General features: G+C 43.4%; 1 protein-coding gene across 1 annotated transcript; it reads left to right on the forward strand.

The window, feature by feature from the left end:
• The first annotated feature begins 32,394 nt into the window (after positions 1-32,394).
• On the forward strand, positions 32,395-118,419 carry RASGRP1 (RAS guanyl releasing protein 1). The gene is made up of 18 exons (XM_050954827.1): positions 32,395-32,638; positions 35,530-35,711; positions 65,859-65,964; positions 69,616-69,678; positions 71,277-71,408; positions 72,640-72,793; positions 78,852-79,025; positions 79,704-79,820; positions 80,361-80,636; positions 85,312-85,392; positions 93,712-93,816; positions 96,301-96,410; positions 97,355-97,499; positions 98,204-98,240; positions 98,918-99,064; positions 103,809-104,182; positions 110,496-111,015; positions 115,029-118,419. The coding sequence occupies exons 1-17, from the start codon at positions 32,607-32,609 to the stop codon at positions 110,628-110,630; spliced, it is 2,370 nt and encodes a 789-aa protein (XP_050810784.1). The 5' UTR covers positions 32,395-32,606; the 3' UTR covers positions 110,631-111,015; positions 115,029-118,419.
• Positions 118,420-121,413: the final 2,994 nt, after the last annotated feature.

Consider the following 121,413-nt stretch of genomic DNA (forward strand, 5'->3'; position numbering starts at 1 on the left):
ACTGATTACAGAACACTTTATGATGCGTCCAATGGCTGGAGAGGAAGAGAGATGAGTAATGGGACTGAAAGGGCAGATATGTGCTTCCGATGGCAGAGAAGACAGAATTTAGAAAGCATATTCTGTGATTTACACATCTAATACAGGGCGAGACTGTGAGACAAACAGCAAAAGAGTGAAATATTGTTTGAGTCTGGAGTGACCACTTGAATTCTGCCCCCCACCCACTGTTTCAAAAAACCACAGGTGTTAAGTACATGCAGGGGGGAAGAAAGTGTAAGGAGGGCTGATGGGAGTGTGAAATGTTGGCTTGCACTATTTATCTCTTTGAAGTGTGGGTAGGAGTAAAATACAGTCACTGAGGACATTTGAGAACCATGCATAACTGCCTAACTCTTACAGTGAAACCTTCTCCTCTCAGCCCTGTGTGGTTTCATAAATGACCATTTCATTACGTACATAGCTACAAGAAGACAGCTTCCCACTGCAACATCTCAAACAGAATAAATTGGTACCTGTCTATCTAAGCATTTATACCACACTTATCACCATAGCACAGCCTTACAAAATTTCCATAAAAATGCACAATGTATTCCTGCCTTCCTTTTACCAGACTGATTGATGATGATGAAAGGATTTTGCATAGCTGCCATAGTATCTGAGTGTCTCATACATTGGGTCAAATTGTGCCCTCAGTGACTTCTAACTGAACTCAATAAGGTTGCTCCAGAGTCACATCAGTGTAAATAAGGACCCAAGGTTTTGAATCGTAACCAGTGATATCATGACAATATTTTAACAAGGGACTCCTACAAAGTTTTTCCCATTTATCCTGTGATAAATCCTATGTACCCAAGGACTGGTTAATCTAGTGATTTGTTTTACAGTTTAAACAAATATTTTCTCCTAACCTCCAGGAAGGAGGGAGGCCGAACCACTTGGCAAACAACCTTATAAGTTCACTGAAAGCGTTTATTGTTTGCACTCGAAAAATATATCAACTATATTCAGAGAATAGCAGTGTTCAGCTTGTGGAATTTGAAAATGGGGGTGTCTGTGTATAGACCTTAGACAGTGAGAGAAGTAGTATTTTATCCTGTGAAACTATTTGGAAAACTCATCACATATAGTACACCTGGGTGCTTTCCAAAAACAAATGTGCCGTGATAAATCATTTTCTTGAAATGCAGATGCAGACAGATATTAAGGCATTACATAACTGCAGACCTGAGTTTAACTGAGGGGCTGCTGGGGTTATCAGTCTAGCATATGTCCATTGGAAGGTTCATGAATGTTCTTCTTCAGGAATACGAAAGCTCTTCTAATCTGGCAACATGGCCCACTGGATAGAGCACTAGACTGGGATCTAAGGCTACATCTACACAGCATTTTGGAGCCCCCAAGAATGGGCTTCCCAGCCTGGTTCAAGACACGTGTGCTAGCAGGGCTCACACTAGTGCTCTAAAATAGCTGTGTATATGGTGCTTTGAAGTTGCGAGTAGGGCTGGACCACAGGCTCTGAAGCCTGCCCCATTCCTAGGCTTCAGACCCCAAGCTTCAGCCAGAGACACAACTTAAAAGCACTGCCTCTAGAGCTATTTTAAGAGCAGTAGCATGAGCACTACTAACCTGAGTCTGTCCACCTGAACTGAGACGCTTGCTTCCATGGGCTCCAAAACTCTGTGTAGACATACCCTGAGAGACTTGGATTCTTTTCTCACTTCTGCCACTGACCTCCTGGGTGATGCTAGACCAGGCACCTTACCTCCCTTTGCTTGTTTCCTTTCCCAGCCTTTATCTATATAGATGACAAGCTTTTTATGGCAGGGATTGTCTCTTAGTAAAAGTTTATACAGAGCCTAGCACAATAGGACCCTGATCTCAGTTGAAGCCTCTGTCTAATAAAACCAACAACCTGCTGGTTAGATATAGAATGGGAAATGTTAAGAAGCTGCAATAAAGTGATCATCTGGGATCCTGTGAAAAGTCTGGTTACAGAATAAACAGCAATTGCAAACCATAAAGAGGTAAGTTCAGGAGTGGGGGGATTCAGCTAGTGGTAACTTCGTTCCATGCTGCCAGGAGTTGAGGACCCACCCAAACTTGGATCTAGAGCTTCCTTGAACTGGGGATTCGGAGGGTCGAGTCTGTGAGACACAGCACAGAAGACACAGGCCAGGAGGAGGCTAGAATGGTGGCTTTAAGCTTGCCCCTCTGGGATTCTGAGCTGCTCCAGGAGTTAGCACAGCAGCTTCCCTCCAGCTGCCTGTTTTGCAGAGCATTCAGCCATTCTCCCTCACACTCCTGCCATGTCCCCACTACCCTTGTGTCCTCCCCCATTCCCTGACATATCCCTGTGCTAGGGGGTGCACACGCTGGGGGACGTGTATGTGCACATGTGCGCCAGCAATACATTACCCCTATGCTGGAGAGATTTCCCCAGGGCATCATTCTGCCCCATTATGCTTCCCTGGAGGCAAACAGAGGTTGTAATAGAGGACAGCACCTGACCCCCAGAATGTACAGGGTTGAGAGGCTGTATCCTTTGCTTCCTCTGTGCCCTCCTGCACAAGAAGGGTGATTACTTGTTAACGCCTTGTGTTTAACTGGGGAGTTCATGGCGTCTTTGCCATAGTCCAGTGGGTTTCTCTTTGGGACAGGATGATCTAACTAAAGTCTATATTTTGACACCAAAAAGTCTGAGATTACATTCCAGTGAACTTAAGCACTTAATGTGGCTACAGTGCAGTCTAATGTATGTGGTGAAGCACATTAGATGATCCAGTGAGATGCCAGCCTATCCTGAATATTTTTGACAAAGCACAAGAAAATGTAAGTAGCTTTGGGGATAATTTCTGGCTTCATCTACACCAGGCAATGACAGACAATTTAACTTTTGAGTTACACTTAATTTACAATGGAATTTACTTAGGAGAAGTATGTAAGTATGCACAAATATTCCCCCCCAAAATGCATCCAGCAATATTAAGGGGGAAAAAGAGAAAGAAAGGTTAAGTAAATTGATAATATGCTACTTCGTACTTTTAGAGCACGTTCTACCCAAAGATCTCAACCTGCTTTATAAACATTAATGAAATTCGCAACACCCCTCTGAGGTACCAGTAGGAATAGATCATAACCATTTATAGACGAGGAAACTGAAACACAAGAATGAAGTTTTTTGCCCAAAGTCAAAGAGTTGATCAGTGGCAGAGCCAGGAATACAACCCAAAATTCATGGCTCCCAGTTCTCTTCTTTGACATGTAAGCTCGTGATCTGAACATTTGTAGAATCTGATTTGCCTGTTTAAATACAAATATTTCTCCTGTATTTTATAATTTCCCTAGAAAATGAAAACTTTTAGGAGAAACACACACACACACACACACACACACTAGAATTTTCTGTGTGCTTATCCATTAAAGAAAAAAATTCTGGAGCTATGGTGAAACTAGTCCTCAGGGTAATAACATTTGGCACAGTTCTCAAGAACAATGTAAAAAAACCTATTTTAAAAATATTAGTTCAATTAATCTAATGTGACTAATTAATTTGTCACACAATTTACTGGTAATGTTTTTTTTCCCCTTCTGCTATCTTTTTTTCTTGAAAACAGATACCATTGGGTTTAATCTTAAATTAAAATTTGAAATGTGCTTGTGTCAGACAAGAAAAAAATAGTACATGCAGCAACTTTTTCACTTGTTAGTCACCCTGCATAAAGATACACTCACACTTCCACTTGTGTGAACTTCTCAAGGACTGGTAGAATAACAAAAGATGTACAGAAAGAGAGAAAACACAGACATAAACACACTTATACAGAAAGTCAGAATCTCATTTTTACTAATGCATTTCTTACGTTAGGTATCAGTTCTAGGTTATCACAGCACTGTGTCCTTAACATTTATAGCACTATGGTTTTAAGGTCTTTAGAAACATAAATGAATCATACTCCTGTGAAATGTTAGCCGTATTTTACAGATGATGGAAAAGGAGGCACAAGAAAGAGCAGGTTGGCATTTTGGAAAGTAGCCTCTAATTTTGGCACCCTCAAGTGTTGCATTCCCAACTTGAGACAACTATGACATGATTTTCAGAGGTGCTGAACACACTGAGTTTAGTTGTAGCTGCAAGTGCTCATCATCTTTGACAATTGGGCCTTGGTATCAAAACCAGAAGAACTCAAAATTAGAGGCTAAGGCCCTCACTCAGCAGTACTTAGGCAGTAATTTTCAAAGGAGCCTGAAGGGTTATTATTCCCAGGGGGGTTGGATATCTAACACCCCTAAGGTTCTTTGAAAATCCCAGCCTTAATTTTACACATGTGGTTAAATCCATCCCTGCTGTGCAAAAATTTAAGCATGTGACTAAATGCTTTGTTGAACTGGAGCCTAAGTGATTTGCAGAAGATGATTACCAAAATGGTGCTGAACATGGTTTTTGGTCTACACTTGCAGTTAGATCATGTTCAGCCCTGGTTCATTAATAACATGCATTGCCAGCAACGAGGAATTGTTCTCATGTGGAGCAGTAAGAGTAGTACCTAACAGCATTGCAGTTTGATATTTTCACTATTTTTGAGTCTTCCCCTAAGAAAGTAACTAATGCATTAACTTCTTAGCAATGGGCAGATAGACAGATCAAGAAAATTCACATAATTTCATGTCTGAGGACTTGAGGTTTCCACAAATATTCAGTTTATACAAGTAGCAACTGCAAATGAAAGAGGTCCTTTGTAGCCTAGCAGGATTCTTCACTGTACTCTGAAATTTCTCACTGCATTCATAGGCCCCTTATTGGCTCAACCCTGTTCCCAGTGAAATCAACTGCAAAGTTTCCATTAAGTTGAATGGGAGTAGGATCCAGTAGTATGTCCCTTTCAGGGAAAGATTTTGCCAGACTATGAGTATGCAAGCAGTCTGGGATGCCAGCTTCATGAAAGCTGTTATCAAGTACCTGAACAAGGTTTCCGGATGTCTCAGCTGAATCAGCTGTTTAAGTCATTTTCTCCAAATGTTGAAATATTGGATAAGGCTGTATTATTTTGCTTTTTCTGCACAGTAAATTCCCACATGTGAAAAACTGCAACAATTAAATCAAAGCAAGAATTATTTCTTGTTTGTAACTAGTATTGGATATATTCCTTTAGCCAGAGCTTGAGCAATTAAAAATAGCCCACAGAACTTCACACTGTGGCCTCAACACATTCCTTAACCCTTTAGTCCAAGGGTGGCCAACCTGTGGCTCCGGAGCCACACACAGCTTTTCAGAAGTTAATATGCGGCTCCTTGTATAGGTACCGACTCAGGGGCTGGAGCTACAGGCACCAACTTTCCAATGTGCTGTGGGGTGCTCACTGCTCAACCCCTGGCTCTGCCACCGGCCCTGCCCCCACTCCACCCCTTCCCGCCCCCTCCCCTGAGCCTGCCATGCCCTCACTCCTCCCCTCAGAGCCTCCTGCACCCCACAGCTGATCAGGAGGTGTGGGGAGGGAGAGGGAGGGGCTGATTGGCAGGACTGCTGGTGGGCAGGAGGCACTGGGAGTGGGGGGCGGGGGGAAGAGCTAATGGGGGAGGCTGCTGACATATTACTGTGGCTTTTTGGCAATGTACATTGGTAAATTCTGGCTCCTTCTCAGGCTCAGGTTGGCCACCCCTGCTTTAGTCCCACTAGAGTGGCATAGGCAGAAATCACCTAGGTGTATCACCCCCAACTGCTACAACACTTTCTTTTCAAACCACCTGCAGTTTCTTTGCCCAAGACACACCTTTTCTTCTCCCCACTACCATTGCCAGCTGGCTGACCTCTCTGCTTTCTCTACAGCTGGCAGGCAACTGCAACTCCACCCCCAGGCCAACTGGCACAGCAGCAGCTGGTAAACATCTGTTGACTACCCAAATAATCCTCAAATTCCCCACGCTCACCAGACTACTGCTGTTTCCGCAGGCAGCTGCTTTGCCTAAATAGCACTGCCCTGGCCATTCAGTCCTAGGCCTCAGGAGCCTGTTAGTTAATATTGTTCTGCCCTTTTCCTTCTGCCTCAGCCTAATGAATGATACATCATAGCTCTCTGCATTGCCACCATGCTTCAGCAGAAGGTGCTGCTTTTTTGACAACTTGAGAGCAAATGCTTTGACCAAACTCATAAGAATAAGTAACTGACCTAGAAAGGCTCAGAGTGTTATTGCAGTGATGTACTAGGGAGCACTCCCAGAATTTAGGAGCCCCATAGTAAAATACTGCCTTCAAACAGAAAGGAAGGTTGGGCTCTTGTGTGGAGATCATCGCCCTGCTAAATAACCCCTGCTAGAGGTAGCTTATCCCTAGGATTCAAGCAAATGCTTCTGAAGAGTAAATTGGTTTCCTCTAGAATGGACCAGATCACACCAAATGACAAAGATGAATAAAAAGGCGCCAAAGGGAGGATGTCCCCACGAGGCCTACAAAGTATTCATTCCCACCCTGTCTCTAAATTACACAAATTGAGCAATGCATGGAGCCCTCAGCATCCTCAGTATATTCTTCAGGAAAAAAAGTGTAAATATTTCTAGCAAATTAGCATAAGCATGACAGCTGATGTTGCTTTCAGTCTTTGATTATGGGAAGAACTAGTTGCTAGTATCTCTGTCAAAATCAAATTTTGACCCAAAAGAAACTGAATAATTTTGACCAATTCACTATTTTATAACCAGCTCCAGTTATGAGTGAAAAATCAGTTTTGTTCAGACGGGAAGACAACAAATTCTCCAGTCAATTGCCTCTCCTCTCTGTGCAAAACATCTGGAGTATACCACAGCAGCTGTTTAATGGCCTGACCCAAAGACCACTGAAGTCATTGGAGTCTTTCCATTGACTTTAGTGGGCGTTGGATCAGGCCCTAACTGTACACACCAGTTTGAGATGAAAAAGATATACCAGATTCCAATGAAACTCTTGGTATATGCTGGTAAACTGAACTGATGAGCTGCTTACCACTATTAGCACACATCTAGATATTTATGCAACACTCCACTTTTTCATTTTAAGTGACATCTTACATGTTACTAAACCTTATATAGGAACGCTAAGAGTAGTTACAGAAAGCCTTTAGAATTGTATCCGAAATAAACCATAGCTGGAAAAATACACACTTCTCTCCAAGCTGAAATGTCATTGATGGTAGGTTTAGTTGTTACTTGCACATAATAAATAAATTATCTTGTAAACATTGAGTAAAAATTACATTAAAGTCAGGACAGAAAACTTCTAAGGGCTTGTCTTTCCATCCTGTTGTATTCTTAACTATTTCCTGCTCAGCCTCACAGCCATTTATCTAGGAAACCTCTTTAAAAAGGTTAAAACAATACACTGTTTATATTTCTAGTGACCTTTGTCTTGCCTCTTTTTTCTGGCCAAGAAATATCCTGTTAGGAAAATAGCTAATTACCGTCTCTTGAATTTGGAAAATAGCTACAATGGGACATTTGGGATTGTGTTATCTACTTCCTGTTTAGGCACTTGTCTCTTGAAACAGATGGAGATCTAAGTAAAGGCTCTGTAGAAGCATTTTTACCTCTTACCTTCCTTATTTTGAGTCTCATTCCTCTCAGGTCTAATGTGATTTCAAGTATAGGACTGATTCCAAATCTGAGATCTTTCCCACCTCCTCTCTCTCCATTTTACGGATTGATGACTTGAAAACATGACATTGCAGCTGTATCTTCTTGCAAATCTTATTTCAAAAGCAGTTGCTAAATTGTCTCTATAGACACAAGCTTCCTCACATGAACTGAGTAAAAAATGAATAGTAAAAATTTAACAGTATTAGTTTTGGAGGGTCGCAAAAAACTTGACATTAACCCACAGTGAGGGGTTAGAGATGAGGATAGAGCTGAGCGGGACCCAGATTTTCCATTTTGCAGGAAATTCCACAATTTCAAAACAATTTTAAAAAACAACTTTCTGTTCCCAATTGCAACAGAAACAAAAATTCTTTAAATTTCCTGTGAAGTGAAATTCCAAGAAAATTAATTTTGGGTCTATCAAAACAAAAACATAACATTCTGATTTTGACCTTTAAAACTTAAAAAAAAATCTAAAACCAGTTAATTTAGTTTCAAAAGGTCAATTTGAAATGAAAAAGCAAAACATTCTGTTCCTAAAATGTCAAGACACTTTGCTTCATTTGTTTTCTAAACAAAATGTTGTTGAAATGGACACTCTTAAAAATATATTGATCTTGTAAAAAGCATTTTTAATCAAGAAACCATTTAATGAAAAATTTCCAAACAGCTCTAAATGATGAACTCGAGTACTCATCCGACACCAAATATAAGCTGCTATTTTTAATTAGAGGCAGAATTAAAAGTACCTTTCAGTTTTCATGATATAGAGTATTGATCCAGACAGGCAATATCATGACAATCTCACAATGCATAGCAAACGGCACTGTGAAATCTCACAAACAGCACAAGGTATGCTGCTTCCAGTGCAGAAGAACTCGAGTGTGGGAGGCAATTACATTGCTCTTTCTAAATGGGTGACTCAGTGTTTGTTGCCTTCCAGCATTACTCCAGGCAGCAAAATGATTTCCTCTTGGCATACTTTTTCACTGGTACCAAGATACTAACTGTAGGCCCTGGGCCCTAAAAATGTGCAGCTGAGAGTGTGTTTCTAATCCCAAGAATTACTATGTAAGAATGGCACTTTCTAACAAACAAGATCTGCTCCCTTTGTATATTCTGAAAGTATCTGTTTAGTGCTTATTTTAATGGCAAAAATTAGTTTCAGTAAATTATTTTTTTAAAGTCTCTCAGCTTAAATGATCTTAAGGCCTTGATCTTGAAAATCTCTGCAGTGCATGGTAGAGAATGCAAGGTTGCTGAGCTCCCTCAAAAGTGTGAATGAAGCTTAAATATGTGCTTAAATAAGATTAGCAAAAAGAACGAGGAGTCCTTGTAGCACCTTACTCACTCACTCATGCCCGTCACCCCAATTGGGGTATGGGCCGCCAACCACAGATCTCCAGAGTCCTCTATCCTGGGCCATTCACTCTAGCTGGTTCCAGGTATAGCCCATTTTTTTGCTATCAGCCTGAAGGTCACGTCGCCAGGTGTTTCTTGGACGGCCTCTTTTCCGCTTGCCTTGGGGGTTCCACCACAGTGCCTGTCTAGTGATGTTAATTGACTGCTTACGTAGTGTATGTCCTATCCAACCCTACCTTCTCCTTCTGATTTCTTCCTCTGCTGGGAGTTGACAGGTCCTCTCCAAGAGGTGGATGTTACTGATGTTGTCTGGCCAGTGGATCTGGAGAATCCTTCTGAGGCAGCTATTTATGAAGGTCTGGATCTTCCTGGTGGTTGTTTTGGTTGTCCTCCAGGTTTCAGCTCCATACAGTAGGACTGATTTCACATTGGAGTTGAACAGTCGAATTTTTGTTGCCAAAGACAGCTCTCTGGAGCTCCAGATGTTCTTGAGCTGTAAGAAGGCTGCTCTTGCCTTACCAATCCTTACTTTGATGTCTGCGTCTGTGCCACCCTGCTGGTCGATGATGCTACCTAGGTAGGTGAAGGACTGCTCTTCTTCCAGAGGGCTTCCATTCAGTGTGACTGGGTCATTGCTGATGGAGTTAATCCTAAGGATCTTGGTCTTGTCCTTGTGAATGTTGAGGCCAACCTGTGATGACGTGGCTGCCACTACGTTGGTCTTCTCTTGCATCTGCTGTTTACTGTGCAAAAGGAGCGCAAGGTCGTCAGCAAAGTCCAGGTCATCAACCTGGGTCCACAACGTCCACTGGATTCCGTTCCTACGCTCGTAAGTGGATGTCTTCATAATCCAATCGATGACGAGGAGAAAGAGAAATGGTGACAACAAGCATCCTTGCCTGACTCCAGTTTGCACCTGGAAGCTGTTAGTCAGCTGCCCTCCATGGATCACTCTACAGTGTATACCGTCATATGAGATCTTGATTGGGTTGACCACCTTTGCTGGGATGCCGTAGTGCCGAAGGAGCTTTCAGAGGGTCTCTCGATCCACGCTATCGAATGCTTTCTCATAATCAACAAAGTTGATGTACAACGAGGAGTTCCACTCCATAGACTGCTCGACTATGATGCGAAGCGTTGCTATCTGGTCCGTGCATGATCTATTCTGCCGGAAACCTGCCTGTTCATCTCGTAGCTGTGGATCGACGGCATCCTTCATTCTTTCTAAGAGGACTCGGTTGAAGACCTTCCCTGGCACCGACAGGAGTGTGATTCCTCTATAATTGGCACAGTTGCTAAAATCTCCTTTCTTGGGGATTTTGATGAGATATCCCTCTTTCCAGTCTACTGGAATCACTTCTTCTTCCCATATCTTCTCAAAGAGTGGGTACAGCATTTCCACTGAAGCATCCAGGTCTGCTTTCAGGGCCTCTGCTGGGATGTCATCAGGTCCAGCTGCCTTCCTTTTTTCATCATGGTGATGGCTTTTCTGATCTCATCTCTGGTTGGTTTATCACAATTAACTGGGAGGTCCTCGTTGGCTGGGTTGATATCTGGTGGATTTGGTGGTGCTGGTCTGTTCAGGAGTTCCTCAAAGTGCTCCGCCCATCTGTTCATCTGTTGTTCTATTCCTGTTATACACTTTCCCTGCTTGTCTTTAACTGGACGTTCTGGCTTGCTGAACTTTCCAGACAGTCGCTTGGCAGTATCATACAGCTGTTTCATATTACCGCTGTATGCTGCCTGCTCCGCTTCTGCTGCCAGTTCATCCACATACTCTCTCTTGTCCTTCCTGATATTCCTCTTCACTGCTCTATGGGCTTCAGCATTCTCTTTTTGAGCTTTGGCCTTTGCTGCTCTAGTCCTGCTGTTATTGACTGCTGCCTTCTTCTTCTTTCTGTCTTCTATCTTGATCAAGGTCTCTGCTGTGATCCACTCTTTCTGCTTGTGTTTCTTATTCCAAGCACTTCCTGGCATACTGACCTAAGTGTCTCTCTCACTTTCTGCCATCTGTTTAGTACACTGTCTTCCTCTTCCTCAGACTGATCCTGTAATACTGAAAACTTATTCTTCAGCATCAGTCCAAAATCTTCCTTGGTCTTATGGGCCTTCAGAAGGCTGATGTTGTACTTCACTCTTCTGTCTGATGCGTCTATCCAGTTCTTTTTCAGCTTCAGCTTCAATCTGGCCACCACTAAGTGATGGTTGGACGCCGCGTCTGCTCCTCTTCTAACTCTAACATCCTGCAAGGATCTTCTGAACTTCTTGCTAATGCAGACACGATCGATCTGATTTTCTGTCATGCCTGCTGGTGATACCCAGGTACTCTTGTGGATCCGCTTGTGAGGAAAGATGCTACCTCCTATGACCAGGTTGTTAAGTGCACACAGATCCACAAATCTCTCTCCAGTCTCACTCATCTCTCCCAGAGCGTGGGTCCCCATGACTTGCTCATATCCTGTGTTGTCAGGTCCAATTTTGGCATTAAAGTCTCCCATAAGGATGATGATGTCTTTGTCTGGGAGAATCTCTAATATTTTCTGGAGTCTGTTGTAAAAATAACCTTTGTCCTCCTCTTCGCTGTCATTAGTTGGAGCGTAGCACTGAACAACATTCATCTTAATCCTCTTCATTTTAGTTCTGAAGGATGCTGTGATGATCCTGGGACCATGTGCCTCCCAACCAATCAGTGCGCTCTGTGCCTGCTTGGACAACATGAAGCCTACTCCCTGTGTGTGGGGTGCATCGCTCTCTTCATGTCCTGAATACAGCAACAGCTCTCCTGTCAACAGTCGTCTCTGTCCCGCTTGCGTCCATCTTGTCTCGCTAATGCCTAATAGGGTCAGGTTGTTGCTCCTCATCTCTGCTGCAACCTGCGCCGTCTTTCCTGACTCGTACATGGTCCTCACATTCCATGTGCCTATGGTAATCCTCCTGGTTGCAAGAAGGGTAATCGGCTTAGTGGCTTCCTCACAGCTTTTACCACCCAGCGTCATGCATCTTCGAGTTGAAGACCGTTCTTTTTCCAGGGTAAAAGTCTCTGTTGTCTCTATTGTTGGCGTTTCTGTAGCAGGTTGATTTTTTACGAGGTGGAGTTGCTAGCCCCACGCCCAACCCTCCTCCTTTATCCTGACTTGGGACAGGCAGATGGCCCCAAAGGACCTCTCTGGTGGAGTTTGTAGCACCTTAGAGACTAACAAATTTATTTCGGCATAAGCTTTTGCAGGCTAAAGCCCACTTCATCAGATGCATGCAGTGGAAAATACAGTAGGAAGATAGCTATATACAGAGAACATGAAAAAAATAGGTATTGCCATACCAACTCTAACCAGACTAATCAATTAAGGTGGGCTATTATCAGCAGGAGAAAAAAAAATTTGTAGTGATAATCAGGATGGCCTATTTCCAACAGTTGACAAGAAGGTGTGAGTAACAGTAGGGGGAAAATTAGCATGGGGAAATAGTTTTTACTTTGTGTAATGATACATCCACTCCCAGTCCTTATCAAGCCTAATTTAAAGTGTTCTTAAAACTACAATACCCACCTGCTGAAGTGAAGAAACAGATTGACAGAGCCAGAATACCCAGAATACCCAGGCCCAACAAAGAAAGTAACAGAATGCCAGTAGCCGTCACCTTCAGCCCCCAACTAAAACCTCTCCAGCACACCATCAAGGATCTACATCCTATCCGGAAGTTCCCAAGATCAGCAAATACTCACTTGAATATAGGTGATACATGGGTGCCTAGACTGAGTGAGGATACAGAGTGTGGGCTGGGCAGTCCTTCAGCAGGAACTTTAGGAGCACTCAAACTGAGAAAAAGGCTTGAGATGAATCTCGTTATCCTAGTGTTAATTTATTTGCTAACAAAGCCAAACCCCAGCAAGAGGGTGAGTTTTAAACATTGAACAGTGTGTAGATTGTTTTTTCTCTTTTTTGTGGGGAGTGTTCAGTGGGAGAAGTGTAAAAATACCTGTCACCAGGATTTACTGGTACTGGAAACGTTGCAAAAAACAAAAAATTTAAAAACTATTAGCAGTTTTACAATGAATGTCGCCATCACACAGGATTTTATGAAATATAATCAAGTCATTTAGCTATCATTTTAACTCAATGTTGTGCTTATGTTATTACAGTACTTGTGTTCTGGTGAAATGACACAAGCTACTCATAGAAACATTCTGAAATAATTTTGATTCTGATTTTCATTCTCTGAAATACACATGCATCTCTGTCAGACGCACACACACACATCCTCTCCCTGAGCTTCTACTTCACAGGGAGTCTTTTATATCACGTAGAGGCTTTTATATTGCACTATTATCACATTCTGCCAAATTAAGACTCCCAGCTCATAGGTACATAAATTCAACCATGTATAGAGGACATATATTTTTTTAAAATACATGTTTGGGAGCCTACAGAATAAAGCCTATTCTAAATAAGGAACAGTCTTTATTTACCAATATAATTAGTTGCTTGTGCTGAAAACTAGGAATATTTTCATTGGAAATGAGAATCACTTTAGATAATTACTCCTATTGCTTTTTTAAAAAAGCCTCAGAGGCATCCTTGAATATGTATAAGATCTGAAAGACATTAGAACGACTGAAGCATATCATATTACTTCATTTATTTGTTGGGGGAGACACCACAAACTTTATATGTAGTATGTATTGTCCATTTACACTGTGGACACAGTAGTTCTTAGCATTTTTCTATATATAATTTTTGTCTGTACATGCATGTGAATGTTTAATTTTTTTGTCTGTATGGGCAAACTACTTCCAGAGTTCCAGTCTGATTCAGATGAGCAAGGTGTCATTCCAGTCACAATTTACTGTAGGTGTGAATGCTGTCAGAAAAATTCAGAACAAAAAAATGTCAGTTGGGGAAAAAGGTCTTTTAACCAATAGAATGATAGTATGCTACTTTATCATTAGAGTTGACATTGATAATGACTTAATTTTGTATAGCACCTTTGATATAGAATGTCCCACAGTGCCTTGTGTATAATGTATAAGAACTGATTCACTACCATTGAAATGTATATTGCTAGATTAAATTAGTAGGGTAATAATGAGAATATGTGGCAGCCCTTTGCAGAATTTTATGTAGATTAATTTAATGCACATGAATCTACACGGGATGCATCATGAGCCTTTCGGAAGATCTTTGCTCTGTTCTCCATCTCAGATGATTTTTAACTTCAAACAACACTATTGAATTGGGACCTCTCGCCGCATCCCTCTATGAATCTTCATGCATAAGAAACAAGGATTTTTTCCTCTGCAGTTTTCAGTGATACTTTCTATCCCTAATTGTGTTTCTTGTATCTACTGGTAAACAAATAAACCCTGTTTATCTGAATTTTGTTTTCTGTCCTCTAACTCCAATATTTTTTATCTAAAACTTTGATTATACGAAGAATTTGGATGTCTCCTGAGACAGTTGGACAGCCAGGGTATGAGTACACAGCAAACACGCACGGTGGCCCAGGTCAGTTGACTTGGGCTTGGGGTACAGAATTGTCGTGTAGACACTCGGGCTGAAGCCCGACCTCTGAGACCCCCACAAGGGAGAGTGTACCAGAGCTCAGACTCCAGTCAGAGCCCAAACATCTACACCGCAATTTTACAGATCCACAAATCAAGTCACCTGATGCAGGCCAGCCGCAGGTGTTTAATTGTAGTGTAGATGTACCCTCAGAGTTAATATGTATTGAGTTTTGTACATCTGATAAGAGTTCAACAGGGGAATGCATATGAGCTAGTGGGTGTGAGGGTCCAGCTTACCTTTCCACCAGTAGCTGTGTTGCTGCCTCAGTTTCCATCCTCTGTGCTTCTGTTTCTTTCTGCTGATCCATGATCCCCCTCTGATGATGGCATGGTTTAGCTCTCCAGCTATACTAAAATTACTCCTCTCTCAGGGCAGAACAAGAATCCAAACATACAAAGCAGTTCCTTTCACCTCTTGGCTGCAGGTGCTTCAAATGGTCTCTTTGGCTCAGTTCCACAAAGGTACTTAGGTGCCTAACCCCCACATTAATGCCTATGTCCATATGTAGGCTCCACTGTGATCCACAAAACTCCAGCTCAGCTGCTGCCTAACCTTGTAGGCCTAAGTTTCTGCAATAAAAGATTTGTAGGCACCTAAGTTCTGCTTCTGGACATGTGCACTGCGGCCTCACTCTAGGGGTCGGGACACCTATCTTCCACCTAAGCCCCAGAGAGAGCCACAAACCAGGGGTCGACAAGTGCTCCTCCACCTAACACTCATGCATGGCCCGATCCAATAGACATGCTCAGAGGTCACCTAACACCACACAAAACAGCTGGGATGGAGGGGGAGGAGCAAGCCCTTCTTTATAACCTTTATCCCAGTTGTGAGAGTACTCCCCTAGGATCACAGGCGTGTGCAGCACATTTCATTAGGGTGTGCACCCAGGGAATTTTATTTATTTTAAAGGTTGGGGTGCGCGATGGAGTGCAGGGTGTGTGAGGGGGTGCAGTGTGCAGGAAGGGGCTCAGGGCAAGGGACTGGGCAGAGGAGGGATGCAGGGTGTATGAGGGGGCTCAGGGAAGGGGGTGGGGTGCAGGAGGGGTGCAGAGTGCAGGAGGGGGCTCAGGGCAGGGGGTTGGGGTGCAGGAAAGATGAGGGGTGCAGGCAGAGGGCTCAGGGCAGAGAGTTGGAGTGCATGGGGTGCAGAGTGCAGCAGGGGGCTCAGGGCAGGGGGCTGGGGTGCAAGGTGCAGGAAGGAGGCTTATGGCAGGAAGTTGGAGTGCAGGACGGGTGCAGGGTGCAGGCAGGGGGTTGGGGTGCAGGAGGAGTGTGGGGTACAGCAGGGGACTCAGGGCAGGGAGTTGTGGGCAAGGTGCAGGATGGGGCTCAGGGCAGGGGGTTGGGGTGCAGGAGGGGTGCAGAGTGCAGGCAGGGGGCTGGAGTGCAGGAGGGGTGCGGCAGGGGGCTCAGGGCAGGAAGTTGGGGGATGGAGTGCAGGATGGGGCTCAGGACAAGGGGTTGGGGTGCAAGGTGCAGGCAGGGGGCTAAGGGCAGGGAGTTGGGGTGCAGGACGGGTGCAGCAGGGGGATCAGGACAGGGAGTTGGGGTGCAGGAGGGGTGTAGGGTACAGGCAGGGGGCTCAGGACAGGGAGCTCAGGACAGAGAGCTGGGGTGCAAGAGGTGTGTGGCAGGGGGCTCAGGACAGGAGAGGTACGGGATGCAGACGGGGCTCAGGGCAGGGAGTTGGGGTGTGGGGTGCAGGAGGGGTTTGGGTTCCAGCCTGGCTCCGCTTACTTGCAGTGGCGCACTCCCTGCGTGCCTGCCCTGGCCTAGGGTGACCAGACAGCAAGTGTGAAAAATCGGGACAGGGGGTGGGGGGGTAATAGGAGCCTATATAAGAAAAAGACCCAAACATTGGGACTGTCCCTATAAAATCGGGTCGTCTGGCCACCCTACCCTAGCCCCACGCCACACCATTCACCATGTCCCTGCTAGCTTAGGTAGCTCCCTGCCTAGCACGCAGGGTTTTACGGTTCACATTCTAAAGCGCCCTTCTCTCCTTATTGATTGTATAGAGAAGACTAGGTGCTTAACTCTGTGTTGTTCCTGTGATTTTTCAGGTGTCTAAATAAATCCCTTTGTGGATGCAGACCTTTGTCCTTCGACTGCAAGGATTTCTGCTTGCCACCTACAGGAGCTGGGTCTTGAAATACAACAGTAAGGCTATATCTACACTTAAAACATTGCAGCTGCAGAAGAATTCTGTTGACCTTCCACTGTCTACATAGGGATTTAGGTCAGCCTAACTATGTTGCTTAGAGTGTGGATTTTTCATACTCCTGAGTGATGTCATAGACTTTAAGGTCAGAAGGGACCATGTAGATCATCTAGTCTGACCTCCTGCACAACGCAAGCCGCAGAATCTCATCCACCCACTCCCGCAACAAACCCCTAACCTATCTCTGAGCGATTGATGGTCTCAAATCATGGTTTAAAGACTTCAAGGCGCAGAGAATCCTCCAGCAAGTGACCCATGCCTCACGCTGTAGAGGAAGGCGAAAACCCCTCAGGGCCTCTGCCAATCTGCCCTGAAGGAAAATTCCTTCCCGACTCCAAATATGGCAATCAGCCTAACCCTGAGCATGTGGGCAAGACTCACCAGCCAGACATCCAGGAAAGAATTCTCTGTAGTAACTCAGATCCCATCCCATCTAACATCTCATCACAGGCCATGGGCATATTTCCCGCAGCAAAGATAAATTAATTGCCAAAATTAGGCTATCCCATAATACCATCCCCTCCATAAACTTATCAAGCTTAGTCTTGAAGCCAGATATGTCTTTTGCCCCTACTACTGCCCTTGGAAGGCTGTTCCAGAACTTCACGCCTCTGATGGTTAGAAACCTTCATCTAATTTCAAGTCTAAACTTCCTGATGGCCGGTTTATATCCATTTGTTCTTGTGTCCACATTGGTACTGAGCTTAAATAATTTCTCTCCCTCTCTGGTATTTATCCCTCTGATATATTTATAGAGAGCAATCATATCTGCCCTCAGCCTTCTTTTGGTTAAGCTAAACAAGCCAAGCTCTTTGAGTGTCCTTTCATAAGCCTGGTTTTCCATTCCTTGGATCATCCTAGTAGCCCTTCTCTGTACCTGTTCCAGTTTGAATTTATCCTTCTTAAACATGGGAGACCAGAACTGCACACAGTATTCCAGATGAGGTCTCATCAGTGTCTTGTATAACAGTACTAACACCTCCTTATCTCTACTGGAAATACCTCGCCTAATGCATTCCAAGACTGCATTTGCTTTTTTCACCGCCATATCACATTGGCAGCTCGTAGTCATCCTGTGATCAACCAGTACTCCGAGGTCCTTCTCTTCCTCTGTTACTTCTAACTGATCAGTCCCCAGTTTATAACAAAAATTCTTATTAATCCATAAATGCATGACCTTGCACTTTTCACTATTAAATTTCATCCTATTACTATTACTCCAGTTTACAAGGTCATCAAGATCTTCCTGTATGATATTCTGGTCCTTCTCTGTATTGGCAATACCTCCCAGCTTTGTGTCATCTGCAGACTTTATTAGCACACTCCCACTTTTTGTGCCGAGGCCAGTAATAAAAAGATTAAATAAGATTGGTCCCAAAACTGATCCCTGAGGAACTCCACTAGTAACCTCCTTCCAGCCTGACAGTTCACCTTTCAGTACGACCCACTTCCCTTTCACTAGTTCCTTATCCACCTTTCAATTTTCATATTGATCCCCATCTTTTCCAATTTAATTAATAATTCCCCATATGGAACTGTATCAAATGCCTTACTGAAACTGAGGTAAATTAGATCCACTGCGTTTCCTTTATCTAAAAAATCTTTTACTTTCTCAAAGAAGGAGATCGGGTTGGTTTGGCACAATCTACCTTTTGTAAAGCCATGTTGTATTTTGTCCCAGTTACCATTGACCTCAATGTCCTTAACCGTAGCTGGGTCAGTCTAATTTTCTAGTGTAGACCACCTCTAAATATTACAAAACGTGTGATAAATTCACAAGAGCTGGCAACACTTCCTGAAGTCATAGCAGTTCAGGAGCCAGGATATTCCATTTCTGACTCCCATGTGGCACCAGCAGTGGCATTTTCCCAGAGGGACAGAATGGGGAAGGCAGGACAGGGGAGAATTCATTTACCAGGATGTCAAGCCAATGCTTTCACCACTACTAAATCCATGCATACTTTTTTTTAAAGCTGACATTTATGGTTACATGTACATCAGCTAATTTGCATAAAATATTCATACAACAATAAGAATCCCCACTTCCCCCAAATAGTGGCAACTCTAACTTCCCACCTCCTGAAGCTAATTCCTACCCTGGATTGTCCAGCTTTCCTGCAGGCCTACCTTTGAGACCTTGGGTGGAATCCATGAAGGCACTTAGATGTTGTAACGTTGAGCATCACAGCACCTAACTTTTAGGCACTTAGAAAAATCACAGGAACAACACTACAATCCACCAAGCCTGAGTTACATGCCTAATCTCCCTATACAATGAACGAGAAGAGACAGACACTTTAGACTGCAATCCATAAAAGCCAGTGAGCTAGATAGCTCCCCCCCCCCCCACCTAAAGCAGTCAATTGGAGATGCCAATGTGCTAAACCCTGCCCCTTTCTCAGATAGGTACCTAAATCCAGACTGAAAGGAGGCACTGAGGATAAAGAGTGATTGGAGCAGAGGGACATGACCCAGGGTCTCTGGTCCTCCACATGGGTGCCTGTGATGGGGTGTTCACACCATACAGGACTCGGAAGGAGTTAAGGTGGCCAGGTAGGCCTATTAACTCCACAGGCTGCACCTGGCAGAAGAATAATAGGACTGGAAGGAACCTTGAGAGGTCATCTAGTCCAGTCCCCTGCACTCATGACAGGACTAAGTATTATCTAGACCATTCCTGACAGGTGTTTGTCTAACATGCTCTTAAAAATCTCCAGTGATGGAGATTCCACAACCTCCCCAGCCAATTTATTCCAGTGCTTAACCTCCCTGAAAGTTAGGAATTTTTTCCTAATGTCCAGCCTAAACCTCCCTTGCTGCAATTTAAGCCCATTGCTTCTTGTCCTGTCCTCAGAGGTTAAAAAAAAACAGTTTTTTCCCTCCTCCTTGTAACAACCTTTTATGTGCTTGAAAACTGTTATCACATCCCCTCTCTGTCTTCTCTTTTCCAGCCTAAACAAACCCAATTCTTTCAATCTTCCCTCATAGATCATGTTTTCTAGACCGTTAATCACTTTTGTTTCTCTTCCCTGGACTTTCTCCAGTTTGTCCACATCTTTCCTGAAATGTGGCACCCAGAACTGGACACAATACTCCAGTTGAGGCCTAATCAGTGCAGAGTAGTGTAGAAGAATTACTTCTCGTGTCTTGCTTACAACACTCCTGTTAATACATCTCAGAATCATATTAGCTTTTTTTGCAACAGCATTACACTGTTGACTCATATTTAGCTTGTGGTCCACTATGCCCCCAGATTTTTTTTTGCAGTACTCCTTCCTAGGCAGTCATTTCCCATTTTGTATGTGTGCAACTGATCGTTCCTTCCTAAGTGGAGTACTTTGCATTTGTCCTTATTGAATTTCACCCTATTTACTTCAGACCATTTCTCCAGTTTGTCCAGATCATTTTTCATTTTAATCTTATCCTCCAAAGCACTTGCAACCCCTCCCAGCTTGGTATTGCCTACAAACTTTATAAGTGTATGCTCTATGCCATTATCTAAATCATTGATGAAGATATTGAACAGAACCGGATCCAGACCTGATCCCTGTGGGACCCCATTTGTTAAGTCATGGAGCCAGGCTCAGCTGGGCAGGGATAGGCAGGGCCTGTAAAGCAAGGAAGCAGGCACCAGACAAGGGTAGCTGCTGGGAGAGGGCAGACACTCCCTGGGAAGAGTGTTTGGAGGCTGCTGCTGGAAAAGAGCAGTCACTCTCTGGGAAGGGGGTTTGGAGCTGGTACTCCCAGACAAAGCGGGAGAGCGAGGAGTGCTAGGAAGCAGTCCAGGGAAGGAGCAGTGAGTTCCTTCAGCAGCCCAGAACTGCTAGGTTGAGGGTCCCTGGATTGGAACTGGAGTAGTAGGTGGGCCCTGGTTCCCTACCAGCCACTGAAGGTGTGGTAAACCTCTACCTCAATATAACGCTGTTCTCAGGAGCCAAAAAATCTTACCGCATTATAGGTGAAACTGTGTTATATCGAACTTGCTTTGATCCACTGGAGAGCACAGCCCCGCCCCCCTGGAGCACTGCTTTACCGTGTTAGATCTGAATTCGTGTTATATCGGGACAGAGGTGTACCTGAAGCAGCAAATGCGAAAACTGCCTTGAACAGTTGAAATAAAGACTTTGCTATACCCCAGGGTTGGGAAACACAGATAGCGATCTGGCCAGATGGCAAAGTCACAAAGATGATATTGCGGTTCCTAAAGCAAAAGAGGGGTTGCAGACCAAGAGAGAGACATGGAGTGCTAGCGTGCAACTGCAGGAGTGAGAATCAGCCTGATGAGCTAACCCCCAGAGTGGACAGGAAGAGGTGCCAGATTAGCAGTCAGTGCCATCACAGTGCCCTAACCACTGGACTACAGAGTCATTCTTTTTTAATCTACAGTGGAGCAGCTTCAATAGGAGAGACTGAGGAAACTCCCCACATCAGACTATCCCATAGCTCAGTGGTTAGAGCTCTCCTGAGAGGTGGGAGACCCCTGATCAAACTGTTTTGCCCCCTCTGCTAGGAAGGGGGAAGTGAACCTGGGTCTTCCACAGCCCAGGTGTGTGCTCTAACCTCTAGGCTAAAAGTTATAAGGTGGATGCTGCTGCTTCGTCCTCTAGCTGGATTTTGAATCAGAGGATGCCTACCAGATCCTTCCCCTGGTTTGTGAATCACTCTGAGCCATAGGCATCCAGACAACTACAATGAGGATCAGTGTGCATGCCCAGAGGCAAAAATGTAGGCACATAAGAGATTTTTACTTTGAAAAACTTAGGCACTTAGTTTAGGCACTTAAAAATTTGGCAGGAGTTTCGTAGATCATAGTGCGATCCTTAGGCACATAAAAATGAGATTTAGGCACCAAAATCTGTGGTTAGGAGCATAAGTAGCTTCATGGATTTCACTCCTTCTTCCTGGATCCTGCCACCTAGCATAGGACCTATGCAGATCCTGGTCAACTTCTCACTGAAAAGCCCACCACCAGTAACTACTCTCCAGCTCTGCCTTGATAGTGAGAAGGTGGCTTGACTTCCCCTCTCAGCAGGACCTGCGGGAGTCCCATGATTAAGGAGGAAGCCAGTCACAGATTGGAGCAGACATGTACCTTACTGAAAGATCCTTCTCACCCTAGACGGTGGGCCTGATTCACTCACTGGGTTCTGATGGCAAAATCCAAAAATCAGGCTGGTGATGGAAGATTCTCCAGGGATGTGGGCATGGCAGTGCAAAAGTCTCATGGCAGCATGGGTCCCAGAGTCAACTGACTTAACCCATCAGCTCTCCTTGGTAGCATCCACCACCAAGACTCCTCTAGAGCAGCGTTTCTCAAACACAGTCACTAGGGGCTGTTCTTGCAGCCACAGCCTCCTGGCTGATGATGGGGATGGAGGGAAGCAGTGGGCCTCTCCCAAGGCTGCCAGCAGGGGCTGGTCCCTACCCCCTTCTGGAGCCCCAAACACTTTAGGAGCAGGCAACCAGTGTAAGTTCCCCACCATCCCAGGAACGGTGGGGCTCGGGCTTCAGCCTTGGGATGGTGGGCAGCAGGCTCTAGCTGTGCAGAGGTGGGCTCCATCCCCGAGCTGCCAGGCTTCAAGCTCTGGACCTGGACTCACCCCCCGCCCCACGTTGCCCCTGCTCCTACTGCCTCCTCCAGTCCTCAGCTGTGTAGCGGGATCCCAGGGTCCAACCCCAAGTTCACCCCGCCCACCATTGCCGTGACCCCTGCTGCTTCCTCCAGCCCTCCACTCACCCCCCTCATCCTCCCTACCACCCCCCACCCCCATCCACCTCCCCATCCAGGGCTTAATTTGTCCCCCAGCTTGCTGGCACAGAGTAGGTCTGCGGTGAAAAGTTATTTTAACAAATATACAACTATCAATTTTCACAGTAGCAGGCTTACTAGCTAGCAAGTCTGGAAAAAAAAACCAACCAAAAAAGCAAAACATGCAAAGCACATTATTTGTGTTTCTATTCTGTTTAGGTCAAGTGAAGAATTGAGACAACTGCACATTATTTTTTATTACTGAGTCCGTAAAAAAACAACAACCCTACAATAATAAATTATAATGATTTGGACATGTATATGTGCATATTTATTTGTTTTTCCTAAAGCCAATTAAGTATTTGAGGAAAAATTGTCAGACTGGTCACCAGCAAGATTTGGTGGCTGCACTCTGAGGCCACCAAAAAATTTGTTTTGAGAACTCCTGCTCTAGAGCACCAGCTGAATTTTAAAGTGGCCACCCACTGACAACCTCTGAGAAAGGGAGGCAGCAGTACCACCACGTGACCTCTCGTAGGGCAAATCTCTCTCTGGCACAGCCAGATGCTGAGGGATGCAATCTGCAGCGCATTGGAGTCATGGAGTGGGTGGGGAGGGTGTGAATCTGGCTCAGTATGTATCCATCATGTCTATCTAGTACCACATTCTATAGCAGGGGTAGTCAATAATTTTTTGTCAAGGTCCAAATTTCCTGGTCTAGGTATAGTCAAGGTCCAGACTCCAGACAAAATAATAATAAATAGAAAACTGCAATGATAATAAGTAAATAAAAAGATTTGGGGGGTCTGTTCAAAAGCATCTGGTGGTCTAGATTTGGCCCCTGGGCTACCTATTGAATACCCTTGTTCTGTATGGTTCTTTATCTCTAGTGGGTTAGACTGCAGTTTGGAATAGAAATCATAGTATATTTGTAAGAAAGAATTTGTACCATAAAATCTACATACCATTGTTATCTCTGACCACAAAGCGGAACTGTACTATATCTGTGTTTAGCAGAATGATGTATTGTGCATGCTTGCTTATACAGTGGTCAGGAAAAAATTGATTAAACTGAAAAGCAAACAAAACAAAAGATAGACCGCATATAAATGCTCAAACTGGAATTTGGCCAGGATGCTAGACTAACACACTCACTTTTGCATGAAGTGTCACAGGATCCCTTAACGGTATTATGTGGCCAGCACTGGTTAACGCAGGGGTAGGCAACCTATGGCACGTGTGCTGAAGGCGGCATGCAAACTGATTTTCAGTGGCACTCACACTGCCGGGTCCTGGCCACTGGTCTAGGGGGCTCTGCATTTTAATTTAATTTTAAATGAAGCTTCTTAAACATTTTAAAAACCTTATTTACTTTACATACAACAATAATTTAGTTATATATTATAGACTTATAGAAAGAGACCTTCTAAAAACATTCAAATGTATTACTGGCACGCGAAACCTTAAATTAGAGTGAATAAATGAAGACTCGGCACACCACTTCCGAAAGGTTGCTGACCCCTGGGTTAATGTCTGGAATTACCATTCCATGGGAAATACTGAAATTTAAAAAAAAAAACATAGTTCTGCATCAGAACAAAACCTCAATATTTCTTGCAGAACAGAATTCCAAAATTTTGTTTAGAAAAATTAAAATGCCATTTCACTTTGACTTTTTGAAACAAAATTGCTAAGGTTTTCTGAGCTGCACAAAAAAATTGCAGCTCCATGCTTCCAAGATCCCTGACACAGAGCAGGGAGCCTAGAAGCCCTGAGAACCCAGAGCTGCCTAGCTCTGCAGCAGACCACCAGGCAGGATGCCAGAGAACTGGCAAGAAACCTGCCTGGCTTCCACTGGAAGAGTCTGACACTGACACATTCCCATGGAACATTTTGATATAGTTGAATCGGAATTTTCCGACAGAAAGTTTCCAACAAGCTCTACTCAGGATCTTTACATTGTGTCATCAGACAGATGGCATCTCATGGACCACAGTGATCTTTAGACAACATGCTGGAAACTGGCTCATTGCTGACTCAGAAGAGTAGCACCTACTGAATCACTAATGCTATTTCCTGCAGCACCTAGCTTTTCCTGGATGGCCTCTATAAATGGAGGGCCAAACTTGAAAAAGTGTTCAGCACCCAGAAGCTTCCATTGTTACACTTATCGCCAGATTGGCTCAAAAGCGCAGCACCCAATATGCTGGTTCTTTTGAAAATCTGTCCTCTTACCTCGGTGCCTAAATAGAAGCTAAGCAGTTTTGCTAATTTGGCTCTGATTGTATGTGCAGAACTCTTTTCAAAATCTGGACCCTACTGTCAAGTGATGGATATTGCAACCACATGCAATATTTTTCGGGACCATAATGTATTCAATGTATGAATGGTTTATGTATCACTATGGGCCAGGGACTGCATGCAGCTCCAGGGGAAAGCTCCAGGAACCAAAAAAACAGTGGGGGTGATTAAGATGAATCACTTAGGTTGTAAACACCTCCAGAGAGGTACCTCCCACTGCAGAGGCTGCATATATTGCTTCTAACTGGGTTTTCCAGAGACCAACAGACAAAGAAAGAGCTTTTGATGTAAAACAGCTGGGTTTAAACTGACTCAGGCATTCTTTCTGATCCAGCAAATAGACAGGATCATCTGTTCATGGGGGAGGGGAGGCAACCCTTGTGGAAGGGTTTAAAAGACTTTGGCCAGTTTGGGCCCCATAAGACTGATCGGTGAGTCCTGTTATGTTTACTGTGCTCAAATCTGTTTTTATTATGATTTCTCTGTAACGTTTTTACCTGAAGATTGAATGTGTTTGCTTAGGAAAAGTGGTGTATTAACTGCTGGTAAAAAGACTGTTATTGCCTGTGGAGAGAAAACAAAGTGCAGGGGCTGTCTGTTAGGCAGTTTGTTCTGCTGGGGATATCATAGAGGATGACAAGGGGCTGTGAAACCTTAAAATCCTGGTCAGGAGGGGGACAGATATAGTTCTCCATCCAAGAGAGGTGCTGTCTGGGAGCAGGAAACCTTGAGTGGGTGCCCTTCATGCACAATGGAAGGGAAATACAGGTGCCATTAATCCTGAAACTGTGACATTAAACCTCACTGTCGAAGCCTACATTGGATGGCTTATGAAAGCTGACTGGATCCCAGCCTTAGGCTGGATAGCAGTATGATGACTGAGTTACCTTTGATAACACAGTCTCAGCACCCAAACATGAGCCGTTTATAGTTCAGCAGCAAAGGGTTGTGATTAACGAGCACTGGTGCTCATGCAGGTGGCTCTTCAGAGAGAATCTCTTACATAGTTTTTCAAGCCCCTCAAGGCTCTAGCAGCATGATGAGGAGAGAAGGGGGAGTGAGAAGTGGAGTGAGGGACAGAACAGCACCAATCAAGGATGTTCTGGGAACATCTACCAGCTAGAGAGCAACAGTCCCTAAAGAAGTACTGGAAAGTACAATGCCTTATGCTTTCATGACATGTATTTACTACTATTAGCATTATGACTAATGTTTACCCTTTCAGTTGAAACTCTGAATCACAACTTGAGGCCACTCTTTAGTCCTTCATCCAATTGCATTTTTAAACAAACAATGACCTACTGTATGGCACCATTCTTATCCGCAGACATATCTCTGAGTATCCTGGTCTTGAAAGTCTGAGTCATCAGTCCTTACTGATTCTTATAAATCTTTTCACCAAATCTGAACTAAAATTTCTATATTTGACAGACATTAACAAAATGAGACTTTAGTTGATAATTAAAATGGATTTGGAAAGGGCCACTAACTATCATTTTTATATCTGGCACTCTCTGAGAAGGAACTTTGCCCATACAAAGCAATGCAATTTCATGCCATTGCTTTTAATGTGTGCTAGAGGGTAAAGGATGCCCCTTAATTCGCAGAAATGTGGTTTGGGAAGGAGAGGGGGTTGCTGTGACCAAGTTCAACATTTGAGGCTCTCCCTGAAAGTCCAGAAGTTTGATATTGTAAAATAATGCAGTTATGGCTGACATAGAATTCAGCAGAGCAGTTAAATGATTGGTTCATTTGTTCCTTATGAACAGTGTTGTATTGATGGCCTAGGAGATGTATAATTATTCACTAAACAGGGAAGGCACTGCCAGTGAATGCTCTCCCATCCCACCAATGTGCTGCTTCAAGTCACCGCCTCTAGAACAGAATGGGCAATTCAGTTCCTATGCTCATTCAGCCCTTAGACTTTCTGACAGGACTGAGTATGAGGATGCTAATTAGTACTAACTGGGATGGTGAATTTTGATGTGATCTGACCACTGGGAACTGAACTCAACAACTCATTTCACATAACTCACAGAACATTTGGAAGGTAACTTCTTTCAGCCACTACCAAACTAGTCAGATTTGAATTAATGATCTTTGTATTCGATTAAAGATTTCTTGAGCCACCTCACTCACCTGTCAGTGGATTTTTAGGCTGGAAATGAATATGTTGAGATACTCATTACTCTGAGGTCACATAATATCCATTATCCACATCCTGCTGAACTACAACTTTAGGGCCTTCAATACATCCTAATTAATTTAGATTTTAAATCCCTCAAGGCAAGAACCTTGGATCAGATTGTCCCCTATGTAAGAGACAGGAAATGCAGTGACTTTGGACTCGCAGATTTTCTGCCTGATTGAGCGAAAGGATTTGTCACCTCACAGAATGAAAAAGAATTTTAGGCCCTTTTATTTAAGCCAAGTAAGACGAGGGCGGACAAACCTTTTGGCCTGAGGGCCACATCAGGTTTCTGAAATTGTATGGAGGTCCGGTTAGGGGAGGCTGTGTCTGGCCTGGCCTCCGCCCCCTATCCAACCCCCCCCCGCTTCTCGCCCTCTGATGGCCCCCCCTGGGGCCCCTGGCCCATCCATCCCTCCCTATCCCCTGACCCCCTACCCCTGACTGCCCCCCGCCACCCCATCCAACTCCTCTGTTCCTTCCTGACTGCCCTCCCAGGACCCCTGCCCCATCCAACCACCCCTTCTCCCTGGCCACCCCTGGAACCCCTGCCCCTGACTGCCCCTTGGCCTCCCCATCCAACCCCTCCTCTCCTTCTTGAATGCTCCCCTGGGACCCCTGCCCCCATTCAACCCCCCTGTTCCCTGCCATCTGACCACCCGTACCCCTATCCACACCCCTGTCCCCTGACCACTACCACCACCCCGAAGTCCCCTGCCCTCTATCCAACCCCCCTGCTCCCTGCCCCCTTACCGCGCTGCCTGGAGCACTGGTGGCTGGTGTCGCTACAGCCACACCATCCAGAGCACTGAGTCAGGCTGGCTCTGCAGCTACGCTGCCAGGCAAGAACTTGCAGCCCTGCCGTTCAGAGCATTGTGCTGGCGGCACAGTGAGCTGAGGCTGCTGGGGAGGGAAAACAGCAAGGGAGGGGCCGAGGACTAGCCTCCTGGGACAGGAGCTAAGAGGCCAGGCAGGAGGGTCCCGCGAGCCATACTCTGAGGTAAGAGAACAATGAAAATGGATCAGTCCCTCTTTTTTTTACTCTGTCCCATAAAACAAGGACCAGGAGATCGCGCAGTGAAATTAAGGGCAGGAATTATTGATTTTGAATAAGAAATAATTCTAAATCAGCACGCTTACACAGTTCCTCAATCCCTCCAGCCTTCACAACAGCATAGGATGGATCCTCCAGTGACCTTCCCCTTCAGGGGTTTTCTGCATGTCTGGAAAGGCAGGAGGCACCACTGGTCAACCTTAACTGTGTTAGTGAAGTTTTGGAACATTTAGTTTCTTGCTGGAATTCCCGCATGATTTACTCCTGAGGGCATTCTGCACCAAAAAATAAAAAATTCTACACATAATATTTTAAAATTCTGTAAATATTATTTGTCAAATAAATGTGAAGGCTCCAGCATGGCACTAGGGAGCACAGGCTACTGGTTGCACAGAGGTGGGAGACGACTGTGCAGCTCTCCACCTACCCCTGGAGACTGACTCATTGGTGTGGCTCCACCCAACCCTGACACAGCATAAGGACGAGCCTGCCCCAGAGACACCCCAGGGCCCTGCCCATCTGTGCCAGGTGCACCAGGTAGGCTCAGCAAGGCAGGATCCAAGTGTGAAGGGGCTTAGCATGTGGGTATCCTGGTGTGGGTTGAGAGGGTTCTTTGTGGGGCAATCTGGGTACAGATGGCTCAGTGGGGAATCTGGGTGTGGAGAGTTCTGGATGCACAGGGGCTTGTTAGGGGGTTCTGAGTATAATGGTAATGGGACTCTACAGGGGGGTCCAGATGGAGGTGGTTGGGGATCAGCTGCGGAGGGCCTGGGGGTGAGGGGGGTTTGCACGTGGTGGGCTCAGTGTGGGGTCCAGATACTGAGGTTGTGGGGTAGGGATCCAGGTGCAATTGGTTGGGGATTGGTGGGGTGGGGATCTGGATGCAAGTGACTCGTTCGGGTACAGGGAGACTCATTGGGGGGTTTCTGAGTATGGCGGGGGTGGGAGGTGAGGCTCAGCAGAAGGGTCTGGGTATGATGGGGTCTGGATGCACGGGGGTTGGGCGGATGGAGGATCTTTCTCCCTGCAGCTGAGGAGCGATGGGTACAGGAAGTGCCGGGTGGCGGTGGGTCTGATCTGGCCCTTGATGCCATGCAGGGAAAGAGGGAGTCCCGTCCTCCCCAGCCCAGACTAGCAGTTGAGCCTGGCACAGGGTCAGAGCCATCAGCCGGGTCTTCCCCAGTTCCGCCTCCTGCCCCACAGTGATTTGCCTCTCTGGTGGCTGCCCCGGGCACCCGAAACATACTGCTGAGGAGGGTCGCATGACCACTCTTGTGCCTTCTCTTTGCTTCCCCATCAGAAAGTCATTTTTCTGTGGGGAAGCAAAGAAATCTGTGGGGCATATAAATTCTGTGCATGTGCAGTGGTGCAGAATTCCCCCAGGAGTAATGGTTGAAGAGGATTATGATGCGGAAAATGGCTGCCCACTCCGGCCCTGCCTCCTCCAGATCAATGATCAAAGGGATAGAATGCATGCAATATGACCAAAGGCTGAAGGAACTGGGTATGTTCCATTTGGAAAAAGAGATTAAGAGGGGATATGATTGTTATCTGAAATTGGGCCAGCTAGTAAGCTTAGGGAGGACTAATGACCCACCAGAGTTTGGCAGAAAGCAGCATGTTTATTATATTGATAGCTAAGCTCAAAAGGGGGTGGAGATGTCCCATTCACACTTGCATACTCATGCTCCCAGGGTAGGCATGCCATTGGAGATGTTAGGATCCTTCAAGATAAGTGTCCCATAGCACAGCGATGGACGGTGTGGTGAAGGTAAGTCTTCCGGAGGCACAATGGAATGCAACGCAGTGAACCACTGGCCAGGCGGTCCGGGCGAAGGGACCTTAACGAGAAGTACAAGCTTTTGAGTGCACTCCTGAGCACATGGCACCTTCCCCTTTTAAGGACCTGCTCCTCATGGCCTGCAACTAGAGATGACTTGGCCGCGTCTGGTTGGTTACACTCCACCTCGGGCAGTGTCCATGCACTGGGTGTGTGAGTCCCACCTAATTAGAGTCCCAAACACCTTGGGAGCTCTTCTGATCTTCCAGCTGTTCAACCAGCCCATTCATCCCACAAGCATTCCAGAAGGGAGGGGGAGGGGGAAAGCCACTCATAGGTATTCAGAGAGGGAGAGGAGACAAAAGGTGTGTGGGGGGGAGTATAACAGACCTTTTGAGCATACAGGTTATACATAGCATACAGATCACTGCTGCTCCTGCAACAATAATAGCTGTCTTCAGATACTTGAAAGGCTCCCACAAAAAAGATAGAAGTAGTTCTTTGTCCACAGAGGGCAGGACAAGAAACAGTGAGTTCAACTTACAGCACAGCAGATTTAGATTGAATCTCGGGAAAAACTTCCTAACTGTAAGAACAGTAGGACAATGGAACAGACTGCCTAGGGAGGCTGTGGAAGCTTCTTCACTGGAGATTTTCAAAAGGAGGCTGGATAGCCATCTGCCTTAGATGGTTTAGACCAGGGGTAGGCAACCTGTGGCACATGAGCTGATTTTCCGTGGCACTCACATTGCCCGGGTTCTGGCTACCGATCAGGGGGGCTCTGCATTTTAATTTTATTTTAAATGAAGCATCTTAAACATTTTAAAAATCTTATTTACTTTACATACAACAATTGTTTAGTTATATATTACAGACTTATAGAAAGAGACCTTCTAAAAACGTTAAAATGTATTACTGGCACACGAAACCTTAAATTAGAGTGAATAAATGAAGACTTGGCACACCACTTCTGAAAGGTTGCCGATCCCTGGTTTAGACAACAAATCCTGCATCTTGGCAGGGGGTTAGACTAGATGACTCTTGTGGGCCCTTCTAATCCTATGATTCTAATGCAGAGGTGGGCAAACTACGGCTCGTGGGATCCTCCTGCCGGGCCCATGAGCTCCCGGCTGGGGAGGCTAGCCCCCGACCCCTCCCCTACTGTTCCCCCGCCCCCGGAGCCTCAGCTTACTGTGCCGCCAGCACAATGCTTTGGGCAGCGGGGCTGCAGAGCCGCGGCCTGACTTGGTGCCCTGTGCTGCGCAGTGGTATGGCTGGCTCTAGACAGGTGGCACAGCTGCTTAGCGCTGCCAGCCACCAGTGCTCCAGGCAATGCAGTAAGGGGGCAGGGAGTGCGGGGGAGGGGAGGGTTGGATAGAGGGCAGAGGAGTTTGGGGTGGTGGTCAGGGGACAAGGGTGTGGATAGGGGTTGGGATGGTCAGAGGGCAGGGAACAGGGGGGTTGAATGGGGCAGGAGTCTCAGGGAGGCAGTCAGGAAGGAGAGAGGAGGTTGGATGGGGTCGCGGGGCACAGTCAGGGGTGGGGGATACGGTGCTGGTCAGGGGACAGGGAGTGGGGGGTTGAATGGGGCAGGCGTCCCGGGGGGACTATCAGGTGGCAAGAAGCACAGGGGGTTAGATAGGGGGCGGGGAGCGAGGGCTGGGCTACACCTGGCTGTTTGGGGAACCGGCCCTCCATACAATTTCGGAAACCCAATGTGGCCCTCAGGCCAAAAGGTTTGCCCACCTCGGTTCTAATGGAACATGGTCTCCACATGGGGCTTCCTTGGATCTGGCATTTCTTCTGCCATTTCCCTCTCCCTCACTCTGCTTTTTGCTTACCTTGACTTGCAGAAGGGCAACTCTTTGTTTTTTCCTTGCCTGTAAGCTCCAGGCACATTTACTGTGTTATATAAATAACTAGAAGAATTCTTAGTATATAGAGAGATCTCTTAACAGATAGATCTGAAAACACCTGACAGAAGTGGCCAGGCATCTTTATCCCCATTCTACAGGTGAGAAAGCTGAGGTGCAGGGAGGCTAGGGTATGCTATCAATTGCTAGGAGGACTAGAGGGTCTGAATGCGTTTATAATACAGGTGGCTGGGAAAGGATTTGGGTGTGTGCGTGTGTGTGTGTAGAATCAGCAAAAATTAACAGGATTTAGTTTGCAGTGAATAAGTTCTTTGAAGTTTTTTTGGGATGTTGTTAAAGTCCTGAACATTTTCGGAACCAGTTTTTGGCTGCCATAGTGACCAAAATTCTGGAGAAAAGAAAAAAAAGAGAAGCCATTTAAAAAAACAAAACCCCCAAACGAACCAAACCAAAAACTGTGTTCCACTGAAAATAGAAAATGAGTTTCTCCGGTTAGCATGAAACTCTGCTGGGCTTTGAAGCCCTCTCGGCCCGCCAGGGTAAGCAAGTGCGTTGCAGACAGAGCCCTGCCCTGGAACATGCTGCTGCTGCTGCTGCTGCTGCCATGAGCCCGCGCGAGCAGGAGTCTGCTGCGGTTCCATACCTGTTAAGCGCGGCGGCTTCGGAGAAGAGCAGCAGAGCACTTCCTTCTGGCGATAAGATCTGCGCCCTCATTTGTCACAGCTGGCGGCGGCTGCCGCTGCACCGCTCGCAACTGCTTCTCTAGAGAAGCTGCTCGGCGGGTGGAAACAGAGCGAGTGGGGAGGAGGGAGCGATGCGATGCGATGCCCGGGGCTGCTCCTCAGACACCTCGCTGCTCCTGGTGACCCCGCTCGCCATGTGATCCCGGCAGGGCTGAGGCTGGCTCCGAGATGGGAACCTTAGGGAAGAGGAAAGAGAACCCGTAAGCGAGCCGGGACTTTGCTTCGGGACCCCTCTCCAGGCGGGAGCTCCCTGGCGGCGCTAGGGGATGAAGAGGCGGCAGATGCGGGCGGGAGGGCATGCGGGGCAAATGGACGGGCCGGAGCTGTTCCCGGGACCCCCCTCCCACACGCGCACTGAAAGGCAGAGTTAGCGGCGCCCGGACCCGCTCCTGGTTCCGGGGAGCCCGCGCTGGGCTGGAGCCTGGGCGGCTTGGCCAGAGCTGCCGCGCTTGCAGGGAGGCTGGGATGAAGTGACCTGCAAGGGGAAGCAGTGCCCTGAAGCTTGAAATCCAGGCTGCTGCATTAGCGTGTCTAAAGCCCATCGCTTTGCTACCCGGTTAACCCGGGGGAAAGAGGGGAGGGAAATGGGGGCGTAAAAAGAGCCTATTTCCCCATCTTGATTGTAACTTTCCCAGCGGGAGCTGGGCTTTTGTCTTGTTTTGAAAAGCGGGCTGGATTGAGAATACCTGAAAGTTGTAATAAATGGGGTGGCCTAGCAGGAATGCTGCTGGAGTGATCTTGCCTCCCCTGTGGTTGCTGTTGCAGGAATGTCCGAGCCTGTGGATCTCTTATTCTGTCTGAAAAATCTCCTCACCTGTCGCTTTGGGGTAACGTGCTTGAGTCTATAGTGTGGTGTATGAGAAGTCATCGCTTTGGTGCTAGTCCTCTCACATGGGAACACCACCTAGTGTTGGGTGCTAGCCCACAAGCTGACATTCATTACTTCGTGATTTCTTTTTCCCTTCAAAAGTTTGCAGTGGAAATCCAGGATGGGAAAAAAAGACGTGTTCACTTCCACTTCCCTTACATGCTGACTAACTGCTGTAAGTGGAGATATTTTTAATTAATTGATGAATTCAGCTAATGTCATTGATTAGTTACCCTCTGTACCCTGCTTTGAAAGCAGAAAGTGCCATGCTGTAAGCTCTGTAGGGTGGGGACTGACTTTATTTTGTGCACTGTTCAGTTCTGAGTGCATTCTGGCCCAAGCCAAAATAATACACCTACTACATGTAACTTTTGTTTTACTGCCACTATAATGCTGTGGCAGCCTGGCTCGAATGGGAGTTGGAAGGGAATCGACAAAGGGCATATTGTAAGTGATCGGTTCCTTCCTGTTAGACCCATAAAATGAGACCATGAGGTCACACAATAAAGCTAAGGGAAGGAACATTTAGACAAAATAGGAGACAGGCTGATACTGCTGTGTGAAGAATTCTGACTTCAACAGGAATGGATGGGGGTGTTTAGCATCTCTATCAGCAGCACCATCATACACTAGCTTTGTATTTCTGGTGATTTGGCTTCAAGCGTGGTCATACGTGACATGTGAAATGAGTGTCATGAACTGCACAGCACTCTAATGGCAGAGAAATTGCAGATAAGGATTGAGATTCATTTCTGAAGCTATGGCGTGAGGGCTCTGTTCTCTTTGTTAGGTATGTATAACTCCCCTTGGAGCACAGACCTAGAGTCAGGGATGCCTGATGTCTACTTTCAGCTCTGACACTAAAATCACTCCCCCTGTAGCTTGTCTTCCTTATCAGTAATATACAGAGAGTGGGTTTACACCAGAAACAATTTAACTCTAAAAATCTACCTTACAGGGCCTTGGCTAGATTTCATTAATTAATATCTTAAGTGCTTTGGTTATGAAAAACTGTATTGAATAAGTATTTTATATTTGCGCCTGAACCTACAGGGGTTAAAACATGAGTTTCACTGCAGGGTTCAAACTGTGCATGAAGGAGATCTGCACTTCTGCTTACTGTACCAAGTTTTGTTTCAGACAATGCCATCTGTGCCTTACTTCCACCATCAGTAAAATTCACCCCACTTATGATTTTTAATGTTCTCTCTTAGAAGATGTTTCAGTGGGGTGCAACTTACATACCTAAAAACAGCTAACCGTTTTATTGAACAGAGCGGTTATCACTGACTGGGAACGATCAGGCCATATTTTCAAAGGCATTTCAAAATGGTGCCTGCAGCTTTGCAAATGCAAATTTGAGCACACATTTTATCTATGATTTTTGTGCCTTCTCAATCGCTTATGTTTGCAGGAAAATGTAATTTGTGTGTAAAAATAAGGTAAACTCAAATGTTGTTTGTAAACACAGAAGGTTTTTGTACATACAAAACCTTTAGGTGTGAAAAATACACATCTAAAAATAGGCACTTGCAGAATTATGGGTGCAGTTTTAGTGGCCGCTTTGGAAAGTCTGACCAATAAGGTTGTTGTTAACAGTCATTAGTAACTTAGCAAGAAAAATTCAGTATAAGTGGACATTTATGGGAGCAGTTATAGAAACAAAAACACGTAACTAAAATATTCCACTGTAAAATCATGCTGATATTTCAGGCATGAGCTTTATCATTATTTCTTAACAGTTTTTTTTTTTAAATGTCTTCCAGAATTGTTCAGGGTTTGACTAAGGGCTTAAATCCATTCACTTTCATCATAGTACCCAAATGTAAATATCCATAGGCTGGATGGTCATTACTAGGGCATTTTCCCAGTGTTATAATGTACATTGTTTGATTTTAGATTGTGTCAGATTATATGAATGCCTGTTGCTTTGCTTGGGAATTATGTTTACATAAAGATTGAAATATATAGATTTTAAAAAATGAAGAGCTCTATAACCATGCTCTAAAGAGGCATATTTTCGGGGTGAAATATATTTTATAAAGAGGGGTTTCTTTGGTGCATTTGCCAAGTGGGAGGGTTATGTTTTTCACCAACCCAAATCCAGGGAGCTAATTGCCTTTTCAATCTCTCCTCCTTTTCCAACCCACAGTGGAGGCTTGTATGAAATTTGCCACTGCCTTGCTCTCATTGTACTCACTTGACTGTTGTCCTTTCCTTTAGGAAACCTGCACAAGGATGCAGCACTGCCCCTAAAACAGCACTTGAACTGAAGCAGATCAGTTCTTGTGCCTCCCATTCAAATCCTGCCCAGATTACTGAGTTCAGAGTAATGATGCCTTTGGGACACTTAGCCAAAGGCGCCAGCCTGGAGAACCTCATTGAAACCTGCCTTCAGTCTTTTGGTGAGTGTCCTGATTTGAAACAATCATGTGTAAATGTTTTCAGACTTTTGTACAGTAGCAGTTTAGGTAACTTGTGAAATGTTAAGATATAGTAAAGCATTTTATATATATGTATGTGAAATATGGATCTATAAATATGTAATATGATGAGAGTTTAAAATGATAACTTTTATTCTTTTCTGGGAAGATACTCCTAATCAGTACAGTAAAGTTACCAGGCATTTGAAGTGAAGTGATTTTCATTTCATTTTTTGTTACTCCATGCACAGAACGGAAACATTCTTTGCACATGGATGGATGTTTAACAAGGAAACGTTGGAAAATGGAGAATGCAATATTCTCAAACTGTGTAAATGTGTTTTATATTGTCTAGTCAGAAATTAGAAGAGTTGTTTTGTGGGCTAGGTGCAGTAAAGTAGGAATGCTTGTTACTTAGTCAGAAGAGATACTTAAAACAAAAAAATCAGCTTTTAAGGAGAAAATTCAAGTGAAAAGCCCAATCGTATACTTTTTGGCTTATGAATTATTCATGATTTGTTACTTTCACCAGCAAAATATCTACATTGAAGAGCACCATGTGAGATGTATAACTCATGCAAAAAAGAAAAAAGATGCTTTCTGTTTTCATTAGCAAACACTATTTTCGATATTTTATAGAATCAAATGGAGGGCTTCAAAGCCTTAATAAAGAATAAAGATAGAAATCTAAGTTTTCAAATCACTTGTTTTTTTAAATGATGTATTTCTTTCACTATATAGTACTATTTTCTTTTATTACTGCCAATATTACAGACTTCCATGCTATGTGCTGGATATTTCAGTCCCTAGCAGCAGCTTGTGGCATCCCATTTATCTGTAGAGTTCACCTTTTTAATAGCTGTAAACAAACATGAAAACTGCAGATTTTGCAAATGGAGATTAAGCTGAGTATGACATGGATTTCTCTAAATGTCCAACAAGCTACTTGTTGTCAATTGCAAAAAATAGGCAGAGCAGTGGAAGTTGTATTTGTGCATATACATAGGGTGAGTTGCAGTCCGATGGGTTTCTTTTCAGTGAAGGATTTATAGGAGTTAAAGACTTAGTATTGATATGGTGCTTTACCTCTTCGAAGCACTGTACAAACCATGACTAATCCTTTCAACACCTCAGTGAGGAAAGCATGCATTGTTACTTACTGATTATAAAGAATTTGCAAGGAAAGACATACATACCTGCAGAAGAACAGAACCAACAATCCTTTTTCCTCCATCTAGTTTTATTGAATTTTACTACATAAGAAAATCCATTAAACCACTAAAAAGCCTTCACTCTTACCCAAATGTTAGTAGTTTGAGGTTTTTTTGCATCTCTCTTCAGGCAAAATGAGCCAGACTAAGTGCTAAAGTAAGCCTATATACACGTTGTATTTGTTTTAGCTCATTAACCAATCTTCTCAATTTGTACCTGTATTTTTATAAAAGAAAAAGGATTATGCATTTTATATTAAAAGCTAGCAGAATGGTTGCAGTGACTTATTTCAAATAATGTAGGTGAAATCCTGACCCCATTGACATCAATGTGGTGTTTGCCATGGACTTTAATGAGGCCAGGATTTCATCCAGTATTCCTATTTGTTTAGTCAATATATATTTTTTGTGTCAATTATATTTTAATCCTTCGAAATGAAGAATAATAATGCATATGTAACCATAAGATTTATGGAAGAGCTTGTTTGAGAGAACTCTGTTGTATTGTAGATATCTACATATTCTTATATAAGCCAAAGGCACTTCACAGTCTCTTCCATTCAGTGACCTTACACAAATAGGCTTCCTATATAGCTTGTTTTGTTTTCCTTGAAACTGTGCAAATTCTTAAAATATCTTGGGACTTCACAGTAGAGTATTTAAATAAAGCATGAAATAAGACTGGTACAACTATATAAAGACGTTGCTTACAGAGAGTTAACTACAAACATCTCGCCAACAACCTTCACTGGAGTCCATTTCAGGAGAGGGAATGGGGAGATAAAATTTTGCTCTGTGATCCGGTAAAAAAAAAAAAAAAAAAGTGTTAGATGCTGAATAAGTACAAGTCAAACAACAGGCTGAGTGAGTCCGCTCTATGCCTGAAATTGCAGTGAATGCTACCCAGTTACCATGGACAATCACAATTCTATTCCAGACTGAATTTTTCTTCCTTCTGCATCTCAGAAAATCACTCTGATTTGCAAGATTTTATAGATAACTACCCCGATAAATCCAGTGCTGGAAACTGCAACGTTTTACTTAAATGTTATATCTACATTTTATTAAATTAGTATTTGAAGCACAGTAGGGAAACTAATGCTTAGAGTTACTTGGTGAAAAAGAGATCTCTGCTATGAAAATTCAGTATATAATAGCCCCAAAAGAAGGCACACAAGATCCTTTAAAATGCACACTGTACATTATGCTATTCCATTAATATTTGCAATAGCACCGAGAGGTCCCAGTCAGGGATCACATCCCAATTGTGCTGGGTACTGCACACAGACAAAAACTGTTTGAAAATTGATGTGTGTCTAATAGGCAATAAAGGCTGGCAGCACTAGTGGAGTGTAGGTGGGAGCTGACAGCCTTATTCCATATCAGAGATGATAATTAGCACAGGGCCAAGTCAAGTAGTCTTAAAAATGAAGACAAATAGTTTGCACTTGTTTTGTGTCATGCAGTGGGAAAGGGGCAACCAATGAAGGGATGCAATGATCGAGGAAGATGATTTTTTTGCAGCAGTGTGGTGAATGGATGTAAGGAGGGATGGGGGCAAGATGACCTTTGTCAAGAACAGAAACAAGCAAGCTGAAGTGACAAGATGTGAGATAAAGAGGACCTGTGTCAAGGTTTAGCAGTGTGAACATGTCATAAACAGATAGCTAAGGGTTAATGTTCTTTTACCTGTAAAGGGTTAACAAAGGGAACCAAACACCTGACCAGAGGACCAATCAGGAAACAAGACTTTCAAATCTGGGTGGAGGGAAGTTTTGAGTGTGAGTTCTTTGTTCTTTGTCTTGGTTCGGTGACCCTCTCAGCTCTGAGAGTGATCTTTCTATCTCCAGGCTTTCTAATCTTCTATTTCCAAGTTGTAAGTACAAGGATAGTAAGACAATAGGTTTATATTGTTTTTTTTTTGTATTTACATGTGTGTAGTTGCTGGAATGTGTTAAATTGTATTCTTTTTGGATAAGGCTGTTTATTCATTTTTTCCTTTAAGCAATTGACCCTGTATATTGTCACCTTGATACAGAGACCAATTTTATGTCCTTTTTCTTTCTTTTTATATAAAGCTTTCTTTTTAAGACTCGTTTGAGTGTTTTTCACTGGTTAAGGCTAAGAAATGAAGGGAGGGGGAAAATCTCATTGTGTTAGATTTACTAAGCCTGACTTTGCATACCCTCTGGGTGAGGGGGGAGAGAGATTTGATCTCTCGGTACTTGTGTTTCAAGGACTTGAAGCAGGGAATCTCCTAGAGTACCCAGGGCGGGGAAATCTGGGAGGAGGTAAAGAGGGTGGAATCCCTTTGTTTAGATTCAAGGAGCTTGAATCTGTATATCTCTCCAGGAACCCAGGGAGGGAACACCTGGAGGGGAAGAGGGAGAAGGGAAGTGGGTTATTTCCCTTTGTGGTGAGACTCAGGGCATCTGAGTCTTGGGGGTTCCCCAGGGAAGGTTTTGGGGAGACCAGAGTGAGCCAGACACTGGAATTCTGGCTGGTGGCAGCGATATCAGATCCAAGCTGGTAATTAAGTTTGGAGGTTTCATGCTAGCTTCTCATGCTCTGAACTCTAAGGTTCAGATCTGAGTAGGAAAGTTATGACAGAACAGAGAGAAAAAGCGAGATCTAGGAGATGTGTGTGAAGGAAAAGGCAAGATTTAGGCAGTGCCTGGAAGAGTGGGTCCAGAGAGGGGACTGGGTTAAAGACAATGGGCCTCAATGTTGGGAAGTATCAGAGGGTAGCCGTGTTAGTCTGGATCTGTAAAAGCAGCAAAGAATCCTGTGGCACCTTATAGACTAACAGACGTTTTGGAGCATGAGCTTTCGTGGGTGAATACCCACTTCCTCAGATGCATCCCACGAAAGCTCATGCTCCAAAACGTCTGTTAATCTATAAGGTGCCACAGGATTCAATGTTGGGAAGGATGTTAGTGTTGTACATAGTGACAATGGAAGTGGAGAGGGCTTTAGGGGAAAGATCAAGAACTCAATTTTGGCTATATTGAGCTTAAACTGATGGCTAAATATCTACAAGGAGTTTTCTGAAAGACAGTTTTGAATTTTTAGTTTGGAAGGAATGAGGGAGGTCTGGAGTGGAAAGGTAGATCTGAGGGTATGTCTACACTGCAAGGTAAGCTCAAAGTTAGTAGAACTCAATTTAATAAACCCGGGGTCTGCTAACCTAGGGTTTGAGCATCTGTACTCATTTGTAACCCAGGTTAGGAATTACTGAACCCTGGGTCTGAACCTGATGACCCAGTATCTATAGGGATTTACGTGGGCCTTAGTCCAACCACCCATATCCCAGACTTCCTAGAGGCCTCCCAAAGTGTAGCTGCTTTAGCCCTTTGTTCAGATGCAGCGTGAGAAAAAACTTGAATGTCCAGAGGACAAAGACTCAGCCCATGGCATCATGGAATGTTTTTGGTAGATTCCCTGACTGTGAGTCCTACGAGGCTGTGTCTACACTGCAAACCAATAAGGCTTGATCCCTGTGTCCCGGTTTGACTCAGACTTGGATATGCCACCCCTGTGTGGTCCTGAGACTCTGAATCTGAGTTCTGGGTTAGTGTGATTTGTGTAAAGGGGGGTGGTCAGGTTGAGCCTCAGTTTGAACTTTGGGCTTATACTGCAGGATAGACATATCCTGAGTCATCCGTGTAAAGATGATACTTAAAATCATATTACTGAATGAGATCTCCAGCAACAGGGAGGTGAGGAAAGGGGCCAAGAATGGAGCTTTGTGGGAACCGCAATGAGGGCTGGAGTGAGGATTAATGGGATCCATCTTGTGAATGAAACATTGATAGCAACTAGAGAGATAGGAGGAGAACCAGGAAAGGAGGGGGAGGACAAGCTATTAAGAACATGTTTCAGAATTGCAGCCGTGTTAGTCTGTATCCGCAAAAAGAAGAGGAATACTTGTGGCATCTTAGAGACTAACAAATTTGAGCATAAGCTTTCGTGGGCTACAGCCCACTTCATCGGATGCATAGAATGGAACATGTAGTGAGGAGATATATATACATACAGAGAACATGAAAAGGTGGGAGTTCCCCTACCAACTCTAAGAGGCTAATTAATTAAGACGAGCTATTGTCAGCAGGAGAAAAAAACTTTAGTGATAATCAAAATAGCCCATATAAGACAGTTTGACAAGAAGGTGTGAGGATACTTAACATGGGTGAATAGATTTAATGTGTGTAATGGCTCAACCATTCCCAGTCTCTATTTAAGCCTAAATTGATAGTATCTAGTTTGCACATTAATTCAAGTTCAGCAGTTTCTCGTTGGAGTCTATTTTTGAAGCTTTTCTGTTAAAAAAATTGCCATCTTTAAATCTGTGACTGAGTGGCCAGAGAGGTTGAAGTGTTCTACTGGTTTTTGAATGTTATGATTCCTGATGTCAGATTTGTGTCCATTTATTCTTTTGCGTAGAGACTGTCCAGTTTGGCCAATGTACATGGCAGAGGGGCATTGCTGGCACATGATGGCATATACCACATTGGTAGATATGCAGGTGAACGAGCCCCTGATAGTGTGGCTGATGTGATTAGGTCCTATGATGGTGTCACTGGAATAGATATGTGGACAGAGTTGGCATCGGGCTTTGTTGCAAGGATAGGTTCCCGGGTTAGTGTTTTTCAACCTCTCTGGCCACTCAGTAACAGATTTAAAGGTAGCAATTTTGCAACAGAAAAGCTTCAAAAACAGACTCCATCGAGAAACTGCTGAACTTGAATTAATATGCATGAGAGAAATCACAATTTCAGTGGTGGGGACAGCGAAGAGATGGTGGTGATGGGAGTAAGGAAGGAAGGGGGAGGTGCCCTTGGATCATATCAGTTTTCTTTTTGAAGAATGTAGCAAGATCCCGAGCAGACAGGGAGGAGGGTCTGAGTAAATTGCAGGTGGCAAAAGGGGCTGAGGCTGAGAGTTTGGAAACAATGAGAGTGCAGAAGTTGTGCTGCTTGGCTAAAGATACAGCACAACATTAGAGTGAATTTGTAGTAGAAGTATCTGTATTAGTGTCACTTTTCTTATTAAAAGAGCATTTCAGAAGCACAGATAACAGAGCGTGTCACCAACAATGACACTGGGTCTGAAAAAGAGCCTATTGAATCCAGTGTTTTCATATCATGTCTGTTCAATTTACAAGTCAAAAGAAGGGTTTTCCAACTGACATCCTGCAAACTCAATCTGGGATCTGCAACTCAAGTTGGGCTTTCTGCCTCTGACATCATTGCCAGTAATAAAGATTCTTTAAACCTCCATTTTGTTGATGCTTGAGGTAGAATAGAAGCTGACTTGTTCTTCCCCAGCTGTATTGGCTCTGTCTGCTTTAAACAAACACAGGCAATAGATATCTTGAACAGAACAGTTCCATTTTTAGTCACTTTTCTGACGGAAACCTTAACCTGTGAATCAGGCAGGCAGCAAGCTGTGGCACAGGAAGGGCTAAACACATTTGATAAGTGATCTAATTTAAATACATGAGGCTCAGTGTTTGATATTTTAAGTCCAGAAAGTGTGATATTCCTTCACAGAATAGCTTGGCTAGTCAGCAGCTGAAAGGATGAATATTTCCGTGGTGGTCACTGGATGATCATGTCTGTCAGCTATGTACACTGGGCATGGACATGTGAACTGTTCACAACACACTGGTCTACACCAGCTTCTTCTGTAATTATGAGCATAGCATTCTGGGGTTTGAGATCCATTATGTAGAAGTCTGTCATAGCTGGTAATTTTGCACTTAATTATATATGTGTGTAAGTAAAAAGTTTGGTGATAAGAGCCCTCCCCCTTGTATCTCTCCCAGATAACTCTACCTTTGGGTTTATCATGAGTAGGGTTTAGAGAGGTCATTAGAAAACTGCAACTAACATGTTCAAAACTAGTATAGATCAGGTAGTTTAGGCTTTAACATAGACTAAGCTCATTGAGTTGAAGGCTAGGGCTGGTCTAGAATAGGCTAAAACAGGTGGGCAAACTGTGGCCCCTGGGTCGGATCCGGACCACCAGCTGTTTTAAGCTGGCCCTTGAGCTCCCGCTGGGGAACAGGGTCTGGAGCTTGCCCCACTCCCGCGCTCCAGCTGGGGAGCAGGGTCAGGAGCTGTTCCATGCAGTTCCCAGAAGCAGCCACATGGCCCTGCTCTGGCGCTCCAGCCAGGGCACGAGGTTGAAGGCCACTCCACGTGGCTCCCGGACGCAGCGGCATGGCCCTCCTCTAGCTCCTGTGCACTCCAGTGGCCCCCTCCGGTACTCCATTGGGAGCTGTAGGGGTGGTGCCTGCAGATGAGGCAGTGTGTAGAGCTGCCTGGCTGCACAGGACATGCTGCTGCTTCAGGGAGCTGCTTGAGGTAAGCGCTGCTGGGAGCCTGCACCCCCGAGTCTCTCCCCACGCCCCAACCCCTTGCCCCAGCCCTGATCCCCCTCCCACCCTCCAAAACCCTTGATCTCAGCCTGGAGCACCCTCCTGCACCCCAAACATCTCATCCCTAGCCCCACCCCAGAGTCTGCACCTCCAGCTAAAGCCCTCACCCCCCCCCCGCACCTCACTTTTCCACCCCAGGCCCCTCCCAATCCCTGAACTCATCATTTCTGGCCCCACCCCAGAGCCCTCACCCCCTCCTACACCCCAACCCGCACCCCAACCCCAATTTTGTGAGCATTCGTGGCCCGCCATACAATTTCTATTCCCAGATGTGGCCCTCGGGCCAAAAAGTTTACCCACCCCTGGGCTAAAAGATATTTTAAGTGTGTTAGCAAAATTGTTGTTAAGCATGTTTTAAAACCCTAATGTAAACAGGGCAAGTTGTATTTTAACTTACATTAGGGAGGAGAAGTGACCATTAGAATTTTAAAATGTATTAGTTACAATGTTTTAAAACCCCACCCTTTCTCCTAAATACAGCCAACGCCTAGGGGGAAGCTTAGGCCTCCACTCAAGCTTATGTATTAGGGTGAAATTCTGCCCCACTGACCTCAGTGGAAGTTGTTCTATTGACCATTGTGCTAGGATTTGCAGACAATGTCTATCTGCTTTGTCTACACTAGAGTTTCAGAACGTGAGCAAACACCTAACATACCTTTTACTTATGTGACAAACGCTTCCATCGTGCTTTAAAAAGCAGTGCAGGCTTCCTCAAGTCTTTGAAGTTTATATTGTATGCAACATTCCGTCATCAGATCAGTCAACTGTCCAAAATTTTTACTACTGCCCTTTGAACATGGTTTTACCCCCCTAGTGCTAATAAGATAAGACAATGTTTCCTATTTATGCATTTCATCTCTTCTAGACAACCAGGGGACCCTTCTGGTCTCACCACAGACCTGTAATCCTAAACAGCAAAGTAGAAAGCTTATTAGTAAAAGGATGCTTGAAACAGCTTCCTTTAATACATGTCACGATTCACATCCCTAAGTCAGTTTCTTTTACTAAAGCTCGAACAAAGGGAAGAGCTATGGAAAGACTATTAGAATCTGTCAACCTACTGGAATGGATAGACATATGCAGAGCTCTTCTACATTTCAATCATCTCTGCTGAACAAAACCGTGCTTATTAGAATGGCTTCAAGTGGTAATTACTTGAATCATAAGGGCAATACAAAACAAAAAGTTGTGGAATATAGATTTGTCGTCTAAAGGCACTGTACATCTCATTGCATTATGCATCTGACAGTAAAAATAGCTTCCCATAGTATATGTACTGCAGTATAACATGGATTAATATCATTATTTGATGTAGTCTTGCACTTAGAAGCCTAATTCTGAAACTATACTGAAAATATTTGTTCAGAATTGTATGCAGTACAGTACTCCTACAGCAAGATATTTCACTTGAATCGTAAAAAACAAGATTGACCATAGTTAGAGATTCTGTGGTGCTTTGCAGGAGATCTAGGAGTGAGAACCCAGGTCTTGGCCAATTTTTAAGTTGCATAATTTCATTTTGTCCACAACTTCTACCTGCAAATTCACATGATTATCGTATTCTTAACTTCCTAATAACTGATCTATAGTATTGCTTGTTTAGTTAAACAGAACTTCAGTCACTGAGCAAAGTGATATTTATAAGCACACCTTGTAGAGTCAGCATAACATAACTTGAAAAGCCCTTGAGGACCTATTTGAATGAAAGCTCTATATAGATGTGAATTTGGGGATGGTGCTGGCAGTCTGTATGTACTTCCCTTTCCACCATACCCTGAAATTGATATAATTGCCAGTAGGTGTTTTGCAAAGTAAGTTAAACATGACTGTACCTGTTCTGTAGATTAGAATACTTCTGTAGCACGTTTCCTCTTCAGATCTGTACAGAAAAGTATTGATCCTCCACAGCACCTCCAAGAAGATAAATATTATCCCTGTTTTACAATTGGACAGACAGACATGTTAAAGATCATCCACTAAGGGAAAAAAATTAGGCTATGCCCCTTTTCTCTGAAAGGTTTGTTCAGTTTCTATCCTTCATTCCCCCCCCCCTTTTGTTTTTTTAATTTAAAACAAACAAACCACACATACTAGTCTATCCAGGCTGGCAGACATGAGAACTAGTGAAACAACTTTACAAGAGCCAAATGACTTCTTCAGACTGCTTCCAAATATTTCTGTTTGTTTTGTTAACGTGTACTTAATTTCAATCACTAAACAATATTTTGGAGAAAGCATCTGTATTAAAGATTTGGCACCCTCATCCCCTCCATTATAGTAGAAATACTAGCAGTATACATCATCTGAAATCCACAATAAACCTTCCAGCAGAACGAGGGAAGACCAGAATTGATGTTTTTGATACTTCTAAGATAAAAAGGACAAGTGGGAACAATATCTACATCAGGGGTCAGCAGCCTTTCAGAAGTGCTGTGCCAAGTCTTCATTTATTCACTCTAATTTAAGATTTCATGTGCCAGTAATACATTTTAACGTTTTTAGAAGGTCTTTCTATAAGTCTATAATATATAACTAAACTAGCGTTGTATGTAAAGTAAATAAGATTTTTAAAATGTTTAAGAAGCTTCATTTAAATTGTAATTAAAATGCAGAGCCCCCCAGACTGGTGGCTAGGACCCAGGCAGTGTGAGTGCCACTGAAAATCAGCTCGCATGCTGCCTTCAGCACGCATGCCATAGGTTGCCTACCCATGATCTACATGTTTCAGGCCTACTTTATACATCAATAAAAACACAAAGGGGTATAAACCAAAATTTTTGAAAATCCTTTGTAGATGGTCTTTGACACTTGCCAAAAACATGTGGATCAGACCAAATATCCATCTAGCCCAGTATCCTGACTTCTGACAGTGATCAATGCCAGGTGCCACAGGGGAAATGAACAGAACCGGTAATCATCAAGTGATCCCCTGTCGTCCATTCCCAGCTTCTGGTAAACAGGAGACTAGGGAGATTATCCCTGCCCATCCTGGCTAATAGCCATTGGTGGACCTATCCTCTATGAACTTATCTAGTTCTTTTTTGAACCCTGTTATAGTCTGGCACTGTCCTGGCAGAGAGACTCCAGAAAGAACCACCATAAACACAAGCTAATTCCAGACAATCTTTGCTGGTACCATACAGCAGGAAAAGTAAAATATTCCTCAGAACTGAGGTACCTTTATCCCAGCAGCATCTTATGATTCCTCTCCATTCTCATGTTGAAGCATGCAGCAGCTACTATCAGTAACAGGCACAGCAAATCCCTCCAGCATACCTTATAAGACGTTCTATATTTTCAGGTGTATCCAGGGAGTAAAGGCAGCTCTGCCCCTAGTTAGTGCCTCCCTAGTGTAGATGTGCAGGCAGTGCTTGCTAATGTAGGAGAGCACAGACAATTGTCTCCAGTCCTTCCTATAGAAATAACCCCAAGCAGAATACCAAACAGCCTGTATTATCAACCACCTCTCCCTCTACTGCCAGATAAGTTAAGCTAACCTTTTAACTCCCACTATCTTTCCTTACAACCTGTGTCCTAACCAGGGCTACTGTATAACCCCTACTGTACCCCCAAAACCTTAGATATATTTTCATATTAGCAGTAGAAAAGAATATATTTAGCTTTAAACACTTAAGAAATGCATGAAAAGCAGTTCAAAATAGGCAGTGTTTCTGTGACACCATCCCTGCCCATCCTGGTTAATAGACGTTGATGGACCTGTCCTCCATGAATTTATCTAGTTCTTTTTCGAACCCTGTTATAGTCTTGGCCTTCACAACATCCTCTGGCAAGGCTGACTGTGCATTGTATGAAGAAATACTTCCTTTTGTTTGTTTTAAACTGGCTGCCTATTAATTTCATTTGATGAGCCCTAGTTCTGGTGTTATAAGGAGTAAATAACACTTCTTATTTACTTTCTCCACACCAGTGATGATTTTATAGACTGCTATCATATCCCCCCTCAGTAGTCTCTTTCCTAAGCTGAAAGGTCCCAGTCTTATTAATTTCTCCTCATATGGAAGCTATTCCTACCTCTAACCATTTGTTGCCCTTTTCTGAAACTTTTCCAATTGCAATATATCTTGCTGAGCTGGGGCAAACACATCTGTGCACAGTATTCAAGAAGTGGTCATACCATATGATATTTTCTGTCTTATTATCTATCCCTTCCTTAATGATCCCCAACATTTTGTTCGCTTTGACTGCCACTGCACGTTGAGTGAATGTTTTCAGAGAACTATCCACAATGAGTCCTAGATCTTTCTTGATGGGTAAAAGCTAATTTAGACCCCATCATTTTATATATATAGTTAGGATTAGGTTTTCCAATGTGCATTACTTTACATTTATCAACATTGAATTGCATCTGCCATTTTGTTGCCCAGTCACCCAGTTTTGGGAGATCCCTTTGTAACTCTTTGCCATCTACTTTGAATTTAACTGTCTTGAGTAGTTTTGTATCATCATCAAATTTTGCCACCTCACTGTTTACTCCTTTTCCCAGATCATTTATGAATGTGTTGAATAGGACTAGTCCCAGTACAGACCCCTGGGGGACACCACTATTTATCTCTCTCCATTCTGAAAATGGACCATTTATTCCTAACCTTTGTTTCCTATCTTTTAACCAGTTACCAATCCATGAGAGGACCTTCCCTCTTATCCCGTGACAGCTTACTTTGCTTAAGAGCCTTTGATGAGGGATCTTGTCAAAGGCTTTCTAAAAATCTAAGTATAGTATATCCACTGGAACACCTTTGTCCACATGTTTGTTGACTCTCTCAAAGAATTCTAGTAGATTGGTGAAGAATGATTTCCCTTTACAAAAAACATGTTGACTCTTCCAAGACAACATGTTCATCTACGTGTCTGACAATTCTGTTCTTTACTATAATTTCAACCAGTTTGCCTGGTACTAAAGTCAGGCTTACCAGCCTGTAACTGCTGGCATCATCTCTGGAATCTTTTTTAAAAACTGGCATCACAATAGCTATCCTCCAGTCTAATGGTACAAAAGCTGTTTTAAATAAGTTACATACAACAAGCCAGAGAGGAAGTCAGTATCAGTGCTTATCTCAGCACTCAGGAGTTCCTGGCCTTCTGTGCCCAGACCACTGGATCACACCTATTTCTCCATGGCCAACAGTCTCTGGAGTTTAGAATTCTTTTAGAAGAATAAAATTCACTGTAACTCTAGAGAACCTTAGTAATTACCATAGGCCCCCGTCCTGCAAAGAAAGCCATGTGGGCAGCCACCCAGGCTTGTGTGTAACCCTAGTGATTTCAGTGCATCTCCTTGTGACTAGAGGGGTCTGCTTACACAGTTCTCTTTGCAATACATAAGGTGCTAAACTGCAGCCTAATCATCAAGAGCTGGTTAGACTTCTATGCATTTAGTTGTTTCAAAAGCATCCTGTTTGATCTTCCGGCAATACATAAGGCAAACTTAGGGTACAATATATTCATCAAATCCCATCAACCTGGCAATTTGTAAAATATTAAACATTGACATTTAAAAACAAAGTCAGATGATGTTATATGTGAGGTCAGCATTCCCTACCTGCTCAAATCATGTTGCCACTGATGGGGAAAGCTTAGAAAGTCAGCTTAATTCACACAAACTGTAACACAGAATTCTGACTCAAAGGCAGTTACGTATTTTATACGTGAATACACACCCACGTTGAAGCACATTATCTTTATCATTTAGTTTTTTGCTACTAGATTCACCTGGAAATGGCATTTTGTTTACCTTCTATCCTTCAATTTCTGGTTTTTCCCCCCACCTCTTAAATATTACTGCCCTAAACTGAAAATTGACATTTCTGTTTGATAAAGTACTCAGCAGTTAGCTCAGGTTTACTCTGTATTAAAATGGGACCCATATTTGTGCTTTTAAATAATCTTGGCATAATTCCATCAAATATGGCACAGAAGCTTTAGTTGCTTGGCAACAGAAATTATATTAATAAGGAGCTAATGACATTACAAGCACAGAAGAGTTGTTACTGCTCTTTAGAATGCTAAATGCTAATTTAGTTAACTAAAGCTGATTGTGGTTGTAACAAAATGTAAAACAGCCATTGATAACTTAACATTTTCCATAGGAGAGTCTGCCAAAAATATGAATTAGTTTTTTAAAAAGCTGTTTAAAGACTAAAAAAAAAAATTGACCCTCAGTCTTATTTCTTTCCTTTAACTCTGCATGTTAACTTTAGACAACTGAACTGAAAAAAATTCTACTTTGTAGAACGATGTTGCATGTAAAATATGGGATTTGACTACGACATGTCAATGATTATCTCCGATTGAAAGAGGGAATATACCAAGTACTATTATTAATCAAAATATGCTGGATCGTCAGCTAGGGCAAGTATGAATAGCTCCGTTGATATCTGTGGAGCTAGGTCAGTTTACACCAGCTGTGGATCTGGCCCTCCATGTTCAATTTTTACGGAAGTGGGTAGAAAGGATAAAAGTTCTTGCTGGGTCCCTTAGTGAATGCCTTTTAGAGGTATCTGGGAGAAAAATATTTACCGGTATATCAGTTGAGGAAAAGGATGTAATCTCTCTACATTTCACAAAAGCTTAGGCATTTTATAGAGATGACCAATTCAGTCGCCAAAGAAAGCTGTACTAGTGTCCATTCTTTCCTCCAGCCAATGTGTGAAGTAGCAGCAAAAATTAAGAACCAGTTAATTCCTCTCGGGACTTCCCAGTGCATCCTATTTACCCTGTGTCTATCTTGTTTAGATTGTAAGTTCTTTGACGTGGGAACTTTCAGTATTCTGTGTCTTGTACAGTACTATCCACATTGCCAGTCCTTAAGACCACCACCACCACAGTATATTCTCTAGTATTTTGCACCAGTTTTAAATGACTCAAACAATGTAGCTTGTACATCCTGTGGGAGATTATTACACAGTCTAATAGATCTTGCTGTTAGAAAGCTTTAGGCTGGAAAAAAAAATCAAGACATTTTTCCTAAGCTTCTTTTCATCCCATCCCTAATACCTAGTTCAGAACTTGAAGTGAGCATCTGGGGAAAGGCAAAGGGGAGGCAGCAGCCATTAGGGGCAATCAGCGCTACTCATGCATGGGAGATGGATTTCAGGAGTCTTGGAGCACTGCACGTTTTAGACTCAAATGTACACACAGAGTGAACTTTAAGTCAGTGCCCAGTTGCATACATATGGTGGTGAAATGTCACATCTCCAAGTGAGGTTTTTCAGTAGGTGTCATGTCTTTGAAGTGTGGAGTTTGTATGGCAGGGATCAATAATGTGACATCAAGATCCGTTTTTGCTCAGCCTTTGAACTTGACTCTTTCAGAACATTTGTTTTGGATGATTTCCATCTTCTATAATTCCTCATTCCTAACAGTGCACTTCTCATCATAGCCTCCTGGTCTCAGGGTAAACAGCAAGCTTTGGCTGCAGATAAGTTAAATAACTCAAATGGGTAGGGCCCTACTCTATTCATGGCCATGAAAAACATGTCACGGACCATGAAATGTGGTTTCCCACCATGGGAATCTGGTCTTTTGTGCACTTTTACCCTACACATACAGATTTCATTGGGGAGACCAGCGTTTCTCAAACTTGGGGTCCTGACCCAAACAAGAGTTGCAAGGAGGTTGCAAAGTTATTTTGGGATTGCGGTATTGCCACCCTTACTTCTGCGTTGCTGCCTTCAGAGCTGGGTGGCCAGAGAGCAGTGTCTGCCTTCAGAGAAGGCAGCAGCACAGAAGTAAGGGTGGCAATGCCATCCCATGCCATCCTTACTTCTGTGCTGCTGCTGGCACAGAAGTGGCACAGCTTCCTTCAGAGCTGGGCTCCTGGCCAGGAGCCGCTGCTCTCCAGCTGCTCAGCTCTGAAAGCAGCAACGCAGAAGTAAGGGTAGCAGTACCTCAACCTCTACCCCCTAAAATAACCTTGCAACTCCCCACAACTCCTTTCTGGGTCAGGACCCCTACAGTTACAACACTGTGAAATTTTAGATTTAAATAGCTGAAATTATGAAATTTTATGATTTTTAAAATCCTAGGACCATGAAATTGACCAAAATGGACCGGGAATTTGGTAGGGCCCTGCAAATGGGGTATTCACTTCAAGCAAGATTCTTCCAACATTAACCCAAATTGGACTCTTCAAACAGACTTTCATATTATTAGTGACTAGTTAAGGAAAATTTAAACAGGAAAACAACGCAAAAGAACCTGTAACATTTTTCCTCCAAGTAGCCCCACAAGGCAGAAAGATCTATGAACAAGTTAGAATGTAAATATGCTTCAGTGCTGCAAGGTAGGGCAACTAGTTTGAAGAGATGCAAAGAATACTGAGCTGTGATAAAAGGAAGGGAAGGCAAAGGTATGCAAGACAATTTTTAGATGCTACATAAGTTTGGAGTACCTTGATACTGGTGTTAGAAATCATTATGTCTCTTACCCTGTCCACCTAAGAGAGAACCTGTGGTCAGGATTAGACACATACTTTGAGATGAGGCTTAACAGGAGACCTCTGTACTGGAAAGGAAGCTTACCTAAAGCAAATTCTGGTATGAGTCCAACAGAAAGTTTCAGATATTGAGAATGTGAAGTGGGGCTTTCCATGACTGTAGAACATTTTAGTTAGGATATTTCCATTAAAAAAAAATTATCTCCTTTGAAAGGTCATTGAGTCCAGCCCCCTGCTTTTACTAGCAGGACCAAGTACTGATTTTTGCCACAGATCCCTAAGTGGCCCCCTCAAGGATTGAACTCACAACTCTGGGTTTAGCAGACCAATGCTCAAACCACTGAGCTATCCCTATATTTTTCAACAGGGGGCCAAAAGTACACAAACTATCTTAGATATCTGATGGAGATCCTACCACACATCTTTGTAAACAAGTCATTTTAGGTCTTGGTCAAAATGATTTCAGAAGAGCTAATATAGCGTATGAAAAAATAGCTCCTTGATGTCTGTCTGCATTGGAAAACTCCACCAATGGTTGTCAAGTGATTTATTCTTTTGCAAATAGCAACTCTTTTGGAAAACAGCTGATGAGAAAGAAAAAGGAGCAGTGTGGCTACATCTCTGGCAATGTTTCCCAGTCTGGTGGTCTGAAATTGGTTTTGCTATTGTTTCGCAAGAGGTTGGCAAATATGCTTATTAAACCACTGGACTTGCAAAGAGGTATCTTGACATTTTAGTTTTCTCCAGGAGAACACTCCGTTTGTTTGCCGTCATTCAGCCAATCAAAACATATAAGACCTGGACTAAACCCCACCATGTTTGTTCCAGTGAGGTCTGAATGGAACGTTCCTTTTGTGAAGTTAAGACTCAGTCCCATGGCAAAGAGCCATTCTAGTAAACTAGCAGTGTTCTTCAGCTTGGCGATAAACCCATGCTATTAGAACTTTTTCTATGAAGCTTCCACATTCAATCTATGTTTTGTAGGCTTTGTAGCAAAGATAATCTTGTAAAAAGTTGTCTCATCTATGCCATAAATTTGCTAAAATGAATATTTTTAACATGCTGTAGGACAATGAACATCAGGTATTTTTTCCCCTTTACTCTTTGTTTTAGCTTCTGTTAGTTTGGAAAATCAGACCAAATAATGAAATGCTTTCCACCCACAATAGTTTGGTGTCTCCAAATACATTTTAACTTTTCAAAATCATCCCATTTGTCTTTTCTTCCTACTTCAAAAAGTGTTACCCTACCCTGTAAGTGTGAGTAACTTCATAAAAGTTGCTCCTGAGAGAGGGCAACTATAGTCTGGCTCTCATTTCTATCAAATTCCACCTTGGGTTTCTTTTGTTATACTCTTCGCATTTGCACCAAAAACTCCCATGAATGGTTTTATGGAGGGAAAATACTGCAGTCTACTAAGAGAAGGAGCTAACCAAATTAGTCTAATGTAGATGGACAGACCGACTCAATCCATCCCTTGTCTGAATAAAGAGGATGTAGGGATAAGACTATCCATATTGCTTGGTGATAGTTGATTCACCAGCCATTCCACTTTAAAATAATACACAGGGCTGGCCGCTAGGAGCAACTATAAAAAGGCCAAATGCTGTTTTGAGAGGTCTGTGACACGGCAATTTATGCTTTTAAGTGAATAGACATTGTGGTTGCAGGGTTTCACAGTTCTGGTTGAACTCTTCCCGCAGGACCCTTGCCACACAGCTGTTGAGGGCATTCAAATGCTGAATCTCACGTGCCCTTGGTTCTCAGGAGCTGGACAGAGTATAGGCACAGTCCCTGGCGTTCGGCCTGTAGGTGGGCACTCCAGGTGCAGACCTCATGTCTGACACTCCTCTTGCCAGTGGGGATCCTGTGGTCCAGTTACTTATACCCTGAAACTGCAGTTCTTGCACAACCCAGAATCCCATTGAAGATGTGAGCCTGCTAGTTTATAGTTCACCTCTTCAGGCATACACAGTAGTGAAAGCCACACACACTGACTTTGCACAGGATTCTAACACCCCATTACTCTTTACTTAAGAGTAAAAGCACAGATCATTTAGAAAATAGCAAACACCACAAATGCAATGTTTCTTACCCTTCCCTTGGGGGACAATCAGTGCTCAGATGGGCAGGATTATCCCCTACCTCAGACACCTATCCAGCTCCCAAAAGCTTCAGCTGGTGAAAATAGCCAGAACACTACAATGGAGCAGCTCCTGCTTTTTTATAGCCTTCCAGCCTTCTGTGTCATGTGACCTCCTGCTTTGCTTCAACAGGAGAGACCACTACCATGTGATTCTTTTGCCAGTCAGCCTGTCCCCTGATAAAGCAGTTCTCTTGCATAGCATCCAGCCTTTAGCCTAGGGTGCTTCTATATGGAAAGGAGACCATCAAGGTTTAATGGACCTCTATTGTTAGCCCTTGGACACTGGCCCTTGAAATTCAGGAGAACCACAGAAAAAGCAAATAAACATCACATTCAAAATGGAGTGTACAGTCTGACACAGATACCTGTAACAATTCTCTTGTATCCGACAATTCATAAGCTGTACATATACAGATTCCCCAAATTGTCTCAGAGGAAAGGACACTTGAGAACTTTTATTTCAAAGTATGGGGTTTCTTACAACAACTCGTGTTTTATTGGCTGTTGTTTAGGGATCCTTTAGTGCACAGCTGAACATGGAAAGTGAGGTTACCATTCCTTCCTCTCTCCAAGATCCTGGTGCATTCTCATTTAATTTTATAGTCTCTTCTCTTTGTGGATTCCTTTCCATTAGCTTCAATGGGAGTTGGATCAAGCCCTTTTTGTGCATGAGATGGAGATATATGCCTCATGTGTCTGATACAAATGGAGCATGAATGGTACTTAATTTCTCTTCCCTAAGTTCCCAACTACACAAAGGTTACTACTGTGTATGGGCCTTAGCCATCTTACAACACGGACTGATTTTTTTTTCCCCCCTGTGTTGACAGGGCCAATAATCATGTTACAGACCAGACCTTTAGTGCTGTCTGTAGGATAGTTCCCTGAACATGGTTTCGTCCCTCTATTCAAACAAAACCCAGGAATGTTATGGCATGGTTGTCATATGATTGGGTATCCCCAATATGAATGTAAACAGAACTGCTGAACCATTCTAATTACATTACACCTTCTGCCTCTTCCCAAGAGAGGAAGAATCCCCCCTTTTTAAAAAAACTCTAAGAGGCTTGATAAATGAGTGGTGCATCATGTCTGAAGCTCAAGTAGTAGAGAAAACAAATGATGGTCTACTGCTGAAAGGGAATCACCTGAATTTAGTTTGCATGCCCCCCCCCCATCTATTAATATAAAGGCTGCCGTAAAATGATGAGCAGGAGATAGTGACTTGCTCTACCCAGCTTGATCATGACCTAGGTTGGATCCATTAGGCAATCAGCAACTTAGGCCCAAATCCTCAAAAGTTAATCAGGTGTCTAACTCCCATTGAAATTAATGGGAGCTAGGCAGTTAAATATCTTTTGAGGATCTGGGTCTCAGATCCTGCCATTAGATAGTCACAGTTGGGGCGGTTGCTAATTTAAAGCATCTCAACTGCAGCAATAGGCAATGTGGGTAAATCTGCTGTATGCAAGATGGAGCAATAACTAGCTCAAGACTCTAAGGACATAGGCCAGTCTGTGGAAAGACAAGTATAGCTTCAAGAATTAGATTTTGGTCAAGTTCTTGGGAAGCTGCTGTGAATGAACCTCAACAAAATGCTTTTCTCCATTTCTTTTTCAATAAGCAAACAAAATGAAGAACAGTATATGAAAGAAAGTGAAAGGTATCTAGAGAAAAGCTTCCAGAAATAGTTTCACATCTCAGTTCGCATTAATGTAGCCATAATTTACATATAAAGTATCAGTATGAGGGTTTGCACAAGATAGCATACGTGTAACTGCAGGGTTCTATTTAGGAATTTCCAAGAGTGGGAGGCTGTATAGAGGTCTTGAAGAGCAGACCAAGGTAATAACCTGCTTTATATATTTAGCAAATGAGAATTCAAACCACAGAAGAATACACAGAGGAAGGGACAAAAGCATTTCCTGGCTGGAAAGTCACGGAATATTCAGAACACAATGGGGGAGGTAATTTGCACAATTTTCGTAATGTAAAATGTCTATCTACCAAGCATGCCCACTGAGGGCATAGTCAATAAAATAAAATGTGTGTGATGAGCAAGAGGCCTGAAGACAGAAGTGATCATATACCTCAAATAGCAACGTGACTGCTAGGGGCACTAACTACTCCCCACTCATCCTCTTGGTCCTTCATTTGGGCTTTGCCAACTTGTTGCAAGGGGCAGTTTTTGAGTTTGAGAAGGGAGTAAATATTTTTATTTTTAAGCTAAAAACCACCAGAACCATTAGGGTTCCCTTACAGTTTCTGGAGGTGCCGCACATTGCGTAGCGTCAGGGAGAATGGGGAGTTTTTAGCTGAGATCGATTTATAACTGATGAGACAACATGAGGGCCTGCCATGCTATCTGTGGTGTTTGCAATTGAAGAGGACATAAATGAGTAGTACCTTTTGCAAAGCACCATAGAACTCATGACAGAACTCCTTCCAACTTGGGTTGTTTCTAGCGTTCCTAAGGTTCTCTTTTAGTCCTGCATCTGCTGCCGTCTGGAGCAGAGGTGCAGTACAATAGGCACGAGTAGGATGGTAACAGGTTTCTGAACTCCCGGATTAGCCTTCATATTTATTTTGTACACGTTTCCTTAAGGTCTTTGATACGAGCTTTTGAGTACTTTGATTCTCCCACCTGTGCTATGGAGTTATGCTGCTTTAATTATCTCCTGGGGTCAACATTTGTAACACTATGCTCCTATGATTATATGGGTGTCTCCCACTATTGAGAGATGGCTATTGAAGTAATCACACATAGCAATTTGAAGGCCACTGTCCCTAGAAGTTCTAAGTAGTGAGTGACTGCAGCATCACGTGAAGTGGACCTCAGTGCAGCTACCTATGATTTTGACCTAGTTACTACAATGTGTTCTCCAGGGTGCTACCTTTTGAGAACTACTAGGAGACTCAGGTACTTGAGAAAAGTTATTCACCTTAGTAGAGGTTTGGTTACTGTGAGGATGTGATATCAGTGTTCCATGCCTGCACTGGCTTCTGATTCACTTCAGAGTACTGTTTAGATACCACAATGATAGATAGGAACCCCTGTAGATACAGACGTTGGTTAGAAATATCCAGCCCCAAATATGACCTCTAGGCGTTCCCTTGCTACAAGATTTCAGTTAATCTGGGGCACTCTTGCTGTCCCCCTAGGGTTGAACTCTTGTGAACTGGCTGCCAGGCCTCAGGAGGGGGATCCTGACTGTGGAACATACTCCTTTTGAGAGCCCCTCAGAGCCAAGCTGTGGCTGCCTTCAGAACATGGTGAAAGGCATTTCTGTTTCAGATGTTCTCCCAGTTATTGGTGACTGTATTTATTTATTTTTTTTAAATAGTGGCTGAGGGTGGCAAATAGATCTAGATTGGGATGTTCTATTTTATCTGCCTATTTGAGTAGCATGTATACTAGCTGAAAAATTCCTACATCTACGTAGCATAAGTATTTTACAGAAAAAAGGAATGAAAACACCTAGGTTGTTTTGGGTTTTAACAAATGCAGTAAAACAAAACCAACACTTGTACACTATTTTGCAGCACTTCCCTAATGTAAAATGATATAACACTGACACGCACCCATTCCAATTTATTTAGTATTCACTGAGTGGTTTTGCTCAGCAGGGTGTGTGGTTAGGAACAGGTATGCAAGCGGAAATGAAAATGAGTCTCAAGAAGCTTTCAACTTATAAATGTAAAAATAAACTGCTCATGGTTCAAGTGCAAGTGGAAACATGCAAACTCTCTTACAACAGGGATTGGTTCAAGAAGGTGCCACTCACCGGCTCCATACGTTTCATGAAGATAGTTTACTTAACTTTATGTAATTTCCTTTCATTAGGTTATATCTGATTAGTTCCTTTTCTAATCACAGTATTGACCGTGGACCAGGTTTTCAAACACGTATCAAACATTAAGCAGCTAAATCCATAGTTATGCTCCTAAATAAAAGTGCCCTTGTTTCCAGAGGTGCTAAATGCCTGAGCACAATTTCTAGACTGTGGAGGTTATCATATTGGTCCACAGAATTAAATACTTTGAGACCATTGTAGTGGGGGCTTTGAAGTCTGAGTAACAAGGTGACCCAGGGAATGTTTTACAAAGCAGTCCACAGAATAAGAGCTCCAAACTGGCATGTGACAATTCTGGGGGTTGGATTTGACAGCTGGCCAGTTCAGAGATGCTTGTAATTGACACTTCAACAAAGAGAATCTGAACACTTTCAGCTGCTACTGGTAGAAGGAAGGAGCAGAGTGGGTTTTGACAACTAAGAAAGCCAGCCCTGTAATTGCCTTCCCAGGTGCATGTGGTGTGCCTGTGTGTGGTGAGGGTGTCGATGACGGTGGGTGATGGGGTTAGGGTGACCAGACAGCAAGTGTGAAAAATCAGGGTGCCAGGTGGGGGGTAATAGGATCCTATATAAGAAAAACACCCAAAAATTGGGACTGTCCCTATAAAATTGGCACATCTGGTCATCCTGCATGGGGTGGGAGAAGGCTTCATTACCTGTAGAGAGGAGATGCTAATAACGTGAGTGGTACAGGGTCTGCATGTCGATGTACTTTGTTCATGCCTAGGGCTGCCCTTGAAAGTGATCATTGTAACAAGCTCAGTGGATTGTATGTTTAGAAATACAGATAGAGGAGATACCCTCAAAGCATTCAACTAGACATTTAATAGCCCTCACATTGGGATGTGCTGAGAGCTTTTCAAAAGCTGGCACTTAAGTCCATAAGGCCCCAGTTCTGCAAAGCACTAGTTCCATTGGCTTCAAAGTTAAGTGAGTACTTAAGTGCTTTCCTGGACTGGGGCCCTAAATGGAAACCGTTAAGCACTCCTCCAGCATCCCCATCCATTTTTTAAGCCAGAGGAGATTATGAGCTGCGCCTCTGAGTACAAGAACTGGGGGAGTTGTAATGCTGCTGGAGGCACTTCGAATGCAAAGGGTGCCACACTCAGCGCACGTCCAGACTAACCCGCAGCATCGGCGGGTTAAAATCGATTGCTCGGGGATCGATATATCGCGTCTAGTCTGGATGTGATGTATCGATCCCCGAGCTCGCTTACATCGATTCCGGAACTCCATCAACCCGAACGGAGTTCCGGAATCGACACGGAAAGCCGCAGACATCGATGCCGCGCCGTCCAGACGGGTGAGTACCTCGATTTTAGAAATTCGACTTCAGCTACGTTATTCCCGTAGCTGAAGTTGCATATCTAAAATCGATTTTAATACCTAGTCTGGACGTGGCCTTAGAGAGGCTGAGGCCCTGCTTCACCACATTAACAGGTGTTGACATTCCCTATTGCCCCACGTGAATTCTGGCTGAAGAGCTCCATATTCCAATGCAGGCTGTGGCTTGACAGACACAAAAGTACAACTAAATAATGAATTAAATGAACTTTAAACACTGACAGTGAAGACCCTGACCTCAATATCACACTTTAGAACAGAAAGTTTAATATACAGATCGATGGACAGCCCAAGAATTTTTGACAATAAACAGCTCTAGATATTTTAATCTACGTGCCTGTTGACTTTGAGATTTTATTTTCCAAGATTTTGTCAAGTAAAGAGTTTGAGTAAGTAGTCAGCAATGTTATGGGTCTCTTTTCCTCCCCTTTTTGGAGATTGGAAATGAACAAAAAAACCAGTCATCTGATAGGGAAATAGCTTATTGGCACTCAACTTATTTGTAACAGCTCCACAATTTCTCCTGCTGTTTCTTCAAGAACCCTAAAGTGGATTTCTTCTGGCTTCCAGCTGCTAAGATCAACTACTAGTTTCTTTTTTTTAATCTAGGTGCCTTTTTTTGTTTCATCAGTTATGATGAATAAATATCATGTTACTGCAGTAAAGATTTGGTTTCTAACTGCCTCCATATGGGAACCTGCATTGCTTCAGTTCAAAATACCAATTGCTAACACTGAGCTTTAATGTCTTACTGGTTCCTTGAAGGGAATTGAAGCCTACATACAGATATTTTGGTGCAGGAGTCAAAATACTTTCTATCTACGTGTTTGACTTTCAGGGAAATTTCCATTGGTGGAGAATAGAGTGTGTTTGTTAGAAGAAACTGCAAGGGTCATCTAGTCTAACACCCTGACAAAATGCCGGATTTATTGTGTCTAAACCATCCAAGGCAGATGGCTGTCCAACCTCCTTTTGAAAACCTCCAATGAAGGAGCTTCCACAACCTCCAGAGACAGTCTATTCCAGAGTTCTACTGTTTTTATAGTTAGAAAGTTTTTCCTGAGATTTAATCTAAATTTGCTGTGCTGTAGTTTAACCCCACTGACTGTTGTCCTGCCCTCTGTGGCAAGAGAACAACTTTTTTCTATCTTTTTTTATGGTAGTCTTGCAAGTATTTTAAAGACAGCTATCAAGTCCCACCTTAATCTCCTCTTTTCCAAACTGAACATACCCAGTTCCTTCAGCCTTTGCCCCTATGGCTTGCCTTCCATCACTTTGATCATCTTTGTTGCTCGCCTCTGGATCCCTTCCAGTTTCTCCACATCATTTCTATACATTGGTGACCAAAACTGAACACAATACTCCAGCTGAGGCCTAACGAGTACTGCGAAGAGTGACACTAACACCTCCTGTGTCTTGCATGCTATGCTGCTGTTAATGCAACCTAAAATTGTATTTGCTTTTCTTTTTTCTTTTTTTTTTTTTTTTGCAACAGTATCACATTGCTGACTCATGTTGAGGCTGTGATCCACCACAACTCCCAGATCCTCGTCAGCAGTGCTGCTGCCAAGCCAGTTACCCCCCATTCTGTATTTGTGCATTAGGTTTTTCTTCCTTAAGTGCATTACATTTGTCTTTGTTGAATTTCATTTTGTTGTCTATAATCCAGTTCTCCAGTTTATCAAGATCCCTCTGAATTTTAGCTCTATCCTCCAAAGTCTTGGCAACCCCCCCCCACTCCCAGCTTTGTCTCATCTGAAAATTTGATCAGTATGCTTTCTATACTTACATCCACGTAATTAATAAAGATGTGGAACACCAGGCCAAAAACAGATCCCTGTGGAACCCTACTTGAGGCTCCCTCCAATCTGACATCATTCCAAACTCTTTGTTTGTGGTTGTTTAACCAGTTATGTATCCACTTAATGGTAGTTCCACCAAACCTGCATTTCTCCAGCTTACTTATCAGAATGTCATGTGGGACTATGTCAAAAGCCTTGCTGAGGTCTGGGTATATTATGTCCACTGCATTCCCCCTAGATGTTATACGCAATTCAAAGTGGTCTCCATTCATTTATCTGCCTGCCAGAATGTTCACTACTTGTCACTAGTGGTGAGTGCACCTGCACACTCTCACAGCCTATCTAACAAAGATGTGCTGTCAGCAGGCTTGTTAAGAAGCACACCAAAAATTCTTTTCTAAAGCTGTTTGCTAAGGTTTTTCCTCTTGAACCTGTCAAAATATTCAGAGATGAATATCTCTAAAGAGAAAGTACATTTCCATGCTTTCTACTGCCTTCCCTTTATCCTGGGGGAAATGGAACTCGCTCAGCCCCTTGTTCAAGTTAGCTCATCCTCAGGGCTGCTGTCATCAGTGTACTCTACCCCTAGGGACCCTGTTCTATTGGCCCAGAGTTGCCAGAATGCAGCATGCTCCAGTCACACATCCTCCTGTCTCTTCGGTACTCAGTACTCTCTGCACCAGGAGGAGCAGGAACAGATGGTATAAATCAAACTATCAGATTTATGCCACTGAGGGATTCCCCTAACAAAGGGAATCCTCAGCTGGCTGCTGAAGCCCCCTTTCTGTCAGGATATGGACTAAGAATTTTTGCTCATCAAGATGCTTTTGTTCAAAACAGACACTTAATCCTTTAAAGAAAGTAAGCTATTTAGGCCAAAGTGTTTCTGTATAAGTCACCCTAAAGCCACAGTATGGGTTTCTTTGCACAACTATATGCATCCATATTATGTTTTCTTTTTGCTGCTCATGTCCTCTTTGCATAGAGACAGGGCCAATTCTGCCCTCGGTTACACGAGTGCAAGGCCTATAGACTTCCATCCATGTAACTGAAGCCAGAATTGGTCCCTTATAGATTAAGATATATGTGATTCATAAACTAGGCCTGTCTTGAGGCAGACTAGCCCAGTCCCAGTGGAGAACAATATAGCAGAGATATTTGTGTACCTGAAACTGTGTGGAACTATTAAAGGAAGATGTGTATGAAAGGGTTTAATGGAGTGCAGCCAAAATATTTCCGTTTACAGGGATGTAAATGAGTTCGGTTTGACCAGATTTAGCTTGATTGCTTATAAAAGGGCTGATGGATTGAGGAAACAACTAAAAGTTACCAATGATCCAGAAAGAAAGTAGTGCATCATTAAATATGAAGACTGCTATTAATTATAAAACAAGATTTAGTTAAACAGATGTTGAAGAGGGAACTACCGTCTAAACAGTTTGGACAGTGTAATTCCAAAAATGGTACAAGAAATAAAACACGCAACCATATGTCAGACCCAGCATAACAGGGGTTACTCACCGTTGGGGCACCCCTTGTGCCTGAATCTGGGAATTAGCTCTGCCCAGTCTGACATCCCCTTCCTTTGCTCGCTCATGCCTTGGCCCCTCTTGCTCTCTAGGAATTGCAGTGCTTTGTCTTTGTGGCTTGGCCCATCAACCAGGTCACTATACAGTTTTTCCCCTTCCAGGGTAAGGAAGTCTCTCTGGAGTAGCTGTCCAGATGCCATTCCAGGTAAGTCTTCTCACTCTTCTTCCTACTCTGCCCTCCACAGGCTTTTTTCTCCAGCTCCCTCACGAGTCAGGATCCCAGGGCTTCTGCTCCCCCAGTAGATTTTCTTCTTCTCTCCTCCCTATACCCAGAAAGTGACTGCAAACTTCCATGCTGTAGCCCCCTTGTGCTCTCCCTTCCTGGCTTTATACAAGCCCTGCCTACTCCTGTCCACATGGGCTCCATCTTCAATTAATGCTTGTTAGTCAAGCCTAAGTCTCCCTCCATGTACAGCCTACTAGGTTAATTAGCCCCTTCTGAGCTACCTTAATCCCTTCATGGGTGGTGTGTGGTGAACACCCCTCACAGCCAGCAACCAAAGTAAGCAGTGTAAATACATTCAAGAAGAAGTGGGACATGTTTCAAAATCCCACAAGGTTATAAGGACCCTAAATTGACTTGGATGGGTTAGGGAGAAGTTCTAGGATGTTTCCAGAATCAGTAAAAACTGGCTATGAAATGATGGTAGAGCTATATCTTCTTTTGTCTGCTAGACGTCCTGTATTTAGCACAGGGAGAGCCATAATACAGAAATCTTCATTAAAGTGAGTGAGCTGAGGCACCAAGGCTGAAGAAATTTACAAACTGTTGACTTAAAAGTGACCCAGCTTCTCCTACCTTTTGATGTACAACTCAGACATGGGAGAAAGATGCTGATCTGGATCCAGACATTTGTACTGATGCACCAACATTGGATGAAGTGAAGTATGCCATCTCTAAACTGAAAAATGGATGCACATCCGGTGCCGATGGCATCCCCTCAGAGCTGCTAAAATGTGCTATTGATCCTGCAGCAGAATCACTTCTGGCCATCTTTTGTCTGGTGTAGAGAACTGGAAGCTTGCCAACCGCCTGGAAGGACAGTATTGTGATCTCACTCTATAAGGGCAAGGGACCGTGCAGTGACTGTAAGAGCTACAGGCCAATCATCTTGCTCTCCATTCCAAGGAATGTGTTTGTGCATGTTTTGCTGGCATGCCTGGAGCCTTTGCTACACCTGAAGCATCATCCCCAACAGTCAGGCTTTACGAGGAACTGGTCCACATTAGATGCCATTTTGGCCCTTGGCTTGTTGTTGGAGATACACTGTGAGTTCAGAAAGCCCCTGCATGGAGCGTATGTTGATCTTAAGGCTGCATTTTGATTCTGTAGACTTTGTCACGTTATGGAAGGCCTTAAAAGGCGTAGGTGTCCCTACCACTCTGCTGGACTTGATTAGAGAGCTGCATAATGGAACCACTGCCTGTGTTCGTCTGGAGAACTGGATGTCAGTGCCTTTTAAATCAGTATCTGGTGTTAGGCAGGGCTGCGTTCTGGCCCTTGCACTCTTTTGTTGGACAATGGATTTCGTAATGCAGCATTCCATCAGGTCCACAGGCATTGAAATCGGTGATCTCTCACTCACAGATCTTGACTACACTGATGGTGTTGTTCTCTTAATACGGAGTCTCAACAGGTTTTGTGAAGCACTCCAGCATATGGAGGAGGAGTCAGCTAAGATTGGTCTCAATGTTTCATGCTCAAAGACAAAACTGCCAAATCTAGAACCTGATCCACCCATGACTCCAATCTCCTTGAACAACAGAACCATCAAATCAGTTTCCAGCTTTTGCTGTCTGGGTTCTGTACTTACCAGCTCCTCCAGTTCTCACATGGACGGTCTTCATCGGATTGGCATCACAGCGTCTGCCATGGGCTGTTTACAATGGATATGGAATCAACATCTTAGTATGACAACTAAGTTTAGGATTTATTCGAGCTGAATCCTTCCCCTACTGTTGTACGGCTGCAAAACACGGACACTATGCCACACGGATGGGACAAAGCTGGAGGCTTTCCACACAAAATGTCAATGTAGTATATTGGGCGTAAAGTGGAGTGACTTCATCTGTAATGCAGATGTTCATGATCATTTGGGTCTACAGACTACTGGGGCCATTGTCCACAGGCGGCACCTTGTGCTTTTTGGACATGTTGCAAGGATGCCACAAGACATTCCAGCAAATGTCGTTCTCCAGGTGGTTTGTAACATTTGGGATAAAATTCTACCAACCGAGGGGTGGAGGTGGCCCAGATGTAGACCCCCTATTACATGGGATCACCAAGTCTGTTCCGATGTTGTACTCTCAGAAAGTCAAGCCTTTGTGGTTGCGCAGGAACAGACCAAATGGCGAACGAACGCTACGGCCAGCTGTCTGGCTAAGTGTTGAAGAAGAAGAGGCGAAGCCTCTCTCTCCAGAGTTGGTATAAAATACCTTCTTTGAATATTTGTAAAATACTGTGTAATTATATTTGCATTTATGTAACAAATTTACAGTAATGTTAATTTAAACGTGTCTGAAATACTTGATGTCCTGGATTCTTCCCAAGTATAGATATGAGAAACACAAATTTGTATCTAAAAACTAATACTAGTACAGTGAATGTAATGGATAAAGGAAGAGAACTTGTGTTAAAGACTTTTGGGATTTTTTTTTCTTTTTGTTTCTTAAGTGGGCACATAGCTGGACTTATGCACATGCAAAATCTCCTGATATACACACTCTTATTAGGATTGTGCATGCATAGTTTGTGCAAGTGTAAATCCTGACCTCTGTGTTCCCTAGAGTCTTGGGCATGCAAGTTAGGGGTGCAAAAAACTGCATGTGCCCTTTTAAAAATCTGGCCGTTGGGACCTACATCCAGGTCTGCTACTGATTCACTGTTTGATTAGGTGAGGTGACTTATCCAAACCTCTCCACCTCAGTTTACTCAATTTGTTTCAGTGGTTATACTCATTTGCTTAAAATTAAACATATGCTTAAGTGCTTTGCTGGATTGGGGCCATTATGCTTGTATATCTTTGCAGGATGTTTTGAGGTTGAACTAATCTTTGTAAATGGTTTCCAAATCCTTGGATGAAATATTCTATGCAAATACAAATTGTTTCTATGCATCTCTGCTTGAAAAATAATCTCATCTCCTTGATGCAACAGAGTAGCTACTGTCTCTGATATTGCTTTGGTGAACAGGCCTGATCAGAACAGGAAAGCTGAAAAAAACCCTATTCTCTTGTATGACAAGTCTTACTATGTTCCTGATAAGAATGCTTCACCTCACTTTTCAGATTCAGAGGGAAACCTATGTCAAAACAACCAGCTGCTACAGATAACACTGACCATGCACAGAGTTATCATCCCCTCTGAGGATGTGCTCCGAAAACTAATTGATCTATATCCTTTATAATGCTTACCTGTAGTTATTAAGGTAATACAGAAATACATTGACAGAATGGTAAGTGTATACAACCTACAGGTCAATATTAATAAATTGGTGCATTCACCTCTGCATCTCATGATGACTGAAAGGTTCAATTTAGTGCTTAAGAAAAGTCTTCATATTTTAAAACAAAACTAGGAAGATGTTATCAGTGATCTAGAGTAGAAGGTATATGGAGAAGGCTTTCCAGAAAATTACATGGCAATTGCAATCTCAGACCCAGTATTGATAATTATTTATGTACAGAAAGCTCTTCAGATTATACTAACCTAGTCTATGTCAGATAATCATTGAAAGATATGCACTAAGTCTTGGATTACCTTCTCCATGCAAATAAAAGTTAAAATGTTCCAAAAGTGAAGTGGGTAAATTTTAAAACAATCCCCAGTCTAATTATCGTATTTTGGGGCCTTAATGTTTTGTAAAAATATATTTTCACAAAATGAGTTTGTGGCCCATCAGACTCTCATAAAGAAGATGCTAAGAGCATGAATACAGGCATAACTGCTCTCTCTTATCTAGAGGATTCTTAGCTGTGGAAGATACTGCCTAACTCTGTTAGCTTTACTGAATGTTTGTTCATAATTAATGGATCATAACATAATTAGGGACCAATCCTGAGAGACACCAAGCACCTCTGAGTCAGGGATTTACTTGGTACAACTTGTTTTAGTTAGTACTTCCCCCCACAACTCTATTTTTTATTGGTTTCCAATTAGTATAGCTGTGCAAAACTGACATTAGTAGTCAGACTTCCCTAGATACCCACACTATGCAGAATCCAAGATATCAAGCGGTTACTTTTTGGAGTGTAGAGTAAGTGGCATTTAATTTAGGGCCCTGCAGTTCCTCAGAAATAACAAGATATGGGACTCAGTTCTCACTTACATTGAGACACTCCCATTTACAGTGTAAACCAAACAAATAGCTGACTTACAGAGGCAACTTGCTTCCCAGGGTCAAGAAAACAATCCTGTTTTCAATCAATAATAACTACAACCGGAGTAGCACCTTTGTAAGTGAAGGCAAAGTTAGGTCAGTCACCTGTAAAGAATATCGATAGATTAGATATTAAAGTGTGCGGGCTTTGCTCTACAATAGTAGAAACAAAGGGGACTTGATTCCACACCAACCCAAATATACCATGTGATCAATTCTGGAGGCCTCAATGCTCAATAAATAGGAGTTGGGTTCAAATTTGCTTCAAGCTGTCGCTGACAGCCCCCACTCCTTTCTGATCATTTTTTTTTTTTTTACAATGGAACAAAATAATTGTTTACATCTTCCCTATGGAACTTGGGCTTTCTGCAGTCAGGGAAGTAGTTCATTTGTCAATTTTTAAATTCCACACACTCAGACTTTCCAGCCAGATATAAGTATTTGCAAAGCCAGTGGTGGACTAAAGCAGATTTGAATGGATCATCTAATCTGGGCTGTGAGTTTTTTGAAGTTGCCTTCAAATTTCCAGCTCCACCACTCTTAATCCCTCAAAATTACATGACCAGCTCTGGTCAATTTGCAGTAGATTTGGGTCACATTTAGATTAATCTGACCCTCTAACAGTTTGTAAATTATCTTCTTTAAATAGGTTTCAGAGTAGCAGCCATGTTAGTCTGTATTCGCAAAAAGAACAGGAGTACTTGTGGCACCTTAGAGACTAACAAATTTATTTGAGCATAAGCTTTCGTGGGCTACAGCCCACTTCTTCGGATGCATAGAATGGAACATATAGGGTATGGCTACATTTGGAATTTCAAAGCGCTGCCGCGGCAGCGCTTTGAAGTGTGAGTGTAGTCAGAGCGGCAGCGCTGGGAGAGAGCTCTCCCAGCGCTGCATGTAAACCACATCCCTTACGGGTGTAGTGTGCAGCGCTGGGAGCCGCGCTCCCAGCGCTGCTGCCCTGATTACACTGACACTTTACAGCGCTGTATCTTGCAGCGCTCAGGGGGGTGTTTTTTCACACCCCAGTTGCAGCGCTGTAAAGTGTGAATGTAGCCAAGCCCATAGTGAGGATATATATACACACACACACACAGAGAGCATGAAAAGGTGGGAGTTGTCTTACCAACTCTGAGAGGCCAATTAAGTAAGAAAAAAATCTTTTGAAGTGATAATCAAGATAGCCCAGTACAGACAGTTTGATAAGAAGTGTGAAAATACTTACAAGGGATAAATGGCTGAGCCATTACAAACATTGAATCTATCTCCCCTTGTAAGTATTTTCACACTTCTTATCAAACTGTCTGTACTGGGCTATCTTGATTATCACTTCAAAAGTTTTTTTCTTACTTAATTGGCCTCTCAGAGTTGGTAAGACAACTCCCACCTTTTCATGCTCTCTGTGTGTGCGTGCGTGCGTGCGTGCGTCCGTCCGTCCATCCCCTCATCAGGGGCAGCTCCAGGCCCCAGCACGCCAAGTGTGTGCTTGGGGCGGCAAGCCGGGGGGGGGCGCTCTGCCGGCGCCATGAGGCACAAGGCAGGCTGCCTCCTGCAGTATGCCTGCCACAGGTCTGCCAAAGCCGCGGGACCAGCGGACCCTCTGCAGGCAAACTGCCGGAGGCAGCCTGCCTGCTGTGCTTGGGGCGGCAAAATCCCTAGAGCCGCCCCTGCTCCACATTATATGTTCCATTCTATGCATCCGAAGAAGTGGGCTGTAGCCCACGAAAGCTTATGCTCAAATAAATTTGTTTGTCTCTAAGGTGCCACAAGTATTCCTGTTCTTCTTTATAGGTGCACAATACTTCAAAAAGAGATGCATTTTCTCTCTCTGCAGGAGAAAAATATCCATAATGCCCATAACATATTTTTCCTGAACTGATCTTCCATATATGTAAATTACCATTTATAGAATAAAAATAACTGTTGTCTTTGCAGTTAATATATATTTCACACTTCAAAAATATTTCTCTCCAGTATTATCTCCGGTAAATCACAACAGTTAACAGGCAGGTCTCCATAAAAATGATCCTTGATGAATTTAGTATTATTTTATAACCTTTTGTTTCATACGTTAACAAGCTGTATGAATGGACAGGTCCTAATGAAAATTGGGAAGCAAATTACCAAGAAGCAAACTCAAAAGCAAATGTTCATTTAAGTACTTAACACCTCTCAGCACTTGATCAGATACGTCAGTGTTATTTATAACTGTCCTATTTATATCTGTCCTTCACTAATGACTTCAGAAGAATAATATGCATCAAAGCCCTGATCCAATGTCCACGGAAGGCAATGGAAAAGTTCCCATTGACTTCAATCAGTGAGCATTGGATCAGGCTCCAGGAAAAACTGAACATATCAAGTTTCAGATTGTGAATGCAGAGCCGGCTCCAGGCACCAGCGCAGGAAGTAGGTGCTTGGGGCAGCCCATGGAAAGGGGTGGCACGTCCGGGTCTTCGGCAGCAATTCGGCGGCGAGTCCCTCAGTCCCCCTCAGAGTGAAGGACCAGCTGCCGAAGAATGAAGTGGCGCAGTAGAGCTGCCTCTGAAGTGTCACCAATCCCGGCTTTATCTTTTTTTTTTCTTCCTTTGCCGCTTGGGGCGGCAAAAACGCTAGAGCCAGCCCTGCGTGGATGAACTGCCCTGTTTTCCTTAACAGTTCTCTACATATCTGGATGCTTTAGAAAAGAAATCTTCTGGGCTTTGTGTAAAGATATGCTATTTTGTAAGGTAAGAATTTTTTGCATAAATGTGCCTGTGAAATAAAATAAGTGATACAATGACATGCTAGCAGTTACTGTTCAAGTTGGTCATGTGGTGCCACAAATAAGAGTGACTTTGCATTTCTTAAGTTAGCATTCAAAAGAGGAATGCTATTCCATAGACTTCCTTAAAGTTTTACTTGCACAGATCTATGCACAATGGCCCAAACGGCCTGGTGCAAATCCATTAAAATCAATGGATAAATTCAGCTCCATGTTATGGGTGCATAATTATGACCCTGAGCCTCCAAAAGCCTGAGCACCCTCAACTTGTATTGACATCACTGAAAGTTGAGAGTGATCAGCAATTGATTGAATTGGACCCTAGGTTACCATACAGTTTTCTCTTTCAAATAAAGCAATGTTGAATACTTGGGCTATATCAATATGTAGCCCAACTCCTGATTGCATTCAATACGGAGTTGTACTTAATCAATTGCAGTGTTACCCTAGGAAATTATTTCCTTTTTCCTTCTATTACATTTAATGTAATGGTTGATATTTTAGTTTAAAGAATGTTTTTATTAAAGAGTCAGCATTTGCCAACAGTTTTTGCATAGCACTAATACTTTCATCAGTACTTAGACCAGGAAATAAATGGTAGATGCTGGCAAATGTTAGCTTTTCAATAGTGACCATTTTACTACCTCAAAAAGGGGTACTTCATTAGTGCAGAATGGTTCAGTATTTTACAGGACACTATGGAATACATTTTCAAATTGTGCATGTGTAAAATTCACAAATGCACATACTTACAGGAGAGTACATATGTCCATTTATTAGAGCAAACCCAGGTTTTGTGTGTGCATGGCTTACAAGCCAAATAAGCTGAATGGAAAGATGAGACATAATACATGTAATCTGACCACCTCATGTACAAGGCACTATTTCTCAGGAAATATCTTGTACATATCAAGTTAAAGTGTATCACCCATAACAATTTTTATTTATTTGTGAGTGGCAGGTTTCCACTCTCCCACCCAATATATAATAAAGAAAAATAATCCTGGAACCAGGCATTGCCTTCACTGTCAAACTAACTGATTTAAAAAAACTGAGTTTGTTGTAGAATTTGGTGGTACAGATAAGCACCATCAAAAGAAAAAGTAATAGACTAGATCCTTGATTTGCATAAATCTGTGTAGCTTCACTGAAGTCAGTGGAGCTATGGTGATTTACACAAGCTGAGGATCTGCCCAATGTATTTAAAGGTCTGAGCACTGAGCCAACTCACTGTGTTGTTTAATATTTATGTATGTGTAGATACTATGGTGAGATGATCAGACAGGTTGAAGTTTGTCATATACACAGTCATTACAAAGCAATAAGACAGAATTGGTAGTGTCAATACAAGGGTTTGAGTCTTGCATTATAAACTCTCTATTTGGATAGAACAGTGTACTTGGAGAAGGTGCTTTGAAGCAAAATTTAAAATCTGAGTGACCAAAAGAGCATAGAAGTTATAAACCAGACTGGGTGTTTGCCTTGCAGCATTACTGGTGTTTCAGTTACACAAATAACCAGCAAAATTCTTTATTTTATTATTCTATTTTCCATTCACAATAGGTATTGGATAACAGAGTTCTGGATCATGTTCAAAATGGATTCTAGTCTAATTAACACCATGGAGGAATTTCAGAAATTGGTGAGAGCTAATGGTGAGGAGTTACACTGTCGCCTAATTGACACAACTCAAATGTGAGTGTCAAAGTTTTACTATGTTTGGGAAACAAAACAATAGTACCATCTCGCTTGCCTAAAATAATAGTAACCAATCTCCAATAGCTAGATTAGGAATATTTCCAAGTGTCCTATATTAGCAATGTGCAAAAGATTTCAGTTTACTGAGGGTGAAATTTACCCCTGTGCAGTGGGCCAGCATGTGACAATTTAAGTCCCATTAAAGCTCTAAAAATATGGCTTCAATTTAACTTAATTGTTGCAGAGATCTTGTGCCGACCCTCTGCACAGGGTAAACTTCACCATAAGGAACACAGAAGACTTTAAGTGAAGAAAGATTTTGAAAGACTTAATTCCTTGAAAGGGCAGTGAGAAAGGAGAACACATTTTACTCAGCATGTACATGAGGTAAAACAGTGGACTTTTTAAAAGCCAAAATTCAGATTACTAGGGAGATAATATAGGGTTCATTTCATTATATCTAATTCCTAATGTTATTTTATGTGTTGTTGCTGATCTTATTATCTGGTCAAGAACAGATCCCAGAGCACCTAGAAAAATAAAGGGCACAGGGGCTGTATCTCACGTGGCTCTCTCCTGAGAAGACACTCTTCCCATTTTTAAATAAGAGTGAGAAACAGGCAGCCGAATTTGACCCACAATTTATAGCTGGCAGTAGAGTATAAGCTTACTTATGAGATTCAGTTGAGCTGCCCATGAAGACAATAAGGGGCAATAACAAGGCATGATGGACTGACCAGATCCTGTTGCCACTGAATCCCATTGACTTTAATGGGACTGGGATTTGATCCAATGGACACAGCAAACTGGAGAGAGTTAAGCACAACAATGCTGAGGAGATGTCACTATGGCAGTATTCTGTTTCATAATGTAATTTTACTATCTTTAAAGGGTACTTGAAAAATGCATGTTAAAAGCATTCAACGGGACTGTTATCATAATATCTTTTATTGGACCAACTTCCAGTAAAAGATATTACCTCACCCGTCATGTCTGTCTAATATCCTGGGACCAACATGGCTACAGCTATACTGCATATGTCGAAATATCCATTATTCATAATGAATATAAAGAAATTGTTCTTTTGAAATTCAAATCATTCATTGGTTTTCAACTGCAATAAATCAAGCAACTGATGCAACCATGTTTTGGGGGAAATGTAAATTAGTTTTCCTGCAAAAATCAACCTCAATTTTAGTGTAAACTTTTTCCTATTTTTTATAAAAAGAAATTCCCGGGATTGGTCCCGAAAGCTTACACAGCGGATAAAGCCCAACACCAGTAAGAAAAGGAAAGTCTCACTTCTCTTTGATCATCTAGAGCCGGAAGAGCTATCAGACCACCTCACCTACCTTGAATTTAAGTCCTTCCGAAGAATCTCAGTAAGTGATCAGCTTTTGGCTAGAAAAAAACCAAAACAACTAACCTTGAGTGTATGCGGTTGGACTCACTTTCATCCTGATCCTTACTTTGTTTGTTTTTTCAAAAAGTGTTTGTATTGGGTCAGGGGAGCTAGCAGGGGCGAGGGCAGACAGTTTTGACCCCCTTATGTTCAGACAGTAGGTTGGGTCAGGAAGGTTGGGTCAGGCTGAGGAACAAGCTATCTCCTTTCACTCAGAACAGTGTTTAAGCTGATGCAAGTGGCATGGGGGGCAGAGGGATGGTGAGGGGACTGGAGAATGGGGAAAGCAAAGCACTGCAGGAACTAGGCTGCCTGATTCTGTCTCCCTGGTGTACTCACCCCACTATGACAGCAGAGGGGTGCTGCAGCACTCCTTTACAGGGGCTCCTGGAGAGCCCTGAAACCCCTTAAATATTAAAGTAACACTTTATTTTAAACAGGCCAATTGGGGCTGTACCTGACTGTCTTTTCTTTCTTTGTCACACTAAAGAAAAGGTCAGTATGGTTTGATATTCTTTTTGTGTCAAACAAAAGTGCACAGTAGGTTCAAAGCAGCAAGGAGGGGCAGTGTGTTTGTGGGTATAGTTGTTCCTTTCCCCACCCCGGAAATGTGTACAATACTGGTATGAAAGCTGCTGAGATAAGATGCGTAGCTAAAAGAACAAAGAGACTCATCTTTTGGATGGTAGCACTAGAATCTGAAGGGTAAGTTTTGCAGTTAGAGGGATGTTGAACAGATTGCAAAAAAATCTCTCCTAGTCATGCATCAGTGCACTTTATTTTAAGCTCCAGGTACGTGACTCCTCATATGTTATGTTAAAATCTAACAGCCTTGGGACTGAAGTCACGCATTTACGCATAGGGTCCTACCTGTAGGCAGTTATAATACTTAACGCTTATATAATGCTTAACATTTTCAAAGCTCTGTGCAGAAACTAATTAATTAATGATTAATGGGAATAACAAGTATGATGCACAGTCAGAGTCTTGGTTCCCTCATAGTTCTCAGCCAGTTATTTAGCTGTGTAACATAGGTTCCAGCATACTCTATTAATGATAATCTGAGATAAAAAATTAGTTCACCTGGACCTTGGTTAGGAAAAGAAAGTGCTTTATCCATTAAACAATGTGATTATTTAACTCCTCGCAGAATGCCTCCCTAATATAGTAGCCTAATACTTGTCCCTGCTATGGGAGAGACTTCGCAAATTAGATGATGTAATGCTAACATGAGAGTAACTATTCATACATACATTTATTCATTCTGAGGCTAGCAGTTACCATCAAATCATTAATGTTCCTACAGTATTTCCCATATTGGGTCCAGTAGCTTGTGTCTGACTACAGCGTATCTTTCAAAAAGACATTCAGTCTTGGTATTGAGAGAGAGAACCCATCACTCCTCTTGGCAGTTTGTTCCAAAGGTTAATTTCCTTCTCTGTTTTTTTGAAAAAAAGAAATACAGTTGTTGGGTTGTTGGATGTGTGTATTTCTCTCTCTCTCACCCCCCCACCCAACAACTGTATTTCTCATTTGAATTTGTCTGGCTTTAATTTCTAGTCATTCCATCTAAATGTCTTAATGACTGTGTTTAATTCTCTGAGCATGTCCAGTGTGAACAAGATGTTACTACTGAAAAAAAGCACTGGTTTTAAGAGCTGAGCTTTTGAGTTTGATGGAATTATGACAGAATGGTAGGATAACATGTGTCTTCATAGGGTCTGATAACCTATGTAGGTCCTAAATCTTGAAATAGCTAAGCCACTTGAACTTCAGGAGATGCTTACATAGAATGGGACTTTTTTTTAGGACAGTGTACTGGTGAACTCAGTTTAATGGTATTACAAGACTTGTGGTGGTTTCCATTTTACAAAAAATACCCAAGTACTCCGAAATCAGGTCTATGAGATTCTGGGCCACAATTTTGCCATTTTAATTCCACTTCTTTTCGTATCTAGTTGTGGGATGCAACCTTGTAACAGGATGGTTAATAGATTCCCCCTCCATAATTATCTAAAAAAGAGACTAAGGTGGGCTGATAAATGACTGATATTCAAATGCTGTAAGCTGAAAACATCATTGCTCCAGTGCTGCAAGCTAGAGCAAGAACAAAATGTTCTTTGAATTCAGATCTCTCACATGGCCATCTATGAGTCTATGCTGTTTTCAGTTGTTTCATTCAGCCGTTATCTTGTTCAGTTTGGGGCAGACGAATTGTGTTTGTTCTTAGTAAAAATACAAGTCGGAGATGAAAAGGTATGTTTATTCTGAATGAAATTAACGTTTATTTGCTCTGTGCAAAATTACTTTCCATTCCAGCCTTGTTAAATAACCTTGATAATAAATTCAGACACCAGCATTCTTCTCAAAGCTTGTCTAATACGTTATATAAAAATGTGCCCAACATTATAGGGAAGCCTTCTGGCATTTTCCAGAAGGGAGAACTTCTGGTAACCAACATAATCTAATCAAACTTATTATTGTACTGAAACCAATACAAAGACAATAATTATATAGTTAAATAGTGAAAAATTATCCAGCTCTGTAGAGTGGCTGCCTGGGTTCCACGCTATTGCCAAATCTGGCTTTGGTCCAAAATTCAAACAATGGATGTGAACAGTCTGTAATCTCACAGACAACTCTGCTTATTAGTGTTAATATTTCTTCCATTTTTAATTTAGCAAGGGAAACAAAGCAAGGTTGTTGGCTGTCATCTCTGCTTTTTTACATGGATTTTGAACAGTTGATAGCTCGTATTAGTAAAAAAAAAAAAAAGAAAGAAAAAGAAACAAAAGAAAGATAAAGACAAGAAAGAACCTGTAGGGAACATAAAGCAGCGTTATGAGCTGACAATTTACTACTTTTTATTACAGATCCATCTCTTCCAGTTTCTGTTTTTATAGGCTTACTAGAGGAATTAATTTTCTACTTGGTATAAAATCAAATTTAATAAGTCAGAATTGGTGCGTGGGCTGTGGATCTGAACCTAATTTTTTTTCACAGTTTGGATTGTTCCAGTCTGAATCAAATACTTGCATAGTAAATGATCCTGAAGTATTAAGGAAATTCAAAGGCTGGACATTGGTTCAATACATGGAATCCGATATCTCCCTTGATCTTGATTCATAGATTCATAGATTCTAGGGTCTGAGGGGACCAATGTGATCATCTAGTCCGACCCCCTGCACAAAGCAGGCCACAGAACCCTACCCATCCACTTCTATAAGAAACCCCTAACCTATGCCTGAGTTACTGAAGTCTTCAAATTGTGGTTTGAAGACCTCAAGCTGCAGAGAATCCACCAGCAAGTGACCCATGCCCCACGCTGCAGGGGAAGGCGAGAAACCTCCAGGGCCTCTGCCAATCTGCCCTGGAGGAAAATTCCCTCCCGACCCCAAATATGGCGATCAGCTAAACCCTGAGCATGTGGGCAAGACTCACCAGCCAGCACTCAGAAAAGAATTCTCTGCAGTAACTTAGATCCCATCCCATCCAACATCCCATCACCAACCACTGGGCATACTTATCTGGCGATAATCAAAGATCAATTGCCAAAATTAGGCTCTCCCATCATACCATCCCTTCCATAAACTTATCAAGCTTAATCTTAAAGCCAGATATGTCTTTTGCCCCCACTACTCCCCTTGGAAGGCTGTTCCAGAACTTCACTCCTCTAATGGTTAGAAACCTTCGTCTAATTTCTAGTCTAAACTTCCTAATGTCCAGTTTATACCCATTCGTTCTTGTATCTATACTGGTACTAAACTTAAATAATTCCTCTCCCTCCCTAATATTAATCCCTCTGATATATTTATAAAGAGCAAGCATATCCCCCCTCAGCCTTCTTTTGGCTAGACTAAACAAGCCAAGCTCTTTGAGTCTCCTTTCATATGACAGGTTTTCCATTCCTCGGATCATCCTAGTAGCCTGTCTCTGAACCTGTTCCAGTTTGAATTCATCCTTCTTAAACATGGGAGACCAGAACTGCACACAGTATTCCAGGTGGGGTCTCACCAGCGCCTTATATAACGGTACTAACACCTCCTTATCTTTGCTGGAAATACCTCGCCTGATGCATCCTAAAACCGCATTAGCTTTTTTCACGGCCATATCACATTGGCGGCTCATAGTCATCCTGTGATCTACCAATACCCCAAGGTCCTTCTCCTCCTCTGTTGCTTCCAACTGATGCATCCCCAATCTATATCTAAAGTTCTTATTATTAATCCCTAAGTGCATGACCTTGCACTTTTCACTATTAAATTTGATGAGCAAAGTGCTTTGATAAAAATGAGCATTCTTTCTTGATTGTTGTAACAAATGCAGGTGTTCCCTTACACAAAGGCCTGGTCTACACTGGGTGGAGGTGGTCAATATAAGATACGCAACTTCAGCTATGGGCTGAGGTCGACGTATCTTATTTTGACTTATGCCCCATCCTCACGGTGCAGCTCCCCTTCTGCCTCCGCTTCCGCCTCTTTCCCTGGTGGAGTTCCGGAGTCGACGGGAGTGTGTTCGGGGATCGATTGCTACCTGCTGATCTGGTGGGTAGTGTGGATGTACCCTTTGGATCATTGTGATTAAATTAAATAAGACATTGTTGCAATCTGCCTGGCAAAATAAGAAATCACAAGCCTGATTCTGAAATTATGTTGACTTCATTGGAATTGTTCCTTCATTGGAATATTTACACTAGCAGATGTGAGATCAGAATCAGTGCCTCGAGATAAGAAAGTTATATCTTCCTTCCAGTTTCCCTAAAATTAAGCTACTTCTCTAAGGGCTGGATTGAGCAATTAACCTCCCTCTATATTTAACCTTCTCTGAAGGACCACTGAACTAAGTGAATCCATGAAGTTGTTTAAGGTGGGACAAGTACATGTGCCTCTCCTACCGAACAGGGTTAGGAGCCTCTGTGTCAGAAGGCTCAAAGCCAGATTGAGTCTTCTAGACCATCCCAGTTGGGAATGCAGGATTGAAGGCCCTGTATCTCTCCCCACCCTTATTCCCTTGCTGGTCTGCCACTAAGATTGGTGGACCCCAGGGAATGCATTTCACACACCTCCTGTTTCCTCCCTCAGACTGGCTTGAGTGCGTGGTTCAGACCTGAGTGGCCCTGGCAAGATGCACAGCCACATATTGCAGGTTAATGTAAATTAAAAAGTTCTACATCATACAGGGCTTCTGCATCTTTGTATGGTTACCATGAGTAGTGACCACAAGATGGCTGTAATATTTAGTTAATTCACGTCAGTCAATTTCCTTTGGAATGAATGCATAGAAGAAAACTCAATTTGTTTTCAGTAACCGTAAAAGTCAGAAGTTGCTGGACACTAGAATTCTAAATTCTGATCACTTACATACCCCACAAGAACCTCTCTTTGAGAGATCCTAATTCAAAAGATGCTTCCTGCTTACTAACAGCTCTAAATTAAAAAAAAAAAAAACATACGGGTCACTTTGTCTGCCTTCAAGCACAGCAGAGGAAGGTGAAACATTGGAAGCATTGAGAGAGAATTCCACCACCAAGCCATTTCATGAATATGTAACAGTCATATACAGATTATGGGCTGGATTCTTTCGTTCGTCACAGCCACTTTATGCTACTCAGGAATAGTGAAGTGAACATATTTTGGCCAGAGGTGGCCAGTAGAGAATTCCCCTTATGTGAGGGAAATCTCAACTGGTGTCAAGTTGTCAGAAGCATAGCTTCCTGTTGCACCAGCAGTCCTCCTTTCATCTTCGGCATTATTGCATGCTGGGGGAACAGGATGGGAGCATGGTGGGACAGAGCTTTACTACCTCTGACAGTGGCATAAGGTAATTTGGGGAGCGTCAGCTAGCTCCCAGACTGAAGCCCCTCTACCTCCCTGTACTGAGCAGAGCTTAAGGATGGGGGATGGTTTCCACCCTATAGATAAATATAAAATACATAACATGCCACTGTATTTTATTTAGCAAGAAGATATATATCTGCACACAGGCTTCATGGAATATACAAAGTCTGGATGCGATTTTAATTTTGTTTTGTTTTTTAGTTCTCAGATTACCAGAATTACATTGTAAACAGCTGCGTAAAGGAGAATCCAACAATGGAAAGATCCATTGCTCTTTGTAATGGTATCTCCCAATGGGTACAACTAATGGTACTCAGTAGGCCAACACCACAACTTCGGGCTGAAGTGTTCATCAAGTTTATTCATGTTGCACAGGTCAGTTTCACTTTGACCTTTTTGTGTTTGTCATATGTCCTTTCTTTGAAACTGTCAGCCCTTTAATTATTCCTCCTTCACCACTACCTGTATTCTCCAGTGGGATCAGCTGGGAGGGAGAGTTGGCAGTGGTCTCTATTTTTATACCAAATGATCAAGTATCACCTTATTTTCAACTGCAGTAGGTCTCTCCCTTGAGACCCATATTGTAGACCCATTTGCTCAAAGCAGCTAGACTTGCTTTTGAACCACTCAATACTTTCCCTTAAACTTCCAGAGGTGTCACCATTTAGAGACCCTATTTGCTAGTGAATTACTGTGATAAAGAGAACATGCTCAGGATTCTCCTGAACAGGAGCATTGAATATTGTTAAAATCTTACCTTTGCACTGAAGAGAGGTGTCCTTTGGAGACGCGCTCTGCTTGTAGAATAAAAAGGCTTTTTGTATAAAGGAAGAGCTCACACGCCACCCCAACAAATGAGAACACTGCTTGAGTATAAAAGTGGAGTAAGATTGTTTTAAAATGGTAACCAAGATTGATGTTCTAGAAAGGAAATTGTTAGGAACTCTGTAGAACCAACGGAACCTAGGCCCCAGCTTAAAAGGAAAGCATAATTTGGATATATACATTTCACAGCTTCAAACCTTAAGTAATTGATATTGTTTGTCAATATAGAAGCTCCACCAGTTGCAGAATTTCAATACTTTAATGGCAGTGATAGGAGGTCTCTGTCACAGCTCTATCTCCAGGCTCAAAGAAACAAGTTCGTATGTTCCTCATGAGGTCAACAAGGTCAGTATCACTGTACTCGGTATCATAAACATACAGTTTAGTTACCATCAGGCAATACAGACTGGACAACCTTCAGGCAAACAATTTTTATTTTTTCCTCCCAATTACATTTACAGATTAAAAGATTCCAAATACGCGGTGATGGAAGTGGGGGGAGAGGGAAGATGGGGGGGAATTGGTGACTTGAGGCTGTATTTTTAAGGATACCTAATTTTAAATCATCTTAATTTGTGAAGCTAAAATCTGGGGGTTTAAGTGGTTTAGAATCTGAAAATATTGGTGGATTGCTTTTTAAAATATTATTAAATGTGTAAGCAGTTGTAAACTAGGTTTCATTTGAAGCCAGAAGATTTAGACCTGTAGGGTTACTTTTGTTTTGTTTTGTAAATCTTGGCTTGGCTTTCTGGAGGATAAAAACATGTCAGTGACAAATAACATGGGTTGTCTCTATACCATCTGAAGAGACAAATATGTTCACAGGAACAAAATCATGAACACAGAAAACGTGATTAATTTTACTACTTTGTTTATTTTCTTTAGGTGTTTAATGAAATGACAGAACTGCTCTCATCTTATAGGAACTATGACAATTATCGACGTGCTTACAATGAGTGCACTAACTTTAAGATCCCAATCCTTGGGGTCCACTTGAAAGACCTGATCTCCCTTTATGAGGCCATGCCAAATTACTTAGAGGACCAAAAAATTAATGTGCATAAACTACAGTCTCTGTATAACCACATAAATGAACTGATACAACTCCAGGAGTTGGCACCTCCCTTAGAAGCTAATAAAGATCTTGTACATCTGCTCACGGTAGGTCTGTAAGATCACAGAAACACTGCCTATTTCGAACTGCTTTTCATGCATTTCTCAAGTGTTTAAAGCTAAATATATACTTTTCTACAGCTAATATGAAAAAAAAGTAAGGTTTTTAGGGTACAGTAGGGGTTACACAGTAGTCCCGGTGAGGACATGGGCTGTAGGAAAATGTAGTTGATAATACAGGCTGTTTTGGTAGTTTCCTGGGGGTTATTTTTATAGGAAGGAATTAAGACATTTGTCTGTGCTCTCCTTCGTTGGCAAGCACTGCCTCACTTTCACTAAGGAGGCACTAACTAGGGGCAGAGCTGCCTTTACTCCCTGGATACACTTGGAGAGATAGTAGGTCTTATAAAAGTCTCCAGGTATGCTGGAGGGGTTTGCTATGCCTGTTGCTGATAGTAGCTGCTGTGTGCTTCAACATGAAAAGGGAGAGACATCATAAGATGCTATTGGGATAAAGGTACCTCAGTTCTGAGGAATATTTTACTTTACTTTGTGAAGCTGCTGTATGGTACTAGCAAAGATTGTCTGGAATTAGCTTGTGTTTATGTATCGGGGTAGCCATGTTAGTCTGTATCCACAAAAACAACAAGGAGTCCGGTGGCACCTTAAAGACTAACAGATAACAGCTTATTTGGTCATAAGCTTTCGTGGATAAAAAAACTCTTCTTTAGCATCTGAAGAAGTGATTTTTTTTACCCACGAAAGCTTATGCCCAAATAAACCTGTTAGTCTTTAAGGTGCCACCGGACTCCTTGTTCTTCTTGTGTTTATGGTGGTTCTTTCTGGAATATCTCTGCCAGGACAATGTTACTAGTTCTGCAGGGATGCTATCCAAATTAAATAAGAGATGTACATGTGTCTCAATATCATTGTTTTAGTCAAAAAAGATTAAAGGTCTAGAAAACATGACCTATATGGGAAGATTTTAGAAATTGGGTTTGTTTAGTTGGAGAAGAGAAGATTGAGGGGGGTTATGATAACAGTTTTCAAATACATAAAAGGTTGTTACAAGGAGGATGGAGAAAATGGTTCTTCTTAATCTCTGAGGATAGGACAAGAAGCAATGGGCTTAAATTGCAGCAAGGGCAGTTTAGGTTGGACATTAGGAAAAACTTCCTAACTGTCAGGGTAAATAAACACTGGATTAAATTGCCTAGGAAGGTTGTGAAATCTCCATCATTGGAGCAGGTTAGACAAAGACCTGTCAGGGATGGTCTAGATCAGGGGTAGGCAACCTATGGCACGCATGCCAAAGGCTGATTTTCAGTGGCACTCTCACTGCCTGGGTCCTGGCCACCAGTCCGGGGGCTCTGCATTTTAATTTAATTGAAGCTTCTTAAACATTTAAAAAACCTTATTAACTTTACATATAACAATAGTTTAGTTATATATTATAGACTTATAGAAAGAGACCTTCTAAAAATGTTAAAATGTATTCTGGCACATGAAACCTTAAATTAGAATGAATAAATGAAGACTCGGCACACCACTTCTGAAAGGTTGTTGACCCCTGGTGTAGGTAATACTTAGTCCTGCCATGAGTGCAGGGGACTGGACTAGATGACCTCCTAAGGTCCCTTCCAGTCCTACGATTCTAGTTGCTCCTAGAATGTTATCAAACTATGAAGAATTATTAATATGTACTTACTTTTCCCAGGTTGTGCTGTTTATTTTTAGCAGGTTGCAATTTAACAAGATGGGCCAGTTTTGCTTCCAGCTTACAGACCCTGTTTCAGCAAAGCAATTAAATATGTACTTAACTTTAAGCACATAAGTAGCTCTACCACTGGGACTACCCATGTGCTTGACGTAGAACACCTGTGTTACTGAATCAGGGCCATAGTCAGTCAGGTTTTCCTACAGAGCCTTGCCAAGTACTGAATTTCCCCTAGCCTCACCCCTAAAAAAAAAATCCAAAACCAAAAAAGATTTTAATACCTTGTTTAAAGTGATTTTATGTTCCTAAACTTTCTTATTTTCCATAACATTTTAGCAAAAATAATTTTACACATCAGAAATATATACAACTGCAGCCATTCACAATTTCAGTGCAAAGCCTTGAAAATGGTGGATGTTTTGTGACTGTATCAGATGTACATTACTCTGGGTTTGCTGTAAGACTTTACAATAGTAGCTTCTCTCTGGCATTCCAGGGCCTGGGGTTAGCCTATTCCTCCCCCAGGCTCACATCAGTCTCCATCGTACTCCTTCCTGTTGTCTTTAGTCACCTGCTTTTGCATCAGCAGACATGTCAGTGTGAAGAGGTGGTGGTAATTGCAGGGAGGAGTGACTAATTCATAATGAAAATATTTGACAAAATTAGCTTGTTTTTTGAATTGCCAGAAACCAGTTTAAGATTTATTGATTATTTGAAATTATCATTACAACTTCTGCAATAATAATTCTTGATCTGTAGGTTGGTCAAGTGGTTTTTTGCATATATTTGAAATCAGAAACTTGAGCAGCCTTGTTCAGTTTTGTTTGGACGTGTCACATGCTATATTTCTGGGCCCTGCTTATGCAAGTATGAGAGATGCCATCTTGGCTGGTACAGCAGGAATTGACCTGAGGACCTCTAGAGCTAAGGGCATGAGCTACTGTAGCTTGAGCTGAAGCTCTCGCTTGGGTACAGAGGGTGATCTGTACAGATATTCCTTTGTGGCTTACATAAGCATAGCTCCTAGAACCAGCTTTCTAGTGTGAATATTTGTATGCAAAAGTTCCGAATTCACTTTCTGTGAAAACTATCTAATATCAGCTGAGAATTGGTTATTTGCAAGAACTCCCTGCCACTAACCTTATTTGCTGGAATATTTGCAGAAACAAAGGCAAAAGGGGGTAGTAGGCAAGCTTTTTTTTTTTTAAAAAAAAATTCTCTCTCATCCAGGTGCAATAATAGCCCCTTTCTAAAATTAATGGTGGTAGCAGCAGGATTCTCACTATGAATAAGCAACCCCATCTTCTGGCTCTTGCATGTACTTACCCACTGTTTATGATCCCAGCTGGGTTTGATGAATTCAAGATGTTGAAACAGCAGATTTCAGGCTGACAGCATAGACTGAGGTGAAGAGTAATAGCAATGAAGCTATATGCTGCCTCCTTCAGCTCCTGTGATGGGGTCTCCATGCCCAGTGATGAACCGATGCTGTTTGAGGGCTATGATGGTGCAGTTCAGCTTCCACCATTATCAGATTTGGTCTGCATCACAGTGTCCCCTGTTGGTTGGGTTAGCCCTCGAGATGACCCCCAAAATTACCCCCTTTCAGGGTTCACAAAAATAGTCAAAAAGAAGGAAAAACCCGGACACACTAGGCTACAGCTTCTTCATCAGGGTCTGAGTGGACACTTCTTCCCTCTATTGAAGGGGCTCGCTCAGTCTTCCTGTAGCCCTGCCAAATGGTCCTTTGCTCAGCTTCTCTCCTATCTTCTTCCTTAAGCCCCTTTCTCTTTGACAAGATCAGCACCCCTGGGAGTGGAGGACTCTTCCAGAAATACACAGAACTGAGACTTGGCCTTTGTGCAATGCGACAACAGAATTTTGGTCTTTCCCAAGAGATTATTTCTTTGTAAAAGGTAGTGTAATAATATGAGGCTCAAAATCTCAGCGAAACAAATAACGCAGGGTCTGGGCAATAATAACCACAGGAACTCCTTATGGTAAGACTACAGTGGAGTGAAGACCACTTATTTTCCTTGTAAAAATGCAGTAGCATATGAGAAGTATCAAGCAATAAAAGCACTTCTGTGTAGCTGTGAGAATTATAATAGTATAAAATGTTCTATGCTATTGTCTGCCGGATACAGATTTATCAAGTGAGGTTAAGAATGTTTCTGACTTTAAACAGGCCACTCATAGGTTTCCCTCTGAGAAACAAATTAAAATGGCTTCCCGGACTCTGCTGAGCATATGGAAATCAAAAGAGATACCATACCACACCTACAAATAACCAACTCGGCAAGAAACTCAATAGTTCTTGGGAATGACTTCCTTGAATTTGTGGATATCGCGATAGTGCTAAAATAACCTGTACAGCTTCAATAACTCTTCTGTTTGTGCAGGAGTGGGAGGAAGAGGGAAAAGGGGTCACTGAACTCTAAGAGCCATGTCAATTCAGAGAGGCTAGTTAGGCTACTTCTCTCTTTATAGTTACATTTGTGTGTGGCATGCTTGAATAAAAACTATACTGAAATTCATTCTAAATAATTAAAACACTGAAAAGCAATTTTGTTGCACAGAAACCTAATTTTGCCCTAAACTTCTTAGGCAGCTATTAAAGACAAATCTACCAAAATAGATTTTGAATCATAATTGCACACAGGCAGACATCACTTGTGGATGTGACAGAACCCCTATTGTAATGTCATGGGGACAACAGACGTTATTGGGTCACTTATTAACTCACACTGCTAGATGCAGATATCTGATTGTACTTGCGTCCGTTTCTCAGGCAATGGGAGCAACAGATTGGCATTTGGAAATGTGCCTATTTCAAATTGCTGTCAGCACCCATGCTTTGAATGAGTGTTTCCCCAAATGCATGGTTTTGTAGCACAGCCTTAATTAACAATTAATTTACCAGCAAGTTGCATGTGCACCAGAAACAAGTAAATCCATGGAATAACAGCAACTACTTAGAGACTAATCCAGTTCTGTGTTTTTCAGCTGTCACTTGATCTTTACTACACTGAAGATGAAATATATGAACTATCATACGCACGAGAGCCAAGAAGCCACCGAGCTGCAGTAAGAGCCTTTCCAGAACCTTAACAAAATGGTTTACAGCAATATAAATTTCATCCCTAGTAGAAACTTTGGTTTAGGCTACAGCTTATTAAAGACACTGACGTGTTTGTGGTATATTGTTGTTACAAACAAACAACATGTTAGTGAAGCAGAATAGTAATAACAACTCTCTATATGGGACTGCTTCTTTTCTCACTCTTATGATACCAGTGTAACTCCATTTATTTCAATTATGTATTATGTATTTGAAATAAATGGAGTTACTCCTGATTTATATCAGCATGAGTGGAGAAATCAGGCCCATGAGTTGGTCCAGTGACAGTCAACCCTAATTCTTCTAAAGCAACAGGCGTCTGACAATTCCAATAATCTGCCCCAAGGCATTTTTATAATAATTTATTTTTTCAGATTTTTTTATAAACACGGAAAAGAAAGTTGCTTACTGTGACACACTCTCAGGGCATCCAGAACTGTAAGTCACCTTGTTATCCCTCTGCCTTTACAAAAGAGAGATTTGCTGATGTTAAACCAACTGACAATGTCCTGCCACCCCAGCTGGATAGCCAGCTGAACAAACGCCTTAGGACTCTGCCAGTCCTTACTTTGCCTTGCAGGTAACACTTGGTGCACCCCAGTGCCCAGCCCCCCTGGAAGAGCCTTCCCTTTGCAGTATCCAGTCCCTGTCACCAGACACTCACAAAACCTTGTTCGCTCCGCTGAGGAGTCACACTTTACTGTAATATTACAATCCTGAGATGAAGTTACAGTAAAATCAAGAATAAGTTTATTAAAAGTGAACAGAGATTTAAATGACACTATGCAAAGATAATAGAAACAGAAAATGGTTACAAACGAAAGTATAACACTTTGTGGTGACTAAAATTTAACTTGACAGGCTATAATCCTCGTCTAAGTTTCTCACCTAAAGGCACCTCTCAGCATCACAAGCTGAGAATCCATGGGTCCAAAAGGCACTGGCCTCTTTGTTCCCTCAGTGACGAATTCCCAAGGGGTTCTTTCCTCCTTCTTATAGACCAGAAAACATTTGAAAAGTATTCTTTTGCCATGTGCCCCCAGCCAAAGTTCTCCCCTGCTGGCATGCAGACGCCATGTTATCTATGCTGTTTTCTCATCCTTGTGTTAATTTGCTTTTCCTGTTGACTTAATATGCTTGCTTTGTGTTTCTTTTAGCATGCTCGATTGACATCTGAGACATAGGCAGACAGATAAATCAACATTACATTGTCTAGGAAATATACACTCAACTGTGTACCCATACATACATCACACAGTGATTGTGATGAGCAGTGTGATATAAGTTTTTTCAACTGACATCTTACGATATATATTCTTTACAAATAAGTACGGTGACAGCAGTGTGTTAGGTGTAAGTTTGTCAGGCCTGATAGCAGTTGCTGTTATATGACAGTGATCTCTTTGCCGTTATGCATTGAGGGGCTTTTAAGGTCACCCTTACATTGCATAAAACTGATCTCCTATTAATCAAAATGCATAGAACTGACTGTAGTAGCAATGGGGAAATTACTGCTGTTCTCGGTAAATAGGTTGAAACAATAATAATTAAAAGTGTTCATGATATCATAAGAGACTAACCAGCCATTATAAAGGAAAATTGTGCCTCACTGACAGCCTTTGACAAAGTCCTTCACAAAAGGCTAGTAAGTAAATTAAATAGTCATGGGGTAGGATACATAGTTTTGTCAGGAAGCAGAAACTCGGATAGAAAAGAGTTGTTAAATGGTCAGTAGTTTAACAGGATGCCACAGGCTCCATACTACGACAGGTGTTATGCAATATATACTCACTGAGCTGGAGCAGGGATTGAAAAATGAACTAGCAAAATTTGCAGATAACACAGTTTTTTAGACTAGTCAAGACTGAAAAATCATGTAAGGAATTGCAGGAGTAGCGGATTAGTTTGTGTTGGGGGAAAAACAGCAAAGAAAAGACGGTTACTCACCTTTGTAACTGTTGTTCTTCGAGATGTGTTGCTCACATCCATTCCAGTTAGGTGTGCGCGCCGCGCGTGCACGTTCGTCGGAAACTTTTTACCCTAGCAACTCCAGTGGGCCGGCAGGTTGCCCCCTGGAGTGGCGCCGCCATGGCGCTCGATATATACCCCTGCCGGCCCACCCGCTCCTCAGTTCCTTCTTGCCGGCTACTCCGACAGTGGGGAAGGAGGGTGGGTGTGGAATGGATGTGAGCAACACATCTCGAAGAACAACAGTTACAAAGGTGAGTAACCGTCTTTTCTTCTTCGAGTGATTGCTCACATCCATTCCAGTTAGGTGAATCCCAAGCCATACCTAGGCGGTGGGGTCGGAGTGAGAAGTCGCGGCATGGAGCACTGCAGATCCGAAGGCCGCGTCCTCTCTTGACTGCTGGACCAGGGCGTAGTGGGAAGCAAAGGTGTGGACCGATGACCAGGTCGCTGCCCGACAGATTTCCTGGATGGGCACACGGGCGAGGAAAGCCAGCGACGACGCCTGCGCCCTGGTAGAATGCGCAGTCACACGGCCCGTAGGGACATGGGCCAAGTAATAGCAGGTCCTGATACAGGACGTTACCCATGAGGATAACCTCTGGGAGGAGATAGGAAGCCCCTTCATGCGGTCCGCTACTGCCACGAAAAGCTGGGGGGATTTGCGGAATGGTTTGGTCCTCTCCACATAGAACGCGAGAGCCCTACGGACATCAAGCGAGTGGAGCTGCTGCTCCCTGCCTGAAGAGTGAGGTTTCGGGAAAAAAAAACGGGAGGAATATCTCTTGGTTGATGTGGAAGGTCGAGACTACCTTGGGGAGAAAGGCAGGGTGTGGCCTCAGCTGCACCTTATCTTTGTGGAAGACTGTATACGGGGGGTCTACCACAAGAGCCCGGAGTTCCGACACCCGCCTAGCTGAGGTGATAGCTACTAGAAAGGCAGTCTTCCAAGAGAGATAGAGTAGGGAGCAAGTAGCTAACGGCTCAAAGGGGGGCCCCATGAGCCGAGACAACTCTAGGTTAAGATCCCAGGTTGGAGCAGGGAGTCGGACGTTAGGGTATAAACGTTCCAGCCCTTTCAGGAATCTAGACACCGTCGGGTGAGAAAAAACGGAGCGGCCATCCCCACCGGGGTGAAAGGTGGAGATAGCTGCCAGGTGGACCCGCAACGACGATATCGCCAGACCCTGTTGTTTGAGGGACCAAACATAGTCTAAGATATTGGCCACCGAAACTTCCATAGGGCGGAGACCTTTCTCCACACACCAACAGGAGAAACGCTTCCACTTGGCCGAGTATGTCGCTCTAGTGGAAGGCTTCCTGCTGCCCAAAAGTACCTCCCGTACCGGGGTGGAGCAGCGTAGTTCAGAACCGGTCAGCCACGCAGGAACCACGCCGCTAGGTGCAGCGACTGCAGGTCCGGGTGACAGAGAGTCCCGTGTTCCTGGGTAATCAGGTCCAGGTGAAGGGGCAGGGGAACTGGGTCGGCTATGGCCAGGTCCAGCAGCATGGGGTACCAATGTTGCCTGGGCCACGCCGGGGCTACCATGATCACGCGAGCCCTGTCCCTGCGCACCTTCAGAAGGACCCTGTGGACCAGTGGGAACGGGGGAAACGCGTAGTACAAGTGGGTCGTCCACGGAATAAGGAAGGCATCCGCTATAGACCCGGGCTCCCTGCCCTGAAAGGAGCAGAACGCCTGGCACTTCTTGTTCCCCCCGGACGCGAAGAGGTCCACACGGGGATAACCCCACCTCTGGAAGATTGAGAGGGCGACGTCCGGGCGAAGGGACCACTCGTGTGATAGGAAGGATCTGCTCAGGCGATCCGCCAGCGTGTTCCGTACTCCGGGGAGGAAGGAAGCCGTGAGGTGAATGGAGTGGGCTACACAAAAGTCCCAGAGTCGCATCGCCTCGTGACATAGGGGAGAGGATCTGGTGCCGCCCTGCTTGTTTATATAGTACATGGTCGTCGTGTTGTCGGTAAACACCGCGACACAACGACCTTGAAGCTGGTGACAGAACGTTTGACAAGCAAGGTGGACCGCTCTCAACTCCCGCATGTTGATGTGCATCTTCACCTCCTGCGGGGACCACAGGCCCTGTGTTCTCAGGGTTCCCAGGTGGGCCCCCCAGCCGAGATCTGAGGCATCCGTTGTCAGGGACACCGAGGGCTGAGGAGGGTGGAAAGGGAGCCCCGCACACACTACGGACTGGTCTAGCCACCAGCCGAGAGAATCTAACACCCCCTGGGGGATTGTGATCAGCATGTCTAGTAGCTGCCTTGCCGGCCGGTAATGTTCAATGAGCCACAACTGGAGGGGCCTCATGCGGAGCCGAGCGTAACCGGTCACAAATGTGCATGCTGCCATGTGGCCTAACAGGGTTAGACATGTCCGTACTGATGTCAAGGGGGCTGCCCGCAATCGCTGAACGATCGCCGACAATGCCTGGAACCTCGGTAACGGCAGAAGAGCCCTGGCCACGGTGGAGTCCAGGACGGCCCCGATGAACTCCACCCTCTGCGTGGGGATCAGGGTGGACTTGTCCATGTTGATCATGAGGCCCAAGGTAGCAAACAGGCCGGTGATCACGCGGACGTGGTTGCAAACCTGTAGTTCCGACGTGCCCCGAATTAACCAATCGTCTAGGTAAGGGAACACGTGGATACGACTGCGCCGAAGATGTGCCACAACGACTGCCATGCATTTTGTAAATACCCTCGGGGCCGTAGAAAGGCCAAATGGGAGGACTGCAAATTGGTAGTGAAGGGGGCCCACCACGAATCGAAGGAAACGTCTGTGGTGTGGCCAAATGGCGATGTGAAAATAAGCGTCCTGCATGTCGAGGGCGGCGTACCAGTCTCCCGGATCCAGGGATGGGATAATGGTCCCCAGGGATACCATGCGGAACTTCAACTTCACCAGGTATTTGTTGAGCTCTCGCAGGTCGAGGATAGGCCTGAGGCCTCCCTTGGCCTTGGGGATCAGAAAGTAGCGGGAATAAAACCCCTTGCCTTTCTCGTTTTCCGGAACCGCCTCTATAGCTCCTTTGTTGAGGAGCGTCTGTACCTCCTGTCGAAGGAATTGCTCGTGAGAGGGGTCCCTGAAGAGGGACGAGGAAGGGGGGCGGGAAGGAGGAAACGATGTAAACTGCAGGCGGTATCCCGTCTGCACCGTACGCAAGACCCAGCGGTCCGATGTTATTTGGGTCCACGCCGGAAGGAAAAACGAAAGGCGGTTGGAAAACGGGGGGGAAGGATCCGTGGGGGAAACTGTTACTGCGCCCTCGGGCGCACCTTCAAAACGAAGGCTTGGGTCCAGGCGGGGGCTTAGAGGAGCTTTGATTCTGCCCCCCTTGGTTCCCCGAATGCCTACGCCTTCCATTCCTGCCACGGCGCCTATTGAGGTCCTGCCGTTGGCGGAACTGGGGGTATGGCCTGCGCTGCTGCTGCTGCTGTGGCCGGAAGGGTCTGCACTGCGTTCCCGGCGTGTGCATCCCTAGGGAGCGCATAATGACCCGATTGTCTTTGAGACTCTTAAGTCTGGGGTCTGTCTTTTCCGAAAACAGGCCCTGGCCTTCGAACGGGAGGTCCTGGATGGTATGTTGGAGCTCCGGTGGAAGGCCAGAGACCTGCAGCCAGGAGATACGGCGCATCGTTACCCCCGAGGCGAGGGTGCGGGCAGCCGAGTCTGCAGCGTCTAAAGAAGCTTGCAACGAGGTTCGTGCAACCTTCTTGCCCTCGTCTAGAATGGCCGCAAATTCTTGGCGGGCGTCTTGTGGCAGCAGCTCTTTGAATTTGTCCGCTGCCACCCACGAGTTAAACGCGTATCTGCTGAGCAGGGCTTGTTGGTTCGAAACCCTGAGCTGCAGGGCCCCAGCCGAGTAGACTTTGCGTCCAAGGAGGTCCATACGTCTGGCCTCCCTGGATTTGGGGGCTGGAGCTTCCTGCCCATGACGCTCCCTGTCGTTCACCGACTGCACCACCAGGGAACACGGTGTCGGGTGGACGTGGAGGTACTCGTAGCCTTTGGAGGGGGCCATGTACTTCCTCTCGACGCCCCTCGCCGTAGGGGGGATGGAGGCCGGTGACTGCCAGATTGTATTGGCGTTGGCCTGGATCGTCCTAATGAAGGGTAGGGCGACCCTGGTGGGAGCATCAGACGAGAGGATGGTGACAATCGAGTCCTCGATCTCAGAGACCTCCTCGGCTTGTAGGCTCAGATTCTGAGCTACTCGCCTAAGGAGGTCTTGGTGCGCCCTGAGATCCAGCAGGGGAGGGCTACTGGAGGAGGTGCCAGCCACCGCTTCATCAGGGGAGGAGGATGAGGAGACCCCCGGCAAGAAAGTGTCCAATGGGGGGTCTCCCTCGGCCCTCGCCTCTGTCTCAGGAGCCAGAGCGGAGTCTTGCTGCTTGGATCCTTCCTCTCCATCCGGGGAGGGAGGGGGGCGAGACAACGAAGCTTCCGGCACCCTGTGCTCCGCCGTCGCAGGCCTAGCAGGAAGCTGTTGGGGGCCCTGGGCTTGATGGTATGCCCAGGGGGTCCAAAACCCCCACTGCTGCGGACCTTGGTCCTGTTGCGGAGGGTCTTGGAATAGTGCCGCCTGCCTGTCGGTGCCCAGCGCATACACGCTGTCTGTCTGTGAAGACACCGACGGCTGCCTAGAAGGCCATGGCGGGGCCGACCCCGGCTGGTAAGGGTCTGCGCGGGTCGGCACCGAAGATCTTCTCGGTGCCGGGGATCGGTACCGGGAGTCATAGCGGTGCCGGGATCGGGACCGGGTTCTGTCTCGGTGCCGGGATCGGGACCGGTACCGGCCGCTGCTTCGGTGCCGGGATCAGGACCGGGACCTGCCACCGACGCGGTGACGGGAGGTCGACCGGGACCGGGACTTGCCACCAGCTCGGTGCCGGGAGGTCGACCGGCGCGGCGAGTGATGGCGGGACTGGCTCCTGGAGTCACGGTGCCGGTATCGGCGGCTGGAGTCAGACCGCGACTGTCTGGAGGTCGATCGGTGCCGCGAGTGCGACCGGTACCGCCGAGGGGAGCGGTGCCGGGACTGCGAGCGGCGGTGGGATCTTGATCGACCGTGGCGTCGGGACCTGGATCGCGAGCGCGAGTCCCGAGACGGTGCCGACATCATGGGCTTGCCTCTAGATGCGACCCGCACCGGAGGTACCGGGGGTGGCAGCTGAGTAGACTCCGTTAAGGCGATAAGGTCCCGTGCCGAGGCGAAGGTCTCTGGCGTGGATGGGACCAATAGCTCAACCCCAGATCTTATGGGGGAGCTTGGCGGCACCGGACTCGACGGACCCACCGGGCCCGGAGTCGACGGTGCCGGTGGCGCCGCGGCCGATGTCGATGCCGGGCGCTCCAATCGGGTCTGCCTGGCTGGAGTAGCAGACGCTGACGGTCTCAGCTCTGCACCCGGTGCCGGAGAAGGTCGGTGCCGGGGAGTCTTCCCGGTGCCGGTGCGATCCGGTGCCGGCGCCGAGATCACGGCCTGCGAAGCCGCTGGGTCAAGTGCCGCCTCCATGAGGAGAGTCCTGAGTCTTTGGTCTCTCTCCTTTTTTGTCCTGGGCTTAAAAGCCTTGCAGATGCGGCACTTGTCCGATCTGTGCGATTCCCCCAGGCACTTCAGGCACGCGTCGTGGGGGTCGCTGGTAGGCATAGGCTTCTTACAGGCCGCACACTGCGTAAAGCCCGGCGAACCAGGCATGAGCCCGGTGCCGGGTGCCGGGAAGGGCTACAGCCCCCGGCGAACAACTATCTACAATACTATTTACACCTAATTACTTAACTAACTACACTTAACGATCTAACTAACAACTATAACAATAACGATAGTTAACAAGGAGAGCTAGGGACGTGGAGGACAGCTATGCCGCGCTCCACAGTTCCAACGACCGACACGGCGGTAAGAAGGAACTGAGGAGCGGGTGGGCCAGCAGGGGTATATATCGAGCGCCATGGCGGCGCCACTCCAGGGGGCGACCTGCCGGCCCACTGGAGTTGCTAGGGTAAAAAGTTTCCGACGAACGTGCACGCACGGCGCGCACACCTAACTGGAATGGATGTGAGCAATCACTCGAAGAAGAACTGCACCTTGGCATGAGTAATTTGAACTACTCACCACTTATTGGGCTCTGAATTAACTGTGGATAGCTCAGTGAAGACTGTCAGAGAGAGGATACTGGACCCAGTAGGCCTCTGCTCCTGGCTCGCCATTCTTATTCTTCAGTTAGACAAAGGAAAAAACTTGGGTATTGACAATACTTGATGAGATGGTAATAAGTTTCTATAATGTTCATTTTAGCCTTTGACACCTTCCAAACCACCGGTAGTTGCAGATTGGGCCTCAGGCATAGCTCCAAAACCTGATCCAAAGACAATCAGCAAGCACGTTCAGAGAATGGTGGATGTAAGTGGCCATTTTACCAAGTATGTTTGATTACATCCTGTATATGATCGTATATGTAATGAGAAGCTGCATACTGAAAACCAGACATCTTCAAAACTGTGCTGAGTCTGTTTGTAAACAATGTTAAAAACATTGCGTTGTTTGAAAGCACAAATTTTATTATAAGCGGAAGAGAGTCCTGTGGCACCTTATAGACTAACAAATGTATTGGAGCATGAGCTTTCATGGGTGAATACCCACTTCATCAGATGCATGTCATGTAATTTTATTATAGTAGTTATAGTCCCATCAGGGGTATCAGCTAACTGCACTGCTACTTAAACTGGAGCCCACATTCATTCTTTGCTAAAGTTTGTTTTGATACAGTGTTTGGCGCAACTGGGACATGGGCGGTCTGACCTAGCGGTCAAAGCAAGAATCAGGCCAAGTCACATACCAGAAAGTCAGAGTCTGAGACAGGCCACAGGGCGAACTGGAAGTCAAATGTCAGGAGGCAGGTAGGGTCAGGAGACAAGCTTGAGAGCCAAACCACAGATCAGGAACCAGAGTTGGGCCAGGTCAGGCTACCAGAAAGTCAAGCCAGGAGAGCAGAAGCACACGGTCCACAGCAAGGTGGATCCCATTGTATGGACAACTTCCTGTGCTGGGTTTAAATAGGACTTTGGACGGATCAAGCTTCCAGGACTGAGGTGCTCTGTCTGGGTTCAGCTTTGATTCTGACAACAGTTAGTAGGGCTCTGAAGGGTGGGGTGGAACCTGATAGCTCCAATGAGCCCTATAGACCAGGATTCAAGACCCATGGCCCCTGCCAGTGTTTCACATGTGTTTTCACAAATTGCTTGATAACAAGAATTTGTTATGAGCTAGAGGAACTTTTAAAGTTAAGATTTAGGACCTGATTCGCAATCCTTATATACTTAATAGATGCAAGCTGTCACATCAACTTTAATGGTGCTACTCAAGGGTTGCAGAAGTGGCCTTAATTCAGCCAGGTACTTAAGTATGTGGGCAGTTCCACTGATGTCACTGGGACTGCCCCTGAGCTCAGAGTTAAGCATATGCTTAAGTACTTTGCTGAGTTGAGGGCCTACAAGAGAGAAAGTAACTTTTGGCTTGTCTACACATACAGGTTGTGCAGGTGCAAGTTATATTGGAATAGTTAAATTGATCCAAGTATTTTGATTGAGTGTATTCACACCATTGCTCTTGCACAGGTGCAGACACCACTGGGGTCGCACAGCCTTGTTGGCATGGAGGGGATTATAGTGAACATTTTTAAGGAGAGAACAAGGAGACAGAGAGGCAGTGGGGGCCTGGCAGCCTGAACTGAGTGTGTGGCAGGTGGGGATATGTGGGAGAAGGCAGAAAACACCAAGCAGAGAAAGCAGGGGAAATGGTCAATAGTGTTTTGTAGTGGAGCTATGGAGATATAGAGAAGGGAAGGACACTTCTGCCCTCCCCCATAGCTGTTTCTGTCTGGTTTCAAATAACAAAGGCAGCAGGCACTGAGAATTGGAAGCTCCTGAGCTCAGAGCTACCCTCTTGTATGACAGGTACTGGCAGATTACCTTGTTTTGGATGAGAGTTTCTGAGCTCTGTTTACACATGCTTCTTGCCCCAGAGAGGCAGGAAGTCAATTCCCTACCTTCAGGTCCAGGCAAATGTGCTAGGCAGTATAGCCCCTTTGGTGAACCCAAGAATGCTCTGAAAGGTTTGGCGTTCTAGTGGCTTGCAAATGGGGCTCTTGGGAGTTTGTAAAAAGTCTTAAGTCCGAGTGACTTTGGGACAAGCTGATGGCTAGAATAGGAGTGCAGAAAGGTCACCACAGCCCAGTGCATCAGTCACTGCTGCCGTGTTGGCTAGAAGAGGGAGGATTACTTGAACTGATGTCGCTACATTAATGAAAACGTGTCTACGGTGCTACTCCATTGATTTAACACTCCCTCCATCGTAGAACTGCCCTGATGAAATAAGCTGGGCAACTATTTTGGTTTAACTACAAAGATCTAGCTCTGGGTGATGGTGTGTGCACATGCCTACTCCCACTTTAATCAAGAGGGCTACATTGGCACAACCTTTGTGTGTAGACCTGGCCATAGTGGCTTAGAGAGGGGAAATGGGGCTGAGTGTGGAAAAACAAAGGGATCTGGGGAAGGGAAGTGCCACCATACCTAGGTAGTGAGGTTGCACACACTATGGAACAATACAGAATTTGGTCTGTGTTGTTTAGAATTTATCTTTAGGTTTTGACATCAGTCCAGAATCTACGATGGGGCTATAGACTTAAGCAGGGCAGGCAGCCAGAAAGGTCCTTGCACTGTTTTAAAGAAAACCATTAAAGTTTATTTTACACTGAATGACTGAAAAGCAATACGTGTTTTTGTCTGCGATGCTAATATAATTTGAACTTAATATTTCCCCCCCCAAAAGGTGATAAGTAAGTTATCCAACTTCATTATAATTTCCTCTTATCATCTTATCCAGTCTGTCTTCAAAAATTATGACCATGATCAGGATGGATACATTTCTCAGGAAGAATTTGAAAAGATTGCAGCCAGCTTTCCGTTCTCATTTTGTGTCATGGACAAGGACAGGTGGGTGTCTGTGAACCTCATTTTTACATCTGTTTCTGCATGTGAGCTTCGTAACAGATAGTTGTTGTCATAAGAGATGTTAAAATCACCCTTCCCTCTGCCAAAATGAAAGTGGAAATGTAACTCACAAAAGCACCTTCTGAGTTAGTTGCAAATGACCTCGCCCACCTGCAGCAAAATCAAACCGTTGACTCTTGTGAGACTCCAACACTCTGCTTAGACTGATTAAGATATTACACTTCAATTTTCTCCAAAGAATATTTTGTTGAATTATATTCAGTAACATTAACTGTATTGAACATCTTTCTAAGGTAAAAAACTGTCTCAGAACAGGCTTTTGTTGTTGTTGTTGTCAAAGACCACGTAGAGAAATAAAATATGTTTGGCGCAGACGAGTGAAACCTTTGTTTTGACCAAATGACAACAGATTTCTGTGTTAGCCAAAAATGTTCCTCAAAATATAGAAAAATGCAGCTGTGGTCATTTGTAGTTTCTTTGGCCTGCCAAGGATTAACATCAGAAAGCAGAGAAAATTAAAATTTTGACTCTGCAGAAATCCTTGGTGTGTATCTTTCTTCTCCCTAAGAGAGAGCACGTTTTCTAACACTGCATTAGAGATTGTAAGAATAGTGTGAATTTCTGTTGGAAGGAATTATTCCCTTGCTGCTGCTTTTTTTTTTTTTTGCTTTGTTCTGATAATTGCACAGTGTTCTGAAGTTGTTGTGAGGTTCCATCTCACAAGAAGCTATTTTGTTTAGTTGTATTATCTATGAATTAAAATGCAATTTAATGAGTTTCTGTAGAACCCATGACCGGCTTGGCCAGATTATTGAATAATTCTGACATCTACAGCAGTTAGAAGTGGGGGTGGGAGATGTAGTTAACTCTCCTTGTGCTGCTGGAAAGCAGAACCCCAATTAACCGTCTCTCTCATTTATTTGCAGGGAAGGTCTGATTAGCAGGGATGAAATAACAGCTTACTTTATGAGGGCTAGCTCGATCTATTCTAAATTAGGTCTTGGCTTTGCTCACAACTTCCAAGAGACCACTTACCTAAAGCCTACGTTCTGTGACAACTGTGCTGGATTTGTAAGCTTATTTTTTAAGTACATTACTTTAACATCTATTAGCATAACGATGTTTCTTCAGTCTAGTAAGCGAACATTTAACATTAATATTGAAATCTGAACATTAAACACGTAAATTGTCCTATTGACCATGTTTCAAGAGAGCCTTTTTCCTCGTTAGTGTTTTTGCTTCTCTAACATTGCTCCTTCTGCCTTGTGTTCTTCTGGCTGCCAAGGCAGCTGTGTTTCAAGCTACATCACTGTCAGGCAAGAGGTTCAAAGCCCAGCACCTCCTTCTCCCTGAGTTTGTCGGGACTGGCCCAGCACTAAGCGCAGCTGGGCCTGCTTCCTGTTTAGCAAAGGAAGACAGGGCAAGCTGTCTGCGCTGCTCCCTGGTGACTGATTCCTGGGATCGGCATCATGCTGTTATGGGGTGATGTCTGATATGCATTAGTAATGGCTCCTGAAAGCATGTCACAAGCTGGAGACTAGACTTTACAAAAGCGCAATAGACGTGACTTGTACAACCCCTGCTACTCCAGTTCTGGAACGTCTTTGCAGATCAGCAGACACGATTGAATGGCAAGAAAAAGTATCAGGCTTCAAAACAAATGGGTGGGCTTTTGTCACATTCTTATGCCTGCAGGGGGTCATCTGACATGCCAAAATTCAGTGAAATATCTTAACACAAATATGCCTTTTTTCCCCTTTGTGCCTGAATTCCAGCTCTGGGGAGTTATTAAACAAGGATATAGATGCAAAGGTAATTACTACTTCCTCTTCTGTTGACTTAATGCATAGTTGTGAAGGTGCCCTGCAAAATCAATGATAAGATTGTAGCCTGAGTGTACATTACCTTTTCCATAGCCTCACTTCAATCCCCACATCTAAGGAGGCAGATCCCAGGGGTGTCTGCTGGCAGAGAAAGCCATGGCCTGAGATCTGGAGGAGGGGCAGCTGGCCTCAGCCAGTTTGAGGTCATAGGACCTCACAGCAGATGGCCCTAGCCCTCTGCAAATCCCCTCAGAACCTGTAATGGACACTCCTGTTTCACAGGGAGGCAAACCCCAGCAGAACCATTTTGGGGAGCTCCACAATGGAAATCTTGCAGGAATACGCTCCTGCAGGCTTTTGCATGGGAGAAGACACTGTGACCGTGTGATATTAAGTAGGCACCTGGGCCACTACCACTGTAATGTGTTGTGCTTGGCTGAGTGTTTGCTAGTGGGATATCTTCAGTATAAAAGTGGTTTGAATGGTACATTGCACAGGGATGCAGTTAAATATATTTACCATCCATTTGTGGTTTCATACCATACCTTGTAGAACATGTAAGAAGACCTCTGCAGTTTCCTGGGGAGGTAATACAGTGTGGGAACGGATCTCAGATGCTGCAGCAAAACCACTAAATGTTACAAACCTTGTTTTACTTGTTTACAGACTGTGGAATGAACTGTCACAAGCAATGCAAAGACCTGGTTGTATTTGAGTGCAAGAAAAGATCCAAAAGCATGACTGCAGATAACAGCCCAACCTCAGCCCTCGCTTCTAGTCTCTGCCCTGTAGGAGTCAAAGAGCAATTCCATGGTGAGAAAGGTTTAGATCTCTAAGATCAAAGTAACTGCTATAGAGGACCCTCCCCCGACATGCTGATTGAATACCTGGGTGGTGGGTGAAACTTCCCCTGGGGTGGCTAGCTCCCTGTCCTGCCTCTTCCACCTACAGCCCTGCCCACACTCCCCCTGCTTTGCCCAGGCCCCCCCACCCGTCCCTCCTCTCCTCCCCCCTCTCTTGTGAGGCTCCCACCATCTGCCCCATTCTTCCTCTCCTTACCCCCAAGGCCCCCACCACTCAAGCTCTCTGTATCCCTCCTCTCCTCCATGGGGGTGGGGGGTGAGGGGGGACACAGCGAGTGGCAGGTGGGTGAGTCTTGCAGGGAGGGGGTGGGGGAGAGGAGGGACGCAGCAGGTGCATGGGCAGCCTCACAGGGAAGATGGGGGTGGAGGAGAGGAGGGACATGACAAGCAGTGAGAAACTGTGGAGATGCAGGGTAAAATGGAGGAGAGGAGAGACTCAGTGGGCAGTGGCGGGGGCCTTGGGGTAGAGCAGGAAGGGGAAGAGGCAGAGCGGGGCCACCACGGCCCAGGCATCTATGCCAGGGAAGGTTTATACCTGCCACCTATGACTGAATAGCATTAGTTAATAAACACTAGAATTCATTAACATATTGACTGCGACCAGAGCCAGACATAATAAACCTAGCTCTGGGTGCACCCACCACTATCCCTCTCCTGCTCACAATATTGCTAATTATTTCAGTCCGGGTCATTTCCTGAGCAGAGACCTCCAGTTGTGTGAAATTGTATGACATGCACGAATTCCCACAAGAGCTGAGCCAGGATGCTGCCCAACTTTTCTCAGCTGTGACTCAGAGGATCTGAGCCCAGCTGTCTAGCAGTGAAAGGCTGATGTGTTAACTAATTGTGCCACCTTGTGACAAGCAGACTGCAGTGTGCTCTAGTTTCTACCATTTGGCAGGAAGCAATTGCAATATTAACTAAGTGGCTCAGGGTTAAATTCAAATTTCGCTTCTGGGTTTCTAAAATCAACTTGTGTACATTTCATGTGCACCAAGAAAATTAAGAGCCATAATTACATTCTTTTCTTCATGTCCCTAGGTGATTTCAAACTTCCTCTTGGTCACCTTACATTAACACTCAGCTGTGCAGATCTTTACTAACTGCCCATTCTTTCCTGCCTATCTCAAGCAAGGAAATATGGCTTAATCTCAGATTTAATCAGTTAAGCATCCAAAAGAAGAAGTGTTTGTCTTGAATGAGACCACAGGCTATTTCTTTTTGACTCAGATTTCCTCAAGATATTCACTCTCCTCATCTTTGAGCTCTCCTGCTCTTTGCGCATCGCCTCTGTCTGTAAACCTGCCTGTAACCACACCCGCAGCCTCACCTGCTCTGATGGTGGAGTTCACTCAGGCCTCCATATAAATTGTAAATGTTTCATAGTGCTGGTAATTAACCATTGGAATGGTTTACTAAGGGTCGTGGTGGATTCTCCATCGCTAGGAATCTTTAAACCAAGGCTGGAGGTTTATCTAAACAATATTCACTAGGAATTATTTTGGGGAAGTTCTATGCCCTGTGTTATAAAGGAGGGCAGGCTAGATGATCAGAGGGGTCCCTTCTGGCCCTGGAAGCTATCAGACTGCTTGCACTGACCTGCTCTGTGGCTTCCCTCAGGCACATCTCTCTTTCCAGACTCCAGAACATGGAGGGCCGTAACACATGCAGATATGGCCGTCTATCTTGCCACAGCTGCATCCTTCGTTAGCTCCACTGACTCCCCGTTCATTTAAAAGTTCTCAAATTGTCTCTATTTTTCATCTCAAGTGCTTGCCCCACATAGTTACTGTTGTCAGACTTGGGTTGCAAGATATCCAATTTTCAACCGAACACCTGGTCGAAAAGAGACCCTCCCTAGCCCGGTGAAAATGAGGGAGTAAGAGTGGGGAAGAGCAAGTGACGGAGGGAGAGGGGATGAATGGGGCCGGGCCTCGGAGAAGGAACGGGGCAAGGGATGTTCAGTAAGAAAGTTAGCAACCCTGCCTGAAACCAACAGCTTCAGGTCCCACAATCACTGATTTCCCAGTTGCCACAGACCTCGCCTTCTCTGTGCCAACTAGGGCTAACCCCCGAGTCCTCAGAGTGCTCCATGCAGTATCCAGTCCCTCTCCCTGGACACTCACAATAATTACCAGGTAAGCTGTCCCCAAAGAAACAATGTACACACAGCTTGGCTGGTATGTCTCAGGATCTGATCCTTTTGTAACACCACAGCACTGTAATCTACTTATATGCTTATTAACAAAGATTATGATTTAAGAGATATTGATAAAGGATAATGAGTGGAAACAGAACTGATTACACAAATAAAAAAAACATAAAATGCAAGCCGAGGTCTACACTTATGAATGGTTACCGTTCCTGTTTTATAAAGTAGATCTTCTCCCAAGGATTCAGTTATGAGAGAGCTGCTGGAGTTCAGTCAAAACCAGGACCCAAGTTTTCATAACTATCGCCACACCCTTCAAGGGGTTTCCTCAGTAAGGGGATACCAAAATGGGAAATAAAAGGAGAAGCAAAAAGCCAAACTCATTGTTTTGACCCCCCCAGTCAGGATTGCTGCCTCCCCCCTCCCCTGCCATTGTGCAGCCTCCAAGTTGTCTTTAGATCCTCCTGCTGATCTGAAATGCAAATGTAGCTCCCATTGTGTTTGATTTACAGTGCTTAATATACATATTAACCTAGGCAGACTCGTGAACATACATGCCTTTGTCTGGCAAAACCAGTTCTTCACTTCTGCTAGGGAGTAACACCTTGATACAAACCACAAGGACATATTTTTTTTTACATATAATCAGTACATAAATATCACAACAATATTAATGATCAGCAAGATACTGGTTTTCATTTAAAATCTCACACAATGTGCTTTACTGATAAATGCCATGACAGCAACATCTTAGGTATAGTGAGTTTAGCAGGCCCAGCAGGAGGTGCTGTTACAGAAAAAAAATATAGGGATAGCTCAGTGGTTTGAGCATTGGTCTGCTAAACCCAGAGTTGTGAGTTCAATCCTTGAGGGGGCCACTTAGGGATCTGTGGCAAAAATCAGTACTTGGTCCTGCTAGTAAAAGCAGGGGGCTGGACTCAATGACCTTTCAAAGGAGATAAATGGGGGGGGGGGAGGGATAGCTCAGTGGTTTGAGCATTGGCCTGCTAAACTCAGGGTTATGAGTTCAATCCTTCAGGGGGCCATTTGGGGAACTGGGGTAAAAAATCTGGGGATTGGTCCTGCTTTGAGCAGGGGATTGGACTAGATGACCTTCTGAGGTTCCTTCCAATCCTAATATTCTATGATTCTATGAACAGTGAGCCCTTTGCCAGCTGGCGTGGAGGAGCTCTTAGAGTCACACCCTTACCTCTCCATTTCTCATTCCCTCTGCTTTAATTTGTTGCTTTCATTTTGTAACTGCCATTTAACTCGGCAAACCATTTTGGGATCACTTATGTGAAAGACATTGCACACTGAAGTATTTAATTGCACCAGTTTTAGAGGGGTAAGCTAACACAAAAAGATTGTGATTTTTCTCCAAGGCTATGGGGAAAGGAAGGGTATGTAAAGGTGTAGAGAGGTTGTTTTACCTTTGTATTTGGCACTGGTGTGACCACTGCTGGAATACTGTGTCCAGTTCTGGAGTCTACAATTCAAGAAGGATATTGATAAATTGGAGAGGGTTCAGAGAAGAGCGCAGAGAATAATTAAAAGATTAGAAAACATCCTGGCGGTGGCAGATGCAAAGAGCTCAATATACTTAGCTTAACAAAGAGAAGGCTAAGGGGTGACTTGATTATGCTCTCTAAGTACCTACATGGAGAACAAATATTTAATAATGGGCTCATCAGTCAAGCAAACGAGGTATAACATGATTGAATGTCTGGCAGTTGAAGTTTGACAAATTCAGACAGGAAGTAAGGTGTATGCTTTTAATAGTGAGGGTAAGTAACCATTCTCCATCAGTGGTAACTTTAAAATCAAGACTGGATGTTTTTCTAAAAGATCTGCTGTAGGAATTATTAGGAGGAAGTTCTCTAGTCTGTATTATTTCATTTTCATTCATGGTACATAAAAGGTTGTTACAAGAAGGAGAGTGAAAAATTGTTCTTGTTAACCTCTGAGGACAGGACAAGAAGCAATGGGCTTAAATTGCAGCAAGGGAGGTTTAGGTTGGATATTAGAAGAAACTTCCTAACTGTCAGGGTGGTTAAGCACTGGAACAAATTGCCTAGGGAGGTTGTGGAATCTCCATCATAGGAGGATTTTAAGACCAAGTTAGACAACCACTTGTCAGGAATGGTCTAATTATTACTTAGTCCTGCCTTGAGTACATGGGAGAGGACTAGATGACCTATTAAGGTCCCTTCCAGTTTTACACTTCTGTTACACTTCTTAAAGACAGCTAAATGTACAGTAATACTTTCCTAATAATACTTTTCCATGTAAGTAACTGTTGCAGTTGCTGCAGGGATTTTATGGGATTGTGAATCGGAGGTGAGGTGTCCACACTCTGGAAAAAGTTTAAGAGCCTGTGCTACTAGGCCAAATTCAGAGAGATGTGAATATAAACACCATTTCAGATTAAATATTGCATAGTACATTGTTTTAAAAAAAGCACCCTGAATGATTCTGGCTATATATCTTCCTTCCCAATGCAGGTCTCCAGTTAACTCAGTTCGTTGTTTCTGTTCTGCAGGGCAGGAGGAAGGCCCATTTACATTTCCTAATGGAGAAGTGGCTGAACACAATGAAGAGAGCAAGGACCGAACAATTATGCTTATGGGTGTCTCGTCCCAAAAAATCTCAGTGAGAGTGAAGCCAGCTGTTCTTGACAAGAGCACACAGACTGAGCCAGCACTGGCAAATAGCGCTGTACCCAGTAGGCAGATAGAGAAGGAGCATGGGATGCCATCGGAAAATATTTATCTACAGCCTGCAACACCATCTCCATGCCCAAGCCCAGTTCTAAGCCGCAAAAAGGCTTATGTAAAATGGGAGAACAAAGACTCAAGTCAGAAACGGAAGGATGAGCAGCGCATCTATAAACCCTCGTACCAGGAAGTGGAGCAGGTACTTACACAATCGACCCCATTCTCCTTTACACTACAGTGGCACAGTAAAGAGGCCTTAAAGTTGATATAACAATCTACTATCACTTCAAGGGCCCTTTGCACTGCCAGGGTAATTAACTACTGGAACAATTAATAAGGGGTATTTGTAGAGTCTCCATCCTTTGAAAACTTTAAATCAAGACTGGATATATTTCTAAAAGATATGCACTAGGTCAAGCATAAACTATTGGGCTTGATGCAGAAATTATTAGGCCTTTCTTATGCAGGAAGTCAGACTAAATGATCACAATGATCCCTTTCAGCCTTAAAATCCATAGGTGAAATCCTGGCCTCATTGAAGTCACTGGCGCCAGAATTTTACCCCGTAAGTCTAGTCATCAATTTTAGGGACACTCCAGATGGGGTATTAGTTTGCAAATTAGTTTCCACAGTGAAGATGTTGCTATTAAACTGTAAGTCACTATGCTGATGCCAGGTTAATCCTGCCTTGCCCCACACTCTCTCTAGCTAAACAGTAGCACTAACAAAACCAGACTTTACCATAAGAAAGATGTGAACTTCAAAATCTAAATGGGATTGTTAAATATTATGTGTTTCTCTTCTTTCATTTCTTAAAAAAAATCCACAGGAAGTTAAAGCCTCCCCCCGAAAAAAACTCTAAATGCAACTTCAAGGTGTTACAGTTAGTTATAAAAACTAAAGAAATACAGAAGCTAAAGCTTCCATAAATAACAACGCTGCACAACAAAATTTAGTGTTCTAGTCCCATTTTTCTATTTAAAAGAACAGGCAAGTGCATAACAGTTTATGTTCCAATATGTACTCATCATAAAATTGATTGGAAGGGCAATGAGGCCAAGTTCGCTTTGCTATTGAAATATTACACTTTTCTGATTCTGATTTTTACTGCGCAGAAGTTGCATTAAGACAGTTTTTTGCATTTAAACACCTAGAAAAGTCTGTTTGAGTGGTCAGAGAAAAAGAAATGCCAGTGGAGAACAAGAGGCTGGAATCAATGAAATTGAAGTCAATGTACAGAAAGAAAGACACTGAATGTGTGGGCTAGTCAGCTATGGAGAAAACAAGAAGGCTAATAGAAATAAGAAAGCTGGAAGGGAATGACAAGCACATGATTGTGAGGGTAAAAATAAGAAAAAAATACCCCCAGAGAAATGTAAATAAGAGGGAAAAAAATAGCATGGAATTGATGATACAGGAGGGTACAGATAGTAGTCGAGAATAAAACAAGAAGAGCGACAGATAAGGACTAATGAAAGAGAGAGAAATAGAACTTTATAGAAATGAAAATCATTCAATAGAGTAAAATGGACAAACCAGACAGTCAGCAATGAGGAACTGTAAAATGTATTTACAATATTAACAATTGTAAAATAACTACCTAGAAGCCTGAACCTAGACTGGGGCATTGGTCTAAGCACTGTACAAAACACATAGTAAGAAACAGTTCTTCAAATCCTTGTGGATCCCACTGTTATTGGTTCACATGTGTTCCATGAACATGAGTTTCAAACTTTCTGGTAAGCAATGTCCATTGGGGCCATACCTGTGCCCAGTACGTGCTTGTGCTCCCCACAATCCTAAGGCTTAAATGGCCACAAAAACTCAGTATGGGCAGTAAGGTGGGAACTGTGGCGTCCTCCTTTCACTTACAACAACTGGGTTTTGTTAATAATTGCATATATAGATTTAGATTATTAGTTAATAGTTTTCTGCCCATTTGGCAGATTTCCATTCCCCTTTTGTCTCAGGGAATGTTCTTAGATGTTTGTGCCTTACCACCCCGTGACAGACTCCAAACCCTCAGCGCTCGAGTTCTACCCTTTCTGCAACAGGCTGATTCCTACCCTCGCCCCCACATGCTCAGCTGATGACCCACAGCAGATGTCTTGTGTACTTGGGGGAAATCATATATTCTCAATTATTGTTCAATGTGCACACCCTTGTTTATTCAGACCAGAAAACTGAAGGAATCTCACCTAAAACTGTAGCTGTAATAACAGTCCATGAGGGGTACCTCAGATCCTGAGAGGCCTTCCCTGGACCCAAAATAACGTCCCCAGAGCCAGACGTGACACTCCCACAGTGCTTTGGAGACTGTACTCCAAGCTCCAGCTCCTGGTGGTACCAAGAAAAAGCCTCAAGATCGGTGCCATCCTTGGGATGTCATCCTGGTACTGCACACACCTCCAGTTCAGGACCCAGGTAGTGACACCGTAAGACATGTAAAAGCAGCAAAGAATCCTGTGGCACCTTATAGACTAACAGACGTTTGAGCATGAGCTCTAGCTTGCCTGCATATATATACCTGCCCCTGGAAATTTCCACTACATGCATCTGACAAAGTGGGTATTCACCCACAAAAGCTCATGCTCCAAAACGTCTGTTAGTCTATAAGGTGCCACAGGATTCTTTGCTGCTTTTACAGATCCAGACTAACACAGCTATCCCTCTGATACATAAGACATGGTAGATCTAAGACGTGACCCAGGGCCAGATGATACTGCCATTCCCCTTCCCTGGAAAGGAATAAAGCAAATGTGTGTAAGAGGAGCCTGGAGCCCTGTGACTCTGATAACTCTAAGGTCAAGAACATAGATCAGCTCAAGAAAGTGACCATGACTAGCTCGTCATCTTGCTCAGGACAAGGGGAGGCCACTTCAGCTTCAACAGTATTGACTGCCTTGGCAACGAAAGAATCCTCAGATGCTGGAGTCTCTCTCAATATCAAAAGACCTTTTACTCTCTAGTACAAGGATCAGTTAGCCATCCTGTTCCCTGCCCTCAGGGAATCCTCCACTGCTTGATTTGTGCTAGGGCTCAGCCCGGCACCTGTAGGCTTGGCTGTTCATAGCTCCGGCAGCTCTGGGCTCCAGCCAGCAGCTGCCACTCTCCAGCCACCCAGCTCTGAAGGCAGTGCCGCCACCAGCAGCAGCGCAGAAGTAAGGGTGGCAACACGCCATACATACCATCCTGCTGCTGGTGGCGGTTCTGCCTTCAGAGCTGAGTGCCCGGCCAGCCGCTGCTACTCTCCGGCTACTCAGCCAGTGCTTAATTTATGCCAGAGCTTTCTGGGGCTGAGCCCTGGCACCTCTTTCATTACAAATTAAGCACTGGAACCACCTCCTCAGTACTGATCCTCCCAGTGCTGATCCTATCAGCACTTTCTACAGACTCAATTTATTCTGTGTCTTCCCCATCCTCCTACCTCCACCCAGCTTCTGCTAAGGAGTATTCCCATGCTCTTAAGAGCCGAAGTACAGGGATATCACCCCAGTTTCCCTTAAGGAAAGACATGTCCCCCATTACATGGTTGAAAGACTTTGGAACACTACTTCTCCTTCTCAGTCTTTTTCTACCCTTCCTGGCTTTATTAGGCATACTGGGGTCCAGCTTCACATACCTCTAGGTCCCACTCTCCTGTACCTTCAGCTGGAAAAAGACCAAGATCAACTTCCATGCAAAGGGCAGCGTCGCCCACACACCAAAGATACGTCTATACATACGGTAGCATGCAGAGTACGGACACTACATGCCCAGCAAGACATGGCTTAGGCCAGTAGAGTGCCCTACACACAGGAACCCCCAGGACAGATACTCTACACATCTCTTTACACCCAAGCAGTGCCTCCCATATCTACACTGGTATTTTTAGCAACGTAGCGTCCCACTACCTCCCTGCTGCTGGAGCCTTTTCCTGCCACGGTGAGAGCCTCAGCAGCAGGGAAAGGCTCTGGCAGGGGGTGGGGGAAGAGGCACCCTTGGGGCCTTTTCTCGCTGCAGTGAGGCTCCCTGTTGTCAGAGCCTTTCACTGCAGCAAGGAAAGTTACCTTAGAGGAGTTACCAAGTACCCGCAAAAGGGCCATGAATGTCACTTCTCGCCCTACTCTGGGCTCTCTTGTGGTCTCAGCAATATTAGAAAAGTCCTGACAACCAGCTCTGAGTCGGTCCATGAGGAAAATGATCTAAAGAGGTTGGACTTATTTGGAAGAAAACCACATACCTCAGTATCCTTGCAACTTATTACTTGCCAAATATAACAAGCAGGGATAAGGTTCTTCCTTTCTCGATCTCTCTCGAGACCAAAGAATAGAACTGAAGGTGGTGAAGCAAAAGGTCAATAGTGGCCAAGACCTCTCACCAAGCTACATCCAATGCAGCTGTTAAATTCCTGGCCACAGCAATAACAATACGTCCTGGCTGCAGCCATCAGGAATCATTACAGGTCCAGTATACTACTGAAGTTCTGTCTTTTCAAGGAGCCTGATCTCTTCCATTCCCAAATTGATGAGGCTTTAAGATCTCAAACCAACCAATGACATCAGTAAGGTTTTGCTTAAAGCTACTAGGTCATCTTGCTTCATGCACGTATGTGGTGCTTCTCGCCAGACTTTGCACATGTCCACTGCAGTCCTGGCTCATAATTGTGTAGCAGCCTTCTAGATACCCCACAGACTCTTATCACAGTGCTATATTGGACTTTCTCAAATGGTGGATGAACCCCAGCACGAGGAGAGGAGATCCATTTCAGACTTTATGCCCATCACTAACAGTAGTCATAGATGCTTCTACAACAGGGTTAATCAGGTCCCAAAGCAATGCCTGCCTTCACATTAACATTCTGGAGTTTTGAGTGATCAGGCTAGCTTTCAAGGAGTTGTCACTGATCAAGGGAGCCTTGATGGAAAATACATCTGCAATGTTCTTCATCAGACAAAATGGTGCTCACACCTCCCTTTGTCAAGAAGCAATAATTTTCTGAAACTGTGCGTCACTCACCAAAATAACCCCGGGCTGCCAGAGCTGATGCCATATTTGGAAGGGCTGTTCTCAGTTCTCTTTTTGACTAAATTAGCTAGTTGGACAAGACTCCTTAGTATGTCCTGTGAGAATTACTGCTTGCTAGCCAGCACCCATGGGATTCACATGGACAAGGATGCAAAGAGGAAAGAACAGTTACTTATCAGTTCTTTGCAAAGTCTTGTCCATGTGGATTCCATGACCCACTCTTCATCTCTTCTCCTTTGGAGTCCTTATCTCTGGGATTCTGAATTACTGAGGGAATAGAGCTGGTTGGATCCATGCAGCCTGTTGTATGTTTAGCTAGGGATGGTGGAAGGGAGGGGCGAGGATGTTCAGGGTGCAGGTACAGCCCCCAACAGACGCTACTTGCTAGAAGATTCTGATCTTGTGCACATGGTGAGATCTGCACAGACATCACATCTTGCAGAACCACATCTACTGTAAGGTAAGTAACAGTTCTCTTCTTACAAGCTTACCTGATCCAATTCACGCTGAAGTCAATGGAAAAACTCTCATTCTTCACTGGGATTTGGATCAGGCCCTAAACTGACAAGACAAATAAAAGGTGGGAGAAAGCAAGCATTGCTTACCCCTGTTTTACTGAGAAGGACTTGAGGCACAGTGCTATTAAGTGACTTGCCTAAGGTAATGCAGGAAGCCTGTGACACATCCAGGAATTAAACTCAGATCTGAATCTCTGTCCAGTGCTTTAACCACAAGATGGTCCCTTCCTCTCACAAAAGTTAACCAATTCAGATGAAAACTGAAATGGTTAAAATCTTAACTCCAATCAGCATCACTGTCCTAAAATCTCAGGCAAGCAAAAATAAAGCAAGCTCACTTCACACAGTTTGCAGTCAGCCAGCATTTTGTGGACCTTTGCATATTAATGCATAGGGAAAAAGGAAATGAGGAAATGGTTCAATTAGTACACTGTCATTACACTAGGTAGTGCAATCAAGAGACAGCCTGTCTCTGCCCTATGAAGCCTTCAGTCTTTGTGAAAAAACACCAAAATACTAATCCATGTTATATCTATCTACAAACCCAAGCAATGGCCACAACTAAACCCTCTCCCACCCATTCCTGAAATACGGACTCCCACCTTCCACCCAAATCCTCTCCCCCATCTTTGCATCTCCTATGCACCGAGTGGTTGAAAGCTCAGCACACATTTAGAACAAATATATTCTGCATGAGTCATATTGAAAAATACTGGTTTCAAGCATGAAATGGTTAATTTACCGGGTAACCAAATACATTCTTTAGAGATGCAAACAGAAAATTAATTGCCATTTGCTCATGCTGATCTTTTTTGTTTAACATGCCATTTACTGTTCAGTGCATAATAACCATTTGGAGAATAGTTAAATAGTCTCTCACAGAAAATGTGAGATGCCAATCAAGCAAGTGCACCAGCAAACGGGTGAAATCAATTTAAAAATCCAATACCATTCACATGACGCCTGCCATTCTCTGTTTTTGTTTAGGAAAGAAATATTCTAAAAGCAGAAAATGAAGCTTTAAAGATTCAGCTTAAACAGGCACACAAAACAATTGAATCTCTCAGTATTCAACGCAGAAATCATGTCTTGGACAATACACAACACAGAGACTGCGCATAGCTGACAAGGCAGGAGCTCTCCTCTGGATGAATGTAAAAGAGAGGGCTTTTTGAACTGTGACAAAGCTGCTGTATTCAAGTGAACAGGAACCAGGGACTGAAAGATTTTAAACAGAAATATACTCTGTTGAATCAGCGTATTTTGCCTGTTCAATATACTGCTGAATGTATAAATGTGTTCCTTTCTCTGACAGTATAAAATAATTTATCTTCTGAACATGGGAATTAATACATTCTGGAATCTCTCTCAAGAAGGGCGATATAGGCCCAGAAGTTTATATTTATCGTCAGTAAGCAACTTCTATGTCCAATATGGATGATGCGACTCTACAAGTAGCTACTGTTTCTATCGAGTGCCCAGTGTCACCTACAAGTGTTCCGACAAGGTATGTAATTAAGTGGACACTCTCAACTCAAATTTGGCCCAAATTCAGGTTTTCTAACAACAAACATTTGATAAATCTAAGACTTTTTTGAGCAATTTTTCATGAGAGAAATTTCACGGTCCCAATCATTGCTGCATGAAGAACTGGAAAGTGCAACTGAGTTCATTGATTTTCATCATCCAACATTAGAAATATGAACTGTCAATAAGCAGTGAAACGAATGACGATTTTAAGTCTTTCCTTTTTAGTGATCTAAGATGTGGTACATAAATATTTTTTATAACTGATTAAAATTAAGCATTCCTTTAAAATCCTTGCTTTTCGAGCTGGCCATAGAGGTTCTAGCTACCCACACTTTTAACCCTGCAAAACTAAAAATTATAGTGCCTCATACAGAGCACGAGACTAGAGATTTCACACTGGAGTATTGCTTCCACTTTAATGTCCCAAGCTACTATTCAGGTCAAATAGTCTTGATACTGGCCCTGCTGGCTCAGTGGTTAATGGTTGAAGACAGATTTTGATAGGAGGAAAAGATGTTGGCTATTTTCTTTAACTTCTCTCCATCTTTCAGTCCTTCATTTATAAGCGTGCAATATGTTCTGATATTTCAAGATTTAATCAAAAAATACAAATATTAAAATTAAGGAAGGGGAATTATCAGTCCATGACAGCATTTAAATGTCATGGCCTCCAACTATGGAACCTGTTGAAGCTGGGGAAGTACAAAGCCTCCTCATCGACAGCCTTCCTCTATAGCTTAAGTTATTGTTATTTATTATTTCTGGCACATCTACGGGTACCTGCCAGGGACTAGGATTCTAGTGGGCTAAGCACTGTACAAATAACATGAAGGAACTCCCTGCCCCAAGAGCACATGAGCTAGGATTTGTTGGCATAAATACAAAACAGACTGTGTATGTGATTATTATGTGGTTGCCAGCATTTCAGAAAAAAGTGGCTGTGGAACAATTCTGAGAAGGCTGGGGGTGGGGAGAAGTTGCATGTACATCATGGGGAATTTCAGGTTATGTTCTTGTGGGTAGTTTAGTTGACTAACGGTTCAGCTAAGCAACCAAAATCCACAGCAAACATGTCCCTCCATGGTGAACCCATCCCTCCCCAGAGAACCTCCTCTTCCCGCAGCTTACCTGCAATTGTCTTCTTGGGAGGAGGACTGGAGGTCCGTATTTCTCCCCTTGCATGGTTCAACAAGCAGCAGCAGGATGTTTTCCACCCTTCGTTTCTCTCTCTCTCTCTCTCTCTCTCTCTCTCTCTCTCTCACACTCTTAAAGAATTCTCCCATTCTCTTCCCATGGGCAGATAAGGGGGATGGGAAAGAGGCATCTACTTCACAGTACCAGGGAGCCTCTAGCCTTCATCTCTTTTTGTCTCTCTTGGGGAAGCTGCGGGGATTTGGAGTTTCCTGAATCACTTAGGGTCCTCCTGCCCTGTCCCCATTCTGTATCGAATCCATGTACTCTTTCCTGGCTCCAGCCCCTGAGCATTTAATCCCCTTCCCCAAACATGCCCTCTCAAAATTGTTTCCTCCATCTTCCCCCCCCCCCTTACATTTGTGTTAATTTGGTGCAATGAACAGTCGCTTTCTAACAGGAGTCCTCAGCAGCAAGAAGTTCTGGCCTGCCATTAAATTTCCTGCCTGGCTCTCAGGACCCTGCCCTTCTGCACACATTCTCCCTCTCTGGTCCTAGGTCACTGGCTGGAGCATCAGCTTGCTAAGGCCATTTGTAAAGTTCTTCAGCTGTCTTGTCTAAAAATTCATGCCATTGTGGGTCAGATTTTTGACACCAACTATTAATTTGTGCGTGTGGAACCTGCATGTGGGGCTGTACCTAGCTCCCACTGAAATCAACAGCAAAACCTCCATTGGCTTAACTGGGAAAAAGAACAAGCCCTACCACATGCAAGTCATGTAACTGCATTTCTGATTTTTGCACAGGTATAAAAATACCTCCCTTTGTTTCTGAAACTTGGTTCTTGTCTGTAATCCTAGTATCCCTGTATGTCTGTGATAGTGCAAGAAACACACTGTATAGGAGAGAGCTCCCCAGCCTGTGCCCTTTTGACCAAGAAGCCTGAGTGGTGGTGATTTCAGACACTCTCCTTTCACAACCTCTTCTTAGAAGCTGAAGGTTGCTGTACCTCCCTGGGATGATCTGCCTGGAGTTCCCAAACAACAGTCTAGTTTTCAAAAGCCTGATGCTCATTTACAAGGTCCCTTTACACTGCTCTACCAGCATAAAGGTGTTTTAATGTAAATACATTTCAGGGGATGTAAATTTCATTAAGAATAGAGAGGAATGTATACAGTATTTAATCTGACACTAAAATTCAGCTAGATAGGGTCTCCTTATGACAAACTCTTAGGAATATGATGTATTTTTATTTGCTGTGGGCTTCTCTATACAGGGAAACTAATTCAGATTAAGGTAAAGTGTGAATTTAAAGCAGAATAGTTATTCTTCATTAACTCCCTTAACCCATTTTAGATTAAGCTAATTCAGAATAAGGCACTTTTATTCCTGATTAAAAGCCTCTACACAGGGAGTTAATCAAGAACAATTTTAAATTTAAATCCAATCTTAATCTGAACTAACTTCCCTGTATAGACAAACCCACAAAAAATAAAAATTAGAGTTGTCTAGCAATTAAAAAAAATTAATCATGATTAATTGCACTGTTAAACAATAATGGAAAACTATTTATATAAAGATTTGTGGATGTTTTCCATATTTTCCAATATATTGATTTCAGTTACAACACAGAATACAAAGAGTACAGTGGTCACTTTATATTTACTTTTATTATAAATATTTGCACTGCAAAAATAAAATAGTATTTTTCAAAACACCTAATAAAAGTACTATAGTGCAATCTCTTTATCATGAAAGTTGAATTTACAAATGTAGAAGTATGTACAAATTCTAACTGCATTGAAAAACAAAACAATGTAAAACTTTAGAGCCTCTGAGTCTACTCAGTCCGACTCCTTGTTCAGCCAATCCCTCAGACAAACAAGTTTGTTCACATTTGCAGGAGATAATGCTGCCTGCTTCCTGTTTACAAGGTCACCTGAAAGTGAGAACGGGCATTTGCATAGAAATGTTGTAGCTGGCATTGCAAGATATTTGTGTGCCAGATGCTAAAGATTCGTATGTCCCTTCATGCTTTAACCACCATTCCAGAGGACGTGCGTCCATGCTGATGATGAGTTCTGCTCGATAACAATCCGAAGTGCAGACTGACTCATGTTTTCATCATCTGAGTCAGATGCCACCAGCAGAAGGTTGATTTTCTTTTTTGGTGGTTCAGGTTCTGTAGTTTCCGCATCTTGACTTCTTGAAGCATGCTCCATACTCCAAATCTCAGATTTTGGAAGGCACTTCAGATTCTTAAACCTTCAGTTGAGTGCTGTAGTTGTCTTTAGAAATCTCACATTGGTACCTTCTTTGCGTTTTGTCAAATCTGCAGTGAAAGTATTCTTAAAACGAACAACATGCTGGGTTATCGTTCAAGAGTGCTATAACATGAAATATATGGCAGAATGCAAGTAAAACACAGAGCAGTAGACATACAGTGCTCCCCTAAGGAGTTCAGTCACAAATTTAATTAACGCATTACTTTTTAACGAGCATCATCAGCATGGAAGCACGTCCTCTGAAATGGTGGCCAAAGCATGAAGAAGCATACGAATGTTTAGCATATCTGGCATGTAAATACCTTCCAATGCTGGCTACAGAAGTACAATGCGAACGTCTGTTCTCGCTTTCAGAAGATATTGTAAATAAGGATACCAATGTGGAGATCTGTGAGATGTGACCGGGATTGACTCCTCCCTACTGGCACCATGGCAGAAAATCAATGCCTTGAACACCTTCCTGATCCCCTGTATCTTATTTGTCCTGAGCGGATCTGCCGTGACGAAGGTACCTCTGAACAAGACAGCCATCATCATCCGGCAGCTGGTGAAGAAGTGTATGTTTCTTCCCCAGGGGGCCAGCAATGAACTGGTGTACATCTCGCACAGGCAGGGCAGTGCCAACATCCCTCGAATGGCTGATCTGTGCGATGTTGCCATGATCACTCTCACCCTCCGCCTTCTGACGTGCCCGGATGCCATGGTGAGGAACATCGCAGAGAGTGCTCTAAAGGATGCTGTCAAGAAGCGAATTGCCAGGACCCCCTCCAACCAAGATGTCGCCACCTACCTGAGCAGCTCGCTGGAAAGTGAATTTGGAAGAGACTTTGCTTCGCTCTGGACTCGTGCCCACAATGCTACGCGATGACTGGAGAAGCGTATCAGCTGCCGCTGGACGTGCAAGGAATGCTAGGAGCTGGAAGTCCTGGTGCCACAGGTGAAGAATACAGATCACACTATTGTCCCTCTGAGAGCTAGAACCATGCTGGAGAGGATCTTGAAGGATGTTATCCACTGCCAATATGTGGAAAACCTAAAACGGTAGCTAGCCCAGGGCAAGGCATTCAAGGTGGGATGCCAGCAACCACTTCCTGTCCGGGGGCAGCTTCACCTGATTTGCCAACTGGAGGTTCATTCGCAGGGCCCTGCTCAACTACATCCCACTGAACGGAGCCGTCTGCCACGGGAATCAGGACAAGCGACGCAGGAAGAGCGGCTACGGCAATGAACCCACATCCTGTGTAGCTGCAAGCCCCATTCGAGAGCTTGGCAGCTGCAACCCAACACCATCCAAGATTGCATGGCCAGAGCCATCCTGCCACCTGTGGGAAAGGTTGCTGTAAACTCCACCATCCCTGGAACCAACAGCCAACTGCGACATCGTCATCACCACCGAGGACTGGAAGAAGATCATCATGGTGGACATCACGTACCATTTGAGAACAGGACCCCGGCCTTCCATGATGCCTGAGCTCTAAAGTTAGGGAAATATGTCCCTCTGGCCAAAACCTTGAAAGCTGAGGGTTATCAGGGCAGACACACACATTGATTGTTGGAGCCTTAGGCGCTTGGGACCCCAGTAACGAGCAAATGCTGAGAGAATGCGGAATTGGTCAACGCTATGCTCGGCTAATGCAGCAACTCATGGCATCGGACGCCATCAGGTGGTCGAGGGACATCTACATAGAACGCATCACTGGACATCAGCACTACTAGGAGGGGTGAGCTGCAGTGCCGATGAGAAGCACAGTCAGGAAAGTAACACATACTTTTCTCATGGATTGTATTTTTCTAAATGGACAACCTAATTCTCAGTTACTGAGGGACAATCTCCACTCATTGATATATTTTGCTTTCCACAACCAAATCTCTGTAAAACTTTTCATGAGCGATGTACCCGAGTATTCGGATTCTAATATCTAAACTGTATTGTTAACTCTATTCCCCTACATTTGGGTTATTGCTACTTATATACTTTGTGTATCATATGACTTTTAAAAAACTAATTTTGTATTTGTGGATAATCTAAGCACTATGCCCAGATGTACAGACACTCTTTTTCTAACCTATGTATTATAAAAAATTTACTAAAGTGAATGTTAAAAAAAAGTTATATCTGGCATGTAAATACCTTGCAATGCTGGCTACAAGGGCTGTGCAAATGTCTGTTCTTGCTTTCAGGTGACATTGTAAAGAAGAAGAGGGCAGTGTTATCTCCTGCACATGTAAACAAACTTGTTTCTTTTAGCGACTGGCTGACCAAGAAATAGGACTGAGTGGACTTGTAGGCTCTAAAGTTTTACACTTTTGTTTCTGAGTGCAATTATGTAACAACAAAAATCTACATTTGTAAGTTGCACTTTCATGATAAAGAGATTGCACTACAATACTTGTATGAGGTGAATTGAAAAATACTATTTCTTTTATCATTTTTACACTGCAAATATCTGTAGTAAAAATAATAAAGTGAGCAGTGTACACTTTGTATTCTGTGTTGTAATTTAAATCAATTTATTTGAAAATGTAGAAAAGCATTCAAAATATTTAATAAATTTCAATTGGTATTGTTTAACAGTGTGATTAAAATTGTGATTAATTGTGATTAATTTTTTAAATCATGATGATATTTTTTGAGTTACTTGTGTGAGTTAACTGCGATTAATCAACAGCCCTAATAAAAAATACATGGCATTTCTGAGGGGTTTGTTTTGTTTTTTTAAAATTCTGACCCTTTTGACCTTCCAGCCTGTCAAGAGTCACATCTCTTAGCCCCAGGCCAAGCAGAGTCTTACCGCCAGCCCTTTAGCTCCCAGTCCTTTAATTTGTGACTAATTTGATATTCAGGTGTGACAAAATCCATTACACCTTCTGGGGCAGAGGTGACATCAGCATTTCACCAATATTCATTATTATGATTATTGCAGTTGCACCTGGGAGCCCCAGTCATGAATCTGGACTCTGTTGTGCTAGATTCTGTACAAACATTGTAATGTTTAATTGGGAGGTGGGAGTAAGAACCTCCATACAATAGCTTTGTCTCCTATAATGACTAGCATCCTCCCCTTCTAGCTCAGTATTTTCCTCTTTCAAAAACCTAGCAGTTCAAAGGCCACTTTGATCTCTTCTCCACCATACTAGCCCCCAAAGTCAAGGATTGGATCCTGTGTTTGCCAATCAATTTTCCCTGGCTGAAGGTGCTAGAGTGAGTTTAACCCAGTCTGCTTTTAAAGCAAGAAAGTGTAAATATTGTTAAGAGGTAACTGAATAGTCTTTCAAATTATTGACAGATAAACAGCCATCTGGCCAGGATGAAAACTGTGTTTGTGTTTCAAGACAAAGAGATTCATTAGACTTTCAGTTGTATAATACATCATTCCCATTGACTGAATGGGGAACCGTTATCAAATGTAATTCAATTAAATATCAGAAACTTGTGTAACTGAAGATATTTATGTGCAACATCTACTCAGAGCTCTTCAAGAATACATCTCAGAAGTTACTTTACAAGAATATGTTGTCTATTGTACATTGAAGTCTTAGCTGACCAAACAGACTGCATGTGTAATTTGCATTCAAGTATATGGTAATAAATGTACATTTATCCCATCAAAGCAATTTAAATTGTTAAATATAAAGTGTATAACTTATTTAAAAAAAAAAGTTTTAAAAGTCCAATTGAAATGACTTGTAAAACTCTGTGATTTTAAATTCTTGTTTTGAACTTGGATCTTGGGCTGGTATCTCTATTGTTGGGTAAACCAAGCAGATATAAGCTAAAATGACTTGTAGGTCCAGTGCTATTTTACTGACTGTAAATACATGTACAGTATATAAAGAATTTTTATGGATGTCTTTTTTTAATCAGTAGCTGTGAACTCTGTACAGCTTCTGTTACTCATACACTAAACTTGAACTATCCAGAATAACTGATAAGCATAATAAATTGCATGTCTGTGTTCAACAAACTGATCTTGGACCATGCTTGCAAACGTGCTTTGCCCACTCTTTCATATTTCTTTTTTTCTTTATGAAAAGAATTAAGGCAAGGAAAGTGCTCTACAAGTCTGAGTAAGATGACTTTCAATTTTAAGATTAGTGGGTAATAAAATATAAAGTGTCTGTGCTTTCTTACATCTGTAGATACTGAATGAACCAGATATATGTTGCATCTATTGTCACATATTTGGAGATTATCCAGCAAATTAAATAAAGGCTGAAGAACCTGGCTATCTGCTTAAAAGAACCCTGTCAACTAATTTTATGGCTAAAATGATAAAAATCTGATTTCATGTAATAGAATATGAATAGAAATGTTTTAAAATTAGAGTTCTCTGAAGTTATGTGAATCTAACCACAAAGCCATTGTGCCTACAGCAAGAGAACCACATGGTAAAACTGATGCAAAACAAAAGTGAAATTTACCAGCTTAACCTCTTTCTCCAAATTAAGTGAAATGTTACAGTAACTTTTTATAACATACACAGCAAAAAAAAATTCATGTTTAAACTTTTTGACTTGTGACAACGAAAGCCATTAATAATAGGTAGAATTAAAAAAAAAAAAAAAGGCTAGATTCACAATCTCTCTAAAATGCAGTTTGGCAGATAGCCCATAGGATTTTCATGCACACAGAGGATTTATCCAGGCCCAATGCAATAAACTAAGGGGTACAAATTGTGTATTTGGAATGAGATTTGCAGACCATGTCTGAACCAGCATTTTTGTCCTGTAAACCGTGCACATTGAGTCCTGATTCTGGAAGGACAGATTTTTACAATCTCTTTTATTCTTCTCTTAACTCCATCTCAACGTCTCCTTTTCCCTTCTTCTATCATTTTGATGCATGCAGTATTGTCTTCCTTCCCATCCACATATCATTGCACTGATCATAAGGCTATCAAACCGGCCTAAATAGGAGTCATAGTTCAAAGCTTTATAGATTAGATAAAACTAATCCAAATCTCTCCTGTTTAAGGACTGGCTAGACTGCCTCTTTCCTCATCAAGCAAAATTTCTCATCTTAGTTTAATATTAAAATCCAGTCAATCAGCTGCCATTTTGGCACTGCTATACCTGTGCCTTGATTGTCAGCTGCTTCAAAATACATTCATCATCCCAGAAAACACACAAAAAATGGGGAAGGTGAAAGTTTGGGGTAGAGAATTAGGTATCAGCCCACCCTTCCCCTGTGTGTACAAGGATTATTTGAGTGACTGGGAGAGGTCCATTTACAGGAGACTGCACAAGATAGGTATGGTTGTTCCACATATATTGAAAGTATTCAACCAAAAGAGAAGCAGCTGAAATCTGGAAATTTCAGGGCATTAATAGTAGTTTCAGGTAATATATTTGCCCATTAAGTCTCTGTGAATGTTTGCAGTTTTATATTAATATTTTCCTATTTTTATATCCTCTCCTCCGCTCTGTGAAAGACCTATACCAACAACAGAAACTGACTAAATGGGGAAAAAATGAAACTGACTACACAAAAGCAAAAAGCACAAATAAACTGGAAAAAAACTTTATAGAAATATATTTCATTTCTACTCATTGTAGGCCTTGTCTAGACGCAGGACAATGGTGAGTTTTTAGAAATGTGTTAGCTGGCATTAGAATTGGATGCTGTCTAGAAACTAGTTTGGATAAGTTTTAACTCCTTTAAAATTGTGTTAATATGTCATGGCTTATCCAATTTAAAAACACCCACCTCTTTTCCTAGTGTAGTTAAGGCATTAAGATTAAAAAAATAGAAAACACAACAGAAAAAATTTTAGAGAGAAGTATAATGTGGGGTTTTTTTTTAAGTTGGAGTCCCTTTAAAGGAAATACTGCTTGTCCTTGGGTATCTAGTCTAATCATTTGGAGTGTTGATTGGTTAGTACTGGTACAACAACAAACTAGGATTAAATTTATTACCATTTGCCTAAGGTAGAGGAGTCAAGCGTAATTACTGTAAAGTAACGTGTGTTGGAAACAGCAAAGAAAATGTTGCAATAGTAGCAATCTGCATTACTGTTTCTGTAAATTTGTGCAACGTCTATAGTGGTGGTAATTTGTAGAATTCTGTATGAAATATGTTAAAGAAGACTGACTGTAAAGATTTTTTACATATAAGTTTTCTGTGTAATATTTATATTATAAAAGTTGCTAAAAACAGAATTAATGCCGACTGTAATTTTTTTTTTTGTCCCATAAGCATCCAAAGCCTTTTTCTTTGGCAGACTTGCCTGATGTCTAAAATACATCCAACAAAATCTCTACTCTGAAATCAGCATCTCTGCATGATGAACTATGAGCTGCTTTCACCACTTCTACTCCCATTCATCTTCCTTCAGTCTATCTGATGCACATATGGAGGACAGATTCACATCTGAATGGTCTTTTCCATTTTTAACTACTACAATCCTTACTTTTGAGCTCTACCTCTGCTTACTCATGTAAGTTACTGTGTTTTCTCAAAAGCTGTTATTTCCTGAAACTGCAGCTGGCCAAGACTTTTGCCACACACTCAGCTTCCAGGCACAAAGGCTTTGTCTTCACTGACAAAGTCTTTTTTTTCCTCCAGCAAGATAGCTGATGCATATCAGCTATCTCACTGTAAAACTAAAAGGAGACAATTTTTTGTAGTGTTTGCTGAGGCAGCTATGTGAGGTTGCACCATATCCCACTTGTGATTGACCTCACCTAGTTTATCTTAACAATAAAACTAAAGAGCCTTTCCTTCATTATGTTTTCCCAGGATAGCTAAAGCCTATAGTTATTTGGGGTGGGGGTGGGGGCGGGAAGGGAACTATACAAACATGCTATGCTTTCCTCTTCATGTTCAAAACGGTCTCCTTTTCAAGGACAGAACTGGAGACAAATTAAACATCATGCCATTTGGACTAATGCAGTAGCCAGCCCAGAAATGTGTTAATGTATTCATCCCACCAATCCTTATGAGGCTTTTATTTTTCATA

The sequence above is a fragment of the Gopherus flavomarginatus genome, chromosome 5, assembly GCF_025201925.1.
Source record: "Gopherus flavomarginatus isolate rGopFla2 chromosome 5, rGopFla2.mat.asm, whole genome shotgun sequence".
Lineage (NCBI taxonomy): Eukaryota > Metazoa > Chordata > Testudines > Testudinidae > Gopherus > Gopherus flavomarginatus.

Coding starts and splice junctions, on each gene's coding strand:
- RASGRP1 (XM_050954827.1), top strand. CDS start 32,607: ATGGGAACCTTAGGGAAGAGGAAAGAGAACCC. Junction 32,639..35,529: donor GGGAAGAGGAAAGAGAACCC/GTAAGCGAGCCG, acceptor CCTTTCCTTTAG/GAAACCTGCACAAGGATGCA. Junction 71,409..72,639: donor CTAATTGACACAACTCAAAT/GTGAGTGTCAAA, acceptor TTTTATAAAAAG/AAATTCCCGGGATTGGTCCC.